At 40.6% G+C, this 144,179-nt stretch overlaps 1 long non-coding RNA gene across 1 annotated transcript; it reads right to left on the bottom strand.

Annotated features, from left to right (window-relative positions):
* Positions 1-44,070: 44,070 nt before the first annotated feature.
* On the bottom strand, positions 44,071-130,006 carry LOC149322358 (uncharacterized). The gene is made up of 3 exons (XR_016279862.1): positions 129,943-130,006; positions 46,010-46,063; positions 44,071-44,734 (listed from the first exon to the last, which is right to left on the bottom strand). It is a non-coding gene; the product is annotated as an uncharacterized LOC149322358 (long non-coding RNA).
* Between the last annotated feature and the right edge of the window lie 14,173 nt (positions 130,007-144,179).

Genomic DNA, 144,179 nt, shown 5'->3' with positions numbered 1-144,179 from the left:
ACTTATTGTTTGCATGATAAGAAGCCATGGTATAAGTTCTCTCATGCTACAAATGAAATACGAGAATAGGGATGTCACAATTTTAGGAATGATCAGTAGGCTATTCCCACAACAGTCCAAAAGGTTTTTTTTCAGGTGGGGGTGGGGGTGGGTGGTGGGTGGGATGAAACTGTGGTTTTGACATTTAATTGACCATCACCCTTTGTCACTGCCATATTCAGCAATTGGTTCATGTAGTTCAGGTCACAGAATTTGTGTTCCTAGATTTGAGGATCAGGAAGATGTACAATCCAACTTCAACATTCTCCAGGAACATGGATGTCTGAGAAAGCACCAAATAATATGAGTGTGTATATGTATGTGTATGTGTGTGAGAGAGTGATAGAAAGAAAGTAAGAATAGAATAGAAAAGGATTGTGCACCTCTAGTTTCTGTAATAACATATATATATATATATATATATATATATATATATATATTCACTTAAAAAGATTTGCATGGCTTATCATGTTATGTTGTGAATGATAACCAAGGGCAGTTTTTGATAATGGCAGCCTATGGCCTTTTAGTATGTTTCAATCCAGATCTAGAGCTTAACAAATATCCTTAAATAAGTTGTCAAATAAATCAATATACAAACATTTTTGCTGCCCAGTGCTCTGTGGCCCTTTTGAACTCCATTTTAGAAGAGAAAAATGAAACAAAACTATTTTCCCCTGGCAAGAGAAACTCATGTTTAAAGTTGTAGTTAAATATTATCAGGCATTCAACAAGAGATTATAAATGGATTTGGAAAGTAGGCCTTTAAAAAGAATTCTTGAAGTCCGCCCTGGTAACCTTCAACTTCACGTGGTGAGCTTCTTATTTCAGAAGAGGGAATGAGGTATCAAATGATAGTTAGAGAGAGGCTGATGTGCAGCCAGATGATTTTGACAAACATAACCCACCTCCCCAACTTTTTTTCATTCTTACAGAATTTGAGTCCACTGGCTCCAGCCAGCTCTTGTTTCTGTTTCAAGTGTGCACCCCATGATGAGCAAATCATCATTTTGGCTGTCCAATAGCCCCAGAGGGGATTGTTTAAAATGATCCTGCAGATTTATTACCGAACTATGCAGAGAAGTGATAGCCTTCCATACCCAACAAAAGAGCAAGGCGATGTCAAACAGCAGGAGCACACAACTAATGGGGGGTTGTGCTTCTCTGTTTACAATGGATAGAGAATGGGTGTCCTTTTAAAAAAGAAAGATTAGTACCTCATACACTACTTCATATGGAAGATCAGAAATGGAAAAGAACACTGACGGTTTCCTTATTGTCAGCTATTTCTAACAAGCTATCCCTCCTCTCTCATGTGTGTCTAAACTGCCATTATCTGTGCAGTATTTACACTTGCCTTCAGGGAGGTTAGAATCCCACTCAGGTTGCATTCATACTACTGAAATAATCCAGTTTGCCACCGCTTTAACTGCCAAGATTCAATGCTATGAAATTCCTGGAATTGTAGTTTTGTGAGATATTTAGCCTTCTTTGGCAGAGAGCTCTGTTGCCACAACAAACTATAAATGCAAGAATTGCATAACATTGAGCCATGGCAGTTAAAGTGCGTGGAACCACAAAGGAAAGGAAGGCGAGATCGATGCCTAATATCTATCCCTCCTTCCATCCACGCTCCTAACCAAAGCGAACTGAGGGTCAGTCCAACTGTACCACAAACCCTGTCTCTGCTCCTGTGCAATGCCAGGTCTGTCAGAAATAAGACCCACATCATTTATGATCTCATAAAAGACAAGAACTGTGACCTGGCTTGCATTACTGAAACCTGGCTGGGGACCAAGAGTGATGCAGTGTGGGCACAGGCTCTCCCAGCCGGGTATTCAGTTAAGAACCAGATCAGGTTAGGTGGGCGGGGGGGGGGGGGCGGTGTTGCCTTGGTTCACAAGAACACTCTTTCCTTAACCAGGAACCATGTCCAGAAAACTGACTTCATCGAGTGTATTTACCTGACCCTGAAGGCCAGGGACAGACTGGGGATTCTGTTGGTCTACCGTCCACCCCGTGCGCTAACAGACTTCCTAGCCGAGCTGTCACAGCTGGTCTCGGTACTGGTGCTGGAGTCCCCCAGGCTTCTTATCCTGGGGGACCTCAACATCCCTTTCGAGGCCAGCTCACAAGGACCAACGGGTGCGGCTCGTGAGTTCATGGCTACCATGACTGCCATGGGCCTGTCCCAATTGGTCTCAGAGCCTACGCACTGCACTGGTAATACACTTGATGTTGTCTTTAGTACTGACATGGATACTCCGTGGGCAGAGGTATGTAATACCTCTTCCCTATCATGGACGGATCACTTCCTGGTTGAGGTTCGACTCAAGGCTTCCACCCAAATCCCCCCCGGGGGTGGAGGGCCCATTAGGATGGTCCACCCTCGAAGGCTGATGGAACCCAAAAGGTTCCAAGAAGCCTTAGAGGGCTATATGGTTGGAACTGATGGCAATTCTGTTGATACCCTGACCAACATCTGGGACAAAGATCTCTCCAGGGCTATACATATTATCGCTCCTAAGCGTCCTTTCCGGCCCGCCTCTAATAAACAACCCTGGTATACGGAAAATATCAGGGAAATGAAGCGGGCCGTGCAACGACTAGAGCGCAACTGGCAAAGACACCAGCACTTATCCGACAAGACACTCCTTGAGACTCTTTTGAAGTCTTACCGAGTGGCAATAAGTGCAGCAAAACATTCGTTTTATGCTGCACGTATTGCGTCCGCGGAGTCGCATCCAGCAGAGCTGTTCAGGGTAGTGAGGGAGCTAATACAACTGCCCCCCTCCCTGAACCCTATTGTAGAACCATCGAAGGCCTGCTGTGATGAATTTAACAACTTCTTCGTGGATAAAATCTCTTGGATAAGGGCTGATCTCGACGCCAGTATTTCTTCAGAACCTATAGAAGAGGCAACCAGAACTTCCATGGACTCTATTAAACTAGATCACTTTGAGTTTGTGAATACTGATGAAGTGGACAAGATTCTTGGAAGTGTTAGGAAGACGACATGCTCTCTCGATCCCTGCCCTTCGTGGCTGACGGCTCAGGGGGGAACTGCAGTAACATCCATGCTGTGCCGCATAATCAATTCATCCTTTAGTGAGGGGCGATTTCCATCCAGTCTGAAATTAGCAGTAGTTAGACCTCTGCTAAAAAACACCTCATTAGACCCCCTGATACGAAATAATTATCAACCTGTTTCGCTGCTGCCTTTTTTGGGGAAGGTGATCGAGAGAGCGGTTGCCTCCCAGCTCCAAGTGATCTTGGATGAAACTGATTTTCTGGACCCATTTCAAACTGGCTTCAGGGCGGGCTATGGAGTTGAGACTGCCATAGTCGCTTTAGTCGATGATCTCCGTCTGGGCATGGACAGGGGAAGCGTGTCCCTGTTAGTGCTTTGGGACATCTCAGCAGCTTTTGATACCATCGACCATGGTATCCTTCTGGAACGCCTGAGGGAGTTGGGTATCGGGGGCACTGCACTCCAGTGGTTCCTTTCCTACCTCTTGGGAAGATTCCAGATGGTGCAGCTGGGGGACTCCTGCTCCGATAAGAGGGAACCTACATCTGGTGTCCCTCAAGGAGCTATGTTGTCCCCCATGCTATTTAATATCTACATGAAACTGCTGGGTGAGATCATCCAGAGACACGGGGCGCGGTGTTATCAATATGCTGATGACACCCAGATATGTTTCTCTGTGTCTCCGACTGATGCAGTGACTAGGGATGGCATCTCTCCGCTAAATGCCTGCTTGGATTTGGTAATGGGCTGGATGAGGGAAAACAAACTCAGTTTGAATCCAGAGAAAACAGAAGTACTAGTGATAGGCTCACCGGGCCCGGGCAGTGAAATTTTTCCACCTGTCCTGAATGGGGTCACGCTCCCTCTGAAGGATTCAGTTCACAGCTTGGGAGTGCTTCTGGACTTGTCGCTCCAACTGACATCTCAAGTGGATGCGACGGTCAGAGGCACTTGCTATCAGCTCTGCCTGCACGCCAGCTGAGTCCCTGCCTGGGCCGGGGGGACCTTGAAACAGTGGTACATGCTCTGGTAACCTCTCGATTGGATTTCTGTAATGCGCTCTACATGGGGCAACCCTTGTACCAAACTCAAAAGCTTCAATTAGTGCAAAACATGGCTGCTAGATTGGTTACTGGTTGTTCCAGAGCTGATCATATAACACCTATTTTACAAGATCTTCACTGGCTGCCTATTCGCTTCCGAGCACAATACAAGGTGTTGGTAATTACCTATAAAGCCCTATATGGCTTGGGCCCAGGTTACTTGAAGGACTGCATCTCCCCATACAATCTGCCCCGCACACTCAGGTCAGCCGGGAAGAATCTGTTGATAGTTCTGACTGCGAACTATGTATCTACCTCGCAGAGAGCCTTTTCTATAACGGCTCCAAAAATTTGAACACCCTTCCCGATGAGCTCCGCTCCATCACCTCCCTAGATCTCTTTAAAAAGAGACTCAAGACCTATTTCTTTCATCAAGCTTTCCCCCATGCTCACTGATACTATGTTGTTCCCGCCCTAGATATATGTGCATCTTGGATTGGGCCATTGGCTTAACCGGTTTTAACTTGGTTAATTGGTTTTAACTGTACCTGCAATTTACACTGTTTTAATGTTTAATTGTTACTTTATTGTTGTATTCTCGAGTTATGTACACCGCTTTGATCAATGTGGAAAAGCGGTCTATAAATAAAAAAAAATATTTTTATATAAGCTGAATGCAGTAAAACACTAGCCTAGTTTTGAGGTACATAGCTTGGCTTCCTAAGTTGAGCTATGCATAAATCTCCTGCCCATGCCTTCTGACCTTGCATCATTCTTTCTGTTCCCTCTGCATACATTGAGCATGCTTTCAAGTTGTCTTTCATTTTATGGGGATCTGACTACCTTCCCTTTATGCAACTTGCACTATAAGAGTAGCAACAGCAAGAACATTTCTATACCGCTTATCAGTGCATTTAAGCACTCCCTAAGTGGTTTACAATGTGTAAGCAAATTGCCCCCAATAAGCTAGGTACTCATAGTAGCAACCTTGGAAAGATGGGAGACTGAGTCAACCCTTAGCCCCTGGCTAGTATTGAATTCACAAGCTTGTGGTTTGTGAGTGAATGGCTGAAGTACAGGCCACTGTGACACCATGGCTCTCTGCCTGTAGAGTACTAAGGTATGCTCTTGAAAAGCTCTTTGTTTTGTATGAAACTACACAATGCCAGGCTATATATATATATATATGGTGCTGGGTGGTTGAATATGTGAAAGCACTTAGTGTGAATGCTGCTGTTGTTTTAACGGCTGGTATTCTGGTATACTGAAAGGGAATACATTTATGTAATTCTATAGCTACACTGATAATCACACTGCGTGCCTGAAGATGTAAATATAGGGACCAGGTACAGCTATTTGATCCAACACTATAACAATAAATTCTTCATGGATCCTTCCACTGGAATTTCTCACTGCTAATTAGAGTGTGCAAAGGACTCCAGTGGATATTGAGGGAGACCTACAATAAAGAAACAAACAAAAACGATTAATTAATAGAATCTGGCATCCTACCAAAGTACACTGTGTCAGCCTGATGAATATGAGGTTGGGAGACTCAGCATAGTGGCTATGAAGGAAAACATCACTCAGGATTAATCTTTTTACAGAACTGTGGGCAAAGAGGTCAATGAAGAGACAGGTCACAGACTTTGGGGCTGACAAGGGTTATAATATTATTTCTGCTTGACAGAATTGCAACCAGCATTTGCTTGATTATAAGGAGCATTTCCACTCAAAGACAGCTGTCTGTGGACAAGAGTCACTCGGGCTCTGAAGTGAAAGCAGGTAAATTTTCAAAAGTGGCTTGGCCATGCCCCCAAGGATGCTCTTTACTCTTTCTCTTGGGTCCATCGCTGGGAGATTGGTCTGCAAATCCCTTGTTAACCATGCCTTTGATGCCTCTGGATACTCACAATTTTCTCCAGCACTTTCTTTGGCAACACTCTCCCTATCTGTTCTAACCTTTAGGAACCTATTGACACACATTAAACATACAGGTCTGTGCAGTGTAAATAGAAAATAAAAAACCCCTGCTCCTGTGCCCACCCTTTAAGCCAGTGTGGAAAGATGGAAGAATTCTTTTATTATTGTTAAATGCCTTCAAGTCATTTTTGACTTATGACTACCCTAAGGTGAACCTACCATGGGGTTTTCTGGGCAGGTTTTTCAAAGCATGTTTGCCATTGCCATCCTTTGGGGCTGAGAGTGTGTGACTTGAGCAAAGTCAACTAGATGGGTGAGCCACTTTACCCTTTTAGCAGTCAAACTATTTGCCCATCTAGCCCAGTCATAGTTCATTCACATTCATAGACTGAACCTGGAATCTTTTGCTTGCAGAGCTCCTACTCAGCTACGAAACTCACTGGTGCCAGTCTTTCTCGGCATGGCCTACCTCACAGGGTTGTGGTAAGAATAAACTTGACATGACAAGAGGCATGCATACCATCTTGATATCATTAGAGGAAGAACAAGATACAAATTAGCATATAAAGAAATGACGTAAAGGCAGCCTATAGCCCAGAAGTTCAGGAAATATTTTTCATCTTTCTGAAAGTCAATACAGTAAAAGCCTTTTTTCACCAACTGGAAAATTGCTTCTCTCTCCTTCTAGACCTTCATCACTACAATTAACTCCTTATGCATCATTGTTTTATTTACATGAAATCTTGTGCCATCTCATGTTGCTATACTTCTCCCAACACAACCTCTCCCAAAGCACCTAATATTAAAGTAGAATAGCTCATCTAGGCAAATGATAGCTGTGTAGATCCAAACCTCTGATTATCTTAATGCATTTCCCCCCTGATATCCTTACAGGCACAAATGCTACTGTACTAAGTTAATGAAATTTGACTGAGTGAAGCAACTGAAGTATGGGACTAGAAACAGATATAATTTAAGGTCACATAAGGTTAAAACTGAAATCTTGGTTTCCTATCTTGGGTTTTGCTTTTGCACTATCTTCCCTTCATTCCTAGCAGAGAAGAAAACCAAATGCTTCCTGGTTCATTTGATTGGCAAAACCAGGGGTTTGGAATGCCTTGGCTCTTTCCTGGTGTAGGTTTCTTGGTAAGCTTTCTTTTGTTGCAAAATTGCAACTGAAATTTGGTCTTAATACAGTCCCCGAACACTCCCTATGTTCTCACCCCAAGAACCCCAAGAAAACAGTTTTAGCCAAGACAGCCACATCTACTACTTATTACATGTTAAATCATAACACACGAAATTAAAAAGCAAACAGCAAAATTAAAAAGCAAACAGCAAATCAACTAATCTCATTACTACTATTACTACTACTACAAATATTTTATAAAAACCTAATTTCCACCTGTAACCCCTCCACTTAGAAACATAAACTCAACATATGTTAAATAAAACTAAACTAATTAAAATAACTACATATAACAATCTAACTAAAATTGAACTCCCCACCCTCCCATCCCAGGACATTTAAAGCCAAATATAGTGAACTTCTCTAATATGCTTTTCTAGTGCAGACCCAAGGGTTACAAGATGTACTTTGTTATAATTTAAGAGAAAACATTTATAAAATGAGATATAGATGGTATTTGACTCAGTCAAGCCTATCTAAGTCTAAGATGTATAAAGACGTAAAGAATAAGTGCTGGAAAGGTAATGGAGTTATGCAAGTTAAAGTGATATCAAACTGCTAAAGCAGAAATTCCCAGGAACCCCAAGTCAGCAAATCCAATGGTGGGAAATGCAGTATAGCAACATTTGAAGAGCTGCATATTGCCACTCTTGCAATACAAAGAAAGAAAGAAAGAAGGGAAGCATGGTCACATTGGGCCCGTACAGACAGGCCAAAACAAAGCTGCTTCGGGACACTTTTGAGGTATGCTGTTTAAATGATGCATGCATCCTAAGAGGCTAGAAGCTGCGCCAAAGCCATGCTCCGGTCCTAAGGACCGGAGTGCAGCTTTGGCACCACTTCTGGCCTCTTAAGATGTGTGTGTCATTTAAACAGCATATCTCCAAAGTGACCCAAAGCAGCTTTATTTTGGCCTGTCTGTACAGGCCCATTGTGAACTCAGCTGAGAGACCAGAAGCTTTTGGCTCTTTCTCTCCCAACAATTCTTCTATTCCATTTGGGTATTTCCAGTTAACATTTCTTGCCTACCTACATCTTTCTGTTCAATATTTCTTTCCTCCAAACCCTGGAGGAAGCCTAAGAATCATATATTAAACCAAGATCTTCTCCATTCTGCTCTGTTCATGTAAAGAGAACAAGAAAAACACTTGGCAACAAAAGTCAGAATTGTTGTTTTCCTGCCAAATAATTTAGGTGTGAAGATTGGGAGGAGGAATCCTTTTTGCACTGGATCCTTGTGGCCTAGCTCACTAGGGAAATGTCTGCTTGCACATCTGAAATGGAATTTGGCAAGGAATCCAAGGTTCCAGTTCAATATAATGGACATAGATCTTGCTGACATTTGGAGCGATTCTGTCCCAGTTCCAAATACCTTTTGAATGTGTTAGCTGGGTGCTCCTTCACTAGGCTGACATGATGGTGTCATCACACCATCCAGGCATAAGATGAGAGGACTAATGGACTGAACCTAGTTCTGGAGTGAATAGAATATTTCATAGGAAATTAGTGGTCCCAGAATCCAAAGAGTGGCATGGTTGAAGAGAGAGGAAGACATTCCGTGGACATTAAACTTTCTTCTGTAGCATAATTAGGTTGTTCAGGCCATCTCCACCTCTGCTTTGACTAAACCTTGTTTAAACAGCTGGTTTTTGAAATGTTTGTTTTGCTGGTGGGGTAGATATAAATAAGCATCTTGTAACTTCCTGTGTTTCTGGCCACTGTCTCTTTCTGTGGCCAATCATCACTGGTGTGGTGAAAACTTTTTTTTATTATTTTTGAAGGAATTACATTTCTGGTATTGTGGTACATTCATGTTAGGATAGTTTGAGATTGTTGGGTTTTTAACTTTTTTATTTTAAACTAATCACTTACCTAAAAGCATAAGAAGACAACAATGCAGAGCAATGGATTTCTTCAGGACTTTGATTTACCATGTAAGTGAAAGAATAGCAGTGACATCATAGCTAACACTGGTTAGCACTGCACACAGAGAGGTGTAGGTGGTCCTCTTGTAACCCCCTTACCTAGAAACCCTATGATGAGACATCCCAAGTGATACACAGGAAGGATAAGAGCACTAACAGAGAGATAGGTAGCAACTAAAGGAAAACACACTTGCAAGAAAAGCTAGGGGCAAGGAAAGATGATGATGTGCCAACACATCTGATAGTCCTGATGAAGAATCTGACAAGAGGCCACTGTCAGTACAGATCGTGGAGAAACAGAACGATTCCCAATTGGCAAAGGGGTCAGACATGGCTGCAACTTATCACCCTACCTAGTCAACTTATATGCAGAACATACTGTAAGGAAAGCAGGCTTGGACATGGAAGAAGGAGAAGTAAAAATAAGAGGAAGGAATATTAATAATTTGAGATATGTTGATGACACCATAATACTAGCAGGAAACCTCAGATACCTTGAACAACTACTAAGGAAGATCAAAGAAGAAAGTGCAAAGGCAGGCTTACTGTTGAACTTAAAGAGAACAAAAATAATGACCATGCAGAACTTACACAAATTTAAACTAGACAAGGAGGAAATAGAAATAGTAAAAGAATTCTCATATCTGGGATCAAACATTGATAGGAATGAGGACTGCAGCCAGGAAATCAGAAGATTAATAATGGGAAGGACAGCTATGGAAGAAATAGAAAAAGATCCTAAAATGCAAATATATACAACAAAAGTTAGAATCATACAAGCCCTTGTATTCCTTACCACCATGTACAGATGTGAGAGCTGGACAATTAAAAAAGAAGTTAGGAAGAAGATCAGTTCATTTGAGATGTGGTGCTGGAGAAGAGAGCTGAGGATTTCATGGACAACCAAAAAACAAAAAACAAATGGAGCCTAGAGAAGATCAAGACAGAAATCTCCATGGAAGCCAAGATGACAAAACCTAGGCTGCTGTACTTTGGACCCATCATTAGAAGGCATGAATTGTTGGACAAAACAATAATGCTAGGAAAGATAGAGGGAAGTAGAAAGAGAGGAAGGTCACATGCTAGATGGATGGACTCTATTAGAGAGATCAAGAATATGAGTATGCAGGAGCTCGGCAGAGCAGTGGAGGACAGGAGGTCTTGGAGATGTCTCATCAGCAGGGTCGCCATTGGTTGAGATTGATGCAAAGGCAGTTAACAACAACAACAAAATGGCATTCTTAACATTGTTCATTCTTTTCTGCTAGATTCCTGTTCAGATATTAACTAAAAAAAATGAGCATGAAATGGGGGGGGGGGGGGATAAACACAGGAGTATAGTGATGAGGAGAGAATGAAGGTAATTCCTCCAATAAGAATTCTTCATTGCCTGAAGAAATTTTCCATCAGTCCCTAGATTTCAAAAAGTGCAGTAAACTAAAACTTCAGTTGAATATTTAGAAATAGTTTAGGCATCCAAAGAAAATGACAGAGAAGAATCCTGAAAACCCCCCAGCACTAACACTCCACAAGCTTACTAAAACACTGTAATAGCACAAGGAAGGCTTTCCATGCATATACACTTTGTAAGCTGGAGAACTCACTTTTGGTTCATCTATAGCTATATGTGAAAAATCATGCTCAATTTTGACACATGCTGACACAATACAAGCATTCAGTGCTTCATCAGAAAGTTAATGTAGCAAGCTTGGCTTTTGACAGTAACATAATTCAAGGAGTTTCTTGACAGGTTAGCAGAGAAATCTCAGCACATTGGACTTCATTAAAACTTCAGATAATTATGCTAGGATACCTTGCACCATATGAATTTAATCCTAATCACTATTATTTAGTGTGTGTGTGTGTGTGCGCGTGCGCGCCTGTGCCTGTGCCTGTGCCTTCAAGTCATTTCCAATTTATGGTGACCCTAAGACAATACTATCATGGTGTTTTCTTGGCAAGATTTGTTCAGAGCAGGGTTTGCCTTTGCCTGCCTCTGAGGCTGAGAGCGTTTGGCTTGCCCAAGATCAACCAGTGGGCTTCCATGGCCGAGTGGGGATTCAAACCTCTCCAGAATCTCAGTCCAGCACTTAAACTACCATACTGGCTCTCTGTTATTTAGTTTACTCAACTATTTTTGGATGTGAAAAATATTGTGTTTTAAATTGATTTAAGTTTGATTTTATTGGAAGATGCACAGCATACTTTGTAATTGAAATACATTAATTGGGGATTATTTTTGTTGTTTCAGGGACTGATGTGCAAATCCTTCTGCCTCTCCTCCACTTTTTTCTCTGCTCTTCCAGTGAAAATTGTCTCTTTACATTCCTGAATAAACAACAGGTAATTAAAAAAAAAATCTCCAACCATCAAATTTGTTAAACGAAATAAGGACTTTATAAGTTAGTCCTGAGAGCTAGCATGGTGTAGTGGTTTAAGTGTTAGACTAGAACTCTGGAAATTCAGAGTTCAAATCCCTACTCATCCATGGAAACCCACTGTGTGGTCTTGGACATGTCACACACTCTCCGCCTTGGAGGAAGACAAAAACAAATCCCCTCTGAACAATTTTGTCAAGAAAACCATGTGACAGCTTTGCTTTAGAATCATCAAAAGTCAGAAACTACTTAACTTAAAGAAAACACACAGCAACAATAAAAAACTAGTTCCCTGAGTTTTATATACTGCACACACAGACACAATAGTAATGTTGTGCCAAAGCACCCACAGAATACACCTCATGAGAGATATGCTAAACCCTAGCAGGACCTGAATATCCTAAAAGCACGAGATCCAATCTGATCTTGGAAGTTAAGCTGGGTCAGCCCTGGTTAACAGTAGTGTACCGGGTGTTGATGTCACCCAGTGCAGTGGACTACAGCTATGCCAAAGCCCAAACAGAAGGGACTGCCCCCACCAGAAGCCACCACTGCTGGAAGGGGCAGTGCCAGCCCCTCAGAGTTTGGGCTCTGAAGCAGCTTCATTTGTGCCAAAAGCAAAACGCCCTTTCTCACTCACCCAGCAGCCTCTGGGGTATCACCCAGTGCACTCTGAATCCCTCACACCTCCTTAGTGATGCCACTGCTGGTTAACACTTGCATGGGAGTATGTGAATAAATACCAGGTGCTTTAGGCTATATTTCAAAGGAAGGAACTAGGAAAACCACCTCTAAGGATTCTTTGCCTAAGAAAACCCTATGAAATTCATAGGGTCACCATAAGTCAGCAGGCATCTTGAACATATATCCACACGCACACATGCTAAATCCTCCAGAGAATTGTATGTTTAGCTCTCCTCTCAAATCTACTAGTTTCTGAGATGAATGTACTGACATTCAAGAAGAAGCACATTTATTGAGGAAAATGAGGTGCAAGTCCTTGTTAAATTATACAGTATAGTTGTGGTTCCATGTGGAACACTTTTGCCAACAAGTGACTATTGACAAAAATAGTCAATCATTTTTTTGGGCAGCAAAAGATGTGTCCAGTTAGTAGTGGGTGTGTTCACACCCAGAATACTGTGTGCCTTTTCAGGTTTTGCTTTAAGATTTTTTCCAGTACAAATATAAAAATATACCCTTACCACTCTTCTGGTCTGATTACAAACCATACGCTGTCTCATTTTCTCTTTCCATAATCACATAGAACATTTCAGCAGAACTTTTTCTTATGTTAGTACACCAGCCTCTGGATCCCCTTTTCATGATTTGTGTTAGTATTAAAATGATTTGTATTAATGACATTTAAAAGCTGAGGTGAGGATGTTGTATTGAAAGGAAAATCACATAATAATAATAATAATAATAATAATAATAATAATAATAATGTTTATATCTTCCCGCCTCTCCCAATTGGATCGAGGCAGGATCACAGCAGAGTTTAAAAAATACAATTACTGTAAAGCATTACAATATTATTACCACATGTTAAAACCACAGTTAAAAACATAAAATCAACAATGATGGGGTCAGATGCTCTCGTTCCATACAGAAACAGTCTGTAATTCATACAAGGTCAGGTGGGTATGTACGTCGAAAAAGCTCTGTCTTAACCACCTTCCTGAAAGTTTCCAGGGATGTAGCAAGGCGGATCTCCTCTAGGAGTCCATTCCATAGTCTGGGGGCAGCTACACTAAATGCTTTTTGGGAATAGAAACATATTTAGATGCTGATACCTCCAACAATTTCTTCCCATTTGTTCTAAGAGTGCAGGGCGGATTGTATAGGGAGATGCGTTCCCGTAAGTAACTCAGGCCCAAGCCATGTAGGTCTTTAAAGGTAATAAGCAACACCTTGTATTGTGCCCGGAAGCTAATTGGAAGCCAGTGTAGATCTTTCAGAATTGGTGTTATGTGGTAAAATCTCGAGGATCCGGTGACCAACCTGGCTGCCACATTCTGCACTAATTGGAGCTTCCGAACTTGATACATGGGTAGCCCCATGTAGAGCGCATTGCAGAAATCAAGACGAGAGATTACTAGAGTATGTACTATAGCTTCAAGGTCCTTTCGGTCGAGGTAGGGTCGCAGTTGGGGTATCAACTGAAGTTGATACCAAGCACTTCTGGCCGTCGCTTTTACTTTTCCTCAGCCAGACCATTACTGACTCAAGGCAGGGATTCAGAGGGGAGATGTCATGCTTAGTCACTGTAACAGTCGGGGACATAGAGAAGCATATTTAGGGGTCATCAGCATACTGATAATCCTGCGCTCCATGTCTCTGGATGATCTCTCCCAGTGGTTTCATGTAAATGTTAAACAGCATGGGGGACAAGATGGCACCTTGGGGGATGCCAGATGTTAGCTCTTTTCTAGAAGAGCAACTGTCCCCTAGCCTCACCATCTGGAACATGCCCGAAAGGTAGGATTGGATCCACTGGAGCACAGTGCCCCCTATACTCAACTCAGGCTTTCCAGAAGGATACCATTGTCGATGGTATCGAAAGCCGCTGAGATATTCAAGAGCACTAACAGGGTCACGTTTCCCCTGTCTGTGCCCAGACGGAGATCATCAATTAAGGTGACCATGGCTGTCTCCACTCCGTATCATCCGTCAAAGATCTTCCATATACCAGGGTTTCTTATTTGAAGCGGGCCAGAAAGGACACGCAGGAGTGATACTGTCTATAGCCCTGGTAATGTCGTTGTTCCAGGTATCGACCAGGGCGTTGACAGAGTCGCCATCAGTCCCAGTCATAAAACCCTCTAGAGCTTCTTGGAACCTTTTGAGTTCCATCAGCTTTCGAGGGCAGACCATCTTAATATGTCCTCCACCCCCGGGGGGATCTGGGTAATCGCCTTCAGTCCCACCTTGACTAGAAAATGGTCCATCCATGATAGAGCAGAGGTTGGAGTTACCTCTGCCCATGGCTTTTCCTGCTCTGTACTAAAAACCACATCGAGTGTATTACCAGCACAATGTGTTGGACCCGAGTCTAGTTGGGACAGGCCCATGGCTGTCATGGAAGCCATGAACTCCCGTGCTGCACCTCATAAATCTGTTGAGCCAGCCTTGAAGGTGATGTTGAGTTCCCCCAGAACAAGGTGTCTGGGGACTCCAGCACCAGTTCCGAGACCAGCTGTGTCAGCTCGATCAGGGGGTCTGTTAGGCTATGGGGTGGACGGTAGACCAACAGAATCCCCAGACTGTCCCTGGCCTTCAGAGTCAGGTAAATACACTTGATGTGGCAAGATTTCCGGATGTTTCATTTTGATATATTGTATTTTGTTTTTGACATGAGTCTTGTGGGGAATAAGACTTGTTGGGGGCAATTGGCTAACACATTGTAAACCACTTAGCGCTTAATTCACTATGAAGTGGTAAAGAAATGTAAAGTGCTCATTTGTTAGGTTTTAGGGCTGGTTTGCTTCGTGATTTTGTCCTCAGTTATTCTTTGGTTCTGCTTTTCTCTTCATTTCTGATTATAGGCATATCTCAGTTAACAAAGGGATCATCTACACTAGCTAGAATACTCCAGGCTGCTCCCCAGAGTCCTCCCCCATTACTCCATGGCAACGCCAGGCTGCTGTCTACATATACGTCCCACTGTGCCACCCTGTGCCACCACCACTGGCATGAATTGCTCCCTCTGAGGTCAGATATGAAATGCCCAGCATCAGTCACATGGCATCTTGTTGTGACCTCAGAGTGACAAACTCCAGAATTCCTTTGGATGATAAAGTGGTACAAAAGTACTATAATGGTGTAATATTTAAATCTGTGTACTTTCTAAAATATATATTTTATTGTTGCTTTGGAATCTTTAAAAGCTGCCAGTCACATGCCTCCCAGCCTTGAGAATTTTTAAAAACAAGAGATTGTGGAGAGAAAGTGCCTATTTCTTGCAACTAAAACTATGCTATATCTTGGCACATTCTTCAGTCAGCTAGTTTTTTATTTTGTTCTGAATTCACCTTATCTGTTTTTGTACAATTATTTTTCTTACAGTCAACCACAGCTACTGATTAATGTAGCTAATTGCTTGATTCTTGCAACATCCTAATGACTGCCCAAAGTATATCAGGTGCTCTTCAAATCTTTTTGGCATTAGTCTTTGCTTGGAAGAGAGATGACATCACTGAGTACAATTTACTGGAATTTCCCAAGGATATGGCTAGTGTCTGTAGGTGGTTTGGGATAACAGTGAGCATTAAGTCACCCACCTGGTTTACTTTCCATATCACTGCCAAGTATGTGTGCTTACTATGTGGAAAACTGAAAGTGAGGGTGAATGGCCTGAAAGTTGGAAATCAATATAAAACAGAACTAAGAGGCAACACTGAAGGCTAGGTTATAGGTCAAAACACCATTTGATCAATTTCTAGAAAGTAAAACTAAAGACAGCAGGGGCCCTTTCACACTAAACAGTTACAGGGTTTTATTCCACTTCAGCAACCATGGCAATATCCTATACAATCCTGGGACTTGTAGTTTGGTCAGACAGCCCAGAGGGAGCTCTCTCGCTAGCATTCAAAAGGCCCCTCCCTCCAGTGTCAGTTCCAAAATTCCACTGGACAGAACCATGGCAGTTAAAGCAGAAACACAGTGCTATAATTGTGTAGTGTGAACAGGCTCTAGCTGTACTTAATTCAGTGGTTCATTTAACCTGATACCCTGACCTGACTCGGGTGGGTGAGGGGAGATAATATTTCCCATTGATTATTCCAGCTTCACTAGTGAATTTGATAATGTAACTTTGCATACCCTCTATCTGCCTTGATTTGCCACGGACAGTCCCAATCAGTTTCTGGCAGTTTTCAGCTGTTTTTAAAATGCCCCAGTCTCTCTCTCTCATCCTCCCACACCCCCTTTTTCTTCTGTTTACTTCAGTTACTACAAATTGAGTTCAAAGTGCAAACATAGCTTACATTCAACTCAGCAAGGAGAGGAGAGGAGAGGCAAGGAGAGGAGAGGCGAGGAGAGGAGACGATGGAATCCTGCCCACCCTGTAGACTCAGAACTGCTGCAGCCTCTTCTAGATTATGAGTTCTTCTTTATTAATAACTTTTGCCATCTTGACTCTTTTCTGATGTTGCTTGACCATATAGGTCCCAGTTTTCACCTGAGACCTTTTAGAGGGAATGGCTTTATTTTGTTTCCACTAAAGTCTTATGCCGCAGATTTCAATACAAGAATTTTTAAACAATTATCCAGGGAAAGCCAAAGAACATGTTTTTAATATTTCAGTTTATTTGTGAAAGCAAAATGGCTCACATAGCTAAATCAGAACATAAAGTAACATTACCAAATAGCAGTCCAAATATTTAGATATGTCCATGTACTTGGGTAACATTTTCTTCTCATCACAGTACATACACTAATTGACCAACTCATATCAATAAGCTTTCGCTATGAACAACAATCTACTGAATAACCTGGGTGATGGATGGATGGATTGATTGATTGATTGCACTTATATCTTCCTTTTCTTCCAAAATGAGATCCATTTCCAATTGACATTTCTTTAACAACCAGATATAGTGGATATAATAGCTCTCCTACAGCTTTTCCACTCTGCAGTAATAAAACAGTTTGACGTCACTTTAACTTTCTTACCACATAAGAAAAGAAAAGCCATAATGGATCAGGAAAGTAGTGGCTTTCTCCTTGCCTCTCTACATGCTGTTGTAGCTCTTCCATTTTATGACCTGGAGAAGATGGTCATAAAAGTGTGTCTTTTGCCAAACAGATTTTTTCCAGCATGGCAAAGACATCCTTTTTAAATAACCCCCCCTCAGGAAGAGAACAGAAGTGCTTCAACAGCATGCAGAGAAGCATGGAGACTGAGCTCCCATCACTAGTCTCAACTTCCACCAACCTTGCAGTTCAAAGCACTCAAAGTGCAATTAGATAAATAAGTACCACTTCGGTTGGAAGGTAACAATGTTCTGTGCAGTCATGCTGGCTACCATGGGATTGTCTTTGATAACACTGGCTCTTTGGCTTAGTAATGGAGATGAGCACTACCCTCTACAGTCGGACATGACTAGACAATCTTGTCAAAGGAAAACCTTTACTTTTACCTTTTTAAAAATAGGAAATATTTATTTAATAGTGACAATAAGTCTCCTTGCCAGTGTTTTACCCATGGACTATCAGGAGGTTTACAAAGAAGAAAGTGCTTAGCCATAGCTGCTCCTCTTGGGACCCCACTTTTTTGCTTCTATCTAGGTTAGCTTCTCAAGAATCATAACAATAAATGCAATGCTGTAAAATCATAAGCAGTATCCAGCATGCAATGCATTTGCCAGAATATTTCACTTCAAAAGTGCTTAGCTATGGGACAGGACTGTAACATAAGTGCTTTATGTTGCATTTTTGGGTGATTAACTCCACATTAAACTGTTCCTTGAAACCAAGCTGGTGCAACAACATGCAGATTGCACTAGTCCATATTGACTTTGGATGCACAGTGAAATGATAGTGCAATTACTGTGTTCTCAGAGACATACTTTCAATCTGTGCCCAGAATTTAGTGAGAACAACCTATTCCTGTTTACAGTCTTTGTGATGACATGATAAAATCAGTCTGTAAAGTAAAAAAAACAAAAAAGGCCATATCTCGGAGACAGGTAAAAGCTGCCTGAAAGCAACACCACGTGAGCCCAGTTCTCTTGGGTCCACACACCACCCTGCTAGGACAGGGGTGGAAAATATTAGCCTTCAGATGTTGTGAATTGCTCCTTCCATCATAACTCACCACTGGCCAAATTGACTGGCAACTGTGGGAACTAGAAGCCAGCAAGACCTAAAGTGTAGCAGGTCCTCCAGGCTATTCTCAGATTTCTTATATGCCCTTTTCTCTTCTCATATTTTTAACTGCCTCCAAATGCTCTGATTCATAAATATCCTTACGTCCCTGAACTTGTTATCTTTGTTGATACATCCATGCTTGAATATATGATGTGATATCTACTAGAAGATGAAGACAGCACAGGTTGTTCGGCTGGATGTCAAATGCTCAGGAATGTACAGACTAGAGGAGAGTGGGTTTCATTCAACCTGGGGGATATGTAGGAGGGGGAATGTATGTATGTATAAATAATAATTTTTCCATGTTGGATCTCCCCTCTCTCTCCAAGTTTCATACCTTGAGGAGTGGAATGAATATATTAATATATTAAGGATGAGTTTGTATCAGAAACTAGCATTTGTGGTATGCAGCTATGTTAACTGGTTGCTACTGTTGGTATTTTGGGAATGTTGAATGTGGGTGGGAGAGCCTTAGGATACACTGTATGTTCTTCTCTTTCTTTCTGTCCCTGTCTATATATACCTTCTACAAGCTCCAACAAGGTGTTTTGTGAGAAGTCCCAGCAGAACACTGGAAATCCCCATGCAAAACACATTTTCTTGGCAGCTTAGGCAATGAAGTCATATGGAATATCTGACAAAGAGGTTTTCCTCTTGCACACATTCTAAATAAAATCAGATAATCCTAATGATTTCTCTTTAAGCCCATTAATGGCCTACCCGAGGAGAAACATTCTGCTGGCTCTAATTCTGCATACCTTCTTCCAGTCATGGTCAGCTGACCAACGGATAGGTCAAGAAGGCAACAGTTTCTCTCGGGGTTTGATGCTTGATGTTTACAATATACTGTGTTGGTCAAAGATATCTCCAGCTCTTCTTCTAAGTAAAAATAGAAGATTCACCCAAAATGTTTCCTGACTCTTGCCCACATCAGGGAGAAGAATGATTCCTCCATCACCACTGACATATTTCCACACTCTCTGCCTTTCTTTATCAAATGAGAAAATGTGGCTCATGTGTTCAGGGCACCTATCATGTATACCAGGAGACAGGAATAAACATCCAATCCACCTGCCTCATTCAAGAGTTTCTGTCCTCATCTGAAAAATCACTAGATACACATAAAGTGGGCAAGGCGATTGCAACAGAGAAGACAGAGAAAGTCCTTGTAAAACTACAAATCCCAGGATACTTTAAAAAGCATGGAAATTCATAATGACTATTTCTTTTACCAGATCTGATATCTGCCATTTGGTGATTAGCCATGGCCCCAGACCTCATAGCAATGATTTTGTGCCATTAGCCAATGCACTTTCTCAAAATTCCCAATGATGCTCTCAGTCAAAAAACAAACAAAAAAACAAATTTTTGATTTTATACACACACACACACACACACACACATTGAGATGTCTTGGAGATGGGACCCAAGTCTAGACAGAAAATTCATTTATGTTTCATATATATGTTTCATATATACTTTATACACATCACCTGAAGGTCATTTTATAAAATATTTTTTTAAATAATTGTATGTATGAAACAAAGTTTGTGTAAAATGAACCATCAGATAACAAAGGGGTCACTATCTCAGCCATCCATGAAAAACGTTTTGGATTTTGAAGCATTTCGAGTTTTAGAATTCAAGATAAGGGAGACCTAACCTGTATATTAATTTGCTGCAATCATAGATGTTAATATTTCATTCTAGTCATAAATTCTCTGAGGAATGTTATGACCCTAAATCTTTCCTTTAAATTTATTCACTAGGAGAATTTATTTTTTTGAATATGTAGCCTTCCTTTTGTGTCTCTCTGTGTTAGTGGTATGTTGCAGACATGTACATGTGCCCATTTACTGTATTGCCTTGGAATGACTATTTTTGGCAACCTTTACGTGGAAGCAAAATAAATAGTTCATACATCACAGTCTGCTTACACAGGATGCCAACAGATGGCAATATTTTCTCATCCTTGCACAGCATGGGGCCATTTGCTCCCAGGATTCTTTGGGAAATTTGCCTCTAGTTCTTCATTGTAATGGAGGAATTATGGAAACTTTTCTCATCTGAAATTACTCTTTGATGTAATTTGTTCTCCCCCTTCAAGGTAGCAAGATCATATATTGCTGTATATGTCACATTGGTGGCTGCTTTAACAGTCTCTTAGGGAAACAGCATGTAGAATATTATGAGCTTTATAAAGATATGCTCATGGAAAAATAAGCACTAGATTAAAAAAAAGTACTGTAAATTTACAGGGAAAGGTTTTAATGGAATGTACTATCTTAATGTGAGGGTTCAAAAATGGCTGTATTTCATTTTTTAAAAAAAACCTCAATTTTGTTGTTGTTGACAAAACTGTAAGTTATATTTTTGTTTCCATTAGAATTTAATCCAATCTTAGCAATAAAGTCCACATGCTTCACTGCCTTTATTACATCCACCATCTAGACTTATATATTTATTATTTTCATTCCTCACTTTTCTCTTAAGCTCTTGCACAGGGCTCTCATAGAGTTCCCCAGAATATGCATTTAGTTTGCTTACCTAATGTGACTTGTAAACCACTTAAGGACTGCTTACGCGGTATGAAGTGGTATATAAATGAAGCTGCTATTGCTATTGGAAGCCATTGCTTAGGCATGTCTGCTATTTTACCAGGAGCACTTGTCATTGGCTTTACTGTTTGATCCAGGTTTGCAGAAAGGTAAGGTAAAGATAGTAGTCCCTTGGCATGAATATCTAGTCATAACTGACTGTAGGGGGCAGTGCTCATCTCCATTTCTAAACCAAAGAACCAGCATTGTCCGAGGACTGCGCTGGTGGTCATGTGGCCAGCATGACTGCAGCAAATGCTGTCACCTTCCAACTGAGAAGGTGGTACCTATCTATCAACTTGCATTTGCTTGCATTGAACTGTTAAACTGGCAGAAGCTGGGACTAGTGACAGGAGTTCACCCCATCAGTACCAAGGCAGTGTACTCCAGTGTCAAACAGTTCTTACCATCAGTGATTTCTTCCTAATATTTAGGTGGAATCTCTTTTTCTGTAGCCCCTGATGCTCTGTGTCATAGTTTCTGGAACAGCTTGTTCTATCCTCAAAATGAAATCTCTTCAAATATTTAAACATGGCTTTCATATAACCCCTTGACCTTTTCTTCTCCAAGCTAAAATAGCCACCTTCCTAAGCAGCTCCTTACAGGGCATGTTTTTCAGACTTTTCACTATTTTGATCACCCTCCTCTGTACACCAGTTTGTCCCCATCCTTCTTGAATTATGGTGCCCAGAACTGGACACAGTATTCTAGGTGAGGTCTGACCAAAGCAGAATAGAGTAGCACTGTTACTTCCCTTGATCTAGACACTATATTTCTATTGATGCAGCTTAGAATTTTATTGGCTTTCTTAGCTGTCACATCACATTCTGGGACTTGTAGTTTTGTGAAATGTTTAGCCTTCTCTGTCAGAGAGCTTTGTGCTACAACAAACTAAAAATCCTGGATTTTCATAGCACTGAGCCTTGGCAGTTAAAGTCATGTCAAACTACATTATTTCTGCAATGCAGATGCAGCCTTAGACATACTGCTTATCACAATTTGGGTACATCTCTGTATAGTAATGCTTCTGGTATTAGGCAAAACCTTAGCAAATCTTGTCTTTAGCCAAAGAGTAAGGACAGTGAATGAGGTGATGTCCTTATATCCTCAGAGAAATGTATGAGATTATTAGTTGACCAAGGCTTCTCACAGAATGGCCCCTCTTCCTTTATGCAATAATATTATTTGTTCCAGGTATAAAGCTGTTTCTTGCAAGAAAGAAAATAGTACGTATGAATGACAAGTGTGAATCTTTAAACATTGACATACATTCTCATGGGTACCCTCTCAAGGCAATTGTTATACAATATGAACACCGTATATGGATGTTTATTCATAACTTTTTGATGACCTGCATTTTGTGGTGGCACCTAAGGAGCTGAAGGTGACTTTGAACATGAGTTTGCCACATACAAAGAAGACTGTCTCGTCATGGCACCACATGATGGTCCAGAGATTTCTTTAGGAACTATGTTTGCCTAGAAATCTCATTGTGGCCCTTGCTAAAGAAACAGAAGTTTAGTGGATCCTGTCAGTCTCTGCATGTTTGAGTCTTTATGCTAATGTTGCAACACTCTTGGGTAGCAGGAAACAAACCTTTCAGGAATTTTAAATCCTCTAATGTCCAAGGAAAACAACTTTATGACCGGATGGGGCTCCAAAATACAGAAAGCTGAATATCTGATGTGCCATCTTAGTTCCCCTCTTGGGGACACGTTCCAACTTGTTGAGGATGGAGTTAGCCAGAGTGGACCTACAAGGCCAGACTGTGAAGTAGATGTTTTAGGATGCTTTAACATTTATATATTTACCAGAACCTTGGCTGTTTTGATTTCATCTTGATCCTTTGATGCAAACTGGCACCCTACATTACAGTTACTTCCACCCCCCAGGGGCCAGGCCTCCTCCTCTTTTCTGGCCCCTGATGGGGCCCCAGACCCTATCAGAGGCCGGGAAAGAGCCGGCGGGGGCCGCCAGTGCTGGAGGCCTCCGCCTCTTTGCTGGCCCCTGATGCCAGAGGCCCACTGCCACCACAGGAGCCCTCCTGGAGAACCCCAGCGAAGGCAACGGGCCTCCAGGAGGCCCGCTGCCGCCGTCGGAGCCCTGTTCGAGGGCTCTGGCGGCTGCAGCGGACCTCCGTGAAGTCTCGCATGACCTTTTTTGTGGTCACGCGAGACTTCGTGCCGCCATTTTTTCCAAAATGGCAGGGAAGGTCACGCGAGACTTTGCCGCCATTTTGAAAAAAATGGCGGCTCCCGGGAGCCGGAATCGGCAGCGGCAGGGGCAGGCAGGGGCCGGCCAAAAGGCCTCCGCGGGCCGCATCCGGCCCACGGGCCGGAGGTTGCCGACCCCTGATCTACAGTTACAGATCTGTAAATATTCAGGCAATATTTATTTATTGCCACAGTCACAAATGTCACACCCCCAAAAAACTACTTTATCTGCCAGCAGTCACACTGAACAATGGAGGCCTGTTCTGCTTACAATCAGGGCACAATAGGATGAAGTTTGTATTCCCATCCCACTAGAAATCTGTGGTGCAACAATCAACAATATCCCACTCTCCTCCATGCCATCATTCTCTGAAGATGCCAGCCACAGCTGCTGGCAAAATGTCGGGAATAAACTCTTTTAGTACATGGCCTCATAGCCTGAAAAACCCATAAAAACACTGCACAGTCCTTTCTTCACTGACTGATCCTTTTATCCGTTACTTAATGCTACTCTTGCATCCTTTAGCCAACATAAACTCATTTTTACTAACCTTACTAACACAACTCATTATCACCCTCTAACCAATAATATATTTGAATGAACAGAATACATGCTGACAAGGGGTATTGAAAGAAATAGAAGAGAGCTGAAGAGTCAGTATCACACTGTAACTGAACAGACAAGATTCCATGCTTCAGCATATCCTTTTCCAATGTTAAAGTTTCCAGATATATTGAATGGCAACAAATAATGGTGTGTGTTCATGTGGAGGCATGGTCCTGTGTGGCTTCCGCGTAAGCTGGAAGCCACATAAAATGTGTGCGCACATGGCACGGGCACACTGTACAAAATGGTAAACAACAAAGAGGGAGATTTTGTGGTCCTCAAAAACCTTGTATTATTTTGGTTTGTATCCAGTGCTGTCAGTGTGAACAGACACCATTGGCTGAATGACTTTCTCTCAAACTGCTCTAGAAGTCTGAGTGCCCCTGGAGAAGATTCCGGGCACTGATCTTTAAAAAAAGAAGGAGGGAGGAAGTCTCTTTGCACCATCAGACGTCGATTCATTTGTAACCCACAGCAATATTCATTTAGTAGACATTGAGTGCAGCCCTGTTTGAGCCTTCTCATTTTGGATTGTAACTACAAAGGAAAAAGGGCCAGGCTGTTCTTTCACTCAGGGAGAAACAGAAAAGCAGTTGTGTCCTTCTTACTCAAATTGCCTCTGAATTTTCCAAGTAGTGCTCAAAGCATTTTGTTCAGACAAAATATGTGTAAGATGGGAATGTCAAGCCAAGGCAAAGAATTCTGATGAAATTACTGACATGTCTAGGGAAGTTTCACATATGGGCACTTGCTGATGAATAAAGATTCTGCACCTTTAACAGGTGTATGAGAAATGGCTTTCCGCATCACTTCATCTCTAGGCTTCATCTGTTTATTTTCATTCCATACAACTGGAAAGAAAAGGTAACTTTTCTTAGATGAATTACTTAGTTTTAGGTGAATTTCATCTAAGACAAAATACAAATTGAGTCAGAAGTCTGAAACTTCACCTTTTGAGAGAGATAAAAAGACTCCTGTGTGGTTAGCACATATCCTCACATCCCAAGCAATATAATCCTCCATGCATCTACTCAGAAGCAAGCCTGATTGGTTAAGTGGACTAAAGCTGTTTTTGCACTGTAGAAATAATGCAGTTTGATACTGCTTTAACTGTCATGGCTCCATCCTATGGAATCCTGAGATTTGTAGTTTGTTGTGGCACCAGAACTCTCTGACAGAAAAGGCTATATCACAAAACTACACATCCCAAAATGTCATAGCACTGAATAGTTAAAGCAGTGTCAAACTGCATTATTTCTACAGTGCATATTTAGCCTAAGGGAGGAGAGAAGCTTCACTCAAATGGCTGAAATCTTTAAATCTCCAGAGGAGATATACAAATCTCTTATCTCCCTCCACACACATACACTTCTTCATTATATGTCAAAACATTTGTGTTCCTTAAAAGTGGCAATCATTTTAGATAAACACATTCCCCTTCTATTACTGATAACATAGGGTGGCTTGTTGAATGCCCCATGTGCTGCAAGAATAGACGTCAGATAATGCAAGAACTGGAGGAGGAGAAGCAACTCATCATTTTTAAAAAATCCAGAGGCAATAAATTTGGGACCACCAGAAAATTGACTGCCTTTCCCCCCTTTTAATCATATTTTCTTTCTTTCTTTCCCCCTCCCCACCCCCTCTTTTCTTGCCCATTTTGAAAAGATCCTTTGGTCAAAACTCAGCAGGAAAGGTTGTTGAAAGCTTTGATAGTCAGTGAAGTAGAACATAACTACACAAAGCAGTAGCATGCACCAGTGGAGTCACCTTGCTTGATGGACCTCCCTCCAAGAACAACTGCTGATCATTATTCATCTAGACCCCCCTCTGGTCCCTTGTACCATTGGCTCCAACAGCGCCTGATCCCCTCGTTGCCCTTTCCACAGGTATTGCTAAAGCAAATAGCACAGGGTATTTACTAGGTGTGCAGTGCTTTAAATCATATTAATCTATCTAATAAAGTATTTACAGCCAGTAAAAATTCCACAGTGGCGCAGCCGATCTGCAAGAAGGATGAATGGTGGAAAACAAAGTCAGGGCTGGCCCAGCCTTAGCCTCAGACAGATTGTCTGAAGCCCTGGGAAAGAAATAGAGGGAATGGCGAGAGGAAGCAGTAAGCACCTGGACTTCATCTGGGCAACAGAAAACACTGGCTCGTGTGTGATGCCAGAGAAGCAAGCTCGCAAGCATGGGATAGAAGGGCAATGAATGATGGAGAAATTGAACTAAAAGGATCTTCAGAAGGTAAGGAGAGACATTTACTGTGTGCAGTAAACACACATATGCAAATGTACATCAGGCAGCATTAATTTAAGGGATCAGAGAGATGCTGTTTTAATTTTTGTGCTGAGATGGACCTCATAGCAACAACCAAAGCTTGGTTTTGACTCTTTATATCCTCTGTTTCCCTGTACCAGCTTCCAGGCTCTGATCTCTGGCTTGACTGTGTAGCTCCACTCATAGTTAACCCTTGCTTATACACCTGATTATTTGAAGGTGTCCCTGCAAGCTCTAAGGCTCACGCTCCTACAAGTTTTACTGCTATTTATCTTGGTTGTTCCAAAAGAGAAGCATTATTTGAACATTTTAAAGAGCAATCTGTGCCTTCTCCCAATTCCATTGATTGAATTTGACCCTCCTCCCACACAAATGTTTGACTTTCATTGGCTACTAAGTACAATCTCATTTTAAAGAGATCATGAGAACAAGCTTAATTCTTGTCCATGGAAGCTAAATAGAAAACAAATGTCTAAAACAACACAAACACCATATATTTGATCTGTGAGACTCGCTGTTTCAGAATTTTATTTGAATATGGACTTGGTCCTCTTTTCAGTGTCTGAGACCAGCAATGAGGGATGGAATGTCTGAACATAGAAGAACATAACATATATCACATTAATTTCCTTGGCTAATGAGTATGGATTGGTTTCTTTTTTGGTGAGAACTAATCAAATCCATGAATTTCATCATGAGCAGGATGGAAAGAGAGAGCCAGCGCATTGTAGTGGTTTGAGTGTTGGACTAAGATCCTGGGAGAACAGGGTTCAAATTTTCACTCAGCCATGTAAACCCACTGGGTGGCCTTGGGCAAGTCATACTCTTTCAGCCTCAGAAGACGGCAAGGGCCAACTCCCTCTGAACAAATTTTGCCAAGAAAACCCCACAATATTTCAACTTAGGGTCATTATAAGTCAGAAATGACTTGAAAGCACACCACAATGGTGGTGGGGAAAATTGAGAATAATTTTTTTATTTATTTTTGGTAAATTGAATATGATACAAACTTATAAAAGTGGCAGATTTGGTCATCCACACAGAGGATGTCGGGGTACTTGGTTATTAAGCATCTGGATTTAAATCTGAATTTTCAACTATGTTTGTGATGCTAAATCACTTTTTTAAATCGTTTTTTCCTCTTTTTTACAAGCTTTTTATCTGTTTGTAAAATACATTTTTTCTTTAAAATCATGGATAATGCAAACTTCTTTTCAGCCTCCATAACTTTTATCCCTTTTTGTTTGTTTGTTTATTATAGCTTGCTTTTCTTCCAAAAGAAGACTCAAAGTGGCTAAAATGATTCTGTCTAATGCTGATGCTAAGAGATTTGGAGACAATGGAGGAGTTGGGAGGAGGGAGGCAGCAGCAAGCTACACTTTTGGATTGATGTCTGCGTCCCCTCCCTACTGACACATACAATATTGTGATGCCTCTGCTACTAACACAACAGTGAGGCAGATCTCTCTGTGCTCTCTCAAATACTCTTTCACTCGTCACTGTTTTCACAATTTCTATACATTTTCTTCTCAAATGTAAGCACAAATATAGCCTTCTTGTTATGAAGTGCGGCCCACTACATTCAAGGTGAGGTCAAGTATCAGATAAACAATAGTCAAGGAAAGTACATGTTCACTCTGGGGAACCAAGATATACACTTTTCCCTCCATATTCGCTAGGGTTAGGGGCAGAAGACCCCCGTGAATATGGAAAAACTGCAAATAACAAAAACACCATGTTTTTACTGAGAGGACACCTTTCTAAGTATCTCTAAATAATAATAATAATAATAATAATAATAATAATAATAATAATAATAAACTGTTTATTTACATACCGCTTTTCCTTGAGATCAAAGCGGTTCACATCAGGTAAAACTATGACAAACATCATAATACAGTATAAAAACAGTTAAAACATTCAATTACAATCATAAATATTCAATAAAATTATCTAAAATAAGAAATTAAGTGGTCAAAATTATAGGCTATCAAGTATCTTAATCTAATTGGGGAATATTTCTTTAAAAAGAGTCAGGAGGGTATGCTTGCTGGGAGAGATAGGTTTTTAAAGCCTTTTTAAAGGCTTCCAATGTACCACTAGAGCGGATCTCTTCTGGGAGAGCGTTCCAAAGACTAGGCGCTGTCGCTGTGTAAGCTCTTTGGTGGGTTGTTGCCAGTCTCATCTTAGGATGTTCAAGTAGGAGTTTCCCCGTTGTTCTAAGGTTGCAGGGCGGATTATATAGAGAGAGGTGTTCCTTCAAGTAACCATGTAGGGCTTTGTATTGGGACCAGAAGCGAATTGGCAGCCAGTGAAGAGATTTTAACATGGGGGTTATATGATCCGACCTAGCTGTACCCGTGACCAATCTGGCTGCATCATTTTGAACCAACTGAAGCTTCCGAACCTAATACAAAGGTAGCCCCATGTAGGGCGCATTACAGAAATCCAAACAAGAGGTTACTAGTGCGTGTAGTACAGTTTCTAGGTCCTTTCGATCCAGACAGGGACGCAGTTGGCATATCAGCCGAAGCTGGTACCAAGCACTCCTGGCCATCGCATCTATTTGAGATGATAGCTGTAGAGATGGATCCAGGAGTACTCCCAAACTGAGAACTTTGTCCTTTAGGGGAAGTGTAACCCCGTCCCGGACAGGATGGCAAATTTCCCTATCTGGATTCGGGGGACCTATCACGAGTACCTCTGTTTTCTCTGGATTCAGCTTGAGTTTGTTTTTCCTCATCCAGCCCATTACTGACCCCAGGCAGGCATCCAGAGGAGAGGTGCCAACCTTAGTCACTATATCAGTCAGAGACATGGAGAGATAGATCTGGGTGTCATCAGTGTACTGATAACACCAAGCTCCATGGTTCCAGATGATCTCTCCCAGCAGCTTTATGTAAATGTTAAATAGCATGGGGGACAGGATGGCGCCCTGAGGGACGCCCGATGTAAGCTCTCTTTTATGAAAGCAACTGTCCCCCAGCCTCACCATCTGGAATCTCCCCGAGAGATAGGACCGGAACCACTGGAGCGCAATGCCCCCGATACCCAAATCTCTCAGGCATTCCAGAAGGATACCATGGTCAATGGTATCAAAGGCCGCTGAGATGACCAAGAGCACCAACAGGGTTACACTTCCCCTGTCAGTGGCCAGACGGAGATCATCGACTAAGGCGACCATGGCAGTCTCAACTCCGTAGCCCGCCCTGAAGCCAGTTTGAAATGGGTCCAGATAATCGGTGTCATCCAAGACAGCTTGGAGCTGAAAAGCAACTGCCCTCTCGATCACCTTGCCCAAGAATGATAATAAGGAGACCGGTCTGTAATTACACATTAAAAGGGGATCAAGAGAAGGTTTCGTCAAAAGAGGCTTTACTATTGCCTGTTTCAAAGATGATGGAACTATAACTTCCCAAAGAGATGCATTTATTATTAGATGGAGTGTAGTTTTTATAGCATCTCCTCCCTGAGCAGTAAACCAAGAAGGGCAAGGGTCGAGAGGGCATGTCGTCTTCTTCACGCAACCAAGGAGCTTGTCTACATCCTCGGTACTCACAAACTCAAAACGATCCAGAATAACCTTGTTGCCAGAGTCATTGGATGCCTCTACTATAGGTTCTGTCAGAAAGCCGGCGTCAAGATCAGCCCTTATCTGAGAGACTTTATCAGCAAAGAAGTCGTTAAAAGCATCATAGCAGGCTATCGTTGGTTCTAATAAAGGGTTCAGGGTGGCCAGGGTTTGGGTTAATTCCCTAACCACCCTGAACACCTCTGCTGAACGGGACTCTGCTGATGCAATCCGTGCAGCACAGAACGAATTCCTTGCTGCATCGATTGCCATTCTGTAGGAACGTAACATGTTCTCATGGAGTGTTCTGTCAGATAAGTTCTGGTGTTTCCGCCAGTAGCGCTCTAGTCGTTGCGCAGCCCGCTTCATCTGGCGAAGATCTTTAGTATACCAGGTTTTTTTGTTAGGAGCGGGCTGGTAAGGACGCTCGGGAGCGACGCTGTCTATAGCCCCAGTGAGGTTCATATTCCAATTGTCAACCAGGGTTTCGACAGCATCGCCATCATTCCCAAACACAACTCCTTCTAGGGCTTCTTGGAACCTTCTGGGTTCCATCAGCCTTCGAAGGCAGACCATTGTAATAGGTCCTCCACCCGAGAGGTTTTTGGAATGTGGCTTTCAGTCCTATCTTGACCAGAAAATGGTCCATCCATGACAAGGGGGAAATATTATTTCCACCCACGGACATTCTTGGACCATACTGAAGACTGCATCGAGTGTATTACCAGCACAGTGTGTTGGACCTAAGACCAATTGGGACAGGCCCATGGCTGTCATGGATTCCATGAACAACCGAGCCACACCGGTTAGATCTGATGAGCCGACCTCGAAGAGAATGTTGAGGTCCCCCAAGACAAGAAGCCTAGGGGACTCCAACACCAGCTCCAAGACCAGCTGTGTCAGCTCGGCCAGGGAGTTTGTTAGGTTACGAGGTGGATGATAAACCAACAGAATCCCCAGACTGTCCTTGGTTTTCAGAGTCAGGTAAATGCACTCGATATGTCTCAGTTTCGGTAACGAGTTCCTGGTCAAGGTGATATATCTCTAGGTTCTCCAGTGCAACTCTGTGATTGATGTCTGACAGACACTGACCATAGAACTGCCCTGGAGGAGCTACAAAGGCCTAGAAAAGTATTATCTCTAGGAATCTCTAGTATTTCAGTGCAACTTTTAGTTAAAATTGACCATAGAGTTGCGCTGGAGGACCCAGATATTCCTAGAGAGAACATATTAATCAAATCTGTGAATAATCAAATCCACAAATATCAAATCTGCAAATATGGAGGGATGACTGTACTTTCAATACACATTTTTGGTCCCCGTGTAAACTTTCTCTCTCCCCTTCTGGGATTTGTATTTTCGTGAGCTATTTAGCCCTGTCAGAAAGCTCCGGTGTCTCACCAAACTACAAATCCCAGAATTCTATAGCACTGAGCCATAAAATGGTGCCAAATTGCTTTTTTCCTACAGTTTGACAATATGACATTGTCTTGGTTATGTGAGCCCCAATTGATTTGAGTCATTTAGCCATCAAAGAATGATGCCTATATTGGCAAATGAAAATGCACAAAACACAATTTGTACATTGTGGCTAGTCAATAAAAGATATGGAGCCTCTCTAGCTTGAAGCTGAACACAGGCCTTACTTGTGAACCTTATAACTGAAGATGTTCAAGTGAAAGTTATGTAAAACGTATAACAAAAATGGATGAGTGGGGAGAAGACTGCTCAGACAGCACTCTCAAGAAATGCAACCCTTGCCAGCAATTCCCTTCTAGAGTCAGGCCTTGATGAGCTGTAAGAGGACTTTACTCACATCCAGGAGGTAGATGACTAAGCTGACAGTCTTTTTGGGGGAAAATCAATTCCTCTACTTCCCAAACCAAGGCATTTGCCACATGATCTGTTTGCTTCCAAAAGCCCATGTGATTCCACTGCATCTCCTCCGCTTGGGCAGAGATGACTCAGACTTTTCTAAATACTGCTAGACCACACATGACACCTAAGGAGGAGAGGTTTTTATTTATTTATTTGTCTTGGAAAGAGCCTGCTGAAGTGAGGGGAGCAGCGCTTTATGTTGCTGAGTGGGAGTAGTGCTGGCTGCACTTCCTCTCCTATGCTACTTGACAAAAGTCTGTTCAGAGCATGGCTGGGATTGGTGCCATCCCTCCAGTTGCTGTTGTATTGCAAGTCCCAGCAGCCCGACAGCCAGCATAGGCAATAATGAGGAATTCTGGAAGATGTAGTCCAACAATATCAGGAGGGCTGCACAATGCACATCCCAGATTTAGAGAACCTTCCACTGCTTGAAGGGGCATCTTAGGTCCAAAACACACTGCAGAAATAATCCAGTTTGAGAGCACTTTAACTGCCCTGGGCCAGTGCTATGGAATTCTGGAAAGTGTAGTTTTGTGGAACATTTAGCCTTCTCTATTAGAGATCACTATTGCCACAATAAACTACAGTTCCCAAAATTCTCTAGCACTGAGCCAGGGAAGTTAAAGCAGTCCCAAAAGGGATAATTTCTGCAGTGTGTTTTGGACCTTAGAGGGAAAGCAGGAGGTCAGGGATGGGAGAATGATGTACAGGAGGCTAGAATAATAAAGATAGAAGAAGGAGGACCAGGGAAAGGAAGTGATCAGTTCAAAGCACTGCAAAGATTAGAATAACCTGTCCCTTTCCCAGCTGCTTGGGGGAAGGAGAAAGAGAGGGAAGAAAGAGAGAGTGAGTTTTGACTCCATTTAGTGGCCCTATACAGACTGCCAAAATAAAGCTGCTTCGGGTCACTTTGGAGGTATGCTGTTTAAATGATGCATGCGTCCTAAGAGTCCAGAAGCCACACCAAAGCCATGATCCAGTCCTAAGGACTGGAGCACAGCTTTGGTGCAACTTCCAGACTCTTAGGATGCATGCAACATTTAAACAGCATACGTCCAAAGTGACCTGAAACAGCTTTATTTTGGCAGTCTGTATAGGGCCAGTGTGCCACTTATTACTCTGGTATGCAAAGTAGTCTTGTAGCACCTTTCCTGGCTGGATAGGGGCCCCGATCCACCTTTGGAGGGTGCAAAAAGGGGTCACAAAAAGCGGCTCCTTTTTGTGCCCTCCAAAGAATGCCATAGTTGTGGCGACACAGTTCTATAGAGCCCATGGCGGCGCAGCTCTATAGAGCCCCTTCAGTACTGCGTCATTTGGATGCAGCGCCAGAGGTGCATTATATGGTGCACACTGTCTGGAGTGGTGTGCCCTATCATGGTGTCCTGGGGTGAAGTTAGGGCAAGCATCGTCAGGACGCTGCACCCTGACTCCGCCCACAGGCCGGCACAAAGTGCTGATCTGTACAGGCCCTAACTGTCTAAAAAAAGTTGCAGCTTTCATAGACTTGGTCTACTTTCTCACATGCATCTGAGGAAGTACACCATGACTTCATCTACACTGCAGAAATAACACAGTTTGACTGTCATGGCTCCATCCTATGGAATCCTGGGATTTGAAGCTTGGTGGGGCATCATAGCTCTCTGATAGAAAAGCTAAATATCTGACAGAATGACAAATCCCAGAATTCCATAGCAATGAGCCACACCATGCCAGGTAAAGTTGTGTCAAAGTGCATTATTTCTGCAGTGCAGATGGAGCCCAAGTCTATGAAACATATGCTACAATCTCTTTCATGTTGTTTTCCCTTTCCATACTGATATTTTCCAGACTAACATGTCTATGTCTCTTCTTGCTGTCATGTAGTCCTCAAGATGGTTGGGGAATCATCTGGATGCCTGATGTTGTTAGATTGTTGGTCTCGCATCAGCCCTGGCCAGCATAGCCAATCAGCAAGAATGACAGGGGTAACAGTCAAGCAGCATCTGGAGGATTGCATGATTCCCATCTATGCCTTAAATGAATGCAGCTCTCACCCAACAGAAATGAAAAAAAGGTTCTCTACTCTGGCCTAAGCAGGAAGCTTCTCCAAATACATTTTTTCCAGTGACAGTTTTCCAAAGGTCAGTTGTAATAGGCTTTGTGAAACTTTGTTTAAGGATTTTACCTCCCAGATGCAAGCTAAATCACTTGTAGCAAGCCATAACCACACATCTCCATTTCAAAGACTAAGAAAGGACAGGCTGACACTTTGCAGATCCTGAAAATATAAGGAAGACGTGTAATATAGTATTTTCATCTTACTAGAACAGAACTAAAGCCTTTAGATAGGCAATGAGGATGGCATTGTTGCATCACTCCGTATGATAATATTATTGTTAAAGGTTAACATATAACAATTTACCCATTGTTATATTAACTTTCATGCCTTCTTGCAATCTGGTATTTAGTGGAGGCTATCCCAATATATCATATTCATTTTTTCCAGATACTATTATCACCTCTGCATCTGCTCATTCTCTGTCGGTGGGTTCATATCTGTAATTTATATATATATATATATATATATATATATATATATATATATATATAATACTTGTACACTGTCCTTCAGCCAAAGGTGGCTCACAAATGATTAAATTTGACAGTTGCCTGTTATCAGCTTTACAATCTAAATAAGACAAGACACACAAGGAAAAGGGGAGATCACGAGGAGGGAAGATTAAGTCCAGTAGATGCTGGGTGCTCTTGTCTTCTTCAGAGCCCACAGCATTGGAAGATGGAACATGGAAGGAAGACCTCTCACCAGCGTCTATGCCAAGACACAATGGGGAAGGTGACCAGACATCCTCCTTTTACATGAGATGCCCTACATTTCTATCTTCTGTCCAGGAGGTATCCCAAAATGTCCTCCATTTTGAGCATGGCTAAGAAGCATGAATTTACATTTCTGTGGTGGTATCCAGACCAGTGCAAAGTGCCAGCCTGGATACATACTAGGATTGCCTCGTGGCGTCCTTTACAGACACCCCGCAACCCTAGGACGTACTCTGTATGTCAAAATGACGGCGCCCTGTCTACGTGGACGCTGCCATTTTGACGTGACTGACGCACTGCGTCCAAACAGTGCAGCACAGGCATCACATCCTGGCGCCACTGCAGGGCGCTTGTGGTGCCCTTTCAGCGGCACCAGAAGGCGCTCCATTTTGGAGCGCCTTCTGCCATGTGTATCGCTGGTGTGGCCTTTAAACAGCCATGCCAGCGATACAGAGAGAAAAGGGCCGAGTGGCCCCGTTCTCCCTTTCCCCGCCACTGTCAGAGTGTCCTTGGGGCATGAAGCCCCAAGGACACCCCTTTCCAGGCCGTGGGGAAACGGCATTTTGCCACTTCCCCACGGCCAGGAAAAGTGGTGGAAAGGGGCCTCCGGCGCTGCCGCTGTGACAGCTGAGGCCCCGATCTGTGGGGGAAATGGCGGGTGCAGGCCACTCCAAAGGAGTGGTCTGTATTCCACCAATGAGTGTTTTTGGCTTTTATTTGGTCATTCCTCCTCCCCCCTTTTTAATGTACTACATTTTATGGTGTCTTGTCCTCCTTTGCACTTAGGACATCTGGTCACCCTGACAATGGACCTTTGCCTAACTGCTTTTCTCTCCCTCAGAGACCTGAGCATTGGCAGTTGGAATATGCAATCAGGTCTCCCACCAGCTGCTGGGCACAATGGAGTGATGCCTGGCTGTTCTTCTGTCCCTGAAAGGCTAGATCAATGGCAGTTGGAACATGGAGCATGAGGAGAGGGCTGTTTGTTGCTGGACATGGAAAACTGGGGGCAAGTTTTTTCTGAGGCTGGGCTGAGTTCCTATGAGATAAGTACTGTTATTTTTCTTAGAGTCATAATGCCTTGGTGCACTAGTGAATTATTGAAACTGCACTTCAGTACAGAAGTACTGTTTCACTCATACACCATGATAATATAACTTTTTTCTCTTTTTTAAAATTGTGCAAATTCCAGCAATAGCTGCAATTATTCATTCCCACTCTCTAATTCTTTTTTTATTTATTTAAATCTGAGGCATATTAGATAAAAAAAAATTCAACCAGGACACATCTGCATCTCTTCTTATGGTTTATCCTGTGTTTTTGACGGTTCCCTCTGAGATGTGTATCCTGATTTAAGCTGCAGTGTCGGTATTCTGGAGAGGGATGGTGGGAATGGTTAAAGCAATTTTTTTATCATTTGGATATTTAACCCCACCCCCCCACCCCCCAAAAAAAGAGGAAATTAAGGCTACCAATCCCAGAACATCCACAAATATTTGTCCATTTGCTCTGTGTCTCTTAACAGTTACTGTTTATGTTTGTGTGTGCCACTGGTTTTTTAAAATAGTTCTAGTATTCTTATGAGTCACGTTGGTTGCAATTTATTTTGAAAGATGTGGGGAAAATGTTGTAATAATTAAAATAAATAAACTTGCAGTGGGACTTCAAAGATGCCAATCAAGGATTTGGCCTCTGTCAAAGACTGCTAGGAGTTCATCCAGACTAGCAGGGATGCTTTTCTCAACAGTAATAGTGCAGGCAGCTACATCAGATTTGCTCACTGGTTCTGGGAACTTGATCCCCATTGTCTTTGTACATTTCATCCTTCTTCTTCATTTTCAGTCTTTTGGCTTACCTCAGTTTGCCACTAATTTGACTAGACCAAAGCCTGATGCTCCAGCAGCTGCCTGAACCTGCATAGCCCAACCATTAGTTAGCACTGGACAGCTATCTCAGGTATCTGAGCATCAAGAAAGGGCAACATATTAGCTGTGTTGCTGTCATTGTTTACTACCAGGAGTTTTTATTTTTGTGGAGATGAGGCAGATAGTGTGACAGATGGACACTTCAGGAATTTTCTGCACCACCTGACAACATGTCCTAGTCCTATGTACTATTCCTTTGGGCATTTTTCCCCATCTCAGACCAAAAATAAATTTAAAAAAATGTTCAGATGTCTCTGTTTCTTTGGGATGTATAATCCTCCATCTGCGTCAATAAACATTACATGACTTCTCCAACTTTTATCCCTGTTCTGTTGAGGGGGGAGGACTCTTATTCTAGGGTTAATGTAACAAAATGCAGTTGCCCCGATCACGGGGCAGACTGCTTTGCCGCTGTAGAGCAGCAAAAAACTACAAGCCCCAGAACACTCTGGGACTTGCCCGGCTCCCGATTGGATAGCGGGGCTGGAAGGGGCGGCCCTTCTGGCCCGGGGACGCTCTGGGAGCCGGGCTTGCTGGTGCGGGGCTTCCGGTCCTCCAAGGCTGCCCATTGGTGGGCTCGGCCTTGGGGGCGGGGCCCCGTAATTTGACACAGAGGGGAGGGGCCGAGCAGTATATATTGCTGCTCGGAGGCCTCTCCGCCTCAGTCGGCGCTTGGCTTCGAGCGGATCGGAGCCAAGCTTGGAGGGGAGATAGCCTGAGCTTCTCTCGCCCGCCCACCGCTGTTTCAGGTGGTTTTTTGTCACAACTGTTCGGCAGCATAGGCCAAGATCTGAACGTTGGTGGTACCAGGGCTATGGAGTTCTGGTTTGGGAGTCACAAGGTACCCGGGGGCGATGAGCGAAGGCGTCTGGCCATTGCGGGGGCCAGAACGCAGGTGCGCCTCCCGGTGACTAGGGGCTTTGTGAATGGGGGAACGCAAGGCATGGTTTGCGCTCAAGCGGTGTTCCTTAGCCCCTAGGTCATCCCAAGCACCGGATAGGGACCCGGCTTTGGATAATCAAACAACAACGGGTTGTTTGATTGCACAGATCCTGACCTTATGCTTTGTGCCAACCCTACCAATGGTTTAATAAAGTTGTGGCCTTTCTCCCATGTCGGTGTTCTGTGGTTATTTTGACAGCACATACAAGGCAAATAATGTTGGAAAGGGTTATTTTTTTAAAAAAAAATATCCATGTCTGTGTGTGGTACATAAAATGTGTTGATGTTCATTATCATCCTACACTGTACTATAACATTTCAGTCAAAATCCCAATGTCCTCAATAACACTTTGTCTCAAACTAATTTCTGATCATGAGCCTCCTGAGTCTTCCAATGGTTTATTTACCTTCTCTTACATAAAACTGAAAAGTTTACTTGAAGGATTCACTCATTAGCACATCCAGATTGCACAGCAACTTAAACTCATTTTACTAGTCCTACCATCAGCCAGGCATGGGAAATTATTAAAGGTGGCTAAAGTGCTTGACATTTTTCAGGGACACCTGCTGAAGTTCGAGTTGTATTCTGAGGGACTGCAAGAAAACATATCTGAATACACCCAACACAGAAGATTCACATTCTTTAAAAAAGAGAAAGGAAAGGAAAGGAAGAGTCTCATTGCATTAGAGATGGAAGTCTTCACTGGGTTTCTCTGTGAAGGAATCAATAAGCAGTTTTTAGCAATATTCTTCCCACTGTGAGAAAGTGGGAAGAAACAGTTTTCAATGCCTGTATCCCATTCGAGACTTATTCTGTGCAAAATTTGCACATGGTTATTTTGTGCAGGAAGCACCAACATACATAGAAATATGTGTAGAGCTATCATCTTCTGTGCATAAAGTGCTGTGCAGAGAAACTGCTGTTTTGTGCATAAAGCAGCCACTTGCAAATTTAACACAAAATAAATCTCAAATGGCAAAGTTTCTTGTCAGTCCAAAGTTTTTCCCATCAGGATTTTTTAACACTCAAAAAACATGTTTTATGTTTTTCTAACATTTTAAATATTTTTGAATATTCATTTTACCCATACCTTCTATGCATCAGAGTCACTGAGCTAGTGTCCATGAAAGCCAAATAAAACTTGTTAATTTTTAAGTCTCTAAAGTGCTTTAAGACTTTTTTTCTTTTCTTTTTTGCTGTTCTAGCTGCAATAATTTAATATGGATCCTACCATCCATGTAAATGTCCACATTTTACAATTAATCTGCCAAAGTCTGTAACTTTGGGCATCCATCAATAAAGTATTTTTAATAGTGACATTACGAAGCAATGCCTATCTAAGTTTAAAACACCACTGTGCCCTAGAATGGCAATGGCTTATTTTTAAATGTCACTCGGCAGGAAAAAGTGATGGAAGAAGACATGAACTCATGGAATGGTTTATGCACAAGTCTGCTACATTACGTTGTTCATTTTGAAGACCAAATCATTATTTTCTTTTTTTAAAAAATCCATAGGTGGGCAGCACTTTTCCATGTACCACCTAATATTCTATAGCCCATTTTGATGTCAAAGAGTTTTAAAAAATCCCTCATGGTGAATATTGTCATAGCTTGAAGAACGAAGCATAAACCCTGAAAATTCAGAAACACAAGGCATTCTGTTTTGTCTTTGGATTGTTATTGGCTCTCTCCTCCCAATTCCAACCTCCCAATTCACTGATTCTGAGGCATGATTCCTACCTGGCCTCTAAATGCAATCCTGAAGGGCAATCACCTCAAATGACGCTTGTACCTATAACATGCCCCCACCCCTTAAAACAACAAATCCCTCAGTCTGTGTATTATTATGTTTTACAAACCTGACATGGAATGGCATCGAAAAGATCAGAGCCAACGCCCAAACTGAGCAAGGCAGCCTTTGCAAACTGTGTCCAGAGTCAGTCAAGGAGAAAAATAAACATTCATGGCATAATTGGAGTGTGGATTTGCACCAGCTGAAAACAAACCTCTCTGTTAATTAGCTGGTCCAACCTCAGTTTCTACATTTCCATGAGAATCAGGAAGGTCAGGAACAGACCCTTAAATTGCCATCCCCACGGTAGTTACCACAGAGTCAGGATGGTATAAATCAGCTTTTCTGAACTGACCTCCAGATGTTTTCAACTACATCTCCCATCACATTTGAAGTTTCATCGTGCCAATGAGAGCACCACGTTAGAGAAGAATATAGGGACAACATCTTGGATTATGACTAAAGACCAGCTCAGTTGGATTGCACTGTGTGACAGCCTTCCCCCCCTCTCCTTTCACACAGAGTTCTGTATTTAGCAGCTATCTGGGAGAGAGACATTCTCTCAAGGGCACCTGTGATCCAAAACACACTTTGGGAAGGAAATGCTGTTTTCTGAGAAAAAGGAACATGCACAAATTTGACCAGTTGACCAGTTTATTTAAGCAGAAATGCAAATTTATGTCTCTACTAGCTATGGCACCCATCATTGTTTGGGAGAACCTTTAACCATAGTTGATCATTTATTTTCAACTCATCTGAAGGATGTCTGCCTGTCTCTTCTGGTGTTCAAATGTTCCTCACACTGCAGTCTCAAGTCCAAAACACACTGCAAAAATAATCCAATTTGAGATCGCTTTAACTGCCCTGGCTCAATGCTAGGGAATCCTGGAAATTGTAGTTTATTGTGGCAGCAGAGCTCTGTGACAGAGAAAAACTCTCAGAATTCTCTAGCATTGAGCCCAGGCAGTTAAAGCAGTCTCAAACTGGATTATTTCTGCAGTGTGTTTTGGACTTGAGACTGCAGTGTGAGGAACATTTGAACACCAGAAGAGACAGGCAGACATCCTTCAGATGAATTGAAAATAAATGATCAACTATGGTTAAAGGTTCTCCCAAACAATGATGGGTGCCATAGCTAGTAGAGACATCAATTTGCATTTCTGCTTAAATAAACTGGTCAACTTTCAAGTGTACCCACTTTAATGAAAGGGAAGACTCCCTTGTGCTCTCTTTGGGATTTGGCTTTGTAAGCTAAATTGTTTTCTTAAAAGATTAGGAGGGAAACAACCACTTTTCCCCTTGGAACTCAAGGTAACTTGGAAATTTTCAAGATTACAATTAAAAATATACAAAAAATCAAATACAACCAAAACTAAATTATAACCATATTAAAAATATATACTTTAAAAATATTTTTTAACTTACACAATATAATTTCCAACAATACAGCACTTTCAGCACTTTGTTAAAAGCCTGTCTGAATATAAAAATAGTTTTCATTACCACTAGAAGGATAATAAGATGGGGCCATTCCAGCTTCCCTAGAGAGGGAATTCCAAAGCATTGGGGCAGCCACTGAGGAGGCCTTCTCTCATGTTCTTCCTGCTGTAGGAAAGTCTTCAAAACCTGCAGTTTTCGAAGATTTTTCACAGTTCAGGACTTATTCTGCACAAAATTCACATTTTTTTCTGCAGAACACATTTTATGTACACAAAAATATTGTAGTTGCAGATTTATTCTGTGCAAAATTTGTGCATGCTCCTTTTTCTCAGAAAACAGCATTTCCTTCCCAAAGTTGTTGTTGTATGCCTTCAACCTGTTTCTGGCTTATGATGAACTTAAGGTGAAACTATCATGGAGTTTTCTTGGCAACTTCCTTCACATGGAGTTTGCCATTACCACCCTCTGAGGCTGAGTGAGTGTGATTTGCCCAAGGTCACCAAGTGGGTTTACATGGGTGAATCAGGATTCGAACCCTGGTGTCCAGAATCCTACTACACCACACTGGCACAAAAGTACCATGTGTGAATTTTGCACAGAACAAGTTCTGAACTGTAAAAAATTCTCATTAGTCCTGGATTCCCCTTGCCAGGCTCTCCTAACAGGCAAGAAACATGTTTTCCAACCATTTTAAAAACATATATTTTCAAACATTTTTCCATTCCTAGTTCTGGCTTATTTGCACACTGAGGCCATCATTAGAACTATATATATATATATATATATATGAGTGCAGTAGCTCCTTGCCCTACGGTTGTCATTTGTGCATTGTTAAAGAAAGGAGATGGGTCACCAAAAAAGAAAGAACACAAGTCAGTAAATTATATGGTAAATTTTATTATATGATAATATAATTTAGAAAATTACTATAATTCTGGCATGGGAACCTTGATCCTGTTTGTGATATAATCTCAGTGAAGAAGCCTTCCATAAACATTGACTCCCATACACTTTTTTATCTTCTGTATCAGTCAGAGATTCTGTTCGTAGGTATTGTATGTTCTTGCATAGCATGACGTGATGGAAATTAACATCTTAATACACATATATACATGAAAAACAGTTCCAATTTATTACTTTTTAAAGAGTGCTTCCGTTCCTGCTGCTTATGACTAAGTGTGGGTAATTAAGCCTGGATCACTTTTTCCACTCCACCCATACTTAGCAAAAACCTGTAACAAATTTTCCCAACACATTACCCCCCATCCCCACCCCAGTCTGGCCAGCTCCCCTAATGAAAAGGTTTCCAGACTGGCGAGCATGACAGTGACTTATGGCTTCTGAGTCTAGGCAAAAATAAGAACATGGTATGAAATATTTTGATGACCTTAACACCTTGCTTTGTTTGTATATAATATGCATGGGGAGCACAAAGTGTGGAAGGAAATACTGATGGCTAGGTAGTTTTCTTCAGCAAATGCTACTTATACAATCTAGGACAGTTTGGGAATGGAAACTTTATTGTTTTATTTCCTTTGAATTTGCTTTATGGTAAAATCAACTTGAAATTTTGGGATCCATTTAATTTGGAAAAAGTGATGAGGAAGATGTAGATGGAACTCTTTTCTCATTTAGCTTTTCTTCTTTTTCTGTATTGTTTTTGAGTCCAAAGTAGATGAGACTATGTGTGTGTGAATAATATTTTTATATTAATTATATTACATATTATATATTTCTATGATAGTTACTGGGGAGGGAGGAGAAAAAAAGGGGGGAGGCATACCTAAGCAAGTGTGCATACAAAATAAGAAAAAGGATACAGAAGATTCTTAGGATATAATCATGGGCTAAGACTATATATTAATACAAGCTGACCATATATTAAAAATTGCTTTAAGTTGGCTTCTTTACAATATTCATTCATATGAAGATAAACCCATTAAGATCCTCTGAACATTGCATGATAGATTGCAAACATTTGTTTTTGTATGAATGCATTCAACATGCTTGTTTCATCCTTAAACAAAAGCGGCCATAGAGGAATAGAGAAGTGGGAGAGCAAGATTAAAACCATGGCATGTGGGGAGAATTAGTTGGCTGTGAGCCCACCAGAAATCACACACATATTTCCAAAACTTCTCTTAGCCCTGGAAGGGATGTTTCCATTGAATACAATGGAAACTTTCCTACTAATGCTAACAGCAATTTGGATTAATTTTTTTTGCATGAGATCAATATTCCTCTCCCTGTGGATGTGTCTCTGATTCTACTACCTCACTTCCACAAAGGCTAGTATTCTTCAAGGAGATAAAACACAGAGATAGCATAAATGTGTTGATGTCTGTTTGGAAAATAATCTGGGACAGAGGCCTGCATAAAAATAGAAGCCTCTTGACCGATTCTGGAAGATGGTACTTTGGACAAACATGGAAAGAAATTAATATAGAGGACTTAATTCGAAGTTCCTTGTATCGATTTGAATTTAAATTTGGATCTTATAGATTTCCTAATGTGGGAGACGATTGAATTTACGGAGATCAGTGAGGTGAGATACAGAGCTGTCGAAGTATTTATTCAGTCTTTGCTGTAAAATCTGTAAAATTTTCATTGAATAGTGAGCAGGGCTGGGCAAAGTGTGGTCATCTAGGAAGTATGGGGCATTTTGCCTGGCATCATTTTCCCCCCACTTGGACATTTTAGGCCCAGAAGAGATCTGTTTCAAAAACAGGAAGTGAACATGAGGTGGGAAATTTTCTTCTGAGTCTAAAATGGTGCAGAGGAACAAAACTTTAGTGAAGAGGCCCCGAGACCCCTTAGGAGATGCTCCCATCACTGTCGTGCAATTGCGTGAAGATTTTCAGATGATGTCATGTGATGTTGTAATAAGTGTGTCAATATCCTGTGAGTAAAGAAGAACGCTAGTGCCACTTTTTATTCAGGGGACTTTCCCATGAATGAAACGCAGCACTAGAATTCCTCTTTATTTGCAGGATAATGATGCAATTATCATGATGTCACGTGACATTATCTGAAAATCTTTGCGCAATTGCACAATAGTGACAGGAGCCCCCTGCTATGTTCCCATCACTTTTCCCCATGTGAACATCTCCTCAGTAGCAAAACAGTATGGGAAATACAACCAAGAAACATAGACCATGGTTTGCATCTTGAGGCATCAAGATGATGAAAGTGAATTCAGTATGTGTTAATTATTAAATTAATAAATGTGGAAGATAATTTCGGGCTATTGCCTTGAAGAAATAGGTATGCAAAATGTTATTATTCACTGCAAACCTCCTTTTCCTTAAAAATTAACAATGATGTAGTTTAAGGTGAATTGTTTGACAAAGGGCCCGAACAGACAAGCCAAAATAAAACTGCGTCAGGTCACTTTGGAGGTATGCTGTTTAAATGACACACATATCTTAAGAGGCCAGAAGCTGTGCCAAAGCTACCCTACAGTCCTTAGGACTGGAGCATGGCTTTGGCATGGCTTCCAGCCTCTTAGGATGCATGTGTCATTTAAACAGCACACTTCCAAATTGGACCAAAGCAGCTTTGTTTTGGCTTGTCTGTTTGGGCCCAAAGTCTATTGGTTAGTCTTTTATTCTGGTTGTGAATGCCAGAAGGTTTCTGGGTTCATAAAAAGAGTTCCAACAACCTCTTGAGACAAAGGGTGTATGTAATCTTTATATGGGCTATAGTCCAAACACTAGTGAAAGTAGCAGATTGCTATTAGCTGTGGCAAATTTTGGACTCTGTCTGTACATATCTTTCTATCTTCTTAAGCTTTCTATTGTGCTTTGGATATTGATGTAATTCATGAGAAGAAAAGATAGACTTTCATTGCATCAGGAGGGAATGTTGATGCTTTCCAAAAAACCGACATGTTTTTTTCAAGGCAGGCTTTGGATCTTCATTACAGTACTTTATAAGCAGCCTTTATTTAATATGGGTAACGGAGATGTTAAATAGGCAGGGGTAAATTAAGTTAGAAGAAAAATTGATATCAAATCTGCCATTATTTCCAGCTAGTGGTAGCTTTTGGCAGAGAGACAGGAAGGTGGTTAGAAGAACAAAGAAGGAACCTCCACAGTCAGCAGGAAACATGCTCCAGACTTTTCTGTTGTTTTTTCTTCTCATTCTCCCTTTCTCTCTTCCTCTCTCTCTCTGTTTTGAATGTTGTTGTTTTTAGAGTTTATGCTTATGAAAAGGATCTGCTGTTCTTCAACCAAATCCTTCATCTCGTTCAATTGATTTCAGTGTAATTTCTCAGTAGTTAGTGAAAAAGTCAGACAAGAAAGTTTGGATAAATGCAGTGGTAAATTATCAAATGAGACCCAGCATACATATAACATTTCACACATAAGGCCTATATATATAAACATTGGCCTCCATAGACAAATTAGTCAGGCTCCCCAGACATCTTTTCTCAGACCTCCTCAGGTTTTGTAAGATTTCCATTTCCCTCTTACAAAACTCCCAGAATCTGACCAGATTAATTGTTGTTTGACTTTCCAGAACTTGGAAAACTAACCTTTTAGATAACAGTTCCCATAATTCTGGTCATGCTGGATGGGATTCTGGAAGTTTTAGTCCAAAATTCCTGTTTGTTACTTTTCTATCCAACACTACTCTTGCCTCCAACAGGCCACGTGTTTGACTATACACAAGTCATTCATTCCATTCATTCACCCATTCCCTGATCAATTCTTTCAGTGGCCCAGTGCTAAAGCACAATAAAGCTAAAACCCTGACAATTAAAAAATTAAAATGCAACAAATCAAGTTATTATATTAAAAGTATGCAAAGTAATTCATAAGTAAAGCTACTTTTATGTTTTACACATTTATTAATTTGATTTATTTGATTTATATTCTGCATTCAAACACTAGAGATAAAACAATCTGTAATTTAATTAATTTAAATTTAATTATTTTAAAATTAATTAAAATTAATACAAAAATTAAAAAAGCATTCACTTAAAAGCATTAATTTACAAATTAGGAACCAGCACACTAGAAACCAGTTGAACTATCCCAGCCAGTTAAAAGCTGAAGGCCCATTTAAATAAGAAGAAACCAGAGGGTGTGGGGGGAGGCAGGGAGTTTTATAGCCTTGGAGGAGCCACTGGGAAGACTCTCACCTGAGTCCTCACCAGCTGTGGCAATGATGGTAGTGAGAGCAACAGAAAGCCTTATCCTCAAAGATCTTAAAACTTGGGTAGGTTTATATAGGGAAAGAACAACTTTCAGGTAGCCTGGAGCTAAGCCATATGAGACTTCATAGGTCGTAACTACACTGCCTATGAGATTGCATGTTCAGTTTAGAGAGCACCACAGAAACTGGTCAAGATTATTATTATTATTATTATTATTATTATTATTATTATTATTATTATTAAGATAGCGTTGTAGATTTGCACAGCACTGTACACACAAACAATAAAATAGATAAGAGTAAACCTGGCCATAGTGTACAATCTAAGATTGTTGACTTTCCTGCTAGACCTTGGGAACTGGTTACTTTTTCAATTTCTGCCTTACCATTTTGATTGATTTGCTGGAGACATCCACTGCTATCTTGTTAGAGGAGAGATCCTTGGAAGAAGAAATTACAAAAGAAGATTAGAAAGAGTAGCAGCTGAATTCACTTATACTTACAAATGCCAATCTATTAGCAAACATATGAACAAAGACAATGGCTTCATGTCACACTATATGTATTAACACAAGAGTCCTCAGTACTGCACATGTAACCAAAGGAATCTTCTGAGAGAAGGTTTTGAACCCAAGGAAATTGACTTGCTAGTTTCGCATATCAACACTAACTGACAACTGTAACGATCTAAACAACCTGTTTCACCTTAAGCAGTCCTTTGAAAATTTAGAGCAAGAGTCACAATTTGCATCTTTCTGGATCATTTTACACTCTGTTCCTTTCCCACAACTGTATAAATATGCTTTATACCTGAGACCTTAATATCACTCAGTGCTGTATTTCAAGAAGTGGGTTTATGTCTATGAAAGTGCATGCTAAATTTTTTTTTAAAATAGTCTAAAAAGATGTTGCTACGTTACTTCTCCCTCACTCTTCCTGCGAGAGACATAACACAGCTACTTCTTTGGAAGCTGCTATCACCCATTTCCCAATACCATTTGCAGAGATCAGATCTCCAACCTGAAACAAGTATTCTCTGCTAGCTTTTAGGAGGATTGCAAAGAGTTGCACTTGGAAGTTAGCTGATATGTTTGGGGTTTCAGGACTCTTACAAAAATGTTTACATTTGGCTGCTGCAGCTGGCTGTGATTTCTGTATTCTGTTTTGAACAGTGGTGCATTAGCCACCCTGGGGGGATGTTTTGTGGTAAAAAAGGCTGGCTTAGAAAATAATATAAAAACAAACAAACAAAAGCCCTGCACCCGTGTGCTCTTACAGTTCTTTGCAGCAGTATTCACAAACCTTTGACTTTTCGACCTTTTGTTATGTTACAATATGGAACTGAAATGGATTTAATTTACATTGTTACTACATGATGTACACAAGACACTGAACACTGTGAAGGTGCCAAATATTTTTTTTTTGTGGCACCAAAATTAAGTAAATGAAAACAAACCAGCAGTTCTCTTTAAATAAGAAAATCCATTTCAAAAGAAAATGTGGAAATATCAAAGAGTCAGGGGAATATTTCTGTAAGGAATTATGGCCCTGTCTGCATGGGCCAAATAAAATTGTTCCCCACTCTTTTTGGCAGGGAGAATGAAGAACCCATGGCTCAACCAGATCAGAAAATGTCCAGCCTGTTCAGCACCAGAACTGGGAGACACCCACCTTAGAATGGAGTAAAAAGCCTTAGTTTTTGCTCTGGAGGTCTGTGTTCCAACACCGGGTGGCTGTTTAAAATGTGTCCCACTTAGCCTCCAGCCACTGCTGCAGCCAGCCAACCACTCTGACAGCAGGACAAGGATGCCTCATTTTGACCTCAGACCAAAATGATCTGTGGTACCAGTGGATGCCCTAGAAGGATCAGTGGGATACATGTGTGATCAGCTACCCAGTATTCAAAACTTTTGTAATGGGGAGGGTCCGGGTGTCATGTCCCCCCACTGTTGATCTTATGAAGATGAAATAGACCTATTTGTCAGCCCTCTGCCCCCTTGAGAACTTGGCTTCATCTGATAAAACAGACCTACTTCAGCCACGTCTTCCTAGAGCTCAGTCTACCAATCACCTGAATGTTCCACAGGAGGAGCAGGTTGGAGCGAAAGCTCCAGGTCCTTGGGAAAGGTGACAGCTTTGGCATCTGGCACAAACCCAGTTCCTTCCCTGCAGGTGAAGTGAGAGAAAGCTGGGAAACACCCTCTTGAAATATTGCTTGAAATTGGTTGGGTCTGAGTCAGCCAGCTTTATAAGTCAAGAGCCGTTCCCCCTTTTGGTTGCTGGAAACAAAATTCTTTTCTCTCTCAGCTTGTGTCTACTGTGAGAACTGATTCTATTATTTATGACCCTGGACTGTTTCTTGATTCTATTATCTTGCTACTTGTGGACTTTGCTTGGATATATGTCCTCTGACCCTGGACTTTTTGTTATCCGATACTGCTCATTCCTTCACCTACTGCACAGTTGGCACTTGGCTTTCTCTTATAGCATGAATAATAATAATAATAATAATAATAATAATTATTATTATTATTATTATTATTATTTGTATACCGCCCTATGGCAAACCAATCCAGGTGGTTGACAACAGTAAAATATAAAATATAACAATTAAAAACACTTTATCCCTCCCCCCCTTAAGACAGTATTAAACAGTATAACATATTAAAAACACAATATCAAAGCATAAAAACAACAATTAAAAACTAAAAACCCTGATATCCCTCTGTTGATCCTCAACCATTACTAAGATGGGGCCACGGGAGGAATGAGGGAATCAGGGAACCTGGGCTGGGATGGTTAATCTGGAAAGACCTGCCAGAAGAGATCCATCTTGACCGCTTTTTTAAAGCTGTCTAATGATGTTATCTGATGGATCTCATTCGGCAGGTCGTTCCAGAGTTTGGGGGCGACCTGCCGAATGAGATCCGAATGAGAAGGCAGGATACAGAGTAGCTCTGGGGACAGGATACTCCAAGCTGCTCCTGGCCAGCGCAGGCAGAACCAGTAGTAGTAGACCTAAAAACTTTAAACAATGAAATATGTACATTTGTGGAAGACAAAACTAGTCATTATGGTTATATATTGCCTTCAGTATCAGAGGCACTATGCTTCTGAATACCTGAGGTTTAATCATGGTGAGGACAAAATGAGAACATTGCTCTTCCAGATAGGAATCTTGCTGCCCTAATAAAATTTTCCTTCAGTCCTCAAATTACTATCATTGCAGAGATGGAGACAGTGAAAATTCTTTTCACCTAAAACCTTTATATTTTTCGTGTTCACACACAGTAATGTTGACTACTCTTTTTCTTTGGATACCCATATCCTCCTTTTTTTCCCTGGAAGCCATGGGTCTGGAAATGATGGGGTTAAAGGCAAGGCTGGGGTCCTCCTTTTTCTCTCCAAGCCATGGGTCTGGAAATGCTGGGGTTAAAGGCAAAGCTGGGGTCCTCCTTTTTTTCCCATGGAAGCCATGGGTCTGGAAATGCTGGGGTTAAAGGCAAGGCTGGGGTCCTCCTTTTTCTCTCCAAGCCATGGGTCTGGAAATGCTGGGGTTAAAGGCAAAGCTGGGGTCCTCCTTTTTTTTCCATGGAAGCCATGGGTCTGGAAATGCTGGGGTTAAAGGCAAGGCTGGTGTCTTCTTTTTTTCCTGCAAGCCTTGAGTCTGGAAATGCTGATGCAAAGAGGTGTGTGTGTATGTGTATGATGTATGCACCCAGACTTGTTTCCCCATGCTGATACTGTGACCCTTGAGAGAGGTTCAGAGAGGGAGATGTAGAGCGGGAAGTGGTGCTTTGTTTCCCCCTTTAGATCTTTTGTAACATGCCCTCGACTTATGCACGGGTCATATCAAAATCCATGATTTTGGCCTCAAAAACTGCCCTCGACTTATACATGAGGTCGACTTATACATGAGTATATATGGTATATTTTTAGATAATATTGTATTTTGTATTGTATTGTGGTTTTTATTTTTTACTGTAATCCCGCTTTGATCCACAGGGAGAGGTGGGGAAATACCAATAAAATGTATTATTATTATTATTATTATTATTATTATTATTATTATTATTATTTCTACAAGAGGCCTTGGGACCACAGTATTCTATTAGTATTATATACTATTCCCCCATTCTTCCAAAGACCCTATCTAATCCTCTTGTTCCACTTTGAGGCCCCATTTAGCATCTCTGATCTTCTGAATGCAATCCCTTCCTTAGCTAGGTGGAAGGGCGGATGTGACAGAGAGAAGGAGAGGAGTGTGGGGCGAGAAATACTTTTTTACAGTGCAGAAGTTACCCCCCCCCCCCTTACACTTCCCATTCCTTTAAAAAGATCTTGGCGGGATACAGACGGGCAGGGGAAGACGTCTTGGAGGTGTATTCTGCTGAATACGGAGCCTCCAGACCGCCCGCCCCAGGGGCGTGGCTCAGGTGATGGGGCTTCCACATGGGGGGCAGTGAAGACGCCTCACCTGGGGCCATTTCTGACCCGCAGTTTCCATACCGCCGCCTCGGAGGATGCTGCAAAGAGAGAGGCAGCTTCTGCATGGGCGGCCAAAAACGGGGCTTTTTTTTTCTTTTGCCGGCTGGCGGATGCGCAGCTGCGGCGCTCAGCAGCGGCGGCAGAAAGCTTATGTGCACATTTAAAGCACCCAAGCCCCTTTAAAACTTTTTCCCTCGCCCTGCCCAAGAACAATAGTGGTCTCCTGCCAGCTGGTGATCAGCTGGTGTTGGCATCCTTGTCCTCTTGCACGTTGCCAATGTCACCAGCATCATGGATGCCTCCTCTCCTTTGGTCCCCGCGCTCTTGCTGAATCTGCAATGCACAGCACAGCTGTCGCCGCTGCCACCGCTGTCCCCCTGCCATCCCCCATCACCCCCCTTGTACATATGTAAATATTTAAAGTTTTAGGGGTTTTTATTGTTAGGTGAAAATGGCACAGGAATGTGTGTAGGGGTTCACTTTAAATTCCAAACTTTCCCCGATTCTAACAGCGCATGCGTACATGTTGCTCTAGGGTTAGGGTTAGGGTTACGAGTCTTAAAATGCGCTGCAGCTGTGCTGCAGCTTCCACACCTGCATGGCAGCTGACGCTGCAATTAAAGCCTGACTGCAAACTGCACGTGTTCCAGGACCCTGACTCATTATGTGATGCAGCAGACACGGAGCTTTTAAATGGGCAACTTAAATTAGCAGCGTAACAATTCTGGCGTACCGGTGCATCAGCTTACAGATGGAGCTGCGCAGCTGCGCATCATACAGAAAAGAAGCGGGGAAAAGCAGCACCTTTTTAATGCCGCTTCTTCCCGCTTGGGGCGTGCGGGCGGCATGTTCATGGTGGCATTCAGGTAAGGGCTGTCTGAAGGCTCTACCTTCATGATGTCATGAACACACCCCTTTTTGCCCGTCTGTATCCCACCCTTGTCACCCAAAAAGTCCCCCCCCCCTTCCAGGAGAGGGAATATCAAGTCCCAGAAGTTTCTAGTTATTTGATTTGATATTTGTAGGATTTAAAATTAGGGTGGATCCAGGAGAAGGCAAAATGGTCTCTGAATATTCAGAAGAATCCATCTCCTGGTATACAAAAAGAAGCCTGAGGTAACATTATGAAGCAACAGGAACCAAAGAATTTGTAAAAATCACATTGAGAATAACGCACTGTCCAAAAGTGGGATAAGCATTACTTTTTTTAAAAAAAGTATTAAAAATGTAAAAGCTGTTGTTGCATGGAAATCCAAACATCCATTCATCTAAAACTTTGGCTCCATGATTCACAACAAGTAACTATTTCTACAGATTCCTTCTACTGTCACCTAGAAATAAAAGCCTTAATTTCAGTACCCCCATTAAAAAAAATCAAATTTTATAGCACAACTGCATAAATACCATTGCACCTCTTCACCTCAAATTTGGCAGTCATAATCAACATCTAAAGATTGCCATGGCTGAAAATTTAATCTATTTCTGACAAACATTAATTATTGCCCACCCCATTCTAACTATAGTTAGTGATGGGCACAAACATTTAGCTTTGTGATACTCAGCCCAAGCTCATAGTCTCCAAATCAGTCAAAGGCCCATTGGTCTGTTTCTCCAAAATACGGAATCAAAGTCCAAACTGAATCTTATGGTTGATGTATATCTCTAGTATACATCATTATCTCTTATCTTTAAATATCTGATGTAATGTCATGTAGAAGATCTAGCAAGCTTGTTCTCTGCTGTTGCAAAGACTAAGGTCTCAAACACACTGCAGAAATAATCCAGCACCGAGCCAGGACAATTAAAGTGGTCTCAAACTGGATTATTTCTGCAGTGTGTTTTGGACACAAATTAGTGAGTGAATTTACAAGAAAATAGATTTTGCTTAGCAACTGAGAAGAACATACTGATGGTAGGGGCCATTTGACAATGGAATAAATATTATCCTTCTCTCCTTTTGGGCTCTTAAAACTGAGTTTGAATAGCCATTTCTCATTAATGTTTTAGTTGTGGACTAGATTGCCCTTTTGGTCCATTTCAGGACAGTGCTTCTATGATGCTTTTCATCATTGCAAGCCTGAAAAAGTGGTTGGAATAATGAGAGATGGAAATTGAAGAGTGAAAGACAAGGCTGTAGACAGAGGTGTACTTGCAACTAATGATTACAGTTTTTGGGTGGCAATTGGGCTTCCAAACTTATCCCTGGATGTCTGCATGATAACCTAGCAAACTCACCCTCTTTATGCATCATTCCTATTAGTATCAATCCAAGCAATTTTTTTTCAACCCCAATTATAGCCAGGGGTGGGGGGCAGATTAAGATGTGGAGGATTGGGACAGCAGTAGAAAGAAAGGAAAACAAAGTGTCCCTGCCCACTTCTGGTTGAGCATTACAACCCCCAGTTGGTGGTGGTAAGGAAGAACTTAAAGAAAATGCAGAATTAATATGGTTTTCTACGTATAGTTTAAATAGGAAAATCATGATCATGTGAGAAGCCTGCATGAATACTAAGTTCTCCCTCCTAGAGATGGTCATCATCCTCAATATGTGGAAGGCATAAAGCATGTGTATGAAAAGGATCTAAAAGGTGAATTGGGCTTCACTCTCACTTTTCTCTTTGTCAATCTCAGCAGCAGTAGGCCTAAACAGGATTCATGGAAATAACATGCAGACTAAAGCTATAGCTGAAAGCAGTTTGGCTCATCCAGTGTTTGTGTATCTGTTGAAAACACCATCTTCTCCCAAACACATTAATATGGTAAGCAGAAGCCCAATTCCATAGCAGCTTTTATTAAGTATCTTGTATGGAAGGTGTTGCTGGACTACAACTGCCAGTATTCCTCATACTTCCTATGCTGGCTAGGGAATTGTAGTTCAGCAAAATCTGGAGAGCCATAGGCTCCCCTGTAATAAGCAGAACTTTATCAAAGACACAGGTGAAGAACAGACAAGGCTGCTCCCACTCAATAATGGGAAGTTTGTAAGGGTTTTTTTTTAAGGCATCTCTTTACTCTTCCATTCTCCTGAATTTCCCAAACACTAAAGACTAAGAATCCCTGTAACTGGAATCATCATCAGAAGGTAACCATTCCTTTTTGTGGCACTGGGGCCTAAATATCTCTTGATGTCTTATAGTACTTGACTGAGCACGTTAGTTTTCCTGAAGCACATTTTGCCATGAGCTCTTCCACCTCTGACAAATTGGACATGTCCTTTCCTGCCATCCACTATAATAATTCCCACAGACTGAACAACAAGAGGGCGGGAGAGGGGGGAGGGAAAAATCAGGTTCAGGGATAGGTTACAGACTTTTACTCAACCAGAAATGATCAGACAGCTGTTCAGCAGCATCTGCTTTACTCTTGGTATATCTAGATTGCTTATGGAAACAGAAACAGCCTTTTCTTAGCACAGTTCTTGTTAATGGCCCTCTAGTGGAGTCATTAAACCATTATCCTGGCTCAGCTGTGATATCCAGATTCTAAACAATCCCACACAAAATTCAGGTAGATGGAATTTGGGATGTATGTCATACGTCTTCAAGCAGTAGTTGGGAGATTGAAATTCTGGGATTTTTCACTGGCAATGTTTCTTTAGAACATGAAATCTTTACTGCTTTTGTGGAACTGACTTGGTTTGAAATAGGTCAGAAGTCTATATAGCCCAGTATTGACTTCTGATGTGTCTATATGGTGAAGACTCTGACTGGGTGCCTTGAACATTCAGGATGTCTTGAACAGGTGCAAACTCGAACAGGCAAATTCAAGTCCCTTGAACATGATTTGATTCAAACAGAGGATGTCATCAACAGAGGATTGTCTTTTGACATTTCTTCAAAAAAGTAGGGTTTTGGATTTTTTTTATTTTATTTTTTGGTTGGGTAGGATATTTGCCTAGCCTAATCATTCCTCATGCAGTATTTTTAGCTAACTATATCTGGAACTGAATCTGTGACCTTCAGAAAGAAAGGAAGTCACATGTATTCTACCACTGAACTATGGGTTCATCTAGTACCAACCTGACAACAGTGGAGCATCCTCTTTTCTCAGGTATGGTTGGTACCAAGTCTCATCTGGCTCTGGTGCCAATAGAAGAGCTTCTTATTTGTTCAAACTTTTAGCTGAATCTGTGTCATTATTGTTGTGTAAAGTGTCTGTTCTGTTCTGTTGTTTACTTTGGATCAAAGGTATGATTTGATGTTCTGTGCAGAAGATGCTGACCAGAATTCAGAGGCTTACAGAGCTGTAACTTGAAGTTATGCAAATGTGCATTTGCGGTCCCTACATAGTCACTATCATAGCTCAGATCACCACTCCCTTCTAGCCTAATTTACTAGGCATCAGCCACACAATCAGAAAGGAATCCATTCTGATGGTAAATGGGCTATAGACAGATGATGTTTCTACTTCTTCCCACCAGCCAGTGAGGCTGTGTCAATCATAAGCAGTACTTCTGTCACACTTCCTTGTTGCAGCCTCACTAGCTGGCAGGGGTAGGTGGGGAAAAATCATCCAGCCATGCCCCTGTCACCAGCAGAATGGACCCCCTTCTCTCTGTGTGACTGATGCCCAGTAAGTAACAATAGTTTATTCATGACAACCAAATACAGGTTATAGCCATTAAATTACAAAAATAATTGAAACCCGTTAAACCTTCCACAGTCAATTAGCTCTATAACCTATCGAGCAATATGTTTACATTAAAATTACAAAAATATTTCTTACAAAAACATCACAATTTTCCATAATCTAGTCAAATTAATATAATCTGTTTGCTGCAGATTTCCATCCAGGCCTTTATCCTCAAAGTCTAATCTCGGTTTAGCTGCTTTCACAGCAAATCGAGCGGTGTTGAACATAACAGACGTAGGCCTGTTACAGACTGCCAAAATAAAGCTGCTTCGGGTCTCTTTGGAGGTATGCTATTTAAATGATGCATGCATCCCAAGAATCCAGAAGGTGCACCAAAGCTGCTCTCCAGTGCTTAGGAATGGAGTGTGGCTTTGGCGCAACCTCCGGACTCTTAGGAGCCATGCATCATTTAAATAGCATACCTCCAAAGAGACCCGAAGCAGCTTTATTTTGGCAGTCTGTAACAGGCCTTAGTTGTATTTGCTAACAAGTAAGTGATTTTCTCCAAGTCATTTTGGTTAGCTACAAGTTCTAAACTTCTCTTCAGAAACTTATCTCTTGGAGTTTTATATATCTTACAATGTAGCATATAGTGTATGGTGTCTTCAGTATCCTCACTTCCACAAATGCAAGTATGCTGTTCCTTAGGAATCTTTTTATATTTCCCTTCAATGTAGTTGGTTTTCATTGTCTGGAATCGTAGGGCTATAAAAGCCCTACGAAGAAGAGGTTGAGTTATTTTTGATAAATATTTTTCCTCTCCAAAACATACTTTTAGAAATGGGAAACTAGAAGAGAACTTTGAAACTCTAATGACATTAATATCCTGCAGAACATAAAGCTCTTGCATCCTTTCTTTGATGAATTTCCTACTATGCTGTATATCACCAGATTTTTGAATTATAGGGTCTAGGTCAAATTTTTTCAAATTTGCCTCACATTCTGATAACCATGAATTTTTATAGATAGAACCTCTTTGTTCACCTACAGCGTAAGTTACTAATTCATTGACCGAATATTTTAGTTTTACAAAATAAAGAAATGATGCATATAAGAGGTGATAAGATATAGGCATTAATCACATGTAGGTGACTTGTACTCCTGATGGAAGGCCCAATAGTGTTCTTAAGAATTTATTTTGCAAGACCTCTAATTTATTTGTCTTAATATTTCCCCATACCTCTGCTCCATATATAATCTGTGATATGACCTTTGCTACATAAACCCTTACAGTTGGCACAATTGCATTTCCACTCTTGACTCTAGCAAATTTTAAGACAGTTTGAATAGATAATTGTGCCTTCAAATTTACAGGTGTCAAGTGGCTATTCCATGAGCCGTTTTCAGAAAAGCAAACCCCTAAGTAGTTAAATTGCCTCACCTGTTCCAGGTGAAACTCATTCAGTACCCATTTATGTTTGAGTGGATGTTTGCCAAAGACCATAGCCTTTGTTTTTGTATAGTTCACAGAGTTGTTCTTTGTTACATACTTCCCCAAAAGTTTTCAATAATTTTCTCATAGCTATTAAATTTTGTGCCAAAAGGACCATATCATCTGCATATAGTAGAATATTAATTTTCTCATTTCCCAAGGACACAGGAAAATTAGAGTTATTGACCAGTTGAGCAATTATATCATTTACATAGATATTAAACAAAAATAGGGCAAGCAGACAGCCTTGTCTCACACCTTTGGATGTTTTAACCTCTTCTGATAATTGTCCTGTTTTACTTACTCTTACTTGGATACTAGTATCTGAGTATAAATTCTTAAGATCAGCAAGTGTCTATCCATCCCCAACCTCCACAATTTATGCCATAACCTCTGCCTGTTTATTCTGTCAAAGGCTGAAGTTAAATCTACAATGATAGCATAGAAATAGTTTTGGCGGGAACTTGTATATTTTGCTCTCAGATGGTTTAGTACAAAACAGTGGTCAGTAACTGATTTGCCTCGTCTGAATCCAGCCTGTTCCTCACCAATCACATTATTTTGATCTGCCCAGTCTTCTGCCTTGGACAGAAGATAACGTGTATATAATTTTGAGGTGACATCTAACAAACTTATAGGATGATAGTTAGCTGGTAGTGTTTTATCTCCCTTTTTAAAGATAGGAACCACAGTAAGTAAGCTTGAAGGACTTTGATTGGGAGATGCTATTTAGCTATGCAACTAAGGTACTTACATAAGTGAGCAGTGCATGTAAAATTCAATTTCCTGTTTGCTGTGCAGAAAATGCTGTTTTCTGAGCAAACAATACATGTGCAATTTTTTCACAGACTAGGTCCACAACTACAACTGTATAAACCACTTCTCATTATTTTTTCATGAAAAGTGACTAGTACATATTGGAATAATTCTAATTGCTAATCTCTGTTAGTATAGACCATTCAATCAATGGAAATTACTTGTGTTGATTTGCCACATGCCTATGGATACAATGGCATGTCTCCTCTAGCTGAGCCCAACATTCAGATGTAGGTCCTTATGAAGATTTAACACGATGATGATGATGATGATGATGATGATGATGATGATGATGATGATGATGATGGTGATGATGATATAAATATGTTTATATGCTAATATTAGAAGCCAATATAGATTAATAATCAGAGTGCCTAGCTGCAGAGAATATAGATACAATGGGAATAAAAGTAGATTTAGTGAATCAGTGATCATCCATATAATGCTTTTCTCCCAAGGCACAATATCAACAGTAAGAAAAAAAGCAGATTGCACTGCGGTTCACTGGACCAATAACCTGACTCAGGATAAGACAATATCATATTAAGTAAAACAAGGGAAGAAGGAAATTCAGTTGCAATGGATAAAGAATTAAAAAGAAACTTTTAAAAAAACCCAAACAAACAGCATTCTGAAGGCCAGCATTCTGAAGGATGTTGGAGTAAGTAAGAATTTTAAAACATGTCAAAGGACAACTTAAGAAAGTCAGGATGATGATAGACATGCTCAATTAATTATTTGCATTAGTCTTCACTGCACAGAGATTTTGGACAGATGCTCACATGTAACCCCAGGTATATGACAACAGTCAAGAAGGAGAGCAGGATGCTAGATTTGCCTCACTTTCTGCACCCTCAGTGTCTCCTTTACTAATTAATAGAATTGCAGTATATTTAAGATGGCTGTATCGTGCGAAGGTTAAGGAAGACTAGAGTTGGAATAGGTTTATCATATGTACTGAGTTCCATAATGAACTCACTGGTTTCACAAGGATCATGGTGTGCCTGTGTGCACACGTGTGAAGATGGAGAGAAGAGTGGTGTCTGAATTATGCTGCAAGATGATCCTTTGTGTCCCACCACTAAGAATAATGCATCATGGGAGGATGTAGGAGAGTCTTGTCTTTGGCTCCTGGTTTGTGGAGGGCCTTCTGTGGAGGTCCAGTTGGCGCTAACATTAGTCTTTTTTCCAGCACCTAGTCAAACCAAACCAAGGTTTTATTAAAACCTTTGGAAGCTAATTCATGTTTAAAATATACCTGTACATAGTTTTAACTGTTTTAACCTTTTAAACTGTTTTTAAGTTGAGGAATTGTTTAATGTGCTTTTGTCTACATTAAATACATGTGAAATCATATCATAGGGGTCTGGTTCATTTTTACACCCATGCCTACTGCATCACTAGAAATACAATCATATTTACATTGTTCTCCTTTCTTGTATATCTTTGCAATGTGCACAAGACAAGGAAGAGCCTGGAAATATGGAAATGTCCCTACATTGCCACTCTACAAGGGCTGTTGCCAACAAGGATTTCTGTCAGTTTTGATATATATTTGGCATATGAGAAGGTAGCAGGTGGGCAAGGGGAGGAGATGTGTATGTCAATGGTACGAGTGTAAACCTGTCTTGCAGAGCCAAATGACAATTACTGGGTGTAATTCTTCAAGCTTCAGCAGTGAGCTGTGTTGTCAAAGCCTAGCGTTAGAGGAGGCTTTAAACTCACCTTTTGACCTGAGATTGGGAAAAGTGTTTTGTATATTTGTGGCAACAAGCCACTTCTATGCCCCTTCAAAGACTGTTTTGAATGAGAAATTATACAGTAACTAAGAAAAACCAATGTTCTCATTTGAAATACCATCCATTTTTACATTTTTAATCATCCACAGCATCTTTTACCTTTACTTTAATCATTTCAAAATGTAACAGTGGAAATGTGAGACACAACTCCAGTTAAGAGAGACTTGTACCATTCAAAACTTTGAGTTGTTATTGCCAATCTATATTCAATATGCTAGGAACAACTGTTGCATTTGGAGGGTGGGTCTAATGTTACATTCTGTCACTTCTGCCTGGTTAAGAAAACAATTTCATTCAACACAATTAAAAGAGACAATTGTTATATGTGTTATAAAATATAACATTTTTTTGCAATAATGAAGGCCTTATCCAAACAGCATCGTTTTTAGAAATTGCTGACATGTTTCAACAGCTCAGATGTCTGAGATTTAATACCTGAATAAACCTATTCTGAAATAGACTATACGATATTTACTTTAGCTTCCTGAGCTTAACATAAGAGTATTAAAGAGAAAAAGCTATCTCTCTTTGAGTAGAAATGTTAAATCAGAACCGTATCCTATGGATTTTTAAAATGTTTGTTTTGCAGTGGGCCCTTATCCACTGGGTTTTGGTTCCAGGACTCCCCCTCCCCCCATGGATAACAAAATCCATGGGTGCTCAAGTCCCATTAAATCCAAAGGCATAGTGAAATGATGTCCTATTTATAAAATGGCAAAATCAAGGTTTACTTTTGTCAATTTATACCTTTTTGAAATATTTTCAAGCCATGGATGGCTCAATCTGTGGATAAAGAACTGTATTTATATCCATCTGTTCTTCAAAGGAGCTCAAGGAAACATACATTGCTCTCCTCATCCTAACTTTGTCCTCACACCAAGAGGCCTGTGAATTATGTCAGGATGGGACAGAGGGAAGTACCTTAGTCAAGACCATCTATTCTATTTCAAACAAGGTTCATCCTGTCTCTTGGATGGGAAAGACTTTGGACTTCAACTGCCACAATTTCCCAGCACTGGCCATGCTGGTTGCTATTTTTGAGAGCTGAAGTCTAAATAATAGCTTTTGCAAGTGTTGTCATATTTCATTTTCTTAACTGGTAAACATACCAGTTCTCTATATAGCTAGAAAAAAATGCAATCTGCAGGCCACATGTCAACATTGAACCCCACTTTTTCAGCCTCGAAAGCTTCTTTTATACCTCCCTTCTAAGAACCCTGACAATTTTATTTAGGTAACTTTCAGGTAATTTTTCACTAGAAACTCTGCTTCAAAACACCCACAAAAGTTGCCTCCTTGCCCCCCCATAATGCTCCCAATAACCATCACCTTCAAAATTGGCCCATACAGGAAGCAGAATCGATGCAACATCTTTTACATTGTGCCTCTAATGGACCAGTGTGGCCTATGAAAGGGAAGAGTAAAAAAATTAGCCCTGTCCTCTCTCCCATAGTTGTCCACCATTGTTATATAAAAAATGGACAATTCCATTCATGTACTGTTTTTCAGTGGAGGTAGTCTTATAACCAAAAATAGATGTTGTTATGTGCCTTCAAGTTGTTTCTGATTCCTATCATAGGGTTTTCTTGGCAAAATTTGTTCAAAGGGGGTTTGTCATGGCCATCTTCTAAGACTGAGAGAAAAGTGTGACTAGTCCAAGGTTTCCATGACTGAGCAGAGATTTGATCACTGGCCTCCAACAGTCCTAGCTCAACACTCAATCAGTACACCATGCTGGCTCTGAACATAGAAGACGAATGGGAAAATCTGTCAGTTTCATTGGTTTCTACTTTCAGGGTTGTTGTTGTTGTGTTGTATTTTGGTAAATTCTATCTAGAAAAAAGTAACATCTGAAAGAGAATTCTCACTGCTTATGGGATGGGCAAATCTACCAGTTTTTCTTCCAGTCACATATGATATGTGCAAATCTTTGAAAGTTTGGTCAAAGATGGACAGAAACAAAATTGTTACCCATCCCAAAGGTTGACCTGTAGCACTCTGAATCTGCTCTAAGGCTTCATTATTAACGCATACTTCTCAGGGTTGTCCCCTGGCAATCTAAACCAGCTGGAAACATTTCATGATTTAGGAATGGGATTAGTGTGTTACAACTCAATTAAATCACTTTAATTTGGCTCTCTTGGCTTTGTTCCCTTTCTCATATGGGCCACATGCATAACTCACCAAAGTAAGATGTTTATCATTGGCTGATCGATAAATGAGTCTGCAAGGTGGCAAATGGAGTTATTACTTTCACTGTAAGTCTTGTTCAAACCTGTTCCCGCCAGCTCATTGATAGGGAGATAAATACCAGATGACAGTGCCAGCTCCACCTGTGGTGGTTCCAGAATGGGTATCAACACTACTAAAGATTTATAAGCCTGTTCAAAATGAGTTCCTGCTACACTGGTGGCTTCCTAGTTGTGTGCCCTGTAACTCTGGTTTACATTTCAAGCAAGACCATAAAGAGTTCTTTTAACAATTCAGAATCTGATAACACTATGCACCTTTTCCCAAAGCAATGGTCTCATTCTGTACTTCACCACCTCTGTATCAGAACCCAGACATGTCACAGTTAAAACACACACACACACACACACACACACACAATATAAGAAACATTTCACAATAGCATGAATCAACAAACTAACAAAGCTACCCCCCCCAAAGTGTTTTTGTCTGTCTCTCTGTGTGTGCATGCCTTCATGTTGCTTGTCAACCTATGACAATGACAAGCAACATGAATTTCATGAATTTCATTGCCTTTCTTAGGCAAGGAATACTCAGAGGTGGTTTTGTCAGTTCCTTCTTCTGTAGCTCCCTTTAAAATGATTTTTCTCTTTCCACATTAGCTAAGAAAAGAGTTGTCTAGGGATTTAAATTGTTTTTAATTTTTTTATTGTAACAGTTTAAAACTGTTTTTATCTGTGAGCTGACTTGGGTCCTTTTCCAGGAGAAAGGTGGGATATTAAATGAATGAATAAATAAATAACTTACGAGTCCATCTACTACAGACATATATAAATTGTCATGGGCATAGCCATTACTTTTTTTCTGCCTGGAAGTTGAAGGACTGGTTGGGAACTATCCACACAAATAAGCATTTTCTGTAAGAGAGAGTAGTAGAAGGGACATTTGTACTAATCTTCTTTTAGGGGCTAGGTAGATGTGGAGAGTGGAGATTATTGAACAACACTCTTACAGTTTAACTGCTCTGGTTGCCTCCTGTTGCATTCTAGGATTTTCAGGAAGGGCATTTAGGATATTCAGCCAGAGACCGCTTAGGCCTCAGTAAACTACAAACCCGAAAATGCAACAGGAGGCAGTCAGAGCAGATAAAGTGGAGTAGCAATGCTTTAAGAGTGTAGTCTGATAATCTCCTAAAACTATATAGTGGGATGAGAATTATTTTAGTTTCCAGTAAGCCGAGTTCCAACCAGGGTCAAGCTCAGCAGCTTCCCAAAAGAGACATGGGGGGGGGGGAATACAGATGGGCAGAAAGGGGCAGCCAGACTGCCACCAGACAAATGCTGCAGCCTCTGCAAGGCTTAAAAAGAACCTGCTCCTGGTGGATTCTTTTTCTGCCATGTAGGTGCGTCATTTCCACTGTTTGGGTGCTGCACTGCACGGACATCATCGTTGTGCACTCCCGAGCCCTACTTTCGTCCCAGGCCAGCGCAAAGCACTGGTCTGTACTGGGCCATAGTCTAAATCATGGCAGCTGATTCTAGATTTGTCACCTGTGTACAAGAAGTATCATTAGATATCTGTAACATGAAAGTACAGATTAACATTACAATGTAGTTCTAGAAAGTGTAAATTCAGTTTCTTTCCTCTGTCTCATGGCAGTACATTATCTATGTTCTGATTGAACTTTCACTTTACATTTCTATTTGAAGATGCTGATCAGTACCCATTGAATATGAAGAACAAATTTAAAACTGGAATACTAATTCTATATCTACTTTGTTTCGTTGTTTTCATTTCTCTACTCCATGTTTGCTTGTTTTAAAGTTGGAAAAGGAAATGGACAGAAAAAAATCACACTGACACTTTCTTGGGTCTTCCCTCTTTGTTGATGTTTTTGTTGTTGTTTTCCTTAACACCCACAAAATGTTTCTACCACTAACATTGGAAAAACAGATATTAAATAACCTTAGAATGGCACACTTAAGTGCTTAATTAACAGAGGATATGAATTTTAGAGAACATAAATTTTAGAGAGAAAATCAACATATGCAATTGTACAGTCAAATCACATAAAAAACACTTTAAGAACATGGTGTCTCTATTCCTCCAGTTCTTGATAATGAAGATCAAATAATCAGCATAATTGCATCTCCCAAGAGCCCTGATATGAGTAGTTTTGATCTCATTTTCCTAACAGCTGAAGTTTTCTTGTGATAGACTGGATTATCTGGAATATAATGACACCAAGAAGCTTCATGCTAAAGCAGTGGAAGAGTAACAGCCTCTATTTCTGGTTTGCAAATCCCAGAAGCCCCAGCTGTCATGGCCAGCCAAGATCAGCTCTCGGAGGATGAGGAGGAGGATGAGCCTCCTCCAGAGCAAGGGCTGATTGAGGCAACGCCAGGTGCTGTTCCTGCCCTGCCAGGTCCCAGCTGTGATCCTCCAGCCCCAGAGGAGGAGATTCAACCAGGTCCTAGTGCCGAAGAGAGGCCTTCTATGGTACCACTGCCTAGTGTGGACTCTGGGGATGAAGCTTGCATGCAGGTGCCTTCTTTCAAAGAGAGAAGAGCCGAGAGTGCTTGCAGGCGCAGATCACAGAGAATTGCCGAGAGGCAATTAGCCAACCAGCCTCAGGTGGCACGAGGGAGAGTTTCCCTTACTTAAGTGGGAGAGAGACTAATGCTGGTTGCTAGAGTTTATTGCATGATCTCTCGGCGTGATTGCTGCTAGCACTAGCTCCTAGTATCTGGATTCTTTGTTACCTTGACCTTGGACCGGACTTATCTCTTGGCTGTTTGACCTTGGACTGTTTGACCAACGTTGTTTCTCGGTATCCTGACTTTGGCTTGACTCTCGGAACGTTTGGACTTCTGGAATTCTGAACTCGGCTTGTTTTCTCGGACTGCTCTCAGACTGATTCCTTGCAAGGTCTGCTTTACTTTCACTTCCACTGTGCTAAGGCTCTGTTATCGGCTACTGTCAAGTGTCTGCTGGCAGCATTCCCGGACACCAGCGAGTACAGCCAATGATAATGAGCACAGAAAGGTGTAATTGAATAACTTCTTGGGGGACCCATGATTCCCATGCCTCTATTAAAAACTATACCAAAGGATGCAAGCTTTTTTGCTCTCACCCTTCATTTCTTCCCAGTGACTTTCACCTCTAGCATCTTGAAGTCTTAAATGCCTTTGTGGAAAGAGGGAACAGATAAACATACACAAGTTGAGCCAAACAATGTCATTCCATTTCTTTTACAGCTCCTCCTCATACATTGTTGACAAGTTCCTTCTTATCTCTCACATTGCATTGAGAAGATCCTTAATACCAGCTTTTACTGCAGCTCCTCCCACCACACGGCCTGCTTTTACTGCCGTTTGTGGTACCATGAGCCATATGTAACTATTCTCTATAATATAAGATCCTTCTTCTAGCAGTCACTGGTATATACAGTATCCCCAAAGATGGTCCTTCTCTTCTCTCTAAGACTACATTGTAGAAATCATTGATGTTATATTTGTGATTGTGCTACATGAAAGAAACCTGATGAGGCAATGACTGTACACATTGCATTTCACCTAGCAGAGAGGTGTAGATCCTGGCTAAGATCTGATGGACAAAGGAAATTATTCATTTAGAAACTGTGGGAGTCCTTTTGCATATAAATAGTGTGTGAGAGATTGAGGGGGGAGGGGGAAGAAGGACAAAATCTTCTCCATAAAAAGTAGAGAAATCCACAGAAAAATCATCAGTTTAAATCTGATCCCTGATAGCTTTTGTCTCTTGTGAGATACTATGATCATTTTCACTGAGGCCACTGGCATTCAAATAGTCAAATGAGATGCAGGAATGCTGTACTCATGCATCATAAGCAGGTGTTAACTATTTTCAAGTTACGTCTTAACTGAAGGGATTCCTTTGCTAAGGCCTGTTACAGACTGCCAAAATTAAGCTGCTTCGGGTCTCTTTGGAGGTATGCTATTTAAATGATGCATGGGTCCTAAGAGTCCGCAGGTCACACCAAAGCCACACTCCATTTCTAAGCACTGGAGTGCAGCTTTGGTGCAGCTTCCGGATTCTTAGGATACATGCATCATTTAAATAGCATACCTCCAAAGAGACCCGAAGCAGCTTTATTTTGGCAGTGTGTAGCCTAAGATTCTTTTGCTGCCATTTCCTAACTTTGCAAATATAAGAACTTTACACCCTGGAACTTTAAATATTATTTAGGAATCATAAAAAAGCGTGAATCTATAACTCCATGGCAACCATTGGTTATAGATCTAAAATGTTACTTTATTGTAGGGCTGGGATCCTGCATTGGGTGATGTACATTTGATACATAGTTATAACTCTGTAGCATCTGTCAATGCTATCCCCTGAAAGCCAACCTTTCAAGCAATGTAGTCTCTGCAACAGAGCCATTTCTGTATCACTGGAGAGTGGGGAAGTCAGTTGGAGCATGTCTAATTATTTTCTTGTAGATGAACGCATTGTAATAGACATCCTACAGGATCTCCAACATTGCCCTGGAGATCACTCTGTATGGCATCCTTGCAGCCGGTTTAGCTATAAGAAAATAGATGGACACATCTCTGTTGATCTCCCCTCCCACTCCCCAATGACACAGAAACAGCCATGCTGCAGAAAGGGAGGTGTCACTTGAAAAATAGGTTGGGGGATTTTGGTCATTGTGTGGTGTATAAAGACTTCTGACCTCCATGACAACCTAAAAGTGAGTCATGATGATATATGTCCAATTCTACCATTATATCAGTATGCAAAGTGATATTCCAAACTAACACAGCTATGGCCTGAAACAAACAGACCAAAAGAAGTGGCTTACAGCTGCTTGGGGAGGGGAGGTGGGAATCAGATGATGCCCACCCCCAAAGTGGCCAGAAGCAGCTCCAATGCTGTCAAAGGCAGCCTGAATCCACCAGAAAAAAGAGTGGAAAAAATTTGCTCCTGGCAGCAGCCAGTTTAGGACTGCAACAGCAGCCCACTTTCATGCAGTTGCTGTGGTTCCAGGCTCATTGTGACCCAATTGTGACTGGAGAGGCCACTACTTGCCACCCATCTGTTTCAGGCCTATGTCCTATACCATCATCATTCAGCAACAGGATTTCAGACCAGGTTTCTGTAAAGGAAGGGTATAGTACCATGCTTCAATCACAAACAGTTGCTACTGGTGAAGCTGATGAAGCTGGATCATGAAACCATAAACTAAGATCTTTCTGCTGGATGTGCACTGGTTGTTTTTCTGAATGTTTTTCTTGTCAAATGTTCAAACAGAATTTCATAAAATAAAATAAAATAAATCTTCCCTTAGCTGTTTTCTAGAGCAGCTCAGTTGCTCTTGTCCTTGCAAAACTAGCTCTTTGGCAGGGTACACACTGCCAAAAAGAGGCGCATCCCCGGCGCCTCTCTTTGCTCCGCAGGAGCGCCGCAACAACCAAATTGTGTGGTGCTCTTGCACAGCAAAAAAGGAGTGCTTGGAAGCGGATCCTTTTTGCGCCACACTTCTGCCACCCCAAAGTGCCTGTGACGGCATGGAGACGTAGCAGCTGCACTGCCCCATTTGGAGGTGGCGCAGCTGCAACGTCACCATTACGCACTGCGTTTGGTGGGCTCACTGCAGCTGCGGCACCTTCATCACATGCGAGGGCTGCCTGGCATGTGGGTGCTCCACCTACCAGGCAGTCCTCGTACGTGATGAGGGTGCCACAAAGGCCTGTCTGTTCTGGGCCTTTATTAGGTTAATTGAGTTATTTGTTAAGTTAATCGTGCTAAACCTAAATTAATCAATTGATCGGATCTTAGATTTTGGAGTTTTGCTGTTTTGTGGCATTGCAAGATTAAAAATCTTCCAAACCAAATAACACATATTAATCCTGACATTCAGCCATAAAGCACAACTTTAGAAGTATGACCATAATAAGTTTAAATACAAAATTAGAAACCCAGATTTTCTTGTTTTTACTTATTTCATGGGTTGAGAAGTAACAATTGGAAGTAGCAGCAAGAAGCAGGGACAAGATATATCTTCTATTCTGGATTATCATCTGTAACAGATCACTATATCTTTACTTTCCAAATAGCTTGAAGTACATGTCATACAGTTGCTTTGAAACATTACCTTGGTGCTTTGATATATAGTAACCTTGTCATTTTTTTGCAAGATTTATCCATAGGAAGTTTGCCATTGCTTTCCTCTTAGGATGAGAGAGACTTCTCCAAGGTCACCCAGTGGGTTTTCAAGGCTGAGTGTGGATTCAAACTCTGGTCTCCTGGAACCTTAGTCCAACCCTCAAATCACTATAACATCAAGATTTTTAAAAAATTAAATGAATCAATAAGAAATGAATATTGTCAGCTGCCTACATACTCCAAAGTCACCATATCCTATCTGATATTGGAAGTTAAGCAGAGTCAGTCTTGGCTGGTACTTGGGTGGGAGACTGCCAACAAATACTAGATGCTGTAGGCTATATTTCAGAGGACAGAACTGGCAAAACCACCTTTGAGTATTCCTTGCCTAAGAAAACCATATGAAAAATTCATGAAATAACCATAAGACAACAGGCTACTTGACGGAATGCACGCACAGAGAGAGACCATAACTAATTCTAGACTTCACTTCTCCAAGACTCTCCAATTCACTATATCATGTTGGTAACATCTTGCCATCCTGGACACGTATAATAGTGGAAGCTAAACTCTTTGGTACTTGAATGTGAGACCACCCGTGAACAGCAGAGATCTGTAGGCAGGATTCTTGATGCCTGAAAATCTGGAGAGCTGCCAGCCTGAGTGGGTACCGCTGGGCAAGATGGACAAATGTGTCAGTCAGCTTCCTGTGTTTCTATGATTCACCCAAGCAGGCTCAAATACCTCTGCCAATCCAGTCCCATTTAAGTAAATGAATCATCCCTTTTTACCCTGAATCCAGGCTTGCCTACCCTGAAGGCTTGCTGCTTGAAATATGCTGCTTTTAGTATCAGCTAATACTTCTCACCTGTTTGCAGTTGTTACAAGAGAATGTAGAAACCAGAGGAAATTACACAGACACTGTCCACCCCCAGATCTAATATTCCCCTTCCATGCGGTTTTGGGATACATGCAGGTTTGAGTTGTGCTTGGAAAACCTAATGCACAGACTGACATCTGGAAGTATCATAGCGATTGCTGTAAGAGTTATTGCCATAACTGGGGATGAATCTACAGCTCTGCAGCTCATTTGGTCTAGCAACAGCTTGCTTTGGTTATTGGAAACATATTCTAGACCAGATTTCACTGAAAGGAAAAGAAAATAGAACCTAATCTAAAGATTAGTGTAATAAACTGAGCAGCAAATTTTTTAACTGATGACTGGTTTGAATTTGTTTGCTTGCATTACTTGTGAATTACAAAGCAGAATCAAAAAGTGTCTCTTTTAGAAAGGATTAGAAATGGGGAGAAAATGTTACTCTCATTTGGGAAAAAAAATGTTTTGCCTGTCCCAGTTTTTTGTTTTTTGTTTGATTGCAGGGGTTGGGTGTGAGAGGTTTGCTCCTTTCATTTGTGGAGACCCAAATTAAATTAGAAAAACTCTACAAAAAGTCATGATATGAAGAAGCTTCTATCTTGATCTTCAAACAGATGGGAATGTGTTGCCTTCAGGATGGTGCTGGACTGCAAATCCCACCAGGCTTAAACAGCATCATCACAGGTGAGGAGTAATGAGAGTGACTGCACAGCAGCATTTGCAAAGTCTTATATTCCCCATCCTTCCTCTAATAATGGCCACTGCTACTCAAGGTGAAGTTGAGATGGTGTAAGCAGCTGGGACCAGGACAGAAAACCATGGGGATTAGAATTATATGTGACAATATATGGGTATGGGCTTCACCAGACTGCAGTTTTGATCATCAGGCAGCTCAGATTTTTCCATGTGGCCCACATCAAAACAGAAACCAGCTGTATCTGCGGATGATACAATGTACAGATGAGTGATATGGCTGGGCTCAATTTTGTACTGGAAAATGTACTGTAAATAGGATAAGACCTATTTGTATATTCTTTAATCTGCAGTGAGATTACTGTGTCTTCCATGTATCCCCAATAAAATGAACATACAAGATACAGGCACTGTCCCTGTCTAGTTTGTAACTGTGGAGATAAATATGAAAATATCATGGTAAAATTAATATCCAGAATGAAAAAGGCAGGCGATGCAAAGCCAGAATTCATGAATTATCTCTCTGCCCTGCACACCTCTCGCATGTGGAGTGTCAGGGCTATAGCTATGGACTAGGTGGGATATGACCATTGCTCTCACATAAGAATTCTGCCACCCGTGAAGGAATTTTCTTCACTCCCCATGTTTATAGCATTTCAGTAAAGGTAAATCTTCATTTGAGCATTTAGAAACATAATTTGGGCATCCAAAGAAAAGGGACAGGCAAAGTTACCAAGAGAATGCAAACATTTGCAAATGTAAGAATTCTAGGTATGAACAATTTACACTGTTGCAATGTTAGAAATTTATGAACTGAAGGAAAAATTGGGGGTGGGTGGGCAGAATTCTCAATTGGTGGAGCATTGCCTTTATTTTTTCCCCTGTGACTATACAGCTGCTAAGAGCTGGCAAGCACCACAAGAATCCAGTTACCACACTCAATGCCATTTCATCTTCATACAATCTGGCATGCTGAACTTTGCTCTCCACTCCTTTTTAACACACTGGGAGATGCCAATTATCCTTCTTTCCTTATAATACATTCTGGGGATGGACTACATGCCCTTCAGAGACATGAAGCTCTATGAGTCAGATGATACCTGTTGACAAAGCTTCATATTGCCTCACTCCTGGATAGATGCCACTTCAAATATGCTCCAGGCTAAGGAAGGTGGGTGTTATTGGTTATCTGAGACACATCTCTTTGCATTTCATAATAGCCTTTCAGGAAGAACTCTAATTAAAATGATTCCCAGCGTCATGTTTTCAAAACACAGATTGCAATGAGGCAGGTTTTGAAAATGGCAAGAAGGTGATAAAAACTTTTTGTTCAAGCCATACAATATGAAGACAGGAAGCAGGCCTTGAGGTATTTCTTTTTTAACTCCAGAAACACTGTGAGTTGACATGGTGTTATCTCTTCATTAAAACATAATAGTCTGTGTGTAAAGTTAAACACAACGATTTTTCTTGTATTGCAGAATCTCAAAGACAGGTGCATTAGTTGTAGCTTTCCCCACCCTTTATGTTGTACATCAAAACAATGTCTTTGTAGTCAACTCACACAAGAATTCTCAAAACCAATTAAGTGTATGTGTGTTATCTCATTTCTAAAAATACTACATATTTGTTCTCAAGTCTAAGAATAGGAAAATGGAAGTACTTAAATTATTTGTCCTTCACATTCCTTTGAACATGAATTGTATTGCATCATGGCTTTGTGACCACTGACCACAGTAACCAGTATGTGGCCCTTCCAATACAGTCACCTACTCCTTGGATGTCTCATCTTCAGAAAGAAAGAGATCAAGAAGTCTGTTGAACAGGAACTATGCACAAACCTTTGCTTATACACAATAATAACCTTCATACTGCATTTTCTTTGTCTGCACCTGAAAGTAGCTCATGACCTTTAATAATAGCTAGTTATGTAACACATTATAATGCCTGCAAAAGTAACTCATTTGCCTTAATGTTGCTAAAAATATGAGCAACTCATTACACATCTGATTACTTTTATGTTATTTTACTTTTAGTTCTGGAGAAATTGTAAAATCCATTTTAAAAAGTTTTTTTAAAAAGCCTAAAAGTTGGATGGCTGCAAAAAAATAAATAAAAAAATGCCCTTTCTGAAAGGAAGAAGAAAAAGTAACACAAAAATATTACTGTTACTGTTCACATGCTGAGTGTAATGATGCTACAAACTTGTTTTTGTTTTTTAAAGAAAATTAATCTTTTCTTTATTAGAAAGTCCCAAATTGCAAATAGGCATCAAAAACTATATAGTTTTTAAAGGCTTTTATGTAGCAAAATGAAAGTCATTAAAATTTCACTTTGAGAAAAAACTTTGTGAAGAATTGCATTCCTAATGAGCAGAGGTGGCAAAGGTGACACAGAATCAGTGGTAGTGGCTAGAGTTACAGTGGAAAGAGAGAGTGGAGGCAGAGAAAGCCATGGTTGTCAGGAGAGAAGGCTGCCCTCCCGACTTCAAAGCTGGTCAAGAGCCATCAAAGCAGCTTTCTTTGGTAATGGAGATGGTTTCTTCTCCTGTCTTTCCACTTTCATTACATGCCCCCCCCCCCAAAAAAAAAGTACTGCTGTTATTGTTATGTGCCTTCAAGTCATTTTCGACTTACAGAAAATCTGAAGTGAAGCTATCATAGGGTTTCCTTGGTAAGAATTGTTCAGAGCCTTCCCCTGAGGCTGAGAGCATGTGATTTGGCCAAAGTCATTGGATTTCCATGGCTGAGTGGGGAACTGAACCCTGGATTGCAGACACTGGCTCTGAAAAGTGCACTACAAGAACATAATTCCAGCAAATGTGTTACTTCCAAGCTCTGGTTATATCAGAAGCTAAAAAGAGAGAAAGACATTCGATTGAATTCCACTGTGATTTCTGGATGTAGAATTGTGTTCACATTAAGAATGGCTTCTGCCATTATGACAGGATGACAGATTTGTCTATGTAAATTTTTGCATTCTTTATACCTTAGGTATCAAAACAAATAATCTTGATTTTATCTTTTTTCTTCATCTTTCCTAGATCTACACTGCTTATCTGTATAGGAAACTGTATAGTACTTAAAATAGTACTGCACTGTTCCTTATATGCATAATACTTTGTGGGTGGTGTCCATATTTGTCCCACACACATTTAATCTTTTTGTTTGTTTTGTTTTTAATTTTTTTTAAAAAAAACCCATTCCTACTTCTAGCAGCTTGTTAATAGTGAAATATATTAGCAAGTTCTGCTCATGATCATTCCTAGAAAACAATTACAAACTTTGCAGTGAAAAAACTTTCCTAGTATGCATGGTTTTATAATTGTAGATAGCATTTGCTTTTGTCTAATGCAATAAATTTGAGTAATGCCATTTATTTTATTTCTGGTATATGGTGCTTTCTAATACAAACACACACACACACACATATACATACATGCATCTGTGCATGTGAGCACACACTCAGATTACATTTCTATACACCCCCACCTCCAATGCGCTTAACATGGCATATATGTCTCTCTACCTCCCCACTTTGCCTTCACAAGAGTCTTGTGAATTAGACTAGAATGAATGTGAAGTAATCCAGGATGAATAGTCATCCATTATGCTTTTATATCTCAGTAGAGACTGAAACAATGGTCCAATCTGCACTGCAGAAATAATCCAGTTTGAGACTGCTTTAACTGCCCTGGCTCAATGCTAGAGAATCCTGGGAACTGTAGTTTTGTGAGATGTTTCGTTTTCTCTGTCACAGAGCTCTAGTGCTACAATAAACCAAAATTCCCAGGATTCCCTAACACTGAGCCAGGGAGTTGCAAACCACTTAGACACTGTTAGTTCAGCATGAAGCGGTATATAAATGAAGCTGTTTGTTTGTTTGTTTGTTTTGTTAAAGCAGTGTCAAACTAGATTATTCTTGCAGTGTGGATTGGACCTTTGTCTCTTTTCTAGATCCCTCCCCTGGATCTTCCAAGCTCCGGTCCACCACTTTAACTACTATTCTACAGCTGCCCTATAGGTTTTATGTATAACTTTAATGCTGCTAAGCCACTTATATGGAAGGAAGGCAGGCAGGCAGGCAGGAAGGCAGGAAGGCAGGAAGGAAGGTAGGCAATGGTACCACCCCAACATTTTTTTCTGTTGCAACCATCATCCCCATTCCAAATGGCACCAAAACAAGAAGACAAACAATCCTACCCTCACCCATCACAAACCAGCCAGAAACCAGGAAAAGAAAGTGAATGTTGGTTCAAAATAATGTTCACAAGAACACATTAAATCAATATAAATATTCTATACCAGAAATGGAAACTATGCAGCCCTTCATGTGCTGTCGGACTGGAACACTCAGTATCCCTTTTGAACCAGTCAGAGGGAGAGAGAACATGATGAGAAATAAAAAGAATGGGAAGTTGGGGAGAAAGAGCAGATAAAAAGAGAAAAATACAGAGGATGAACTGGAATGTGGACAAATGTGGTACACACCTAGTGGATAATGAAACAAACGAGAATCTTCATAACAACAAAAATGTAGTAAACTGCTTCTTTCTTGTGTGTCTATAATTACTAATCTCATAAAGGAACTTCTGATCACAACTGAAACTACCCTAGAATATCATTGATTAAGCCAATTTAGTATATTAAAGATACCATCAGAATTGTGCTTTGTTTCATATGTTTGTGACTGAGTGTGTTTGAGCACGTACATATGGTGAATACATTGGATAGCTTTTTGGTATCACAACTCATTGTTACCTCCTCTACCCATAAATCCCTAGGCCAGCCTAGTTTATTGGCACTCTGAAGGTGTAGGTCTTAGGAAAACAATCCTTGACCTAATTTTAACAGAAATCAATTTATAATTCAAATCATCCAGACTGCAGTATGGCAAAAACTTATAATGTTCAGGAAACTGTCTAACAGAGAGCTTGTTTTGACCATGACTCCCTGAGGAAGAAGAATTTTATTTTATTTTTTGCCTTGAAGCTTTGTTTGTCCCTTAATCTGACAGACATATATTTCTTCATCAACATCTAGTGAACAGAGGAAGGAGCCAACCTTGCCTTCCATGTGAAACCTGGATTTGAAAGAAAAGACAAAGAAAGGTTAAATAAACAAAACATTATAAATGGTGTCTGAAGGGCAGCACGTGCCTGAACACTCGGTTCATCCACTCACTGCTAAACCAGGCAGGAAAATATTGCTTTTCGTAATTTGACATAACTTCTAATTTCCTGCTGCCTCCCAACATCAATCTCTTGTGTATATCTCTCCCTAGATCAAGCACTCCTTTGGAAACATCAAGCCTGCCCACCCCTACACTCCCAATGGAAAGTTATAACAGACATATGCAAACCATTCACAGTTTTTCTTGCTCTAGCTTCTTTGTTAAGCCTAACTACCCAAAAGGCACCAGATCCTGCCTGATCTTGGAAGCTAAGCAAGGACAGCTCTGGTTACTATATGGATGGGAGACTGGCAACAAATAGCAAGCACTATAGGCTACATTTCTGAAGGAGGCAGGTCTGGCAAAACCACTTCTGACAATTTCTTGCCTAAGCAAACCTGTGGAATTCATGGGGTCACCACAGATCAATTGCTGACTGGAAGGCACATACAGTGGACCCTTGTTATATGCTGGGGTTTGTTTCCAAGATCCCCCATGAACAACAAAATCCGTGGATGTTCAAGTCCCATTAAACATAATGACATAGCAAAATGGTGTCCCTTATAAAAAATGGGAAATCAAGGTTTGATATTTGAAATGTATACTTTTTTTGAACTTTTTCAAACCTTGAATGCTTGAATCCGTCTATAAAAATCCATTTATAAGAAGGGCCGACTGTACATACACAGCTCCTCTATTACAAACAATCTTTTCTGTTCTCCTATTTTCCTTAATTGATTCCTACTCAAGGTATGGGAGTTCATTGGCTCTGTTTCATGATCAAGGCAGGATGCACCTTTTTTGGAAGTAGGTCATGATGACTCTGAGACCCTGAGTTTAGGATTGCCAGAACAGCACTAGCCCAGATCTTGAGATTTCAGAGCTAAAACATGAGCTCTAGGGATTGTGTGATCTTACAAGAGGCAGGCACTGGTGTTATAATTAAGCATGAAACTATTAATCATCAACAATAGTTACACCTAGTGTGTTTCAAGTGAAATGCACCATGTTTAACAAATGAAGAAAACACACACACACACACACACACACACACACACACACTTTTAAAGATAGCACTTTCATCGTGAGATTCCTTTTCCTCCTCTTGAGAACTAGAGAATAGGACCCAGACCCTGAGATCTAGGATTGTTAATTGAGACTTAAGATAGCTGCAGATAGGTCCCACTGAAATCATGGGCAAGTTAGTAATGATTTCAAGTCCTATTGAATTCAATGGGAATAAAATGTAAAGCAGTTTCCATCAGTCCCATGAGTTTTGTACTGAGAAAACACACACACACAAGGTTTAAAATTATCTTCAAAGGAACCTGTCTCTTTAATATAACCATTCCTTTAACATTTCTGATTCTTTGTAATTTTGCTTTGCTTGTGAAGAAACCTTCTGATATTTTTCTATCTTTGATGTGCCTTATACACTCCAAAATTCACTGCAAGCTAACTTTACAGACATATGAGCAGAAGACAGCACTTGCATTACAGTATCCTTCCATCTTTTGCCGCACCTGGGAGATGGAAATCTACAAAATTCGAACAAATTGTAACAGACAGCTACACATTCTTGGCACACTTACTAAGAATGAGTTCAGGTGAACTCAGTGGGGCATTTTGCTAAATTGGCATACTTAGGTTGCACCTTTGTGGTCAATCCAACTGATTTGGGTTTCATTTTATTTAATAAATAATAGCAATGAATATAATAATCTGTGATTCACCCATTAAATGTGTAACTGAGGTGCTTTGCAATTATTTAAGAACATCAGGCCAAGTGGATTTTAATGTATGAGTTTATCCCATGGTGTGCCTGTAATATTTAAAGGGCCAGAATCATGTGGTTCATGTGGGTCTTTCCCAAGGAGTTGGACTGGCAGCCTACTTCCCAGATAGGTTATTTTTATGGCCCAGTGGGTCACTTATGGTGGGACTGATTCGGCAAATGAGTTACTTTTTTCTTCTCATCTGAAATCAATTCAGATTCAGATCTTGAAACCCTCTTCCCTTGGACATATTTTGTGGCAGAACTAACAGGCAGATTTCACTAAATAAGAATGGGCAAATCTATCAGTTTTGTTTTCTCCCAAATAATAATATCTTTATTATTATATTTATTTGTATCCTTGAACTTTATCACATGGGGCTTAAACTGTTCCCCAGCGCGTTCTAAAGGGGGCGTGCGGGGGCACGCACGGAACGCGATGGGCACGGGATGGGGCCCAGAACGCGACTTTACCGCATGGGGGGAACGCCGCCGCCAACGCTGCGCGTTCCCATCGCGTTCCAATTCGGTTCCAGAGGGCGCCATTTCTGGGAACTGTTTCAAAGCGTCCCCAGAAATGGCGCCCTCTGGAACTGAATTGGAATGCGATGGGAACGCGCGGCAGTGGCGGCGGCGTTCCCCCGTGCGGTAAAGTCGCATTCTGGGCCCCATCCTGTGCCCATCACGTTCCGTGTGCGCCCCCCGCACCGCCGTTAAAATGCGCTGGGGAACAGTTTAAGCCCCATGCGATAAAGTTCTCTTTTCCTAGAACTGGGACCTAGAGTGGCTCATGATATTAAAAGAACAGTACGATTGAACATAAAGAAAAGTGATACATTAAAATAGAATTAAATTATTACAATATTAACATTTTGATAGATTCTAATTCTCAAAAATTAATGGACTCAGAATTCTCAGCCATTGCTACCTCTGTAGGAAGTCTCCCTACATTGGGATACATATAGTTTCCAGAATACTTGGCATCTATAGTACAGAATCTGGTGGCCAAGAAGTCTATTTCCCTGGCTATCTACAGAGTCATGACAGTGCTTTAGAATAAAGAAGGAAGAGAGATATCCCAGATCAAATTATAAACCAATCAGGTTAATTTTTTCAAGGGAATTGTGGTTGGTTCAGTATGCAACTAAACCTTATGAGCATTAAATAAGTGCTCCTAAATATTCCTCTGTATTAAGTACCTAGGTACAGAGTTCATTAAATATTTAAGGATATCACTTAGGAGTGAGATTGAATTCAGTTCACTAGTTGTGTTGGAAAATGTGAAATATAGTACTGGATACTGCAAGCAGAGGACTAATCTGCACTGCAGATTAATGTGGTGCGATACCACTTTAATTGCCATGGCTCAATGTTGTGGGATCCTAGGATTGGTAATTTTCTGAGAGATTTAGAGGCTAAACAGATTGGCTTGAAGTGCCAGCATGGGGGCATGACGTTTTGATGCTGTACACCCAACCTCATGGCAGGGGGTATTACAGTGCTCCACTGGCACAGCATTTAGATACACTCCACCAAAGAAGCACCAAAAAGCCGCTGCTGCCACAGCGAGGGCGCCTTTTTGCCAGCACTAAAAGAAGCAGCATTTTGCTGTTCTTTTTAGCATTGGCAAAGTACTAGATCAGGGCTGAACCATATGGTTGCCACTCCCCTGATCCAGTAAGGAAACAGGTGGTGGGATGCTGCTCCAAAGGGGTAGTCTGTTTTGTCCCTAAATCTTCTCTGTCAAAGCGCTCTAGTACCACAACAACCACAAATCCCAGGATGCTGTAAGATGGAGCCATAACAGTTTAGTGTCCAACTGCATTATTTCTGTAGTGCAGATACAGCCCAAGTAATCAAACTGGCAAAATAGAACTGCAACAACCACTAGTCCCACCCTCACCCCCCACATTCACACATGGCCTAACAGAGAAAATAGCAAGCTTAGTCTTCTATGTAAGATATATAAAATAGCTTTATTTAATAAACTACTTGTCCATAATCAAATCTATGTCTAAGAGAGAGAGAGAGAGAGAGAAGAGAAAATGGTTTCAGGTCAGAGTGGTACAAGAAGTGTGTATGTGTGGAAAAACAAGCAAACAAACAGGAAATCACCAAAATGTGAACAAGCAATTACTGAGTACAGGCATGCAAAGGTTGCTAACTGTAACAAGTTATCACAGACTAATTCATTATACAAACAGACTCTAACTCAGGTTGTTATATTTTCTGTATGGAAGTCAGCTCTTTACTGACATCAACATATATCTACTATACATTACAGACCCTTGATACTTTTTTATCTTATTTCAGCTCTATATTTCCCCCTTTGAGACCTTAACAAATCAGAAGTTGAAAGGTGACTTCAAGTTTTTATAACAGAATAACAACATTTAATCAGGTTCACAGATACATTTTGGATTCAGTCCTCAAAAGGAGGATCATTTGGGAATCTGTGGTGCAATTTTGGCCTGAGGGAATCCAGCATGTGCTGATGGAACTGCATTCCTGAGAATCTGCTCCAAAGGAACATGTTGATACCTATAAAGTATATGTTGGACATTTGTTTGTGCCAGGCTTCCCCACCTGTGCCAGATATGGTGGAGAAGAATTCCCATCACCATCACCATGGCCATTGGCTGCTTGTATGCCATGTGAAGCTCATGAGTATGGTAAAAATACATTTCTGAGTAGCAAAATGGATTTGTGACATGCATTCCAATTTAGACGGGACCTAAAGCACAACTTTAACTGCCATGGCTCAATACTATGGAATTCAGGGATTTGTAGTTTTAAAAGATATTTAGCCTTCTCTATCAGAGAGCTCTGCTGCTACAAGTCCCAGGATTCCGTAGGATGGATCCATCGCAGTGAAAGTGGTATCAAATGGCATTAATTCTAGTGTGGCAGCAGCCTTAGCCTGGTACCACAGCAACCGTCAAATAACAGGAATTAGTGTAGTTCTAAATGGCTAGACTCAGTTCAGGAGGTTATGGGTCTGAATCTGCAAGTCCTGAGCAGAGCAGTGGAGGATAGCAGGGGTTGGAGTTGTCTAATACACAAAGTCGCCATGTGTCAAGGTTGACACGAGGGCAGCTAACAACAACAACAGCAACAACAACAGTGAATTACATATGAGAGTCAACATGGCATAGTGGCTTGAGTGTTGGACTACAACTTTGGAGACCAAAGCTGAGTGACCTGGGGCAAGTAACATGCTCTCAGCCTCAGAGGAAGGCAATGGCAAACCTCCTCTGAACAAATCTTGTAAAGAAAATCTCATTATAGGTTTGCCTTAGGGTCAGCACAAGTTGGAAACAACTTGAAAGTACATAAAACTGAATTACATAGTTGTATAGTGTAATAGTACACTATGCAGTGTACACTAGGGGATGTGGTGGCTCAAGTGGTTAAGATGCAGACTCTGATCTTGACTGCAAGATCAGGAGGTTGGCATTTCGAGGCCCAGGTACCACATGATGTGGTGAGCTCCCATCACTAGTCACAGCTTCTGCCAACCTAGCAGTTCGAAAGCATGCTAATGCAAGTAGATAAATAGGTTCCACTCTGATGGGAAGGTAAACAGTGTTCTGTGCAATCATGCACAGAGTAGTCTCTGACAACGCTGGCTTAGTAATGGAGATGAGCACTGCCCCCTATGGTAGGACACGACTTGACAACCTTGTCAACAGGGAATACCTTTACCTTTATCTATAGTGTAATAGTAGTATAGACAAGAAATTATGACTAGAATGTTGAGAATGTTTGAATTTGGAATTCTACATCTTATGTTTATTTTTCTTATTATTGTTCTTTGCTACAAGTTGACTTGTCTAGAGGAGGTTTGTCATTGCTTTCCTATGAGGCTGAGACTGTGACTTGTGCAAAATGACTCAGTGGGTGTAGACTCTCTGTATGGATATAAAGTTATAGACTAACTCTATGTGGTTATATGGCTATAGGCTAACACTGCACATTATTCACTCCCTTTACAATCTTTTTTTTTAAATACAAAGTGATGGTGAAAGCACATGGGACACATTTAGAATCTATTTTTTCCTGCTTTAGGAAGTTTAATATTGAATTTGAATGTGGTTGAATGACTGCTATGTTTTGGATTTTGCATTGCCTAATATGTCATCTGGGAATTTACTTGAAGATGTAACTAGCAAATAGAAAGAAGAAACAAATAATAGGATCTCCAGGGTGAGGGCAACATGTTAAGGGAAAATGCAGTCAAAGGAACTCCCAATTTGCAATGATGGTCTTCCTGGTCTTATCTGAATTTTCTCTCCACAGTCCTACCCCACACAGCAGACTTGGTGCAGTAAATGCAGGGGTTTTGTTTCTTCTTCTTCTGATAGAAAGCAGCAGCCCTTAGAAATATGAAGATGATTCACAAAGGAAGTTGTCAAAATGACATTGATGGTAAGGATAAAATCCCTCCCCAGTGCCAAAGCAATGATCTGCATCGGTGAGTGTAGATACAATTATTCTTTTTAAAAAATATGGTCATCTCACTCTCTGGTATTAGGCCAGGGGTAACTTTTGTGTAGTGGTTTGAGTGTTGGACTATGGGGCAAAACAAACCACCCCTTTAGTGGTCCAGGGCTCAGAGGGAGAGAAGAACTGCTGGACCTTGTCCTCTTCTTCCTCACCACCATTCCCTTCTCCTTTTGTGTTCTGCGTTTTAGATTGTAAGCCTGAGGGCAGGGAACTGTCTAATTAAAAATAATAACTGTAAGCCGCTCTGATAGCCTTTAGGGCTGAAGGGTGGGGTATAAATACCATAAATAATAAAATAAAATTATAGAGCGGCATCCCACTGCTCCTTTCCTCACTGTTTCAGGGCCGCAGCAACTGCATGCCATGGCCCCGATTCAGCGCTTTGCTGGTGCTAATAAGAACAGCAAAATGATGCTCCTTTTATCACTGGCAAAGAGTGGCTTTGCCACTGTCACAGCTTTTCAGGGTTTCTTTGGTGCAGCTCATCTAAACACTGCACCAAAGAAATGGTGTGACATCACCCACTTTCTGGTCAGGCAGGCAGTATGACTCTGGCATCAGGACAGAGTCGGGGCATACGGTGTGCAGTCACCACAACCCCACTCTGCCCCGATGCTGGTTTTTATCACCAGTCTGTTTAGCCCCTGGGACTCTGGAGACCAGGATTTGATTCTCTGCTCAGTCATGAAGCTCATTGGGTGACCTTGGGCAAGTCACGTGATCTCAGCATCAGGGGAAGGCAATGGAAAATCTCTGAATAAATCTTGCCAAGAAACCTCCCAATTGGTCATTGTCTTAGGGTCACCATAAGTCAGAAATGACTTGAAGGCACACAAAACACAGAGAGAACTTATTTTCCTGCTATTTATGCTGAAAAATAACACTGGTTGCCATGCAGTGACATGACTTCTACTTCAACATGCTGAGTCTACCTATAAATCAGGGAAATACATCTATCCAATCTCTCTACCTCTGAACTACCCCTACATTCTCCCTAGGTCTATTTTGGGCTCCTTTGGCTGCCATTTTGGAGTAGGATTTTTTTTTATCATCATGCCTAATTAGTCATTGACACATTTTTGGCTGCTCTTCGCTATACATTTATTGATTACTTAACTATTCATCTCTCCAGTTGCTCACAATTAAGTAGCTGCATTGGACACTCAGGTGAGTGCCCTGGTGATCTTCATGAGGCACAGCTAGTGAAGGAATGCAACCCACATACCTCTCATTGCTGACTGAAGCAAGAGGAAAAGATTAAGGGGGGGGGGGATCCTTTGTTTCAAGAGACATCTGAAGATACATGCTTGGGACCCTCTGTTCACCTTTAGTGAAGAACAAATGAGGATGAACCAGACTGAAAGATTCATGGTTCCAAGCTAGGAAGTCATTATGTGATAAAAGATTTGGATAGACAAGACCCCTTGGCTCATTGTGCCCACAGGTTCACTTTGTTACCTTATTGCAGAACTGTATTTAATAAAGTTGTAGGCTGACATCCTTATTTACTGAAGGAGGTCAATGGATCTCACCATACCTCATGATGTATCATGAGACAGTTATGAAAAATGTGTCTTGTGCAGTATTTTTGCCTTTTAAAAATTACAAAGAAAGTTGATTTTTACCCTTTAACAATGTTGATGCCTGTTTGCTTTGTGCATTAGGAAAGAGATTCTTTGGCACATTTTGATTCATGAAATGAATACTTGAATTCTTTGCTTGAAAGCTTTGCTTTATAGTTTTGGTAGTTATAGTGATGGGTGATTTTCCACCCACTGTTTGCTATCATGATCATCATGATAGATACTATCATGGTCATCAGATACTACCATGGTAATGTGAAATATCTAGACTCCTCCTCCATATAACAAGACTCATCAGCCTTCTCCTCTTTCTTCTCTGAAGGGAAAGGAGCACTATGTAACATGTACGCCTGCCATCACAAATGTACTACCAGATGCTTTGAAAAACCAGGGTTTAATTGGAAAAGAGGGAAGTGCAGATCTGCCCACATTATTCTTTTCTTTGCCAGGGCTCACAGACGTTTTGAGTTAAAGCAAGAAATAGCCAGAAGGGGGGAAATGTGCAGATGCCTAATTCTCTGCAGGATTTATATTATTATATGGTAAGCATTTGCACTTTATACAATAAAAACCAAGTTGGCTTTTTACTTATACAGAAAGGAAACACAACAAAACCAAAAAATCACAAGCTTGATAGTGATTACAGTGAATAGACATTTATTTTATCCTTTTAGTAGTAGGACCAATTGTGATTTTTATGCTCCGAGAAAGCCCACTCTTAAATTTTATGTCTTCTACTGCCTTGCCAAATCTAAGACAAATGTTGAATTAAATGGATGGCTTCTAAAATGCCATCCTGTAAAAAGAGTGGGTTATGGAAATGCTGGCTAATCAGATGTTGGAAGAAAGCAACATGGGCTAGCTTGCAAACTATATTTCTCAACTGGATTTTATTTATTTCTCATTTTTATAGCCCCTGTTTCCTCCAAAGAGATGAAGGTGGTTTACATGATCCCTGCCAGTTTTATCCTCACACTCATTGCAATCCAGCAACCATCCTCACATCAAGAATATTATCTTGGTGTCCAAGACTAGGGTTGGAGGAAAAATGTGTTTCCCAAGAGTTGAGAATCTTCATCATGAATAATAATTGACTAGCAAGAATTTCATGCAACCCCCCCCCCCTCAACTTCTGTATTTGATGTCCTGAAGTTTTGCACAGGAATTATTCTGTGAGAACAATATGTTTCTTGTTCTGATTTTGTTTTCTCAGAAAGAGCAAGGTTTTCCACAAGAAAAGAAGTGTTTTTCCCTGCAGAATAATTTCTGCACAACACTTTGGAACATTTGAATACTGCAGAGGGATTTCCATTTTCTCCTGTTGTAAGGAGAAAATTACTTTAATTATCGCTTTTCACATAGAAGACTGAAATAGTTGTGGATTTATATCATGAGCAGTGACATCCATAATTGTTTTATAGTTCAGTTCCCAGCTGGTCTTCTGTATTATCAATCATTGTTTTATTCTCCATATACAAGCAAGTCGGGGCAGGGGGGAGATGTGGACATTGTGGCCTAGTTAGTGCAAATGAACTGCTGTTCAGCACCTAATATTTTCTAAGATTATTTTTAAGATCAACAAATTACTCAGATTTAGGGCTGTGCCAAGGCACTTTGCTATCTGAAGTGAAGGACAAAATTATGCCCCTTCCCATCCCATACACACCAGTTGACCAGAGTGGCAGATTGGGTTATTTAACACTAGTGATGGGACATGTCCTTCATGACACCAAGTAACGTAAGAGTTGCATGGCCCATATCACTTTGCCCTTGCAGTCCTTCCTACTGGTTCCCTGCCTAGGATCTGTTGCCTAGGGTGACCACCCCAATTTGTCTGACAGTATGGCTAGAATAAAAAGTAAGGTCCACTGTGTTTAATCAACCTTATTCCAAGTAAGACTGGATGAAGGCCTTAGTGAACCTATAGAACAACAAGCAAAGCTTGCCAAGTGTCTGAGCCACCTGGACAAGATACCTTTTTTCAAACTGTTGGAAACTCATATAACTTAGAAAACCACACTAAATGTGGAAATCACAAGAGCAAAGGGGAAATCAGGAGGTCAAATTCTGGAACTGGACAATGGCAAATCTCCTTTTTAGAAAACCTGGTTCCTTCCATTCAAAGTGGAAAATTTACTTGATATGTCATAAAACCAGGCTGTAGAAGAAAGTGAAACTGAAAAGTAGACCTTCAGAAGCCCTAAATGTGTATTATTATTATTATTATTATTATTATTATTATTAAAAAGACTGCTACTTTCAGAAGAACCTCTGAGGAGGTGTTGATTCCAAAGATCTTTAAAATAAATATCATGTTCCCCAATTATTATTTTTTTAATTCAAAATCGTTTTGCATGTGCATTATGAGAAAGGGCAAAAGGGGGAAAGTAGTTTTCTTTCAGCAAGAAATAATGGCACTGCTAATGAAAGAGGCCTTGCTTGCATCCCAGTTTTGAAGGTCATGATCTATTTCAAAAAAGCCCCCATACTGATCCAGTCCTGGCAGCAGATGCAGATGATGGAGGAAATTTTTATATAGTTGCTGGCATGAAATGCAATTTTAGCCCACTGGGTTTTGAAATCCCCATACCAAACAGGTTTGGTAGTCCATCTGGCTTGTGCAGAACAATGAACCAGTTCCCAGGGTTACAAATAATATCCTCACATGATCACCAACCTGTAAGTAAGGGTGTGGTGTCCTTCCCACATACACACCCAGTATGTTGAACTTCACACTCCTTAATGAGACGAGGAAGTAGCAAAAAAGATTTGAGCTTAAGCAGGGATAACTGCTGAGGAAATATATGTCCAAACAGAAGGTTGGATATTGCCTAAAGACAGCTGGGTGAATTTTACAGATGCCAGAAAAGCTTAAGAGTTTGGTTCATAGCACATTCCCTAATGGGATTAACATACTGTCATCTATATTGCAGCATCCTTACAGGTCAAACAAAGGTCACACAAATTTAGAGGTAGGCTTCAAGTTGTCAGACTAAGCTTGGACATGCCCCACCTAGGGTTGTTTGCAGAGTTCAATCTCTGTGAATTCCAGTACAAACTGACTGGATCTGCACCTATCCAAAGTTATGTATGGACTGGAACTTGGCTTTCACCAGTTTCTGCTTTTCTTGAATGGTCTAACACATCTTCGAGCTCAGAAAAACATATCAAAAGACAAGATGTGTTTTGAGAGAAAATAAGTTCAGACACATGCATTATGGAACACAGTAGATCTTTAAAACTTCTGTCTCATATTTAAATATTTGCATATTTAAATGTAAAGCTTCATGCACATTTTTTGAAAAACAAAATTTCCTGAGTAAATGCAAAAATGAGACACTAGACAACTATGTGAGGAGATCTCTAGTGTCCCTAGTGTAATGGGAAAGAGAGATAAGACACTGGTTTGCCCATTGATAATCCCAGGTTGCTGTGAGTGGTGACATTAAAATATATATAACAGACTTGAAAAAGTTACATTTCTTACACAGTTCAGAATTCCTCAGCCAGCATAGTTATGTGAGATTCTAGGAGTTGTAGTCCCAAAACACATTTTTTTTCATGCTTTGGTATATAAACAAAAGGGGCTGACGAGTGCATCTACACTATAGAAATAATGTGGTTTGACACCACTTTACGTGCTATAGTTTCATCCTATAGTATCACAGGATTTGTAGTTTTACAAGGATTTTAGCCTTCTCTGCCAAAGTGTGCCAAACCCCAGGATTCTGTAGGATGAAGCCATGGCAATTAAAGTAGTATGATAGCTGGAGATTTTGAGTGTTGTATCTTGGATAGTGTTCCACCTGTCAGGACCTAGCCTTGAGTTTCAGAGTGTAGATCTTCTCTGGTCCACAGGGTGAGAGGGAAGAATCAGACACTCCAAACATGTATGTAGCTATAGTTTAATTCCTTTGTTTTTTATTTCAGTGGTGTACTCTGAGCAGCTGTGCCTAATGCTTAAGGTGTCACACTTAATAGTAGCACCCAGTCCCCTGTGATATCACATGAGGTCACCCCACAGCCTCAAGTTTTGGCCTAGTCATGACCTAACAAACCTAACTTCACTGATGATTAGTAAACCAGTTAGATAGGGAGCTGGGTGTTTACTAGTCAAGATAGTAAGAAGCATTTGGATCAACATCACACCATGGATGTGATTGCTAATTAGTTAACCATACCATCTATACCACTGAGATCAATGGTCCATACTTGTGCTGGGTACTCCTAGCTAGTCAGAAACCTTTAAATTGTTTCCAGTGCCACTATCCAACCCGCTCCCTCGGTTGCTGCTCAAATGGAGTAAATCTTTCTTTATGCTCCACACATGCGTATGCATATGCACACATATGCACTTGTTACATAAAAGCAGTTATTCACCTAGTAATGGATGAAACCAAACAAATGCAATATGGCATTGAGGTAAATATCAGCAGGTGGTGCTATTGTACATACACTGTTCCAGAGTGGTTTTCTAAAGGTGCTTGTTACACACATCATGCTGGGAAATGCCACCTTCAGTTAATACAAGTTGTCTCCTGGCATCACAAAAGCAAGGCCACATGTTCCCATCAGTTCTCTACCACAGTTTGTTAGCTGCATAAGCCAAGCATGGATTTGCTCGGCTGCTGCTGTTTCTTTTCCATCAACATTTGCCAGATGCATTGAAACAATCACCTTTGACTAAATTGCTAAAACTCTTATGGGTGAGGGCTATGAAAAAAAGCCTGAATGAAAAACAAGCATCTATGTGTCTCAGCATCTTGTCTCATGGGATCCTCAACCTAATTTACAAAGCACTTGCAAAGCAAACTGTGTACTCAGGACTGTAAGAGCATCTCTCCATGCACCCATCCTAGTATCCCTAAGTGAAGAGGGAAAGGGAGAAAGAGAAAGGTGAGACAGAGACAAAGAGAACCATTCCCTTTTGCTTCTGACACAGTTCACAACTAGCCACAGATGCCATTAAAAGAGATAAACACATGGGAATGTGGCCCTTAACAGAAAAAAAATGGTCCTGCCTTCCTTTCACTTAAGCATTGGCATCCAGGCTGCAAAAAGTGGAGGAGAGGGGCCTATTTCAAGGACAGGGAATATTGTTTCATCAGCGTGGTTATCTTTATCCTAGCATTCCCTGCACGTCTTGCATAGGTTTATATTAGGATATGGATTTAAAACTTCTAGCCATCCCTAGCCACCAATCATGTCCGCAAAAGGAAGGCTGGGTGTATGGCAAGCCAGGTTGTCACATTTTTCTTAGTAATCATCCAGATGCAACCATTTTATCTGAGAACTCTCTGCCAGTACTAATCTATTTTATACTTAATCCCATTTATAGGCTGGAATTACTCTGGGAAATATACTGATTTGGTATGATTTAGTTTTAAGTAAAGTATCAAAGGATACTTTAAACCAGAACTGGCCAACATTATTTCATCACAGATGCACTGAAATTATTTTAGCTTTCCCAGAGCCATGATCTGTCTTTCACTTGCCTGGAAAACTGTTATTAGACAATTGTTTGTGACAGTTTAAATGCAAACAGCAAAGCTGCAATAACCAGGAATGGTAAAATATATTGTTAATACAATGTTAAAAGCAAAGGGTTGGCTATTTTATTGGAAACATAATTGTCATTTAAGCAAGAAACAGTTTGGTGGCAGAGGAAAAGATACAAAGATTTCATCATGAGTAAAAGGAATTCTTTCTACACACTTAAATGCTAGTTCTGACATACCCACAAGTATGTGTGCACACACACATATATACATCACACTCTGGGGGTGGAGAAGAAGGTCCAAAACACACTGCAGAAATAATCCAGTTTGAGACCACTTTAACTGCCCTGGATCGATGCAGGGAATTCTGGGAACTGTAGTTTTGTGAGACATTTAGCCTACTCTGTCAGAGAACTCTCATGCCACAATAAACCACAATTCCCAGGATTCCCTAGCACTGAGCCAGGGCAATTAAATTAAAGCAGTCTCAAACTTGATTATTTCTGCAACTCCATGATTCTAAGGGAGTAATTGGTTGTATTATGGCTATTATATGTGGGATAGCCATCATGGTGTAGTGATTTGAGTGTTGGACTATGACTCTAGAGACCAGGGTTTGAATCCCCCACTTTTCCATGGAAATTCACTGAATGACTTTTAGCAAGCCACTCTCTCTAATCCTCAGAGGAAGGCAAAAGCACTCCCACTAAACAAATCATGGCAAGAAAAAAACATGATTATGGTCACTATAAGTCAGAAATGACTTGAAGACACACAACAACAAGGGGGCTAAGCTGAGAGATAGCTTTTTCTCTAGGGCTACCAAATACAATCAATCAGGATTTGAACACAGGAATTCAGTTTGAGTCAGAAGCTCTGCATAACCAAAGGAAATAGCATTAATTATTTTTTCTTTCAGTTTGTCTTTGTTTCTTTTAGTGTTTGAAGGAATAAATGTAAGACCTCTGCCACATCCATACAATATTATATTCACACAAACATTGCATTCAGAACAGCCACATTAATCTATTGTATGTGTCAAATCCTGACTGATGCAGAATGAGCCATCTGGTAATGTGAAGTCCTGCCCATGTGCTCAGACCAGGCTGTCACCATATGAGCATGATGTATAGGAGTGAGCGTTTTGCCTGACAACGCAGAGTTTGGAGCTCCTTCCCAAGAGAGGCTAGGATGATTCTCTCATTCCACTACCAATGAAAACTATCCTATTCTAACTGGCTTTCGGGAATTTATTTCAATGGGATTTTTATAGTGTATATGTTGTACAATAACAACATGTGATGGCTTGCAAAAGTAACAGATTTCCCCATCCCTACCCCCAGATAAGCAAGATTTTGCAGTGGGATCACTGACAGATAAAATTTAGTCTAAACATAATGATTAGATTCCTTTGTGATTTAAACATGAAATTATCAAATTCATATTTTCCCATTCTAGCCTCATTTTACCAAAGACATCAACTCTCTGTGAAAAGTTGTTCCAAATCTCCATGTAGGGAAGGATACTAAACAAGCCCATTGTTTTGCATCTGTGGCCTTTGACTTTGACTTTAACCAAAAGGAGAGTCCCTGGCAAAACTGAGCTGGTTCCCTGCTAAAAACTATTAATATTATAACTAAACATTAAGACAGTGGCATAAGTTTCTTATTTTCAGTAACCACTCTTAAAGGTCATTAAACAGATTCTGCTTCCCAGATTCAGTCTTTCCAGTTTCATTTACTGGCTGGTTATTAGGTCATTGGACCATTTTTCTCCTTGGAGAATGACCAGTAAGACCTAAAGAGCTCTAAAAATAGACAGCCTTTAAAAAAAAAAGAGAGAAAAAGCCATTGTCAGCTGTTTTTCTCCCACCCTTTTATTATTTCTTTCTTATTTGATGTCAGTTTGGAACAGTCTGGTGGTGAGGAAAGCTAAATTGACATCAGCCATGTTCTACCAAAAGTGTTATGTCAAGAAATTTGCTTAAGCTAGACCAATTTTTTCCCCAGTTAGCTGTTTTTAGCAGTGTGCATGCAAAACGAGGAAACACTCCAAGATTTAGGGATAGGAGAATCAAGAGAACTTCGTAGACGAACTTTGGAGAGGTTCACTTCTCTTCCTTAGACAAGGAAGGAATGATCAGAGCTCCTTTTAAAGGCTGTAACTCCCAGTATTCTCAAACATAGGCCCGGTACAGACAGACCAAAAGGCACATAGCAGCACCAGTACTAGGGTTTGGGAGCACACATTAACTGCATGTTCCCGAATCCTACAGTGTATCAGCGGCAACATCATGGCAGCATCCCATCTGCACGGGCACCACCATTTTGACATAAGGGATGTGCAGCATATACATGTTGCTGCATATCCCTTATGTCACAAGTGCACCAATGGCGCACTCATGATGTGTCAGCGTCATTGCAAAAAGAACCCATTTTTCCCAGGTTCTTATTGGGTTGGAGGGATGCTGGGCAGTTTGGCTCCTGCAGCGTCCCTCATTAGCCAAAACGGCCACCACCACCCCACCCTTTCCCAGAGGTATATACTGGGCCATACTTATGGTCACTGGGAGTTTCTGTGAGTTGCAAGACAAATTTGCAACATTTCAAAGACTCTGCCAAGGATGCTCCATCCCATTATACACTTTTGAGCCTTGGAGAGGGAACTATTACAGTGAGCCCTTGTTTTCCCCTGGGGTTTGGTTCCAGGACACACACACACACACACACACACACACACACACACACACACACTGTGTCATGGATAACAAAATCTGTGGATGCTCAAGACCCATTAAATACAATGGCATAGCAAAATTGTGTCCCTTATATAAAATGGCAAAATCAAGGCTTGATATTTGAAATTTATACTTTTTTTGAATAGTTTCAAGCCATGAATGCTTGAATCCATGGATATAAAAAAATCCATAGATAAGGAGGGCCGACTGTATTGTGCAAATTAACAAGGCATTTTAGCCCTGTTTCTAAAATTAATTGCTTGTGAGTATCTTTCACATGGAAACTCAGCATAGTGTAGTGGTTTGTACATTAGACTATGACTCTGAAGACCAGGGTTTGAATCCCTGATCAGCCATAGAAATCCGCTGGGTGACCTTGCACAAGACAGCCTTGGAGGATGGCATTGGCAATGGCAACCCCACTCACCCAAAGAAACTTGCCAAGAAACCCCCATGATAGGACTTAGGGTCAACATAAGTCAGAAACAACTTGAAGGCATACCATCACCACCACCACCAACCACAACAACATCTGTCATAGTGCTATAACAGTATAGTAGGAAGGATTCACATTCAGTAGTCTTCTAACTTCCTCTCTTCTAGACTACAACACATTTCTCATTCCCAGATGCTAAAACAGTCAGTCTTTATAAGAATGCCCCAACGCAAAGGTGGGAATTGTGTGGCCTTGGAAGGGCTCTAAGTAGTCTTCATCACTTTGACCAGAGCTCACATACCTTTAAAAAAAAAGCAAAAATGAAACATGTCTTCTTGGTCCGTTGCTTGGTATTTCTATTGGAAATTGCCCTCAGAAAGAGGTTTTTATTTTTGTTTTTGGAAGGGCAGGCGACAGAATAAATGCATTTCTTTACAACCTCAACCAAAAATCTAACCTTAATGCCATGTTATCACCTGCACCTATATAAATTAAAGCTACAACTTGGAAATGTTACTTTTTGGACTACAACTCCCAGAATTCCCTAAAATGCAGCATGACCACTGGCTGTGGGATTCTGCTACTCTAGCTGAAAACATTAACATTGCCCAGCTCTGGCTAAGGGCTGCATAAAGCCATTTACATTGAAACTGTTGTGTCTGCTGTGATCTCCGAGGCTGCATCTACACTCTAGAAATAATGCAGTTTGACACCACTTTAAGTGCTGTAGTTTCATCCTTTGGGATCCTGGCATTGGTAGTTTAACAAAGTCTTTGGCCTTCTCTGCCAAAGAGTTCCGGTGTGTCACAAAACTACAAATCCCAGGATTTTGTACGACTGAGCCATGATAGTTAAATTGGTATCAAACTGAATTATTTTTACAGTTTAGATGAACCAGTCAGTCAGTCTGACTGGTGCATCTACACTAAAACGCCAATCAGTGGCATTTCATCCTTTGGGAGACCCTTTCCACATTAATGTATCTAGAAGGAATCCTATTGTTCCTGTCACAGAACTCTTGTATGTTAAGAAAATTGGGCAGAGGGTGCTATTAGGGAACAGAGAGCATGCTCAGTTGCTGTTGTTATTTCCATTTATTTATGTAGTGCCATCAGCATTTGTATTTGTTGTTGTTGTGTGCCTCCAAGTCATTTTTCACTTAGCAACCCTAAGGAGTATTCATAGCATTTTTCTCAGCATGTTTCTTCAGAGGGGATTTGCCATTGCCATCCTTCAAGGCTGTGGGTGTGTGACTTGCCCAAAGTCATCCAGTAGGTTGCTATGCCTGAGAGGGATTTAAAACACTGTTCTCCAGAGTCGTAGTCACATACATGGTGCCTTACATGGACAGTGTACAGTTCTTAATTCGACAGTTCCCTGCTCTCAAACTTACAATCTTAAAAGGTAGAACACACAAGAAAAAGAGGATGGCAGTAGGGAAAAGGATTAGGTCCAGCCAATCTTGGCTGCTGTTCTTTCCCTCTGAGGCCAGGGCAGTGGCAGCTGGGATGGAGGGAGAGCCATTCCTCAGAATATTTTTATTTAGTGTACTTATGTATTTTTGTCAAGTACATAGTTTGGGGTAAACATTTTTTAAAATTATTATGAACTATATTTTAAAAAATGGGGCAAATGTTGATACCAATAAATAAATAAAATAAAAATGGTTTCAATAGGTGAATTCAGGTATGCTTTGTTCTGCTATTAATGATTTTTCTCACAGTGAAACCTCTGACATATTCCTTGCAAATGCCAATTTGACACCTAAAAAAGAACTGCTGAGGGTGATGTGGAAACAAAGAATGTTAAATGTTATGTAGATCACTTGTTTCTCCTTTCTCATTCTCCTTTCAGTGGTCAGTCATCCTCTAAGCAGGAGTAGAAGGTCATGTTCTAAAAGCCTGAAACCTGGCTCCATATACTACAGATAGCAAGGAAAGAGAACATTTGACTGTCCACATGTTATATTCCAGCTCCTTCCAGCCACAGCTGCAAAATCCAATTGTGAGGAGTGATGGGAACTGCAGTCCAACATGTGAAACAGCTTCCCCAGCCCTGGCATATGGCACAGATGTGTATTTTTAATTCGGCATTGCATAATAATGTCCATGCTAGACACTTACACACTGTTGGAATGCATTGAGAGGGGGAAAGGCGGAGGGAAATGATTTTTTAAAACACAAATGGGGTAATAAACTGCCGCCAGAAGCTAATTGTCTTGAAACTTGATCTTTTATAACATGCTACTGCTGTAACGGGACTAGTCAACATGACTGTGCTGGGGTTTGTTTCACCACAGCCTGAACAGTATGTACACACATACATTATTCCCTCCTTCCCGAAACGGAGATCAGACAGCTTGGGCCGTAATGTAGACTGAAGGAGTTCTCAATGCATTTAGTTATGCTAAATTAATAATGGCTGGCGATTGCCCCACATCATGTTTAATGGCTCACTCTGGGCTTTGCTTCCTACTGACTTGGCTCCACCCAAGAAGTCCCTCCTGTCAGGAGAAATGAATCATTACCATAAGCTTGCCAGGCCAAAGGTGATTTGAAAGAGGCACCATGGGGACACTGGCACTACAATGTTATTATTTTCTTTTTACACTCACATTAAATAATATTTGAGCTTAGGGTGGCCCAGGACGGCAGGATGCTTAGCGATCTGATGTACCTGGGGAGAAGCTCAATCCATCCAATGTTCATTCCACATTTTAAACATAAGTTCAGTAGCATTTCCTCATTATGTAATTTTTAAATGAAAGTTAACCATGGGGAGGAGGAGACCTTTGTTTCTTGTCCAAATTAAACAGAATATAAATGGTAACTAAACATTTAAAAAAGCCCTCCCCCTTTCTTTGTTCATTACGAACAAGCTGAATCTGTTAAATAAAACCAAGTACAAGTCAGGGCAATTTAAGGAGAGATGTAAATATTAAAGTAAACATTATGCATCTGTTCTGTTACAATTTAAACGTACAACTTTTTTTAAAGGAACCAGAAGTAGTAGTCGTAGTAATAGTAGTGCTGGGTTCCAATCCATCCTACAGAAATTGGGATATGAGTCATTGTATTTGTGTATTTGTTTATTAAAGTACTCATGTGTGCATCAATGGAGATTATTGCACACAAAATCTGTGCCAGGTTACATACCAGTTGTATCTATCAGTGATGAATCTTATTGCACTGCCCTGTACCTGGGCAGGAGGCAGTCTGTAGCCAACCTGGACTTCTCCGGCAGCTTTTCAAGAATGGGAAAATCCCATTCTTGAAAAGTGGCAAGAGAAGTCTGGATTTGATACATACTGCCTACTGCTCACTCACTGGGTAGTGCAATAAAATTCGTTGCTGATTACAGTGTGCCCATGTCATACGCGGGTGCACTTTATGTGGCTTTCAGTATATGCTGAAAGCCGCACTGGGAGAAGGGGCAGTGCATCCCATAGGGAATAATGGGGCGTGCACCTCCGCGTGCATGAGCCCCATTCATTTAAATGGGGCTCAAGCATATGCGGAATTCGCTTTATGCGAGGGAGTCTGGAACAGATCCCCCACATAAAGAAAGGGCAAACTGTACAATCCACATGTAACCTGGCACGGATTTCACATGCAATAATATCCATTGATACATACATAAATATGGAGCACTGGCAGTGCAGTGGTTAAATGCCAGTACTGCAGCCACTCACAGCCACAAGGTCGTGAGTTCAATCCCAGGCAGGGCTTCAGAGTCAACTCAGCCTGGCATCCTTTGTTAAAATGAGTACCCAGCTTGTTGAGGGCAGTTAGCTTACACACTGTAAACCACTTAGGGAGTTCTTGAGTGGACTGATAATCATTCTCTCACATCCATACATGGTGATGGGGAATATAATGGCTTGAATTATTCTACCTTTAGTGCCTAATAGTATATATTTATACTTCTGGATCTTACCTATCCTAGGCTGCCCTTTCCATTTCTAATCTTTTTCTTATTTCTTGATGGCAGTCTCCATTCTGGTAGATGTTTGATCCAAAGTATGGGGAATCTTTAACTATTCCAATTTTCTCACTATTTAGGTTGAATTTATGTAGATCATCCATGGGCATTATTTTTGTTTTCTTAATGTTCAGCAGTAAGCCTGCCTTTGCATTTTCTTCCTTAGAAGTTTTTCCAAGTCTCTGATATTGTCTGCTAGTAGTATGGTGCCATCTGCATATCTTAGGTTGTTAATGTTGTTGTTGTTATGTCTATTTATATAGTGCCATAGGCTTTACATAGCGCTTGACAAAGGAGTTAAACAATCCAAAAATAAAAACAAAGCCTGCCTACGGTGCACAATCTAAAACCACAAACAAGATTTTAAAATTAATAAAATATTACTATAACAAGGTTAAAACAATACTATAAAATGTAAATTAATACAAATAATATGGACATAAAACCAAGATGAAAGTTGGAAGGCTTCCCTGAATAGAATAGTCTTTAGTTTAGACTTAAAGTAATCTAGAGACATGGTGGTCCGCAAATTTATGGGAAGGAGATTCCAAAAATAGGGGGCAGCACGGGAGAAGGGGCATATCCGAGAAGAGACAGAAGAAATCCTTGGCTGAATCAGTAGCCCTGAATCACTAGAACGCAGAAAGCGAACAGGACGATGGGGGGAAACAAGTGCTGACAGGTAGGTGGGGACCACACCATGAAGGGCTTTGAAAGTTAGTAATAATAGCTTATAATGGATTCTAAATGGGATCAGGATGTTCCTTTCTCTTGTTTTCACTCCTCCTCCTTCTGAATCTAAACCTGCTCTTTGTATGATATTTTCTGTATATAAGTTGAACAAATAGGGTTATATAATGAAGCCTTACCTTATCCATTTTGGAACTAGGAACTATTCTGTTTTTCAATATTCTGTTCTAACAGTGGCCTCTTGTTCTAAATACAGATTCCTCATTTGACTATCAGATGTAGTAGCACTCGCATGTCTTTAAGAGCATTCCATAACCTTTTGTGATCTATGCAGTTGAAGACTTTGCTATAGTCTATAAAGTACATGCTGATCTTCTTCTGGAATTCTTGGATACATTTCATTAACCATCATATGCCTCCTAGTCACTCTTCCTTTCTTGAACTGCATTTGCACCTCTGGTATTTCTCCCTTCATAAATGATTTGAGTCTATACAGCAGAATTTTGTGCATGATTTTGCTTGCACAGAAAACTAATACTATGGTCCTATAGTTACTGCAGTATTTTGTGTCTCCTTTTTTGTGGATGGGGGTGTATATACATTGTTTCCAATCTGTTGGCCATTGTTTTGTTTTCCATATTTGTTGAAATATTTCAGATAACACTAGAGTTGCTTCTATCTGTGTGAATTGTAGAAGTTCAATTGCAATATTGTCTATTCCTGGTGATTTATCCTTCCCAATTTCTTTTAGCACAGCTTTCTCTTCACTTTCTATGATCTGAGGTTCCTCTTCATATGGTTCTTCATTCCATGTGCCATTCATGTTATCATCTCTTTTATATAGTTCATCTGTGTATTGCTTCCACCATCTTCATCCACCATCTTGAGGGAGAGGAAGGCAGGCTAGCTCCACCAGGCCTGCCTGGAAGAAGACAAGCCCTCCCTTCATCCACCATCTTGAGGGAGAGAGAGGCAGGCTAGCTCCAACAGGCCTGCCTGGAAGAAGCAGAGCTCTCCCTCTGGTCCATCTGCCTTGATCCAGGCCTCAGAGGGAAAGAATAACTGCTGGACCTGATTCCCTCCCCCCCACCATTCCCTTCTCCTTTTGTGTCATGTCTTTTAGATTGTAAGCCTGAGGGTAGGGAACCGTCTATTATCCCCTCTGTTGTAAACAGCTTGGATTCCCAGTAGGAGGTATACAAATAAATTGTATTATTATTATTATTATTATTATTATTATTATTATCTTTTTATGTCTTTTTGACCATCTAGTATGTTCTTCTGATCATAGAGCAGCTCTGCCTTTGGTCTGAATTTCTCTTTAATTCCCAGTTCATATGCAAGAGAAATGTGTAACACTCGTATATATGATGTTTAAAATAGAGATGGAAAGACTTTTAGTTTTGTTGCTATTTTCATTTTAAAAAGAAAACACTTTTTCCTAGTATATTTTTCATCTGCTTCTTAAAAATCTCTCATGCTCTCTCTCTCTCAAACTAAAATACTATACTAAATAACAAAAAAGAAAACTACAAAGCTTGGTTGTTAAGACCCGACTGTGCTTCAGAACTTATATTAATTTTAATGCATTCTTTCTCCCATCAAACATGCAAAGTTTATTATAGAAAACCAAAACTCCCAATATTTCAGCTAATAAAATGTTCAATTCATTGCGACCACACATTTTTTAAAAGAAAAGACTTTTATTCTTAGTTTGCATCTTCTGCTCTTTACTATTGCCAGTACATTATCAACATTGACTAGAAACAAGGCCCTTCATTTTGAAAATCATTTTCCTCTCTTGGCTGATTGACAAGGGGTTCTTTCCTGCCTATTATATTTTGAACAGGTTGAACCAGTAGGATATAACCCATTAAAAAGGAATAGAAGTGGCAGAAAAAGAAGAGGAGTGGCATTATGTGTCAATGACGAATTCATTTGTAGAGAAATCCATGAGAGTGATCAGAGTGGACCAAATGAGAGCATTTGAGTAAAAATAAGTGGTGAAATAAATAAATGCAACAATGTAGTAGTGGTTTACTGTAGGCCACCAAGCCATGAAGAGATGGTGGGCAATGCTGTTCAAAAACAAATCTCAGAAATCTCCAAGACTGCAAGATTTAGTAGTTATGGAGGACTTCAATTACCCTAATATCTGCCAGAAGACTAACTCTGCTATGCATTAGCTGTCCAACAAATTCATGATTAGCCTTGCAGAAAATTTCTTATTTCAAAAGGTAGGTAAATAAAGAAGGGAACTGATAGTCCCATACCTGATCCTACCTAGTAGGGAAAAGCTGGTCACTGGAACCAAAGTACTCAGTACTTTAGGGGGAAGTAACTATGTAATACTAGAATTCACAATTGTGGCACAGAGCAGAAAATAATCTATTCAAACACAGACCTTGGATTTCTGGAACAATGATTTTAAGAAGTTCAGGGAAATACCAAGTGAAATCCAATTGTTAGACTTGCTAAAGGAAAATGACACCCAACAAGAGTGATAGTTCTTGAAGAAGAAGTTGCAAAAAGCACAATCACAAATAATTCCATGGAAGAATCAAAAAGGGTAAAAAGTCAATGTGGCTGCATAGTAAAATCAAGTAGGAGATGAAAAAAAGAGAAAGAATGTATAAAGAACAGAAGAAGGACAAATGGCCAAAGAAGAGTATAGATGTGTAGCCCAAGCTTACAGGAAAAGTATAAAGAAATCAAAAGTTCAGAATGAGCTGAGATTAGCCAGGCAAGGGAGGAGCAAGAAAAAGGGATTTCCTATACATTTGGGGGAAGAGACAGTGGGGATGCTGTTCAGTAAGGACAGTAAAATACATTGCGCCCACATCATACGCGGGCGCACTTTATGTGGCTTTCAGCTTACACTACATTGTTTTAAATGGGTCTTGAGCATCCATGGAATTTCTCTTACGCTGGGGGATCCAGAATGGATCCCCCACATAAGGGAAAGGTGCCCTGTACTAACAAATCACAATGAAAAAGTAGATATTCTTAACACCTATTTTGCTTCAGTTTTCTCCCCAAAGGAGAACAATGTCCCTTGAGACAGCAGCAGAGACCTTGGCAAAGGTTCTGGATTGCAAACCAAGATTGATAGGGATTGCAGCAGGAATCACCAAGCAAACCTAAACAAGTTCATATCTACAGGGCCAGATGAACTGCATCGCAGAGTATTTAAAGAACTTGCTGATGTACTCTTTGAACCATTTGCCATTATTTTTGAGAAATCCTGGAAAACAGTTGAAACACCAAAAGACTGGAGAAGGACAAACATCAAAATATCAATCTTCCAGTAGCAGTTTCCGTCAGCTACAAAGAAAGCTACATGAAAAGCTCCCCTGAAATATAATCAACATAACTAATGGAAGATAAAGTTCCATAACATTTTGAAAGCTGCAGCTACCTACTCCTGGGTTACTGAGTTTTGAAGGTTTTATATTTCCAAGATTCGGAATACAAAAATCAGCCTATCCTAACCAAGGGATTGGTTATACCAAAGTGGGAGAGAAGAGAAAGCAGCAGTGGAGAAACTTCCAAAGGAAGCTTGCCTTTTGAAAGAGCTCAGCTTGTTCCACATTACATGGAACACAAGAAATTTCAAAAATCTTCTCTCATGTGAGATGGTGGAAATTTTTTTAGGCATCCTTGGTAATAATATTCAAACCAAGAAGCTCTTTCTTTCTTTCTTTCTTTCTTTCTTTCTTTCTTTCTTTCCAAATGGCACAAACATTTTTTGAACAGTCGGTGACTTCTGTAGCCTTGTTACATAGATATTTTGCATGCATATTATGACCGTATGCTAGGATTCAATGACATGTTTGTGCCTTTTTCACTAGTAAGCCTGCTGTTTTGTGTTTGTGTGCTTGTGTGCTTTGCTTCACAAAAAATGGGCTAGTTTTTAGCAGGAACTATTTGTAAAATTACAGAAATCTTGAAGAAAGGGGGTACATGGTCTCACCCTTGTGCAGGAGAAAATCTCATGAGAGTTGATGATTTCTTGGCAGGATGTCTTGTATCAAGGCATTCTGACTCACTGAGAATGGGAATTTTTGCAAAATTCTACTGGATCATCCTTTTTGTTTCTGATATCTTTATATGTTTTATCTAATATGAGCATTTGGGCCTTTCTGAGAATCACATAAGTGGCAAATTTCAAAGGGCTTTTTTTTTTACAAGTTTTATTCAAAGTCCATTGGCTTCCTCTGAGTCTGAGAAAGTGAGACTTGCCCAAGGTTATCCAAGGAGTTTCCATGGATGAGCAGGAATTCCAATCTAAGGACTTACCACACAAGACAGTGAATCACAATAATAGCTAGTTAATAGCATCTTATCATTTGCAATGTCCCCTCTTATCTGTTGTTATCTTGATATGAGATCATTTGGCAGGTGTTTCTTTTCACTCACACATAAACTCCATGAATGATCTCCTTTCCTGTTTCTTGATGTTAGCATTTGTTGTGTGATAAATCAATTCTGCTTTAAACCCACTTTTGGGTGGGCCTTAAATGTTGCTTGTCCTTTGTTTGCCAGTGATCTGGGCCAAGGTGTTCCTGATTTGAGCAGATTAGAGTAATCACTGGAACAGTAATTGCTTTCATTTGTCAGTGATTAGTTTATCCTGAATTAGGAAGTCTCTCGCACCCTTGAAAAAAATCTTTTAAAAGTAAGACTCATTTTGAAATATATTTCTTGGTGGAGTGTCTGTGTTCGTGTGTCAAACTGGGCAGTAGTAGCTGGGACTGAGTGGGCAGTGCCAAATGCTGAGTGTGATAAAGTATTAGCAAAAACAAATGCTGTAAAGATGGAAAGATAGTGAAAGTGAGATAAAGAAGAGGGTAGTAGCAATTGCACAGCACTTTTGAAAAGAACAGGATTTCAGCAAAAGAGCTGTGAATGTTATAAAGTCCTTAGTTTCTTGGGGTCCTAGTGTAATACTCAGACCACTACACCACACTAGCTATTCTGTATGAAAACACCTATTGTTTAATCAGATGTGATGCCCTTGTTTATTATCATTTGTTCTCCACACACAAGATAATGTATGACACTGATCTAAGATTATTGTTTATTTTGTTCAGTTAGACCAAGGACTGCATGTTGCCTTTCAGCAACAGTAGTGCTATGGAAAATATTGCCCCACTGTAAAAGTATTTGAGAAGCCTTCAAGAAACAGAGGTAGAAAATTCTACATTATATGTCAGATAATTTCAGAAAGAATCATGCACCACTAAAACCTCCTTATTGCCTTTGTACAGGAAGCTCTCTGTATTAACTCCATCATGGACAGAGGTTCAGAACAGACTTCACAGTGACAACAGCCAAAATGAATTGTTTGACTTTTGTTACACAAGATCCTAGTGAAGTAAAACATTAAAGTCTCCCCCTCTCTCCAATGATTGTCACACTATTTGGTAACTTCTGTTTCTCTATAGCAGTGATTTGAGAAAGCTTCCTTCACCTCCATGACAGCAATCGCTAGTTGTAAAATAATAGACCATCGGCCAGCAATAATTTGCAATCCAAACAGACTTGACGTTCTCTGACATTTATTGAAACCTCAGCCCTTGTCCACAGGTTTCAGTTTTCCTCCCTTTGCTCTGTTTTTACAGACAGACAAGTGCTTAGACTTGGGTTTAATAATGAAGAGAAATTTTCAATTGGCCCAGCTTTGCTTGTGTTGGCTGAGACTGGGGTGTGCAGCAGACAGGCAGTTGGAGTTAATTACACTAAATGGTGAGAACATTATTTGACCCCACTGGTTTTAACACCAGATGGTATAGCTTGTCTCTGAGTAACCAGCATGGACACAATGCTTTCTCCATGGGCAAAATGGAGATTGGAGCTGACTTGGGGCAGTCACATAGCATGATCTTCTACACATGACAAACAATCAAAGTGCTAAGATGTACATGATCAATACCAATAGCTGTCTGTACTTGAATATCAAATGAAGCCACAACTGGATGGAGGTAGAGTATCAGAGGAGATGGAGTAAATTGTCTAATCTTCGGGGAGAACACATATGTTGATACAATAAGACACCTGAAAAAAAAAAGGGGGGGATGTCAGGTAACAGATGATGATGATGAGGAGGAGGAGTAGCATTAGCACTTTGGGATTTCTGTGAACATTTTGGAAAGGAAAGTTTTGCAAAAAAACAACAACATTTTGTAGAGGAAAAACTTTGGGGAAAATCCATTGTATTTTGTGATGGGGAAAGGGTTTGTGTAAAAATCATTTGGATATAAATATATTTACCATAATGTGAAAAAAAATGCAAACACTTGAGATGAAAATTTCAACATTTTTTTATTCTTCCATGCAAGAATGAAATAAGTTAATATTTGTCAAGACAATATTTACATGTCCACCTGAAGGCAATCCACAGCTGGATTTCTCATTGAAGGTTTTCAGCAATATTAATACATTAAGATTGTTAAGATCTTGTCCTATTGAATTAAAACACATAATTTACAGCAGTTTTCTTTTTCTGGATGAAGAATAACCTCATGGTTTTGCAAAGGTGATGTGTTTTGCTTGTGATGTTTTGCAAAGTATTCTAAAAATAATGTCAAAAATTTACATACCTAACCTTATTAAACCTTACAGAACCTGAGCCCAATTGTTAGAGCAGAAAGGGGTTTATTTGGTTATTTCATAACTCAAGGGTGAAACTAAAGGATGTGAATCAAGGTAAGCACCAGGCACCTGCTTGCTACATGTGCCTCCCACCCATATTTTTAGCCCATGTACCACTTTGCTTCTGCACTGTAAAATTTCAGCAGTGCAGTAGCTGGCAGAAAACTTTAAAAGTTGACATGTGGCGAACATATGCCTTGTTTAAAAGTAGGACCACAGTTCAGGTAGAGTCCATAAGTGTAATTCCACTTTAAAATAAAGCACATGGTTCCCACATAGCCTTATTTGGGCAAGAAATTGGAGCTATTTGCCACTTCCCTAATGCTGAAAACCAGCAGTGCAGGAACAATTCAGTGGTGCAGGAGGATACCTTGGGCTGCCAAATGTCTGGTGCAGTCCACCTCAACACCAGGAACTTGCCCACCCCCAATATAAACCTTCTGCAAGATCTCAGCTCCTTTGCCAGGAGCTTTGCCAGGAGCTCTCTCATATGAACCTGCTTGAGTTTCAAGATTTTGTGAGGAAGACCTATTCTCCGTGCTATCGCCCTCATCATTACATTTAGTGAAAGCATGGGAGAGGGCTTTCCCAGAGAGGCTAGGCTGGCACCTTCCTTACTACCTTTAAGAAAGCAAGTTAAAAATATTTTATTCTGGCAGGCCTTTGGGAACTGACTTTTTAGATGAGACATGCCTAGGTGAGACATGACTCAGAGTGTAGTGGAGTTTCCCTTCTTGGAAGACTTTAAACAGAGGCTGGATGGCCATCTGTCAGGTATGCTTTGATTGAGAGTTCCTGCATGGCAGGGGTTTGGACTGGATGGTCCAACTCTATGATTCTATGGGGGAATACAGACCGGCAGTTACTACCGGCCTCTGTGCGCAGTAGGGATGAAGGAAGGAAGGAGCATTTATAAGTTCTTAGCCCTTCTTCCTCCACCGGGGTGCCATCTTGGCGTAAACCCATTTACACAGGGTGCACCACAATGACGTCCCTCGTACAAAGCACCCAAATGGTGCTGTATGGGGGAATACAGACCGGCAGTTATGGCACCCCTTCTATGGGGCTTCTTTTTGCACCATGCACAGACCGCAACATATAGTTGCTGTGGCCTGCTTCTAGAGCAGAAAGGGGCAGCATCTCGCCACCACTTTCTGCCAATCTGTTGAGCCCCTTAGATTCTATGATTCTATGGTTAATATCCCATTAACAAATAAGCTGGTTTAACGCTTCCGAATTGAATTTAGGATCCGGGATGCTCCCGGATGTTATACCTAAAATGCCACCTATCTAGTTGGGATGTCGCTGCCCGAATGCATCCTGGGTCAAAGCTTCTGACTTCAAAAATTGGCCAGCTGAGCAAGGCTTCAATCTGGGATGCATCCAGACGGCACCATGCCGACTAGCTAGGCAGTGATTTAGGTATGATAACATCTGGGGCACCCCAGATCCTGAATTCAAGACAGAAGATGGAAGATGGCTTATTTGTTAATAGGTTAAGCTCCATACTGTTTTTTTTACTTTTTTTAAAAAAATTATTATGCTTTTAAACTTGTGTATGTGTCAGATCTAGCAGTTAACCAAGTTCAGAAGTTAAGGTTTCAGTAGTTAAAATTCAGCAAGCCTTTATTCAGTTACTATGGTGTTTTACAGACCGCCGCTTTGCGGCGGTCTGCTGGTGCTGCTCTTTGCTCCGTGAGGGAGTCGCAGGATACAAACCGCGCGACTCCCTTGCGGAGCAAAAAAGAAGCTCCAAAATGGAGCTTCTTCCTGCGGTGCCGTTATGACGCCACAAGGCGCCCATGGCGCACCCGCGACGTCATAACCGCCGCGACCCATCTGGACGCTATGCATCCAAAACATAAAAATGGCGGCGGCTGTGTGGAATGGCTGCTGCCATTTGTCACGGACTGAGTCCGTGATAGGGAAAGGGGCGTCTAGAAGAGATGCCCCTTTTTTAAAATGGGACGTCCTGAGGACGTCTGCAATGGCGGTCTATAACCCACCTATAAATCCACACTAGAGATGTTCATTGTTAGAAATGTTCACCAAGTGTGAGCACCACCTGCACGATTACCAGCTGGAGTAGCTAATTTTGATTGAGTCAAAAAGACAGTTTGTATAATATGAGATAAACCTTCTCCCACCATCCTAAAGCTTAGTTAGAATAACATGTGTGGAAATGTTGTGAGGAAATGCTTGCAGAAATAAAGATTTAAGGCTCAAATATATGGCCTATTTCCAAGCATTCCCATTAGAAAAGCAAAAGCGATTCATATCAACCACTAATGCTACATGACAGCTAGAGATAAACAAACTATAAGTTAATAAATACCATGGGGCTGAGGTTATACATTAAAAGAAACATGGGGCTTCCACTCCTTAGCATCTTCTACCTGAATCTCCCAGCAATATTTAAAGGGGTTTTTTGTGTGTTTTTTTAAAGGTAATATATCATTGTGCTCAGAGTCTTCCTACCATGAGCCTTTAAAGTGAAAGCAAAAACCTGTGAGGTCAGTGGTGTCATGTCATGTCTTCTTTAACTAAATGTTAGAGAGAAGGAATGGTCAGAGCAACTTCTAGTCCATGCCACTTCAAATGGTCAGAGCAACTTCTAGTCCATGCCATATGTTAACTCCGAAGACTGTCCTACCCACTTTCTGCATTAATATGCATTTTGCAACACAAAAATGTGCATTTAGTTACGTATTTACATCTATATTTTAAATGTGTTTCCTTTCAACATATGAATTAGAAAATTATTTTGATATCAGTATGTGTGTTGTTTTGAGGGTAGAAATACCAGAAGACTGAAAGTATACATTAGTCCAGCGGTGCATATCTTGCCAGTTGGGTTTAGGATTTGCAAAGAATGAAGTCCCCCATGCACTCCTACCAGGGACATCCAATGAAAAAATGGAAACTAGTGACAGACTTAAATCCTTCGTAATACATAACATTGGTCTGAAGAATGTGCTGGGTATAAGATATAGTTTAGCAATGTGGACTTTGCCTTTATGCTGAAGAAACAGAAAAAGGAGACATTCCTTGAAGTGCTCTTTAGGTGGGAAAATCCTTTGCTATCTTAACAGTTTGGTGTAGTTTAATTTCAGAGCATATTTAGACCCAACAACTGGCTTTGACATTGTCCATAATTTATGTTGAAGCATGAAAGACATTAACTTGAATTTTCAGGAGCAGATTAGCCTAAAAAGATTTATAATAGCATTTAGAAGTGTAAGGATTATGACAGCATGTCACAACATGACAAAGTAGTAGGTAACTACAAATTTCATTAGAGTGTGTTTATTTAAATTGAATATTATCCCATCAGAGTTCTTTTCACTACTATAAAGGTCTTATTTCTATAGCAATTGAACAGGGTGAAACACAGTCACCTAAAGGAGTACTGAAGGGGGTAGTTGATCTTCATTTCAGTGTGCTTGAGAGCCTTAAAAAATGAAGCAGTTGTTAATATAGTCAGAGTAAAAAGTTACTGTCATTTCTGTCTTTAAAAGATACAAACATAACTAGTCCATAATGGGGGGCTAAATCAAACAATATTAACTACTGTTCAGTCTTATTGAGCTGCATCCACATAGCATAAATAATCCAGTGTGACATCTCTTTAACTGCCGTAGTTCAATGCTATGGAATTCTGGGAATTGCAGTTTTGTGAGACAATTAAGCCTTCTCTGTCAGGGAGCTCTGGTGTCATAATAAACTACAATTCGCAAAATTCCAAGCATTCAGCCATGGTAGTTAAAGTGTCAAACTGGATTATTTCTGCAGTGCGGATGCAGCCTTGATTTCAGTGATGGAAATATAGGTCTAAATCCAACTTCTAGTCTACAATGGGGTAGTAGACCCATTGAATCAATGAACATTTGGTCAATGAGTACTTAATTTATTGATTTAATGGATCTACTCTAGTTGGAGTAAACAATTGGTTTTGGGTCTTAATTCTGCCATGCAGAAATAACTGACCGTAAGCAATGCAATGGGTCCTCTGTATCCACTGGGGTTTGGTTCCAAGACCCTTCATGGATACCAAAATCTATGGATGCTCATGTAGCATTATATAAAATGTAGTAAAATGATGTCCCTTGTTTAAAAAAATGGTAATATCAAGGTTTGCTTTTTGGATTTGTGTGTGTGGAATATTTTCAAGCCATGGATGGTGGAATCAGTGGATACAGAATCCATGGATAATAGGGGCCAACTGTATCTTTGCTGGACTGTGTCTGTTTTTTGTACACATTGTCTGGGCTTTCCAGAGATGCTGAAATATTGTTGTCTTTATTCAGCTAGGGATATGTGTGTATTGTTAGCCAAAGAACAGGTGGCAGAAGGACTGGGGTTCCCACCAACTGTCAATAATATTTCAAATGTGGGGGAAATTAGCTTTACAAGAGGCTTGGGTAATCTTTGGACTAGGGAACACCAATATGTACCAGTACTCACTGGGAGGACACCAAGTTCTGGGAGAACTGAGAAATCTTTATTTAGAAAATATGCAGAGTGCAAATACGCACACAGCATACAGAGCTAACCAAATGGAAATGTGGGAAGGGGATAATGTAGTTTTAGGGGTTGCAATGGCGTAATATTTACATGCCTGAAGAGAAGACCATGGAAGGCTGGAACATCTCAGATTGGGCAACACAGAACATACACAGAGTGCTGGTGTGTATGCGGGTTGGATTGTGTATAAAACTAGCCCAAGACAATGGACTATCTGGCCGAGTAAGACAGAATGGCTTGTGCCATTGACAATGAAGCAGCTTCTTCTGGTAGCACATTTCGGGTGACATGAAAAGCTAACAAATTGCTATTTATTTTATTTTTTTATTCCTGGTTTTTCTTATTCCTGTTTCTTAAAAAAAAAACCTGAAATGTTAGGGGAAGGGTCCCTTGTGGGATTTTTCTGCATTAAGTACAAAAATAAATTGGCAGATATTGGGTACTAGGCACCTTGATTTCAATGATCAGGATAGCTCACACTTTGTTTCCCTACCTCAGGCACCAAAATGACTTACAGAAATCTAAAGGATATATACTAAATAATCAGGAAAAATGACATCTTAAATAGGCACTGTAACAGCATTATAGACTGGCTGCATCTGCACTGGAGAAATAATTCAGTTTGACACCACTTGAAATGCCATGGCTCAATGCTATAGAATTCTGGGATTTGTAGTTTTGTGAGAGATTTATCCTTCCCTGTCAAAGGGCTCTGGTGCCACAACAAACTACAAATGCCAGAATTTTAAAGCATTGAGTCATTGCAGTTAAAGTGGTGTCAAGCTGCATTATTCTGCAGTGCAGATTCAGCCACAATCAAAAATATCTTAACATTAAATATCTACCAGCTCTACCCTCCCTGAGTGTATTCTTTAAAAAAAAGAAAGAAAGAAAAGAAAACCAAATAAAGCGATTGCCATTGGCTTCTCTGTACACAGCTCGGCTTTCCCAGCCAAGTAAATCAAACAAGAACACCTTGTAACACTGCAAATCTCGTAAGAGACTGCAGTCATTTCAGTGGATATTCCTTTCCTTAGTTTACCTTTGCTTCTGTGTCAAAATGCATTCCTGACTCCCTAAGCTGTTATTAGCTGCAGAGAGATCAAGAAATATAGTACATACTGAATGTCTGTGGGAGGTGAATATGGAATGATTCAAGTGGTATCACACATGCCTGAAGCAGTTCAGGACTTGGGGCTGAGATCACTGTCATGGCTTCAGAAGGTCAGTGCCAGGGGCCTCCTGAAAACCTGAGATGGATAAGTTGGGTTTGTGGTGCCGCTTTTTAACCCTGAGTTGGCACAGTGGAAAAAATGCCAAGCCAGCAAAGTCAAGTTGTGGTTTAAACCTTTCTAAATGCTGTGCTGTTTTGCTGAAGGAAAAAAGAAGAAGAAGGAAACATCTGTGTTATTTCATGCTGAATATCGCATCTTGGTTTCACCTAGTGTTGTAAGATCCATATTCTAATTTCAAGGATCTGTATGGATGTTGGGGACCAATTTTGATGAAGCAATGTTACATGAGCATGTTGTATTTCACTTACACAACCTGCATTGCACTGGGCTTCTACTAAATAAGTATCTTGAGCTGTTTGGCCTGACTGCTGTGCTACTGTCCAATTTTTGTTAGGAAGAGGAATTTTGTCAGTTTGACAAGAGTATTAAAAGAACTGGCATGTATAATATAGGAGCCATTGGCAATAATCTTTGAGAACTCCTGGAGAAAAGGAGAAGTCCCAGCAGACTGGAGGAGGGCAAACGTTGTCCCCATCTTCAAAAAGGGAAAAAAAGAGGAACCCAACAATTATTGTCCAGTTAGTCTGACATCAATACCAGGAAAGATTCTGGAGCAGATCATTAAACAGAGAATCTGTGAACATTTAAAAGGCAATTCTATAATCACAAAGAGTCAACACGGGTTTCAGAGAAAAAAGTCATGCCAGACAAATCTTATCTCTTTCTGTGATAAAATTACTAGCTTGGTAGATGAAGGGAATGCTGTGGATATAGCATATCTTGATTTCTGTAAGGCCTTTGACAAAGTGTCCCATGACATTCTTGCAAACAAGCTTGTAAAATGTGGGCTAGACAAGGCAACTGTTACATGGATTTGTAACTGGCTGACCAGCCAAACCCAAAGGGTTCTCAACAATGGCTCCTTTTCATCCTGGAGAGAAGTGACCAGTGGGGTCCCACAGGGCTCTGTTCTGGGCCAGTGCTATTCAGCATCTTTATCAATGACTTGGTTGACAGAATTGGGGGCATACTTATCAAATTTGCAGATGACACCAAATTAGGAGGAATAGCTAATACTCCAGAGGACAGGATCAAAATTCAAAACGATCTGAATAGACTAGAAAGCTGGGCCAGAGCTAACAGAATGAAATTCAACACGGAGAAATGTAAGGTACTGCACTTAGGGTGGAAAAATGAAATGCACAGATATAGGATGGGGAACACCTGGCTGAGTGAAACTACATGTGAAAGGGATCTAGGAGTCCAAGTAGACCACAAGTTGAACATGAGTCAACAGTGTGATGCGACAGCTAAAAAGGCCAATGCAGTTTTAGGCTGCATCAATAAAAGTATAGTATCTAGATCAAGAGAAGTAATAGTGTCACTATATTCTGCTCTGGTCAGGCCCCACCTGGAATATTGTGTCCAGTTCTGAGCACCACAGTACAAAAAGGACATTGAGAAACTGGAGCGTGTCCAAAGGAGGGCGACTAAAATGGTGAAGGGTCTGGAAACCTTGCCCTATGAAGAACGACTTAGGGAGCTGGGGATGTTTCACCTGGAGAAAAAAGAGGTGATATGATAGCCCTGTTTAAATATTTGAAGGCATGTCATATTGAGGAGGGAGAAAGTTTGTTTTCTGCTGCTCCAGAGAACAGGACCTGGAACAATGGATGCAAGCTACAGGAAAAGAGATTCCACCTCAATACTAGGGGGAACGTCATGACAGTAAGGGCTGTTCAACAGTGGAACACACTCCATCGGAGAGTGGTGAAATCTCCCTCCTTGGAAGTCTTTAAACAGAGGCTGGATGGCCATCTGTCGAGTATGCTTTGATTGAGAGTTCCTGCATGAAAGGGGGTTGGACTGGATGGCCCTTGCAGTCTCTTCCAACTCTACAATTCTATGATTCTATGATTACAAAATCATACAGGGGACTGGTTCCGGAACTGAGGGGAACTAAGCAACCGAGAACCCACAGCCAAATAGGCCATGAACAGAGAAAGAAAAGTCTGAAACAGAGATGGGAGAATGAGGAAAGAGATAGAGGAGAGACGGAACTGGCCATGAAGAAGCTAACCATGGCTGAATCTGCACTGCAGATATAATCCAAGTTGTCACCACTTTAACTGCCATGAGGTGAGGCTATGGATTCTGGGATTTATAGAGAGCTCTGGTGCCACAATAAAGTACAAATCCCAGGATTCTGTAGGATGGAAGCCTGGCAGTTAAAGTGGTGTCTAATTCTGCAGTGTGGATGCAGCCCAAAAAGGAAGTGAGCAACTAAGAGAGGAGTCCATGGAGGCACTAAGTTGATAGTTTGAGGGTCTAATTCTTGGGAGAAAAATATGCATGTTGTTCTGCAACAGCTTCAGTGGTTTAGTGCTCATTGTAAGATGGGGGAAGGTTAGTGTATATACCACATCACACCACACCGAATAAAAGTCTGCAATAGGAAAACCTGTTATTCTTCCACTTCCAGAAGTAGTCAATATGCTCTCCTACTGATATGAATGGGAGCTGTGTCCACTGTCTAACATAATGATAATAATAATAATAATAATAATAATAATAATAATAATAATAATAATACTGTTTATTTATAGCCCGCTTTTCCAAGGAGATCAAAGCGGGTTACAACAGAGGTACTAAACAATGTACAATTTGCAACAGTATCTACATTATAAAATTTCAAACAAATACATCAAATTTTTAAAAACAAGATAAAAATTACAAACATTAAAAACCACAACAATAACTAGCTTAAAAGTGCTAGTGTAACGGGGAGAGAGCAGATATCACAACGCCTAGGGGAAAGCCTGTTGGAAGAGGAAGGTCTTCAGCTTCTTCCTGAACAGGTCAAGGGAGGTAACCGAGCGGAGCTCACCGGGAAGAGAGTTCCAAAGCTGCGGGGCAGAGTTGGAAAATGCCCTGCAGGAGACCTCTGTGCAGTCACAGTGTACTTCGTATCAGGAACCCTCAACAATTGCTTCCTGGCTGATCTGAGAGCACGGGGCAGATTATATGGGGAGAGGCGGTCCTCCAAGTACCCTGGGCCCAAGCCATTTAGGGCTTTATAGGTAATAACCAACACCTTGTATTGGGCTCGGAAGCAAATGGGCAGCCAATGAAGATCTTGCAGAATAGGTGTTATGTGGCTAGTCCTGGGGCATCCAGTGACTAGCCTTGCTGCCATATTCTGCACTAATTGAAGCTTCCGGGTTTGGTACAAGGGTTGCTCCATGTAGAGTGCATTACAGAAATCCAACAGAGAGGTCACCAGAGCATGTACCACCGTTTCAAGGTCTCCCCGGCCCAGGAAGGGTCACAGCTGGCATATCAGCCGAAGCTGATAACAAGTGCTCCTGACTGTCGCATCCACCTGAGATGTAAGGTGGAGCGACGAGTCCAGAAGCACCCCCAGACTGCGAACTGAGTCCTTCAGGGGAAGCGTGACCCCATTCAGGACAGGTGGACAAATCTCCATCCCCGGGCCAGGGGAGCCTATCACGAGTACTTCCGTTTTCTCTGGATTCAAGCTGAGTCTGTTTTCCCTCATCCAGCCCATTACTGACTCCAGACAGGCATCTAGAGGAGAGATGCCATCCCTGGTCACTGCATCAGTCGGAGAAACATGCCCTTGGTTGGCAACTAGTTATTACACAGGCAATGACAGCTGATGGCTTCCATGTCAGTATGAAGCTAAATCTGCTCCAGGGCTTAGTCTGATCCCCCCCCCCCCCCATATTTTGGTTTCATGCATTGGATTGTTCTTTTAAAGACTGGATACATATTGCAGAGATGCCACACTGCACATTTTGACACACCTTTAACTGCCATGGGTCAATGCGATGGAATCCTAGGATTTGTAGTTTGTCATGGCACCAGAGCTCTCTAACAGAGTAGGCTAAATGTCTCACAAAAGTACATTCCCAGAATTTCATAGCACTAAACCACAGCAGTTAAAATCATGTCAAACTGGATTATTTCACAGTGCAGATACAGTTGGCATTAAAACCCAGATTAGATTTACAACGCCACTGACACCAGCGACCACTGTTACCAGGGACCACTGTACACAAGAAGTATTCCATGTTTGTTTTCTAGGTAAATCCATTTGTAAATTTTGCATAAAATTGCTAAGACTTTTTTTTAAATATTCTGTAGCTTTTCATTGATCTGATTCTTACTCCCTACTCCCCCCCCCCCCGCCACTGAACAAGGCCTGAGCAAAATCTGTTGAGAACATCCTGGATTGTGGATTGTGCCCTTGTTTCTTGTGGTTGACCACAATGATGTTTTCTTTTATGTGCTCTAATTTCCAAAAGCCTGCTATAAACAACATGAGGATTTATTTTTTCAAAATATCAGAAGCACTTAGCCTGAATCACAGGCTAGATTTTCATAAAGATAATTTCCTTCTAATAGATTTTGGGTTAACAAGATAGAAATGGCTATGAAAATGATGATGTGCTGACTGAAGGAAACCTGGTTTGACTTTCCCCCTATTTATTTTACTAGGGAAGCCTTCAAATAACTAGCAAGGGCAAAACGTTTAAAGTGTTTGCATATGCTTCCCCCGTCCTGCCGTTCCCTCCCTTTTCATTGTGTAAGATTCACCCAAAGGCAGTTCAATGCATCTCTTTATTATTTCAATTGCCAATTTTAAAAAGACTCTTGAATGGCCTTCTAAGAAACCTCGTGCAAAGGTCAATTTCCTCATCCATAGGATTTAGTGCTGCACATGAGCAAAGGAATGTTTGGCACAAGAGGGTCAACATTAGCATGTCCATCATGGATGGATCAAGCCACTATCAAGACCTTGTGCTGGTGCTATAATCCGAATCCCATGAGATCCTGGTTCAGTGTCTATCTAAGCGTATATACTCTAAATGAATATATTGTCTTAAGCCTACCTACTTTCCAAGCTAATATCTGCTCTATGTCAGTCTATCTACCCATCTCTCTTATACAGTTGTATTTCAGATTATCTTCTAGATAAAATCGGTGTATGTGTGATAATTCTGTCAGGTAGGTTAGTGACCTGATGAAATACTGCTGTCTGATGTGAACAATGGCCTGCCTCACAAATTCTAGTTTCAGAAGTTGATTGGCTTGTGAAGTGAATTTCAACACTAGTAGCAGGGGGTCACGGAAGGCCATAGGTAGATATACCACTGTCCTCCAATAACTCACCATCATTGTCCACACACACACTCACAAACACACATACACACCAGGATCCACTTCTTGGTGTGGCTGCCTCACTGTACCTAATAATAAAAACCTCATTCATAGTCCTTTGCATTCTAAGTCAAAATGAATGAATATAAGAATGTTATTCTTTGTTCATTTGGTTTTCAAAGGAAGCAATGAGTAATTTTAGCAAATTTCATAGTCGTAGTTAAAAATGTGCAACTTCGAGTTGCACATTCGTAGCTAATTCATATCCCCAATCCTAATAACAAGCGATGTGTACAGATAGGAAAAATGCCCCAATTCTTATTTACTGGGTATCAGCCATTGCAAATGATGTTCTCTTGTCAGTTGGGGCACAGCAGACTGTCATTTCCATCCTCCTCCTATGAGTGATCTCTGGTGGGAGGTGGAATTACAACAGAGATCTTGCTTCTCACAGTTGCACCTGAGATTTCTGGAAGGGAGGAAAAGTCATTCTGCTGTGCCCTGATGGACAGAAGAACAGATCCCTATCACTGATAGTGGCTGATGTCCAGTAAGTGGCATTTAGGGGGGAAGGGGTTGGAGCAGGAGACCCTACTTAGTTAAGTAGCAGCTAGTCTACAATCTCAGCCATACATTAAAAACATGCAAAAGACCACTGGTATGATTCAGTTTAATAAAGTATAATGTTAAAACAAAAATGAATGAAAGCCTATTTAAATCACATACAAACAGAAGTCTTCTCAAAGCTCTTTATTTTAAATATCAGGTTCTGACAGTCTGGTTGATTTTTTTCCAAAGAAAAGAAAAGAATAGATATGAATGGAAAGACAGAAAAGAGTGGGCGGTCTAACCTTTCTAGGAAGAGAGTTCTAAATCCTGGGAGGATCCACCAAGAAAGCCCTCAGTCACATCACAGTCTGACATACAGAGAGTTGGAAAGACTTAGAGAAGGATCCCTGCTACAGATCCAAAAAGCCAGAAAATTTTGTGTGGGAGTATACAATTCTACAGATAGAATGGAAAAATTAATGAAGGTATTACAGTAACACTGATTTTAGCATTTTCTTTGGGAAATTTTCTTTCAGCCAACACAGCTTTTTTAACACACACACACACACGAGGACTTCTGAGGAAGGGAAGTTATTTTTGGAACCAAATAAATATATTGATGGGATTACCTAAACCAGATGTCCATGCATCCTCTAAATACATGGGAGCTGATGAGTATGTATATGGAATAAATTACTGAGGTGGTTAAAGATTTTGTATGTTGATTTTAGTAAAACAGTTTGGAGGGAGTGCTGATGATCAATCCCCCTCTCTCACACATACACATTGATTGTGTTGAGTGTGTCTTGATCATTTTTTGCCATAGCTCTGTTTTAACTTTTGGTTTCTTTTAAAATGTAAACAAAATAATGCTATGCCACATTTTAATTCTACTTTACTATGCCATAATGTGACCTACATTAACTTATTTGCCTGTATAGAAGGCATTTTCCAGTGCTTCCAAAGGGAGCTTTCCACTGTGAAGCTGTATTGCCTCATTCATGGGAGGTGAGTGAGGTCCAAATTAGATTGTCTTCTATATTTAGCCTTCTTTTTAATTGTGCCTTTTAACTGAGGGCACTAAGAGTCCTCTGTAAGCATTTAGCACCAGCCTTAATCCAAGGTGGCACAAGTTCATTCACTCTCTCTGTTGTACATTAGTTGAATAAGTAGGCCACAACAATAAGTGCATTTCATTCAATTGTACCTTCTTTATAACCCAAGGAAAATGTTAATCAAGACTCACTGAATCATATCATCCCTTCTTTCATCCTGGATCATTCTCAGTATACAATGTGAAAGCCTTTTTACTAAATATATCAGGTCAAAGGTAGAATTCAATCCATCCAAGGACACATTTCTTTTTGCACAATTTGTGGCTGGCAGCAATTCTGAACTGTATTCAGAAACGTGTCCTTGAAGATTATTGAAATGTAATGCTAATGTATCTGGGGCACTGTTGAAAAGTAAAGAAGTGGAGAAGACTGGGGAAGAAGTTTTACAGGTGTTGTTTTGGTTTCATTGTGTAGTGGTTTGAGTATTGTATAAGGATTTTGGGAAACCAGGGTTCAAATCTCTATTCAGCCCTGGAAACCCATTGACTGGCCTTGGGCAAGTCACACATTCTCAACCTCAGAGGAAGGCAAAGACAAAATCTCCTCTAAATAAATCATGCAAGAAAATTCTATGATAAGGTCTCCAAAAATTGGAGTCAACTTGGAAGACACTTAACAAAGAGGAAGAGATAGGAAATTTATTGGTTGAGTTTGTGTTTTGTTGTCATTGTTGTTGTGTGCCTTCAAGTTGTTTCTGACTTATTGCAAGTTCTGAGGATACTGTAAACTGCCAAAAAGACAAATAAATGGGCCATTGAACAGATAAAGCCTGAAATCTCCCTGCAAGTAAAAAAATGATCAAATTTAGGCTGGCCATATCATGAGAAGGCTCACTAGAAATGACAAGAATTCTAGGAAAGGTGGATAACAGTAGAAAGAGAAGAAGAACACCACACTATATGGCTAGACTAAATTAGAAAGTCACAGGTATGAATCTGTGAACATCTAGAAAGCAATGCCATAATCACAAAAAGTCAACATGGGTTTCAGAGAAACAAGTCATGCCAGACAAATCTAATCTCTTTCTTTGATAAAATTACTAGCTTGGTAGATGAAGGGAATGCTGTGGATATAGTATATCTTGATTTCAGTAAGGCCTTTGACAAGGTTTCCCATGACATTCTTGCAAACAAGCTTGTAAAATGTGGGCTAGACAATGTAACTGTTAGGTAGATTTGTAATTGGTTGATTGGGCTGAACCCAAAGGGTGCTCAACAATGACACCTTTTCATCCTGGAGAGAAGTGACCAGTGGGGTTCTACAGGGCTCTGTCCTGAGGCCAGTGTTATTCAACATCTTTATCAATGACTTGGATGACAGAATTGGGAGCATACTTATCAAATTTGCAAATGACACCAAATTAGGAGGAATAGCTAATACTCCAGAGGACAGGATCAAAATTCAAAATGATCTGAATAGACTAGAAAGCTGTCTCAAAGCTAACAAAATGAAATTCAACACGGAGAAATGTAAGGTAGTGCACTTAGGGCGGAAAAATAAAATGCACAGATATGGGATGGGGGACACCTGGTTGAATGAAACTACATGTGAAAGGGATCTAGGAGTCCAAGTAGACCACATGTTGAACATGAGTCAACAGTGCAATGAGGCAGCTAAAAAGGCCAATGAAATTTTAGGCTGCATCAATAAAAGTATAGTGTCTAGATCAAGAGAAGTAATAGTGCCACTCTATTCTGCTCTGGTCAGGCCCCACCTGGAATATTGTGTTCAGTTCTGGGCACCACAATTTAAAAAGGATGCTGAGAAACTGGAGTGTGTCCAAAGGAGGGCGACTAAAATGGTGAAGTGTCTGGAAACCATGTCCTATGAGGAACGACTTAGGGAGCTGGGGATCTTTAGCCTGGAGAAAAGAAGATTAAGAGGTGATATGATAGCCCTGTTTAAATATTTAAAGGAATGTCATATTGAGGAGAGAGGAAGCTTGTTTTCCGCTGCTCCAGAGAACAGGACTCAGAACAATGGATGCAAGCTCCAGGAAAAGAGATTCCACCTCAACATTAGGAGCAAGTTCCTGACAGTAAGGGCTGTTCGACAGTGGAACATACTCCCTTGGAGTGTAGTGGAGGCTCCTTCCTTGGAGGTTTTTAAGCAAAGGCTGGATGGCCATCCTTTGGGGATGCTTTGATTTGGATTTCCTGCATGGCAGGGGGATGGTCTGCATCGCCCTTGTGGTCTCTTCCATCTCTACGATTCTATGGTCTGTTCCACATGGGCGGAAAGCATGTGCACAGCACGTACTAGGGTTAGAAAGGGGCGTGCTTTCCGGACGCCCCTAACCCTGGTATGTGCTGAGCGCGTACAAAATGGCGGCACCCATTCTACATGGGCACCGCCATTTTGAGGTCGCGGATGCCTAGTGTCCGCACGTCGCACGGCGGAAATGATCCTACGAGTGCACCATTGGCGCTTTGCGGTGCCATTTCCACGCAACAAAAAGAAGCCGCGCGAAGGAGCTGCGTGGTTTGTTTGCTGTGCCTCCTTCACACTGCAATCATGGGTGCCGGCAGAGTGCCATTTTTGGGCGCTCTGTAAAGCGTCTATGATTCTATGATTCTTGGTGACCTAAGCAGAGCAATGGAGGATAGGCGGGCTTGGAGGTGTCTCATCCAAAGGCCTTCTACGAGTAGGGGCTGATTTGAGGGCAGCTAACAACAATGACAACAATGTGCAATGTAATAATAATAATAATTATTATTATTATAATAAACAATTTATTTGTATCCCACTTTTCCTAGAGATCAAGGCAGCTAACAACAATCAAATTATGACCGAAGCCATAGTACAATATAAACAGTTAAAAAATACAATTACAAACACACTAAAAAACAAAACAAAAAAAACCCCGAGTACTCCCACCAGCTCCTCCTCCTCCCCTTCAGAAGGGGAGCTGCAAAAACAGAGTCTTGGCGCTCTCTGGGCGCAGTCCCTGGTGTTGTGGGGGGTGGCTCTGGCATCCCCTACTGCACAAGTGTGCCACTGCGCAACTGCGCAGTGGCAGTGCTGTAGATGGTCCGGCAGGGAGTCCTCCAAACTGCAGAGTTGCGCAGGACACAACCAAGGCAGCAGAGGTACAGCTCAGCAAACAGCACAGTCCAGGGGCCTTTCTTGGGGGGCGTGGACGAGGAGGGAGCCGGTTAATATGCGCCGCTCTCACCGGACACACACCCCCTCGCCCTTCCCCCAGGTGTTCCTCAGCTCACAGGCAGTGCTGTAGATGGTCCGGCAGGGATTTAAACTTTGTAAACTTTGCAAAACCCACACTGACAAAATGTCAGAAGTAAAAAAGCAAAAGAGGTAGTCTTTTCTTTATTTGATGTGTGGATTTTTTTAAAAAATATTGTAACTCCCCCCCCCCTTTTTTTATGTTTTTTTTTTTTTTTTTTTTTTTTTTTTTTTTTTTTTTTTTTTTTGCATTCTGGCTGCATTCAGACATTGAAAGGGATGGTTAAAGTGTATGTGTGGGATTGGAAGTAAACTCCCCTTCAAGAGTCACTTTGTCTTTCAGTCTGTAATGCATCATATATCCACTCACCGAGAGATAAAACCTTTTGAACTCTCTGTTAGCTGCATTAGGATTGTACTCTTAGCTGACATTTTTCAAAATTGAGTCACTTTATGTCAAATGTGGGGGACCTTCTGGACTTGTTCAGAGACAATTGGTCATCAAGTCTAAGTTTTGAAAAGAGAGGCCAGTTCCTTTTTCATGGGAAGAGGCATCACTGAATTCTGTCATTGCTGTTACTACAGGTCTGCAACATGCTGAAAATCCCAAGATCTGAAAACCTTTTTCCGCTCTGAAATGGGCTCTTATGTTAAAATTGGAATGAATAGGAAATTAAATCAACATCATAGTGTTGTAACTGTGTTATGCGAAAGGCCCAGAGAGGAAAACTCCTTTGACCTAGTAAGAGTGAGAAGGAGTATTAGGAAAGCAATTCCTATCACCACCCCTTCTTTGCTGATGCTTTGGGCATTGCATTGCAAGAAGATAAAATAATTTACTACCTTGAAAGTGAAGATAACACTTCCTGAAGGCAGTTTCATTTAACCTTGGTGGCATCAATTTTTATTGATTGTAGTTTGCAGGGCAATCTTGTTCATCACACAATTCTTGACTGGTTGGAATCACTCATGTGATCATTTTGAGGAAGAGAAGACTCTGAAAAAATTGTGTCAAATCAACAAAATGTTGGAAGAATAATGATGGTATGAAGAAATGTGTAAACATTCTCCTCAATTTGGTTAGGCCCTCGTTTTAAGAAACAGCTCTGTGTTGCTGGAAGCATAGCTTTTGCCTTGAAAAAACAAAAAATAAAATAAAATAAAATAAAATAAAAATAAAAATAAAATGGAAGCCTTCAACACAGATGCATGCAAACATAAGGCTACTCCAGATTCCATTTTCATGAACACCTGGGCCAAATAGGATATCTGTGTAGGGATATACCCACTTTACAGCTTTTGCTTCTGTTCTCTGCCCACTTCATAGCATTTTTTCTGTCTAGTCATCCATATAATTGTAATACAAAGTGCTGTGTCAACAGGAAGGGGGGAAAACCTCATTGACTCCCATGCATTGTATAATATTTAAACATCCCTTCCAAATGTAGATTTTGACATTTTGCCCAGTGCTGCACTGAAAGTTTTCTCATCAACCCCCTAATTGCTAAGTAAATCTTTGCTCAATATATCTCCATCGAGAACAGGCGGGGAGGGATTTAAAGTCTAGTATTAGGCTCGTTTCTGCTTTGAGGTTAATCTATTCCCTTTATTTATATGACATTCTTTGAGTTGCAAGTTACTAATGTTCCTTCTTGGAAGAGATTACTTTTCTCTAAATAAAAGTAATGGTGTTCTGTTTCCAAGAACTAGTCTTTGCTCAATAACTCCCACCCCCCACCTCTCAAATAAGAAAGGGAAATGTCATTTTTCCAGACATTTGGCACTGCCATTTTGTCACCAAATAGTCCTGACATGTTACAAATCACCACTTGGTTCATGATGGCTGATCATTTAATTTTTTTTCCTGCTTGTGTCATACAGATCAGGAAGCTCTTGAATTTATTCTTTTATATGAGCCAATGCTTGAGTCCAAGAAACAGTCAGGGGCTTGGGGAATTTATTCACTTAATAAGATCAAATCAAAATTGGACCAAAGCCATCTGTCCTGGTGTAGTTACCAGGCACTAGCTCCTACAATGTCTCATAAACATAGAATGATATAGTCCACAGTGCTGCAAGTTCTGTTTGTCTTTCCAAGTCCAGAGACACTCAGGTTGGAATGAAACTTGAGCAAAACCACATGGGCAAAATCACTTACCCATGTAAGAAATCTACTGAGCCACCATCTCATGGAAGGTTTTCAGCAAATGCAATGGTCCACATACTCAAAGTGTATGAATGAACTGTTATGATAATTTACTGCACAGGTAAAAGCCTAGATTGGCTAGTTAGCTAAGGAGGCTTATATGTGAGGAGGTGGTCTTTCAAATATCTTGGTCCCAAATCATTTAGGGTTTTGTAAGTCAACACTAGCACCTTGAACTGAGGTCAGAAGCAAACTGGAAGCCAATGCAGTTATGGTCTCTAAAATGCACACCTAACACCAATCTGGCTGCTGCATTTTGCACGAGCTGCAGCTTCTGCACACTTTTCAAGAGCAGACCCATGTAGAGCACATTACATTAATCTAATTGAGAGGTCAATTAAGAATGAACTACTGTGGTCAGATCTGCCTTCCCCAAGAAAGGACGCAGCTAGCACACCAGCCAAAGGTGGGCAAAGGTGCTCCTGGCCTCCACAACAACCAGGCTTTCCAGGAGCAGCCCTGGTTCCAAGTGCACCCTCAACCTACAAACCTGGTCTTTCAGAGAGAGAGCAACCCCATTCAAAACAGACTGTAATCCCAATCCCAGGTTGGTTTTGCTATTGACCAGCACCACTTCTGTCTTGTCTGGATTAAGGCTCAGTATATTCACCCACATCCTGTCCTTTAATGCATCCAGAAAATGGGCTCAGTGCTACCATAGCTTTCTTGGCATCAGTTGTGAAGAAGAGATAGAGCTCGGTATTGATTATAACATTGATGAAACCCACTCCAAAGCTCAGGATGACCTCTCCCAGTGGCTTCGTGTAGATGTTGAAAAGCAAAAGGAATCGCATTGATTCCTGTTGTATCCCACAGGTTAATGCCCAAAATTCAGAACAGTAGTCCCCCAGCACCACATCCAGGGAACTTTCAGCAAAGAAAGACTGGAACCACTGCAAAGCACCACCCTGAAGTCCCATATCAGCCAAACAACCCTCCCATTGGATGAGTCCTCTCATTGGACACAGGGGAGTTCTTGGCTCAGATAACAGAAAATAAGAGATGGCAACAAGGATTTGGAAAGGAGATGAGCACCATCCATCCTGCCCTCTGCCTGCAAGCTAGCTTACTCAATTCAGGCAAGGTAGAGGATGCCAGTATTGAAGAAAACTCAGCTGCTACTGCAGCAGGCTTTTGGATGTGGGTCATGGGAGAGTGCCATCTTGTTCTTTGACTAAGGCAATGTAATCTTAAATTGTGATCAGTTTTTCATACCAGTCTATCATAAGGCAAGTCTGTAGTATGGCACAGCACCAGCCTAGTATATACTGTATAATGAGCACAGCCCTCTTTCGGGGGGGGGGGGGGGGGGAAGTGCTGTTCATTCTATATATTAACTCTTGAACCATCCAAAACCACAGGAAACCATGGAGCATGTAGAAAAGTATAAATAGACTTTCAAGGTAACATTGCTTTTAAGGCACAGTGTTGGGAGCAGAGGGATAAAATGCTCCTTGGGGTAAAATTTGATATTTTCTTCCCCATGTTTTAATTGTCAGTTTTGACAGAAATGATAAAAGCTAATTAATTTTTTGTTAATTTATTTTGTCTGATTTAGTGACTGCTTGTCACACAAATCCTTCAATAAGTCAGACTTTGCTTTACCATCACCCTTTCCACTCTTCTCCATCTCAAAATGCTATTAGGTAAATGCTGGAAAAGTAGACTTGTTTAACTCAAATAAACATGAGCAGCACTTAAGATCAATCTACCTTGCACACTTCATTCACATGTGTTTGCTTGGGAGAAAAGTTAATTTGTTCCAAGTTTATAAATCTCAAATTCTTAGGCCTTGCTTTTGCTTTCTAACTATTTTTTTTTAAATGATGGCAGAACACAAGTGGAATTGAAAAGGCAGCTGGTGATGGCAGAGGGAAGGACAGTAGGTCAGTAGCATCAAGAATTATACCAATAAGATCCTGAAATCTACCACGACTCCTTTGGGTTTTTCTCTCTTTGTATGTTTGTGTAGTAATTTCATGAAAATTCCAGCAGTTTATTAAAATAAATGTATTTTACTAAGCAAGTGTTGTTGTTGTTTTTAAATTAACTGATAGGAAGATGAGCCAGTTTTACTGATTTTAACAATGAGCCAGCATGATGTAGTGATCTGTGTATTGAACTACAACTCTGGAAACCACTGGGTGAACTTGAGCAAGTCACATTCTCTCAGCCTCAAAGGAAGGACAAGACAACCCCACTCTGAACAAATCTTGCCAAGAAAATCCCATGATAGAGTAACCATAAGTCAGAAACAACTTGAAGGCACACAGCAACAAGAACAACAGCTGTAGGCACATACAACAGAGCAGAATAGTCAAGAGCCTGTTGTCATTACACCTTGATAAGAGCTAGCATCTATCACCTGAGATGGTTGCTTAACTCTCTCTAGTGGTAAGGCTGGTCTTGGAAAGACCACTACATGAAACTGTGGCATGCTGTTGCTATGTAGTATAGTCATTACTGAGTTAGATGGGCCAACATAGTGTTAGAAAGCTTACTGTGATCCATGCTGGTTATGTATTCTCTGATTGTTACATGTTTTAGCACAGCCAAAGAAGCTGCCCTGAGAAGATGCACCACAACATTGACAATATGGACTCTTCAAACATCAATATATGCTTGATGCTAGAGCTAAATGTGAATCAATAGTGTGTGTGTGTGTGTGTGTGTGTGTGTGTGTGTAGGTAGGTTGAGTCACCCTTATCTGGAATTCCAAAATGCAAAATAGTTCAAAATCCCAAATATTTTTTCATGGGTGGCTGAGATAGTGACACCTTTGCTTTCCGATAGTTTCATGATGGTTTCTGGTGTTACTTGCACAAAAGTATGAAAGATATTGTATAAAATTATCTACAGGCTGCTTATAATGTGAAAATGAAGAATAAATGAATTTTGTGCTTAGAGTTGGGTCCCATCTCCAAAATATCTCACCATGTACATATATGCAAATACAGGCATTCCAAAATCCACAGAAAATCAGAAATCACAAACATTTATGGTTTCAAGCATTTTGGGAAAGGGAGACTCAATCCCTTGTCCCTCTCCCTCCCTTCACTCTTTTTCCCTTACTCTCTCTCTCTCTCTCTCTCTCTTTCTCTTTCTCTTTAGCTAATCAAAGGGGAAAATCAATAGCCATTTTTAGTACCATTTTTTTTTTAAAAAAAGACAGTTTAGAAGTAGGAGTTTATAGCTCAGGATACTTCATATAAGACTGTCTGACCTGTGGCCTGCATGTGACCTCTTGATCTCATTTTATGGTCCTTGAAGCCTTTCACTAGTCCTCCAATCCCTCCATTTGTTTTTAAAAAATGTCCCCAAATTGCACACCAAACTCCCCAGCGTGTGCAAATAATAAAAAACCCTCCCCATCTGTCCAAAGCCTCTCAAAATCCCCCATACCTTATTTCCCCTCTCTTTCTCCTTGAAAATGGAGATGGTGGTGGCAAAACATTGTGTCTGATCACAATTTTAAAAGAGAAATAGAGAGAAAAATAAGTGTTTTGATGCACTCAGGTAGAGATGCAGCCTACAAAGGCAGGTGGATTGAAAACTGCCCCATCCATGCAGTTACCCAGACCTGACCTAATATAAGGAGTCATTCACACAGAACCATTTCAGTGAATTCAGAGTTCCATTGCAGAGTCCCAACACAGAAATTCAATCATTTTCCTGACTTGGTAGGCTATATTTCTTGCTATCATGCCAGTAATTTCTGCATCAAAAGACATTACAGATTTGAATTAATTGTCTGGGCAATCAGAAAAATTATATGACTTTGGTCTCACTCAACAGGCTCTTGTCTCTTTCTCTCCTCTGAGGGGAATCTACACTGGTGCATTGTATATTTTTACCCTACAGAGCATTGGGAAGGGAGGAGAGAAAAGGGCAATGCTGTCTGGCAAGCACTGCTCATAAAGTGATATCACAAGTCTATTGAGACACCTGAAGATATTTAATTGGTTTCATAATAACTACACTGAATCACTAACAGTATTCTGAAATAAAGCCAACAGTAGTCTAATAAGTAGTCCATTAAAATTGTTTCAGAATTTTCTTTTAAAACAAACAAACAAAAACCAAACAAAATGGAGATACTTACACTTATTCTCACACTAGAAACTCTCAAGGATAGGTAACACACTATTCAGCAATGATGGAAAAACATCTAAAAATGTAACTAAAATGCCATACAGTGAAATAGGCTTCTATATTAACAATAGCTACCAGTCTGGAGTGAATATTTCACAAAAGAAAGAACTGAACACTCTATGGCATATAGTAACCAATCTAGAATTTAGGGGGGAGGGGGGATTACTTTAGGAGGACTGCAACATCATGAGTCCTCTGATTTCAACTGACAGGTAAAAACCTTTTTATTTAGCCAGGGCTTTGACTCTTCATGTGTCAGAAGAATCTTTTGATGCTGTGCTATATGCATATCTTGTTACTGTGTTTTATATGTTTTATACTGTTTTAATGTTACTCTTTTAATAGAACTTTGTTTTGTTTCCGTACAATAAGATTTTAGCTTTGTTTTAATTGATTGTAAATCATTTTGGGTCCTCTTCCATCAGAAAGAAAATAAATGAATGAATAACTAACCAGTGGTTGGAAACACACACACACACATTAGTGTATCCTAAAATATGCATTGTAAAATGCAGAGTATTATCGATTTCTCTGATGGTTGTGGATCAGGGTCTCTTTTGCAGTACACAGAATATTTTAATTCCACTTTAACTCCATCCCATGGACTGCTAGGATTTGCTATCATGTGAGGTATTTAGAATTCTTTCAGAGTGATGCAGCCATGGCAATAAAAATTGTGTCAGTGTGCTCTATTCATGTAATGTGAAAAACAGTTAGGTGAGCTTGATTTGAAATTTGGGCCAAATGAAATCCTCAGGCCACTTGAGATGCCAATGCTCCTTAGCTTCAGCCATGTAAGTAATTTGATGAAGTTCATCTCTAGGACCAGCAGCACATGTTTAACTGATGATGAGAACTGGGAAGCTCCCTTGACTTTGACTCAAAATAGGAGTGAGAACCATGTAACACCTCCCTGTCTGGTGCTGTTGCTGCTGCTGTCCCTCCTCCTCCATCACCTCCTCCTCCTCCTGTTTCAGCCTGCACACCCATCTCTGTAGTTGATGGTGCATAGCAAAGATACAGTTTTGTGATAAAACAAAGCTCCTCTGAAGCTGCTGGGAGTGCAGGTCTCCTCTAAAACAATGCTACTCAAAGTGGTGGCCCATGGAACAGTGCCAACCCCCAACCATCTGTTGCTCATCCCTGAAAGCTTTCAAGGAACTGAGAAACAATTGTGACCAATGGGAATGAATATGGAATGAACAAAAAAAGATGTTGGTTCCTCTTTGCATGAGATAACTTAATAATTGTGTTCTAAGATACAGTGGACCCTCTGAGTCACCTTATTTTATTGCAATTATCTGGAGAAACTGGGGTTATTCCACTCCTTGTTGTGACCTTGTTCTTGACCTTCATTTGCACATTGGATGTAGTATAGACTGCATCAAGATCAGGGTGGGGAGTGAAATTGGCATGTGGCATGCCTACAAGTTCTTTAAAATTGCATTAATCTGTGTGCCTTTATACGCACTTAGTGAAAGTAAACATTCATTTGCCCTAGGACAAAAAAGTAGAGCTGTGTTCAAACAACATAAGAATATGTTACATAATTTGTCATAAGACACATTGGGAGCACGTCACCAGGAAAAAAAAAAGGCGGGGGGTATCTTGAAAGCCAAGAAGTAAAATGTATAGAGACAAGTCCTTGAGTCCACAAGAGACAGTATTATTTGTAAATGTTTTCATTTTGTAACTTCTACAATTGCAGCATTTAAAGGGGGGAAAGGGAACCAAAAGCAAAGCTTTAAACATGTGCCCAGAGGCCAAATCTCTAGTTCAGATGAATAACTTTTCTTTTTAAAAAAAAGTCAAGTGACAGCATGTTTCAGTGTTGTTGTTGTTTTCAGGTTCACTGAGCTACATGGCACTTTCATCACTCCATGCCCTTGGCCATATGGCCACAAGCCATTATCCCTGGAAACTACTAGCCCAAGAAAACCAATAAATGAACACATGACCTGTTAGCTTTGACCCCAATTTCTTACAAATACCTTGTATAATGTAGTGGACAGGCTTGGTCTCATTTATAAATATTGTAACATCAGATAAAGGTAGATCAGGATTTCTTTTTGAAGAGTGTTTCTTTCACTGGAGTGCTCTAATATAAGAATGTCATGTTTTTCAGAGAAGCCCTGTATTTATTAACAGGATTCTCCCACCTAATGGAGAAAATTGCTTTTTTTAGACGACAGTTCCCAGAATTCCACCAACATATGCACTGCCCATGATGCTTGAGAGAACTGGAGAGCTGTAGCTCAAACAAATATCTTTCACAGGCACTGCAACATTGCAGATGATCCCAAAGTGTTTAACTAGAATTTGAAATCTGAGTCCCACTATTGCTATGGACCAGCTCTGAAGATGAAGTGGGTTGGACAATGAATGAATGAATGAATGAATGAGATTTTATTTATATACCGCCATTCGTTCGATCACAGTGGTAATGAAATACAATACAGCACAAAACAAAATTACAGATAAAAATTAAACCATGAAAATCCCCCATATTAAACCGTATAATAAAGTACATCATTAAAAATCCATCATTCCTACCTAATGATTAAAACCAGTTAAAATCAATAAACAATCTAAAACAACACCCAATACACAGGAGAACATGACAGTCAGGACATGTGGGGGAAGGCTTGGCGGAATAAGTGAGTCTTGAGGTTTTTCTTAAATGACTCCAGGGAGGGGGCCGAGCGGAGCTCATCAGGGAGAGAGTTCCAAGACTGTGGGGCCACCGCAGAGAAAGCCCTTTGTGCAGTCCCTACGTATCTCATCTTTGGAACTCTCAAAAGTTTTTTTCCCACCTGACCTGAGAGTGCGGGGTGGGTTGTATGGGGAGAGGCGGTCCTCCAAGTACTCTGGGCCCAAGCCATTTAGGGCTTTATAGGTAATAACCAACACCTTGTATTGAGCCCGGAAGCGGATTGGCAGCCAATGCAGATCTTTCAATATAGGTGTTATGTGGCTGGCCCTGGAACTACCAGTGACCAGCCTTGCGGCCATATTTTGAACCAACTGCAGCTTCGAGTTTGGTACAAGGGTTGCCCCATGTAGAGCGCATTACAGAAATCAAGTCGAGAGGTTACCAGTGTGTGTACTACTGTTTCAAGGTCTCCCCGGTCCAAGTAGGGGCGCAGCTGGCGTATCAGCCAAAGCTGATAGCAGGTACTTCTAACCGTCGCATCCACCTGAGGAGTCAGGTGAAGCAACGAGTCCAGAAGCACCCCCAAACTGCGAACAGTGTCCTTCACGGGGAGCGTGACTCCGTTCAGGACAGGTGGACAAATTTCCTTCCCAGGACTGGGAGAGCCTATCGCAAGTACTTCGGTTTTCTCTGGATTCAGGCTGAGTCTGTTTTCCCTCATCCAGCCCATTACCAACTCCAAACAGGCATTGAGTGGAGAGATGCCATCCCTAGTCACTGCATCAGTCGGATACACAGAGAAGACTATTTGGGTGTCATCAGTGTACTGATAACACCGCGCCCCGTGTCTCCGGATGATCTCTCCCATATCACCACCCTAAACAGCTTTTAAAAACCTATAAAGACAGATCTCTTCCCTGAATAGTTGCCCAGCCACTAGAAAAAATCTAACTGCTGAACTCTGACCTCACCTTAGTCATGATCTATTGTTTATTGTATTTATTTTAAGTATGTTTTAATTCTTACATTGTTTAATAGTATTCAAGGGGGGGTTGAGGGTTTTGGGTTGTATATTTTTTAATCTTTGTAAGCTGCTCTGATTGCATTTTGTAGCGGGGAAAGATATAAATTATTATTATTATTATTATTATTATTATTATTATTATTATTAGCTCTTTTAGATGTTTTACTTCCATATGGTATTTGACTTAGCTTTCTGTTCTATTCTGTTCCTTAAAAAATACTCACCTGCTGGGATTTTTCTGTCATCATCATCATCATTGTCATCTATACATTAAAACTCTGTTATATCAGTTATTTACAATAGATGTGGTCTAATAATATCAATAACCACAAACATCCGAATGTCCATTGTATACTATAGACTTCCACAGTGTGTTCAGTGATCGCTTCCATACTCTTTATCAAAATACTTAACTTATAACATTATTACTGATTTCCTGGGATGTTATAACCTGGTTTATATCTGTTTACGCTAATTAGGTATAATTGTACATAACGTAAGCCCTCTTTTCTTGTGCTGCATCTTATGCCCATATTCTTTTGTAATAATCTACTATAGGAAACAGGGATTTGCTGGGATTTTTCTAGCACTTTTCTATACAAAACTCAGTTGTGATTTTGTTTTTCTCCAAGAGGAATGGGGAAAGTTTCAGTGTTCATTTCTGGTAAAATCCGCTAGTGCCTCATGAGTTGCTATTGCAGAGGGGCCATTCAGGAGTTGCATGACTCTGCCACTGGAAAAAGGCACTGGCACTTCTGTGGGGTATGAATGATCATTTTACATCAGAATTTTCCCCATGGCCCATGCCATCATATTTCCCATTTCTGTATATGGCTGTGAAAGCCAGATAGTGAAGAAATCAGATAGGAAAAGTGTCAAGAAGAAGAATTCTGGAGATACCATAGACTGCTAAAAGACCCATAAATGGGTCCTAGATCAAATAAGGTCTGAACTTTCCCTAGAAGCAAAGCAAAGATGACTAAACTGATGCTGTTGTTCTATAATCATTTCATGGGAAGATATGACTCATTAGAAAAGACAATCATGTTTGGTAGGGAAGAAGGCAGTAGGAAAAGAGGAAATCTGTATTCCAGATGGATAGACTCAATTAAGGAAGCCAAAGCCTTGACATTGGAAGATCCAAGCCAGACGGTTAATGATAGGGTGACTTGACAGTCTCTCATTCACAGGGTCACTATAAGTTGAACTCATCTTGCAGGCAGCTAACAACAACACCTTAGGAAATCAAGACCTGGAAGCAACAGGAGACCTATGGGTCTACCCCTGTTTTAAATTGAGAATTCAGTGTGCACTTATGACACTCCCATTGTTAATAGAACTGTGTGAAATTGCCAGACTGGCAACCCATGTAGAGAGGATGATGGCTGCCAAAATTCATAGTAATAGGTGTCAGCATTTTGAAGATATGTTTAAATTTTAACATTTGTGTGTGTGTGTGGGGGGGTGGGGGATTTTGCTCCCCCGGCACCTGTTTCTTGAAGCGAAGTATTGAAGAGGAATCATACTCTCAGGGAATGTGCAGGTGTCCTTTGGCAAGACCTCTGAAAAATTGTATGTGTGCAGAAGTTGAGATGTATAGCTTTGAAGAGTTACTTTTTTGACCAGAACTGCTGGGCTCCTCCTGCATCTATCATGGCCATTGAAGATTCTTGGAGTTGCAATCCAAACAGGAACTTTCCAAAACATATCTGTAGAAGATATGTTATTTTCCCACAAGGTCCCTCCCAAATTACTTCACTGTATTAGAAACAGGACATGAAAGAAATGGAACCAATTAAGGGTAACCTTTTTAACTGCAGGCCTGCAGGCACTGCCAGGCATTACTCTGTCGACAGACAAACTTATCAGTTACAAGTCTGGCTTGCTCTCAGTCACCCCACACACACTCCGCCCACCTCCAGGTGTCTTCTTTGTAAAGAAAACTTCTCCACTTGGAAATTGTTGCAAAGTCAAGCACAGGCCAAGGTGACATTGGGGTGGGGAGAGGAGCTTCTTAAATGCACTTTCTTTCCAGCTGGTTTATCTCCACTGAATTTGCCTCTCTGCTCCTTTCACTGTAAAATGACTGAAAAGCCTCTAGTTTAGATCCAAACCAGGTTTGAAGTGATTTGGAAAGCCTTCCTAAATGCATCAGATCCCATCTACTCCTGGAAGCTAAGCAGCATCAACTCTGGTTAGCACTGGAATGGGAGACAGCCATTGAATATTAAAAGGGAAGGAGACATGCACAATTGATTCTTACCAACATCAGTTCCTTAAGTGTAGCAGTAAAGCCAGCCATATTAATTTAATTATTGACTATGTACACCATTGGCTGCCATTCACTGGATTGGGCACTACTAAATACAGGGCTTCTATTATACTTTACCAGCTGATACTTTCATCAATTTTCTTCAGTCTCCTCTCCATGATGATACCACTTTTTATCTACAAAAAGAGAAAACACTGTTATTTAAAAATACTGGTCTTTGATCCACATCCAAGACCACAAATAGCTCTAGAAAACTATGTTTAGAACAGGTTCAGGAGGCAAATGTTGATAAGCAAGTGTCTGAATAAAGGCCCCATTCTGCTTTCCTTAACGCGTCTCACATTCCTCTGAGTTGAATTTTGGAATGCATTTGAGAGGAGGAAACTGGCATATGAGGGGCCCATCCAAAACATTGTTCTTTGTTTATCAGAAAGAGCCTGTGGTGATGCATTATTTGTGCATAATCCCTCACATTATGATAGCTCTCTGTGGCTGAACAGTCTGGGTCAGGAACTGAAAACAAACTTTGCAGAGCAATGACCTATGGGGGGGAAAGGCAACTGCAATTGCTGCTGTAATTTTAATCTTCTATCATCTAACATTTAGACTCTAAGGATCCAAAGTTATGTATAGAAATGAAGCAGAAATGTGCAGTGCTTAACACCCCCCCCCCACACACACACACACCTCCTTCTTGGTTCATTTTCTCCCTTCCTCTTCAGTCTTTCAAGCTGATCTTTGGCCTCTCTGACTGTTCTCTGCCATGGTCAAGACCTCCCAGCATGCTGCCTGGTGGCCCCCAAAGGAAGGTGTGAAGATTAACAATCCTGAGGATGTATTTAATGAATAGCAACAAGGGATTAGTGATACAGTGTCACCTTTCATGGCCCTCCTTAACAGGCAAGCTGACACTTGCCTTTATTTTTGTTTGCACCTTTGAGTAAACTTCAAGGAACTTAGCAGGATTTACAATTTTCCACCTTCCCTGATAAGCAGCAACATCCTGGAGTTTCTTCATTTCAATCACTTTTGACAAAGTTTGTCAATTCCCTTCCTATACCCCTCATGGATATAAGACTGTAATCTCCAGCTTTCCCCTCCCTCATTCCCTCTCTATTTTTCTGAGGAAAAAAAGAGGGGCTTGGAGAAAGCAGTATTTAGAGGGGATATACTTTGCCACAACTAAAATCACACCATGTCAAATGCTGACTAACTTTGTGTTCTTTCCTTGCAGTACACAGCTATTGTTCCGTTGTTGTTTGTTTGAAGTCATTTCTGATTTATGGCAATCCTAAGGTGAACCTATCATGGGGTTTTCTTGGCAAGATTTGTTGAGAGAGAGTTTGCCTTTGCCTTCCTCTGAGGCTTAAATACTGTGATCTGCCCAATTTCACCTAGTGGGTTTCCATGGCTGAACAGGGATTGAAACCCTGGTCTCCAGAATCATAGTCCAAAATACTATACCACACTGGCTCTGTAGTGTAAACCTACCATCTACTTATTTAGTGACTTATATAAGTGAGGTTCTCACAAATATCTAAACCAGTGTACGTACAAGCTAAAATCATATACATTTTCGGCATAGCATAAGTATACACCAGCATGGTCATACTGTGCAAGATGCTTATATAGGGCCAGCATGGTGTAGTGGTTTGAGCACTGGAGTACAACTCTAGAGACTAGGGTTTGAATCCCTGCTCAGCCATGGAAACCCACAAGGTGCCCTTGAGCCTCAGCCTCAGAGGAATACAAACTCCCTCTGAACAAATCTTGCTAAGGGAATCTCATGGGTCACCAAAAGTTTGAAACAACTTGAAGGCACACCTCAATAGTGGTTATACTGGAGCTCACCTCTGTGCAATGAAGTCTGCAGAATGCAACAAGGTTCAAGGGTCAACGGAATGCACCAGAGACCATGCTTACATTTGAGAAAGCCCAACGGCTTGCACAACTATTTTTACAGTATAGTTGTGCCATCACACTGAACACATATTCAGTGAATATCTTTCCAACAATCCCTGTATGAACCCATCTACTGTATGCTCCATTATGTGTGAAATGAATTCTGTCCTCAAATGAAATTTTCCTTCAGACCTCAAATTTCTAACACTGCAATGAGGAAACCACTAAAAATCTTTTATATGTATAACTCATATTTTCTGTGCTCATATTCCCTTGGGAACTTTGCCTGCCCCTTTTCTTTGGTTGCCCACATTGTTTTTCTAAAAGCTCAGCTCAAGGTTTAAGGTACTGCGATACTAATAGCTTAAGAAAAATTCATGGGGGTCTAGAATTCTTATTTGAAGGGAATGCCCTCATTTTGCATGTGTGTGTGTGTGTGTGTGTGTGTGTGCGCGCACGCACACACACACACACACACACAACACCCCTATGTATGGATCAACAATATATTTGCTGTTTACACGCTGAATTGTGAAGATCGGCAATCTGTTTATCTATACAAGTATACTAGTATACAAGCAGGCTGTAACTCTCTAGATGTAATGTTGAACATACCTTATAGTGAGAGTCAATTTATTTTCTGCCCATTCTTATGTAATCAAAATGGTGAAATCTGCATACACAAACATGGTATCAGTAGGATTTTTCAAACTTACAAAATTATAGTAATAGTACCAACAACATCATCTTAAAAGAGGGGAGGATCCAGAAAAACAGCTTGTTGAAGACTGAGCATGTTCAGTGGTCCTATAAGGTTCAGTGTCTATTGTCTGAACAGATTAAAAGGGTCAGCAGGAGGGTAGAATGGAGTATATTACAAGAGAAGATTGGTAGAATTCTGAACTTGAGCCTTGGAGACCATTATATATGACCATTTTATCGCAGGTCTTGCCTAATTCATTTAGCCCCAAGACTTTGAAGTGTGTGTGTGTGGAGGGGGGGCTTCCATGTTAAGGGTTTCCTATGCAGTTTAAAGGAGCTATCCAAGGTGCTGAATTTTACTCCCCTCCTCAAAAAACTCCTGGTTCAGCACCTTGGACAGACCCTTTAAAACCTGGAGTGGCTTTACTGGGCCTCAGCATAGGAGCAACCAGCTGCCACTGGCCCTTAAGTCAGTCACCATCATTAGTCACAAGGAAGTTGAGAGGAGAAAAGGTAGCAGAATGTATGTCCTCTTTGACTCCTCTTCAGAAAAAGGATGGAAGAAAAATGAAGTAGATACATTCCCTTTAATCACTATTACATCAGAGCAGTTGAACACAATTGACTGATACATGCAAATTTTGAAACTTGGCTTTGCTGTTTAAGATATATTCTTGGTAGTCATGATTTCTTTATCTGGTTTATGAAAAGGGGTGCATCTCCACTGTAGAAATAATGCCATTTGACACCATTTTACATGCTGTCGCTCCATCCTGTGGAATCCTGGGATTTGTACTTTTTCAAGGTTGCTAGCCTTCTCTGCCAAAGTATGTTGGTGCTTCACCAAACTACAAATCCCAAAAATCTGTAGGATGAAGACATGCCAGTTAAAGTGATGTCAAACTGCATTATTTCTGTTTTGTAGATGCACTCATGTTTTTCACAACTGCATAAAGAACAGCACAAATGACTGTGCTTAAAACCTTCCTCTTCTGTCAAGCCTTCCCCCCTGGAAAATGAAGTCGTGTACTCTGATCTCATTGACCCTCTACCTCACCCTACTGATTGATTGAATGATTGTTTTTAGATTGTATATTGTATTTAGTGCTCTTGGTTTTATCTATTTTATGATGTTTTTGTAATTGGTTTTAAACTCTATGTAAACCACTTTGATCTTTTTGGGAAAGCGGTATATAAATAAAATGTATTATTATTATTATTAATAAATTCTCATTCAAGAATAAGAGTAGCTTAAATATTACACAAACTACCTTCTGAATAAAATTTCATGGCAGAAGGAAGATATCTGCATTTTTCCTATGTAAATTATACAGTGGGCCTTTGGTATCCACTGGGCTTGAACACCCCCTCACCCTCCATGGATACCAAAATCCATGGATGCTCAAGTCCCATTATATACAACGACATATTAAAATGGTGACCATTTATATAAAATGGCAAAATCAAGGTCTGCTTTGAGGATTTTAAATATATATATATTGTCAGGCCATGAATGGTTCAATCCATGGTGCAGAATCTGTGGATATGGAGGGTCAGCTGAGTAGAATATTTGCACTACATGTCATTCACACATGTCCCAGTCACACAGGATGATAAGCCAGAGGACAGTAGAAACCCTGGCTTATCAAGAATAAACAATGTTTGTCCACGTAGGCTGGATTTATCTATTAATGCTGTATGAATGTGGACTCAGTTGCTCCTCTGCTTTGTTGCACCTCATCACAACAATCCAGATAAATAAATTACAGATTACTTCATGGTTTTTCTCTCTCAATTGCTGGAGAAGGGAGGGAACAACCCAGAGTTGGTGGCTGTGCTCCTGTTGGATTTATATTATTCTAGCATAAAACTGAATGGTTTGTTTAGCAGTTATTCAACATACACCAACACCCTTCTCATACACAATAAGGCACTGTTCCCACCGTTGCCTGGGTTGTTGTGATACGTCAACAGGCTCGATAAATTGTAATTACTTTTTAAAAAATGTAAATTCACTGAGAACTTAATATTCAGTATCAGTTTAACTACTGTATGAATGCAATAAGATGCAAAATTGGCAATATGCATAAATGGACTAGAATTATATTTCTTACATACATATTTCAATGGTAGTTTAGAAGAGGTGCAGAATATGTACTTAATGTATGACCGTTTCTCTTCCTCCATAAATCTCATTACCTCCAAAGCACATTCTTGGTCTCAACATCCCAACACCCATCCCTTTTCCTGCTTAACCAGGTACTTGCACAGGCATCTTCTTCCATTTCAGCAGACAAGTGTCACCTTGTTTTATTGTAAAATATTTTGAGTGTCTGATTTGAAAAAAAAGTTGCACTAAACATTTCCAGTTTGGTTTTGGATCTGACAATGGGCTAAATTTAATCTTGCACTTGCAGAAGTTCACTAGAGTAATGGGCTTTTCTTTCTGTGCTCTTCTCTACTCCTCTAAAGACTTTCCCAAACACACAGAAAAGTTTTTGGGGGCACATGGGATCTTCAGGTAGACAGTGGAATACTCGCCTGCCAGTTCCACTTACAGAAGCTGGTTCTAATGAAATGACATCATTGGTACCAGCCCAAAGGAACTTAGGACAGAAATACATTTCCCAGGAAACGTTTTGTGTTCATCTCCCCCGCAAACACTCACACATGGGCCCATACATAATTATTTTTCCCCTTGTTGTTTCTGCTTTAGGACAGCTGGTATTTAGGTAATCATATTTGGTTATGTAATACCATCTACATGGGCAAAGCTAAACTGAGAGGAATAATTTCATCACTCACTTAGGTTGTCTTCAGTCAGAGCACTACTGATCTGATAAAAGCTTCGATATTTCTTCCATTTGAAGTTCTTGTAGTTTTCCAAGTAATTTAATGTATGATGCAAATCTTAGTGGGCTAAATCCTATTTTTACTCCTTACTAGAGAAGACTTGTTGAATCAATGGGATTTACCTATGTGCTTACTCACCATTCAATAGGTGATTGAATGGGTCCATTCTGCTTGGAACAATTGAGTGAATGGCTCTATTCTATGGTGTGTGTATATATATATATATATATATGTCACCCATCTCCTAAATTGGACCCAAGGTGGCTCACAAAAGATAATTAAAAAACCCCAATACACCTTAAAAACATAGTTATAAACATGGCACCAATAAAACTAGTTAAAAATACAAAATCATTAAAAATGCACTAATCCAAAAGTATAAAAGTTTATAAAACATATAAAAGCCAGCACCTCAATAAAACACTTCCCTGGGTGCAATTACTTATTAAAAGCCTGATTGAAAGGAAAAGTTTTTGCCTGCCTGCGAAAGAAAAGGAGGGAGGGGGCCAGCCTAGTCTCTCCCAGGAGAGCATTCAGAATGTGGGAGCAGCCACTGAGAAGGCTCTCATTCATGTCCTCACCAAGCAACCCTGTGATCATGGCAGGACCATGCAAAAAACTTCTCCCAATGATCTTAGTGTTCTGGCAGGTTTATATGAGGGGACATGGTCTTTCAAATAGTCTGAGTCATATAGGGCTTTATAGGTCATAAAGGCCCATTACAGATGGGCCTTTTAGTATGGAGTCAGTCCGTATTAGGGTTAGGAAGATGCGGTGCTTCCACACACCCCTAACCCTAGTATGGACTGAGTCCGTACAAAATGGTGGCACCCCATCTACATGGGAGCCGCCATGACGACGTCATGACCGCGCCACCTCTATACTCCAGGGAAAGGGGCGGGTACAGGCCGCCTCAAAGGGGCGGTCTGTAACACGCCAAAGAGAACCTTGAATTGTGCCCAGAAATGAGCCAGTGAAGTTGTTTTTACAAGGGAGTTATATGTCCCCTATAATTGGCCCTGGTCAGCATTTTGGTTGCAGCATTCTGGACCCACTGAAGTTTCTGAACAGTTTCCAAAGGTAGTCCCATGCAGAGTGAATTACAGTAGTCCAAACAGAATGTAATCAAGGCATGTGAGATCTGCCAGGTCAAGTGCAGCTGACACACTAGTACTAGCTGTGCAAATGCACTCCTGGCCACTGCTGAAAAACAGGGCATCCAGGCACAATGTTGAATCCAGGTGAATACCCAAGCGGTAAGCCTGAGATTTCCTATATTATATTACTTTATTTATATCCCAAATGGTACTAAAAGCATCTTTGGCTGCCCATTCGCTTCCGGGCACAATACAAGGTGTTGGTCATTACCTATAAAGCCCTAAATGGCTTGGGCCCAGGGTACTTGGAGGACCGCCTCTCCCCATATAATCCGCCCCGCACTCTCAGGTCGGTCGGGAAGCAATTATTAAGGGTTCTGAAAACGAGATACACCTCATCTTTGCGAAGGGCATTTTCTGTCTCGGCCCCGCAGATCTGGAACTCCCTTCCCGACGAGCTCCGCTCTGTTACCTCCCTCGACCTGTTTAGGAAGAAGCTCAAGACCTATCTCTTCCTACAGGCTTTCCCCCATGTGTCTTGACATCAGTTTTCTCCCCATCACACTGCTTTCCAGCTAGTTTTGTTTTTTAGTTATGCATTTAATCTTGTGGTTTTACTGTGTTTTTAATTCTGGATTATTTTTATGATGTTTATATACTGTTGTTCAAATTGTGTAATGTTCTATATTCTTGTTGTAACCCGCTTTGATCTCCCTTGGAAAAGCGGGCTATAAATAAACAGTATTATTATTATTATTATTATTATTATTATTATTATTATTACTATTATTATCTTACAAATTAAAACATAACAATCAAAACAATATGGCATAAAAAAGTTTAAAATACATTAAATTATACATCCAATTAAACATTATACATTTAAACCTTTTCCATCTTAAGTGCAGTACTGTACCTTAGATTTCTATGTGTTGAAATACATTTTGTTAGTTTTAGCTTTGTTTAGCTATTTATGGCCCATTCTGGATGGGAATATAGTATGTCCCCAGGACATACTAGGGTTAGGAAGGGGCGTCACTTCCTGATGCCCCTAACCCTAGTACGTACTGGGTACGTACAAAATGGCAGCGCCCGTTCCACACGAGCGGCCCCATCTTGACATAGCGGACATAGCATAGCGTCCGCACATCGCGCCCCGGATGTGATGCCGCAAGTGCGCGACTAGCGCCTTGTGGCGTCACATCCGGGGTGCAAAAAGAAGCGCCATTTTGGTGCTTCTTTTTGCTCCACGAGGGAGCCGCGCTGTTTGGCCACTGTGGCTCCCTCACAGAACAACTGGCAGTGCCGGCAGACTGAATCTTGAATTTTGATCCTATGCTCCGAGGTATTAGCTACTCTTCCTAATGTGGTGGCAGATTTGATAAGCATGCCCTCTATTTTTTCATCCAAGTCATTGATAAAGATGTTGAATAGCACTGGGCCCAGGACACAACCTTATGACACCCCACTAGTCACTTCTCTCAAAGATGAAGAGGAGCTGGTCAACCAATTACAAATCCACCTAACAGTCACATTATCTAGCCCACATTTTGTCAGCTTGTCTGGAAAAATATCATGGGGGACCTTGTCAAAGGCCTTACTGAAACTGAGATATTATCAACATATTGGTGACACAGCACACCAAAATTCTGGATGACTTCTCCCAGCAGTTTCATGTAGATGCTAAACAGAATGAGAGGAGGGGAGAACACTTAGGGACCCCACAGACCAACAGCAAGGAAGTCAAACAGAAGTCCTCTAGAACCACTTTCTGAGTTTGCCCCTCCAAGGAAGACCAGAAGCACTGCATAACAGGGCCTGCAAGTCCCATTCCAGAGATTCAATTGAGAAGGATACTGTGTTCAATTGCATCTAAAGCCACTGAGAGGTCCAACAGAGCCAACAAAACACATTCCTCCTGTCCAGTTCCCTGCACAGGTCATCCACAAGGCAACCAAAGCTGACTACGTCTCATAATCAGCCCTGAAGCCAGATTGAATGGAGCTAGATAATCTGCCTCATCCTGAAATCTCTGGACCTGAGAGGCCATCACATGCCCCAGTCCAAGAATGGAATATTAGAGACTGGTTGATAATTATTCAGTATGGTGGGATCAATGGAGCCCCTTTTTAGTAACTGCTTCACCACAGGCTCTTTTAGGCAGGATGGCAACCTCCCTTGCTGCAGTAAGGCATTCACCTCTCCCCTTACCCACTATGCTGTTTTCAAAATCCAGGAAGGGCAAGGATCCAGTACATATGTGATGGCTCTCACCTCTCCAAGGATCCTGTCCACATACTCAGGCTGCACAAATTGAAATGTATCCAGTAATACAGGTCAGGCAGGTGCCAAGATTATATCCACTGGATAAATATCCACTGGATCTATTTTAACTACAGCATCCAATTCAAAATCCCATTCTAGTTGGAAAAGTTCTTACATATTTATTTGGTAAACACTGTGGTATTGTTGAAACTGTTGCTTCAGCTGTTTCCTTCTTCTAGCGTATCATATAGCTACAATTTTCTACCAGATCTTGGGAACGTTTTTTGATATTCATTTCTGGAATTACTGCTTCCAGAAACAACAGAATACAACTGTGATACATCTTACTTTTTTGATTACAATTTCCACGATGACTGGAGGATTCTGGGACCTGTGGTCAAACAAGTAACTTTTCCAGATTTTGTATACATTGGATAATATCAGAGCATACATCAATATGGCTATTTTTAAGCACATCTAGAATATTATCTTCTTGTCATCCACATATTATTTGCAAAATCTGATGCTGTAGTTTATTTCATACTGTGATTTCTCTTATTGTAATCAGTGTAGTCAACAGCCCTCTCGGCTAGATAGTAAATCTCTCGGTGTCTTTCAGAAGAGCATCAAGCCTCTAGAGGACATATTACCAAATTTATTGGGAAAGCGCAGTATGCCAATCATAATAGCTCTGTCCAACCTAAATGTCAGGAACAGAGTCAGCTAGCTGTACAAGGGAACTGAGCAAACCTCTAGGTGCCAATGAAGAGAGTCTTTTAAGAGCTGGGTCTCTGGGTTTGGCAGGTTCAGGTCTGGGCAGAACATTACATATGATAATGTCCAGGTTCAAGTGAGCCTTTAGTAGGAAAAGGAGGCTCTACTGTCAGCCTCCTTGGAATACTGCAGATTGTTGATAAAAGCTGGAAACATTAAGCTGCTTTGCTTGTCTAGTACGTGCCAGACTTATTAGCCTAGCTGTTTTCCTGTGCATCCCCCTCATAAGACACCTTTTAAAACAGTAATTAAGAGAACAGGGCAAACAAGCAATACTCTCCACACTCTTCACCACCTCTGGACTGACTTGAATAGGTCTTAGAGAGCTTGTTTACTCTGTTGTGCACATGCCAAGAGCATAGGTAAGGCAAGCCATGCCAGCTCATTGCCAACCTTGCCTCAAAATCAGTTCTCTCTAATGGAAGGGAAGAGGAAGGAGGGAGGGAGAATTATAGATACATTCACACAGTTACCAAAAGTAATCACTCTTAAGGAACAAGGGCACCTGAAAGGAAATCTCTAAAGAATACATGCACACATGCACACATCCATTCCATATGAGAATAGTATAGAAAGGAGAGTCCTTCTTCTCATATCACAGCCAGGAACGATCATTGAGAAGGGAAGGAGAAAGCACCAGTTAAACCAGCCAACAGCAGCATTGCTTTCTGGTTTTCCTTGGTGTTCAAGTTCTCTATTTCTCCGTATCTCTGATGCAGTCCATGTGCCTCCTCAGCTAGATTCCTGAGGCTTAGCACCTTGGTTCCGTGTAGTTCCCAGTTTTAGGGAAACAACATTCCATCAGTCATATGAAAATATCCTTAGACACTCCATAAACCATCTTCCTGGAAGGGTGGCAAAGGGTGGGAGTGGAGGGCTACACACATAGGGGAATTAACAGAGTAGTGTATTGTGCATACCTCTTCAGCAGCTGCCTACCTGTGGGAGCTGCACGCATTTGTGGGCACCAGTGCATTGCTCTTTGGTTAGCTGCTCTTTTTAAATAGTTAGATACCCTGCAGATCCTAGAAGGGACCAATACACCACACATATGCTAATAAAGCTGTGGTATAAAAGCTGCAAGGACATATATTTCAACTGCCAAATAGCTTTACCTACATCATCTGCAAAGAGCAGGATTTTCAAATGTGATTCTCCACACCTCTTTCACATTCTCTACCCTATGTTCAAAGTGAATCATGATGGGGGACTTAATAACATGCTCAGTACATGGAATCTTTTACAATCTCCTTCTTGTTTTCCTTCACAATACTCCAGTTAAAAAGTTGCCTTTATTCCCATTTTACAGATAGAAAGTCTAAGTATGTTCATAAATGTGCCCTTTTAAGACGTTGCATAGCTTGAAACGATCAAATTTTTGGAGTTGTATGAATGTTGCTGATGCAAGGGAGAGGTGTGTAAAAAAGAAAAATCTAAACCACAACACATATTTTATACTTCCATTAAGAGCTGCTTCAAAGCCAAGCTGATTTAAATTTCATTATGAAAATGAACTAAGGGAAACTGGATTCCTAAAGGCTATCTTGGGGATATTGGAGAAGTTTGTTGTTTGCAAATTACAGCACAAACTGACCTAATCTGCACCTCTCTAACTAATCTGTAGATTGGAACTAAGCTATCCGCTGGCTCATTACCTTTCCAAAAATCCTAATACCCTTCCCATCTTTTTAAAAAGGCTTTAAATGTGAATTTCAAATCTAAATATCAAACAGAACATACCTACTTTTAAAAAAACATAATTTGTTTTGATTTTTTTTTTCTGAAACTGCTGAGAACTTTTATATTTACTGAAAACTGCTCAGGGAGGTGACACGCAAACACTGTGTAGAGACTGTCTGGGTCAAAGGTGTTTACATCACTTTTAGTCTTATTATAATAAACGTATGATCTCAGGCTTGGATTTGTTGCCTGGATTTGCTACATCTTTATGCACTGAAGGAGAATTGATGTTACTTCTTTGGTACACATAAGAAGTGTCACATTTTTATAAAAGGGAAAATTGTTGTATGATCTAGATTTTGGGGTAATGAATGCTGGGGGGAATTCTGTTTTCACTGGTATCTACTCCCCCTTCTTATATGCCAAATAGTGTCAGCTTTTACTTAGCTAATTTCCTAGCTAGTGTTGAAAATCTTATCAGTGGTTATATTTCATCTGGGCTCCCATACATATGATGTTACTTTATCACCCACTGGCTAGCCTAGATTTCTAGCTGCCAGAAACTTTGTATACATTAGCATAATAAACATATGATGTCTTGGAATTGGAATGTGGCCCAAATTTTATCCTGTGGGCTCCATCAATATTCAACAGCAGTATTAATCAATTGCAACGTTCTTATATAGTATGAAGCACTGTGGAACAATTTTGTAGTTGATACCAGTGAGTTGGATTAATAGGTTTTGCACAAAATAGTGGCTGTGACATGGGTGGGTGGGGGGACAGTTTTACCATACTACAAAGAAGATGGCTAAACACAAAATGGGCAAAAGAAAGTCTCTTGGCTAAGGTTCTAAAAGTCGATGAAGAATGAATAGCTTTTTACATGATTGAATGGATTCTTATTAATGGCAGCAACCTTATAGGCATAGAAATTGTCATTCCAGTAAAGGTGTGTGTATGTGTGTAGTGCAGGGAGAAAATGAAACACTACAAGGCAATTTTTGCCTCATTCCAGGCGAAACCATACTGAAACATGGTGCTGTAGAAGACTAACACACAGGTTTTCTGATTTATTTTTCAGTTCTGTGCCATCATGGTATGCTTATTTATTTTATACTTATTTATTTTATTCATTTTTTTTATTTAGAGCATTCATACCCTACTCCTCAGCCAAAAATGCTCCCAGAGCAGCTTACGAATTGTAAATTTGACAACTATTAAGAAGAGGGGTCCAATATGAATGTTTGCTCAGAATTTGGGGGCGGAAAATTGTTATATGAAGCTTGGAGAGTTGTAACTAAAAAAAAAAATTAATTTTCCAAGTTAATATTAGATTAGTGCAGAAATGGACTGAAGTGTGTTTATAGATTAATGTTTGTGAATGTGAGATTCACTCAACTCTACAGTTTCTGGCTAAGTTTTTGCTTTCTTTTTTTTCATACATCTGAGCCTATGGGCACCACCATGTCTTGCGGCAGAAAATTCCATACATTACTATATCCTGTATAAATAAAACCCTTTATATTCAAATTCAACAAATAAATATTCTCAGTTCCCATTTTCATTGCATGATCCCGACTTTTAACGTTATGACTTCTCACTTCTTAAAGAGAACATTGGCTATTCTATTCTGTGCTAAAATGGGTGTGTTGACTGTTGAAGTAAGAATATTCATATACAAAATTTCTAGTTTTATATCTAAAGTAACATTTCTCAGCCAGAGATCCCCAGAATCCTGCAGTTCTGTGAGAAATCACTAAGGATTCCTTGAGAGATTGTGACTGAAGAAAGTAAGTATTTGTTTTTGTGCTGTAAATATAATCATTTTTATACAAGGATTCCCTGTGACCTGAAAATTATTTCAAGGGTTAATTCAGAGTAAAAGAGTTGAGAAATGTTCATCTAAAATAAGAAGGAAACAAAGTTGTCTTTTAAAGCTTTGTCAATAGTTTTCAAATGTCTTTGCAAAAAGGGATACGTGGCAGCAGTGAATCATTCAGGTGACAACAGCCCTTTGGATAGTCAACCGTATTACTTCTCAGGCTATTTAATGTGGGGGACTGGCACACCCCCCCCAAAAAAATGTGCTATGGAGTGGTACCATATTTGTGTTCACTGGCTACAATTATTTCTTTCTCTCCTGGAAACTTTTAAGAGACTGACAGATAACGTTGCCTGGACTGGTTCTGGCTCATGGACCACCACATTGAGTAGTACTGGATAAAAACACACTTCTCTGCTTTCACATAAGCAGCTACTAAGGACATACTTAAAAACATATTGACCCAGTAGTCCTTAGCTTTGGTGGCAAAGGGGGAAAAAACTTTCCGTGGTACGTTGTGATTTTCAAAATGATCAAAACGATGAAAATTATTATTCTAAATCTCAAAAATAGAGCTGAACTGGCAAGGCTATAGCCATTTGAGGCTTCTAGGAATGCATTTCATACACTCAAAAAGATATTATGGAGACTGGTTATATCATTTAGGTTAGTATGAAAATTGTCATGTACACAGTTGCACATTTTCAGAAGTTGCCTGAATGCTCTGGTTCAGGTAACCATTCCTCTTTTGGTTTCCAATCAAACCTGTTTTTGAAAAGGTTTCTGCCTGCAAATGGAGAAAGGAACAAAGGGATGAGCTTTTGTTTTAGGGCAAAAAAAAAATGAGATAAACTCACATGGACCCTCATGAGAATCATTTTAAAACTCCCTACAAAGTAATCCAAATTACTGTACATTTTGTTGAAAATGAGACTTGCTGCTGAAAAGCTATTCACTAAGCCTGAGACATTGGATTTCTATGGGAAATTCACCTGTCCTTTTCAGATTTGGGATAGTTTCATTTCTGCTATTGTACTTTTTTATATTAGTAATTTATTTATCATATTACAACCCTTAGAAATTTTTGTTAGTATGTATTTTGTTCACACTACTTGTAGGGTCCATAGACAATGCTACATAATAAATACTAGTTGACAAATGTGTTTGTTTTGTTCAGTTTTATGGGTTCATGGGTTTTGTCAAACTAGAATTTGTTAACCATTTTTGCACATTATACACTGTGTTGCAGAATACAA

This window comes from Sceloporus occidentalis, unplaced genomic scaffold (assembly GCF_023333645.1).
Source record: "Sceloporus occidentalis isolate IW3139 unplaced genomic scaffold, rSceOcc1.0.p SCAF_1, whole genome shotgun sequence".
Lineage (NCBI taxonomy): Eukaryota > Metazoa > Chordata > Lepidosauria > Squamata > Phrynosomatidae > Sceloporus > Sceloporus occidentalis.
The sequence above is the reverse complement of the archived record's forward strand: the minus strand, read 5'-3'. Positions and strand labels throughout refer to the sequence as shown.